At 46.8% G+C, this 144,179-nt stretch overlaps 4 protein-coding genes across 8 annotated transcripts in view; all 4 read right to left on the bottom strand.

Moving 5' to 3' along the window:
• Window positions 1-6,900: 6,900 nt before the first annotated feature.
• LOC119450079 (tetratricopeptide repeat protein 17-like) lies at window positions 6,901-26,307 on the bottom strand. 2 transcript variants are annotated; one of them, XM_049665628.1, is made up of 10 exons: window positions 26,135-26,307; window positions 24,847-25,106; window positions 22,353-22,461; window positions 20,798-20,914; window positions 17,765-17,874; window positions 15,106-15,253; window positions 14,712-14,851; window positions 13,866-14,032; window positions 10,297-10,555; window positions 6,901-7,295 (listed from the first exon to the last, which is right to left on the bottom strand). In XM_049665628.1, the coding sequence occupies exons 1-9, from the start codon at window positions 26,261-26,263 to the stop codon at window positions 10,302-10,304; spliced, it is 1,434 nt and encodes a 477-aa protein (XP_049521585.1). In that variant the 5' UTR covers window positions 26,264-26,307; the 3' UTR covers window positions 6,901-7,295; window positions 10,297-10,301. The 2 variants fall into 2 exon arrangements, with proteins under 2 accessions (XP_049521585.1, XP_037569368.1); XM_037713440.2 differs by having other exon boundaries at window positions 6,901-7,300; window positions 10,301-10,555; window positions 26,135-26,306.
• A 3,774-nt stretch (window positions 26,308-30,081) lies between these two features.
• LOC119450078 (DNA damage-regulated autophagy modulator protein 2-like) lies at window positions 30,082-44,229 on the bottom strand. The gene is made up of 8 exons (XM_037713439.2): window positions 43,822-44,229; window positions 42,989-43,066; window positions 41,418-41,539; window positions 39,527-39,681; window positions 38,963-39,140; window positions 36,716-36,789; window positions 35,552-35,668; window positions 30,082-31,173 (listed from the first exon to the last, which is right to left on the bottom strand). The coding sequence occupies exons 2-8, from the start codon at window positions 43,057-43,059 to the stop codon at window positions 31,021-31,023; spliced, it is 870 nt and encodes a 289-aa protein (XP_037569367.1). The 5' UTR covers window positions 43,060-43,066; window positions 43,822-44,229; the 3' UTR covers window positions 30,082-31,020.
• Window positions 44,230-49,939: 5,710 nt separating this feature from the next.
• Window positions 49,940-119,448, bottom strand: LOC119450077 (zinc transporter 1). Of its 3 annotated transcripts, none has more exons than XM_049665629.1 (8): window positions 118,843-119,448; window positions 80,449-80,709; window positions 78,091-78,325; window positions 75,503-75,721; window positions 74,022-74,189; window positions 72,678-72,760; window positions 70,748-70,930; window positions 49,940-55,297 (listed from the first exon to the last, which is right to left on the bottom strand). In XM_049665629.1, exons 1-8 carry the CDS (start codon window positions 118,864-118,866, stop codon window positions 55,034-55,036), a joined length of 1,437 nt encoding a protein of 478 aa, XP_049521586.1. In that variant the 5' UTR covers window positions 118,867-119,448; the 3' UTR covers window positions 49,940-55,033. The 3 variants fall into 3 exon arrangements, with proteins under 3 accessions (XP_049521586.1, XP_037569366.1, XP_037569365.2); XM_037713438.2 differs by lacking the exon at window positions 118,843-119,448 and adding an exon at window positions 94,203-94,577; XM_037713437.2 differs by lacking the exon at window positions 118,843-119,448 and adding an exon at window positions 88,947-89,082.
• Window positions 119,449-141,467: 22,019 nt separating this feature from the next.
• Window positions 141,468-144,179, bottom strand: part of LOC119450076 (sodium/potassium-transporting ATPase subunit beta) — a 19,771-nt gene continuing 17,059 nt past the window's right edge. For both annotated transcript variants that reach the window (XR_007466374.1, XM_037713436.2), the window contains one exon: window positions 141,468-144,179. This exon is cut by the window's right edge. The gene's annotated coding sequence lies outside the window, so the exon portion shown is untranslated.

Genomic DNA, 144,179 nt, shown 5'->3' with positions numbered 1-144,179 from the left:
AAAAAAAAAGGTGTTTGTTGTATAAATCTGTAGCTAAGAAAAAAACAGTTCTTAAAATCAACCACACATGAGTTGGCATGAGGTGGCAAAAAAAAAAAAAAAAACCTAGGACAACATAAGCACAATATACACTTCAATGGGACTGACATATTTAAACAGAGACAACATTTTTCAATGATGCAAGTGTTAGGGCGATTACAATTACATTCAAGTTCACTGCATTGCTCATTGCAAAAAATATATGTTGGAAACACAGAGCAGACAACACTTACACTTGTTGCATTAGCCACATGTATCATTTCATACAATTTGTGAAACATGCCTTTCATCGCAAGGCAACAAGCCATGCAGAACCCTACCACTCAACCTTTTGCAGAAACCTTGGAGGATTGCAGCAAGTGCAGCAACTTTTACACAATGACTTATTATGTCCATGCAAATGTGCACTAGAAATTCACTAAATCTGCAATAGATAAAGCCTCTTTGTTGGTACACAAACCGTCAATATAGTTTGTCATAAACTTGGGTTTCTAAATGGGCTACAATTTTTAATATAGCACATAATCGTTCAAAATTTGCGCGAAACGCACTCGCCACTAGAGCTTCGATCCAATCATGTTACCTCGTACAAAGTTTACATCCCAGTGAGTCGACTGCATTCTTAAGAGGCAAACCGATGAATGTCGTAGCAAAGTCATAGATATATACGAGAGTTCACATTTTTGGCTATATCACGATTCTCAAGTTCCGCGTCCGTAAGAAATTTCGGCACCGTTTCTCCACGCCGCACAAGCTGTCACAAAAACCGCTAAACTGCGCAATAGGAAACTTCATGAAGTCGCAGGTGTGTGCCGTTGACTGGCCGTCGACGATCAGCCTGAAATACAAAGCAGTCCATCAGCACTACGTCAATCCAACCAAAGGCAGTGCAAAAGCAACACTGCTCGAGTTAAAACCATGGTGCGAACAGCATGAGGCACATTAAATTGTAACGCAGATTGCACACAGATGCCACTTCGTAGCAAAACCGTTGGGACAAGTAGCTGGCCACGAGGGAAAAAATAGCGAAGAATCGCTTGCTCTCTTTTTTGTTCCTGTCTACCCAGCTAACTGCGAACAAAAAGTTCGCTCCACTAAGGCAATTTTTCTTCCCTTCCTTTCACTAGACGTGCGAGCGCGCGTCGCTTTCTTGACGGACAAGCATACTCGCGAAACAGATACCGGCGAATAGTAAGGAAAACGCGGGCAAAACGTTCCCCTCTGACCAGGTTTAAAACAAATGCCACAAGTGCCCCTCGTGCGAGCCGAGCCATAGAAACAGCCGTGGGCCGAGCTACCCTGCCATCTTCGAATTTAAACAATTATCCCGATAACAATGCCGCTTCTTCGCATGTCTTCAGCGGCATGTCTGCAGCGATTTTTTTACCATAAACTTCAATAAATTTTCACTCTCAAAACAACGTGACTGCTTTGCTTCCCGTGAAGGGGGAAAATAACCGCAAGCAAATTTCGAGCATTCGTAGTTTAAAGGCGTCACACGAGGCGCGCGCTTTCGAAACAGCAGTTCGGCAGTGATTTGTGTGCACTTAATAAATGATAATAAAAAAGTGGGAGGGGGATATGGGGGTATACTGTGAAGCTAGAGAGGGCGGATAGTTCACTTTCGTACACTTTTTGCTGCTGGTAACCCGGTACATCACACTGTTCCTAGAACGTCCTACGCCCAAAGAGGCCAACACCCAGCATTTTCAATAAAGGAAGATATCCAAGAAACTAAACACTAGGCAAAAAATTCACTCAGTAGAGTGCTAAATATCCAAATTCAAAAAGTATCCGAGCAGAGTACAAAATGTTTCTGTTTGCCCTCAGAAAGAGCTGCTTTTCAAAATTTGCATTGGACAGCCTGCACTTCTTTTCAAAGATATCACCGGTGACATTTAAAAGCTACCCGAGGATGTGCTCGATGGTATAGCGATGTTGCGCTAGTGAGAAAGCTCTGAAAGGTAGGGGTACTCCGATATCGATGTCACATTTTGGTCCCCACTGTCGTACTCAAAGTATGCGCATAGTTCTTGCACAGCTGCACTTCCATTGTTGTTTGCCACCCAAGTTGTGCAAGGGAAAGTCATCAGCTTGTGCTGGGCCTTCTTGCTCGTTTTGCAGAGAAAGCCAGCCGCAGAGCAATGCTGCCACCTTGCCGCTTCTGCCAACATGGCGCACACACAGCCTTCAGAAGATTAATGGCAGTGTGCCTGCTTTTTGTGCATAAATATTCTGACAGATGTCACAAAATCAGTGCACAATGATGTCAGAATGATGGTTCGATCCCGAAAAGCCATAGAGTTTCTCACTATATAGTGAGAAACTCTATGCGAAAAGCCAGTACACGTCATAAGTACTTAATGTGGCAATGCATTTCTCCCCCTGCAACCAGCTAACTCTGGTTGAATGTTGTAAAAAATACCAACAAAAAGCATTTAAGCTACACTAGTAAATGCTGTCTCGCAACAGTATTTGTGAGGTGCCAATACTAACAAAAGTACTTAAAATGCAGTATTTTGATTTGCCTTTCAGATATGTACAAGTACAAATTACGCCATTAGTCACCGGATTGTGCCGAGAATGCTTGTCCAGCGTGTGTCTACACTAGGATAGCCTTGACAGTGCACTAGCATAAACATACAGCACTAGGAGCTGAGAAGCCTGCTGCCTCTGTCTGCAGTGTGAGTGAGTGAGTGAAATAACTTTATTGAGGTCCAGAAAACAGATTCGGAGAACACGCTCTTGCGCGCACTGGGTTGGAATTCCGCCGATGGTCATAATAGGTCCACGCAGACACACTTCAAGTGGGGCTGCTGTACGCGGTGTTGTGGCGCTGGCTCCCGAGTCCCCTGCTGGCTAGAGACGCCACCGAGGTTTAGAGTGGCCTAGCATTGTTGACCACGTGTTGCATGTACCTAGAGGGTAAACTGGCGCAGTGTCTGTCTCTGTCTGCAGTGTGTGTGTGTGTGTGTTTTTTTTTTTCAGACAGCAATCAAAAGGAGAGGCTTCACATGCTTCTGCATAGAAGATACTATGGTCAATCCATAACTTTGTGATATAATTATCACTACAATAACAGCAGCCAGGGTCACCGGAACTAAAAGGAGGGGAAGGGAAGGGATGGGGCATGCACCTCCTCAGGTTCCCATAGCATTGCATGGGAGGCAACGCCCCTTAGACTTTAGGGTCGAACCCTCTGCCCCCTTTCCTGCTCCAAAATCACCTCCTTTTTCTTGATGCAGTGGGCCTGTGTCAAGCCAGGTTTTGGATTAGGTAATGCTTGAAGTGAAGAGAGATCACAACATGCAGAGCGCAGTCTTTTGCTCCTTCTTTTGCTGTTTTTAGTCCATTTTTATATTTATTATTTTCCGAAACAGGGGGGTACAGAAGCTTAATGTTATGCAAATGATTTTGCATAACAGTCAAACCCAGTTATAATGAGCAGGCTTGTGAGCAAAAAATAGTTTTATATACGAGGTAATTCGATATATGTGTTCACTATAGACGGATTTGCTATCTCCAGTGGAGAAAAGAAGCAAAGCAGGAATTCATTCATTGAAAACAAAGCAATGCTTAGTAGGCAGTAATTCTGCCTGTACCTTAAAAATGTTCATCACTGAGCATGGTGTTCCCAATGCACAATATTGTGTAGGCCTGCTCCAGTCCACTTCCCTCGATGTCAGCATAGTACAGGTGCAGCACATCCACCGCAAAAGTTCATCATGATTCATGAAGCATCAGGCATGGCGGCTCCTCACCTGGCGGCGGCCACCCCAAGTTCGATGTATCCAATGTACAGTTCATCATGACGGAGTTATTTCACACGAGTATTGGTCAGCATGTTCTGCGTGTTCAATATAGAGAAAAATTATCTTTATTTCGGTTTGTTATATATTCATTTCAACTGTACACCGTTCGTTGTGTGGTTCTTAGCTTGCTTTCAAGTTTTTTTGTTGTTGTTAACCTTCAGAGTTTTGCCCTATAGGTGGAGTTAAGTTTGTTCTTTCTCCTTGAACTCGATAAAAGTCTCTTCAAGGTGATTATCGGCGTCGATGAAGCAGGAGGCAGGTTGGAGGTAACAAAACTTGGAAGATATATTGTAACAAAAATATTTACACAGTCAAACGCAGAGTTTGCAAAAGAACACTGATGCAAAACACATAAGTAAACAGCGCCTTACTATTCTACTTTTTCTTAATTTAAGGCCTAGGACAACTGTCACTACATACGACCAACCGAGTCTCACTGTTCTACCACTAAGTGGTTACGGCCCAGACTAGCGTTGCATCGTACAGAGTCTTACTGATCTATCCGGTTCAGTGATTACAGCCTAGACTGAGGAACAGCACCTCGTCTGGATTGTTATATAGGTGAAAAATACAAAGAAAAAGAGTGGTAGGGCTGTTGGCCCATCCCACAGAAGGAGTTGCCAGTGAGGGTTGAAAGTTTGTTAAGCCACAACCCAAAGGGATGGGCTTATTCTTAAAAGTAAATGTATTGGAAAACAACCCTGTTTTCCTTCTTCCTACAACTTCGTTTTCCTCTCCTATTTCCACGTGGCCAGTGACGACCTCAGCAAACACGCCAGGCACACACTATTGCTCGGCCATCTCAAACCTCAGTGGCGTCTCTAGCCAGCAAAGGGCTTGTGAGCTGGTGTCACAAAACCGCGTGCTGCAGTCCCCCGCAAGGTTTGTCCGCGTGGAAAAATTATGACAATTGGCGGCATCCTGGACTCGGTGTTCTCAAGACGATGTTCTCGGAACGCGATCTTCACATGCGCACCGCACCTCTACGGCGTGCACTGCATGTTGTCACTTGACACCACGCGGGCTTTCCTCAGCACTCAAACAGGATCCATGTGGTTGCCGCCCAGATGTGTAAGGGAGTGGACCCCTGCTCCGTACACGCAACACGTGGTCAACAATCCTAGGCCACTCTAAACCTCGGCGGCGTCTATAGCCAGCAGGGGACTCGGGAGCCAGCGCCACAACGCTGCGTACAGCAGTCCCACTCGAAGTTTGTCTGCGTGGACCTATTATGATCATCGGCGGAATGCCAACCCAGTGCACGCAAGAGCGTGTTCTCCGAATCTGTTCTCCACATCTGCACCCCCTGGCGCGTGCCGCGGCTCGTCACCTGACACCACGCGGGCCTTCCGACCCCCGAAAACACAAACGGTTGTCGCCCGGACGCGTAGGGGTGTGGACCCCTCCTAATGCACACAACATGTGGGCAACTCGCGACACTGCGAAAGCACACAAAACAATCATGCAGCCCTACGCCACCCATTCTGCATGTTTGCGAGATGAGCGGCCTAACAGGTGGGTACTAGCAGTACACAACAATAACGAAGCATTCTTTTCAAGGATATTAAGTTGCCATTCATGACTTGCTAGTGTATGCAAAATATGCTACAATCTATTTTTATTCTTCTGCACAGTTGCTTCTCATGATCTGCATCATGATTTCCCCAAAACTTCTGTAAACAATATTTGTCTTGCATTATAGCTTAATATTTAGGAATTTAGGATAGACACAACGCATGTAACTACATTTGCATCAAGTGCACACATTGAAGAAATTGCTGATCGCAACCACTTAGAAGAGAAAATGTGCTACAGCAGCCAGCCTTTATGCAACATGTTCAAAAAATGGACAGTCACTTTAGCATACGCCAAAGAGGGCGAAGGCAAAAGCTTGCGCGCTCAAGAGATATTCATTAAATTACTTGACATTCTCATTCAAATATGTTGTTACTTCTTATGTTTTTTCCGACCAAAGCTTGCGAGTTCGAGTGCCTTAATTGATGCTACCTTAATTACCCCGCCCTAATTAACACCAAAGGTCGTGGGTTTGAGTGGCTTAATTACCTCTACAGTATTAAAGGGGCCCTGAACCACTTTTTATGGAAGTGGAGAAATACATTTGAAGTGAAAATAGGCTATTCCAAAATCACTTTGCCGCAAAAAGTACTTCAATGTGTTCAGCAGAAGCGGAGTTATTGGCAATCAAACACGGCCTCCGCTGTGCTCCCCTTCCTCCTTCAATGCCTTGCACTGTGAAGGCTACGGCGGAGTGGGGCGGGCCCACTACGCTCCGCCTCGGAAGCGTCACCATGGCGGGCAGTCCAAATTTTAATTTTGGACTTCCGATTTTGGTGCCTACGAAGCGCTAAACGTAAGCCAAACGCGCTTGTCCTCAGTAAGCCGCAGTGCGCTTAGCCACTGGACTCGTGGCAGGCCGCAGTGTAGCTGACCGCAGCGACCAATAGCAACCGTGTATTGGAGTGTGCTTTATTACGAAATAAAGCACACAGAAAAGAGCGAGGATCATGGGGTCTTTTGAAACGAGAGCGTTGGAGAGAAAGGCGACTGCGCGTTCCACTTGTGAGCTCCACTGACCGCGTACGACAGCTGAACTTGACCGAGATGTTCACAACAGCCTACGCTACCCGCGGACTACGTTATTTCACCAAGCCGAGGGGTGGTTCATGGCCCCTTTAATTAATTGTGCCTTAATTAATTTTGCCATAACACCAAAGGTGGTGAGTTCGACTCCCACATAAGCTCGAGGGTTTGACTACCACTGAAGGTCGTGGGTACGAGTGCCTGAAATAACTTTATCTTAATTAACACAATGACGATGGTGACCCGTGCACCATAAAAATTGTTACGTGAGCGTTTGCATATAGGTAAGACGCAATGCCGGGTCAATGTAGTAAGTGAATTACTACAACGAGTCGTCATCGTGTACGATTTCGCTTCGATGACACGGTTTTCACTCAAGGACGTTGAAAGTCGACTGAACGATGAGACATATAAGGCTTTCGCCTTAATAAATAAATAGACATACACAGGCTTAAAATTGTGCATTCTTTTTATTAGGGGGAACAGTATATGTACATCAGTCATATGTGGACTCCAAACAATGGCAACAGCAATTAGTAGCTAATTGCAGACACTTCTGCAATAGTATGCATGAACAGTAATGGCACTCAAACAGCAATGCTGCAGAAAGTTGCTCCTGCTGGCCATTCTTTTCTAGGCCTTGCACAACTTGTGCGAAAAAAGCTGCAAGCATTGCTTGGTAACTGTATATCAAGGAACACTGTGCGCAACGCATTGTGCATTAATTAACTTGCAGACGTTGAGACTAGACTTCTATCTTCTGCAGTAGTGTGCGTGAAGTGAACACATAGGAGGCATTTCTTTTTTTAAATATTTGTTCAGCGACTTCGGTTCTCTTCTGGCCTCACCTGCAATGAGACATACAGAAAAACAATTAAAACTGCCACTAATAAGCACCATTCGAACACTGGATTCCTTTTCAGGGGTGGAACTGATACAGTGTGTCTACGTATCCTGGGAGCAGCTAAATTGAAGTTTTGGAGCAAGCTGGGAGCAACAAAAATATTGTTTCAGAAGAGATAGAAGGGGCATATCAGACTTCATGTTGAATTAGAGGAGCGTGTATCATACCTTATAACGTTGAACCTGATAACACTGTTACAAAAAGAGGCTCGATCGCCTTGGACAATTTTATTACACAAGGAACACTGGTGTGCTAGGCACTGGGCCGATTTTAATGAAATGTGTTGCATTTGTGAAAGGAAGTTAAATTCTAGTGACTGTTGGAAGCGGAATTTTGATTCTAAGCATTAATTTTTAGAAGGAATTTTGAAGAATTGGCAAGTTGGAAAAAGATAGAAGCACGATGTTTACAAATTTCTAGCTCTGCAATAAGAACAGATATCGCAGTTCTGTAAACTGCATCCGTAAGAGCATCCAAAGTGGACAAATATTATATTTCAATTTATATCTTGAGTTAATTTTTTACATTATTTACAAGGGTTTCGCAAAAGTCACACTCGCATAATAACGGTATATTGTGGAACAGTGTATTTATTATACATCAATTTTATCCGCTTTGGATGTACTACAGGATGCAATTTACTGAAATGTGATATCGTATTTTATTTCTGAGTTGGCTACAACTATGAAGTTGTAAACTTCATAGTTTTGTTTTCTGAAAGGTTGCTATGTTCGACAATTTTTATAAAAATATGTATGGTCAAAATTGAAAATCCACTTCCAACAGTCACTAGATTTTAACATTATCCTTTAGATGCAACAAATCTCACCAAATTTGGTGCAGTGGTTGCTGACAAAAATGATTTCTCCTTTCCCATGTATTTAGATACAAGTCCCCGAGCTAAAGTTTCCTCTTAAAACCCTAGAATGCCGTACCTCTTACGTGCACACTCTACAAGCAGAGCCGCTACACCTGTTTATCCTACTTCGCGGTCCTGACAAAGGCAAGTAACAAAAATGTGCGAGCGCGGAAAGAAGGCTAAAGGCCTACCGCTCGCTTCTGAGCGCTTCCGACGCCGCATAGCGGGCTACACGCTACACAGTTGCGGTTATACAGAATACAAGGAGAATAGTGTTTACTGTTGGCGATTTTTCAGTCCTTGACCTTCCTGGCGCATATGATAGTCGCCACCAACTTCATCAATCACCGCGTATGGGGAAAAAAAAAAAAATGGCCACAGCCCAATTCGTGGCCAGACCAAGTTGAGCTAGTCAGACAGAAGACGAGCTTACCTAGTAATTGAAACCGAAACTAGCCCAAGTGCCCTTATTTGTAGTAATATTTCCTGGATGGTGCAGTGTGGCGCAAAGGCTTATTTTTGGCGCAATTTGCTGGCGATGGAGCAGGATGGCGCAGGGAGGCTCAAATGTAGCAGGAATTCCACCCCTGCTTGTGTGTTTCACATAGGCTGAGCAAATCCTTGCAACTTTACCGGTATAAATGTTTTAGACAAGTACATTTCATCTCTTACGACTACACCTGCTTTGTATTTTTTCAGGTGTGTAGGGCTTAGCCGTTCTGTTTGGTGCCTTTATCATAAACGGCATAACCATACGCTGTCTGTTAAATAATTTAACAGGACAGCGTAACTTCATGCCGAGACACATGAACATGGTGTTGCAAGTGGGTGTGTGCAGGTTTAGTACTGATAAAGGTGCGAATTTTTAAGTGGAGAACATTATATTGCAGCAAGCCGCGCAGTAACAGGTCTTTGAGATGGCAAAGCATAGCAGTTGACTATGACAGGGAAAATTGCCATCTACACGACCATCGCACATAGCTATAGAGGGAACCCAATATGGATTTCTCAGATAGAAAGTGTTGCCGTTGAAGAAAAATTTGTCCTGGTCTGGGATGGTGTAGAAAAGAATAGAAATTTTCTCAAATATATGCGTGGAGGACATATGTAGTAGCAAAAATTTTTTTCGCTTAGTCAACTTCATTTTTTCCCCCCACCGTGGTTGCTTAGTGGCTATGGCATTGCGCTGGTAAGCACGAGGTATGGGGTTTAATTGCTGGCCGCGGCCGACATGTTTTGATGGGCGCGAAATGCAAAAACCCTCGTGCACCCTGTATTGGGCGCACATTAAAGAGCCCCAGGTGGTCAAAATTAATCTGGAGTCCCCATGGGTATGGCATGCCTCATAATCAGATCATGGTTTTAGCACATAAAATCCAAAATTGATTGAATGATTGACTTATTTTTGCCATCTTTTAGATGGTTAACTGCCAACTGCAAAGAAAACCCCATTTAAGATAGCGTAGATATAGAAGAGCCTCTTTGCAAAATTTGATGTTTGAAATTTGAGCTGAAGCATCATGAAAAACCCACAAAAATAACTGTTTTTGAAAACGAAACAGAATAAAGTGCCATCATTACTGCTCACTGGAATTGACACATGACCTAGAATGCAGAGCTACTTTTCATGACCTCTGAGATAAGGTGGCACCTGCAGCTGCCCACAATGTGCTGAGAAATCCTAGAGTCGGCATGCTGGGACTTGTGTCCTAGCGATAATCACCAGGTGCATGCGTAGTTTGCTTGGGTGGTCTTTAAAGGTTGCTACCAAGAAAACTATATACAATTAGCAGCCCTGTGGCATTGTCAAGATTGATTCAGTGCTATATACTACTCATTTTAGTCATGTAAAATAAATTAGGCAAAGTGAAATTGCATCGGGTTGGCCTTTCAAATTTCAGTTGAGAGTCTGTGCTTCATCTGTGTGCTCTCCCTCTTGTCTTCCATCTATTCATGCTGTTCCCTTACTAATACTAGCCAACTCACCCATTCATCTGTTTTGCTGAATGTCAATCATGTGCTCACTTTTCATTTATGACTTGTCATTCCACCAGGCAGTTTTTCAAGCGTGCCTGAGAAACAAACCTCAGACGTTCTGGCATTCCTCCTCAGACTGTGGGGGAGGAGGCGGTTGGCTGGGAGAGGAGGTGGACGAGGAGCGACTGCCGCCACCACGAGCACCAGTCTTCTGGCTCAGCTGGCTGACACGCGACTCCACGGCCTGCACGAACTGCACGTTAAGGCTCAAGTCCAGCAGGCTGTTCAGCTGGTACGGGTCCCGACGCATGTTGCAGCTCAGCACCATGTGGCCGTTTTGTTCAAACTGGAAGCAGTCATGCCCTGCGCACAGAACAAGCATATGCATGAGTACAATATTTTCCTATGGAGTGGTACACGGAATTTTTCCAAAGAAGCTACTGGAGCAGTGAAACCGGTATTTCTGCAGACCAGAGGTATAGTCAGGGGGGGAGAGGGGGCACACTGTGCCTGTGGGTGATAGGGAGGTTCAATGGCGTTGCAGCTAGCTGATATGTAGCTACTATACCGGGTATTCGGAGTAAATTTGAAAGTTTGTATAATTAATATAAATATGCATTGTCACTACATATTGTTTTAATGTTGCTTTAATTTAAATATATTTGTTATCTCTTGTATCAGACAAACTCATGACGTCAAACATAACTGCAATGGATGCATGGAAGCCACCAAAATATTGGAAAAGTGACCTGCCTCACAATGATTTGGGGCAGGCAAACAAATTTCACTATCAAGACAGCTGCTCAATGCACCAGACTATGAAGCCGTGGCTAGCAGGAAAGAACAAGGACAGGCGCACACCAGAATTCATCCTTCCATTCCAGGAAATGGTGAAAGAAGGTCCACAGTATCGAATATGAACTATAGCAAGCGAAATGGGAGTTTCACCGTCCACCATGAAGCTGGCTGTAATGAGGACCTGTGCAATCAGTCCTACAAGGGGCAGAAAGGCCAACTGCTCACAGAAAAGGCTCAAGGCAATTGCCCTGATTAATGCAAAAAAAAAAAAAAATCTCAACAAAGTGAGACATCCTGTAGAACCAGGGACAATTAGGCTCTTCTCTGATTAAAAGAACTTTTCCCAGGACCAACTACACAACCCTCAGAACAACATGTGCCCGCCTCCAACTCACTGGATGTTCCGCGTGTCAGGACAACAAAATTTCCCCAAAGCTGTGATGGTGTTTTGATGTGTCTCTAGTGAGGGTGATGTGATGGCTCCACACGTCTGTGCACAGGAACTCAGGCTCAATTCGAATGGGTATGCAGAGCTGTTAAACATTGTAGTGAAGCCTTGGGTAAATAGAGCGGCTGCTCAATGACCCTACGTGTAGCAGCAAGACTCCGCTCCCTGCCATACTGCTGGAAAAACTCAGAAGTCGCCATCCCAGAATTTTTACGGTTTCACTAGTCCCAACATCTGGCCCCCACAACTCCCCTGATTGCAATCTTATGGATTATTACGTGTAGGGCGTGGTTGAGCATGTAAACAACCGCACTGCCAGTAACGCCAAGACACAGCTGATCGACAAGATTCAGACGGTTTTTGCTGCTCTTCTTCAGGACACCGTGAAGGCCACTTGTGCCAGATTCTGGAGCCACCACAAGATAGTTGTAGATGCTGAGGGTGGCTTCTCCGAGTTATTTTGCTTGCTCATCTTTTCACCTTTATGTCCCTTTTCCACATGTCCAAAAAATGTTCTTTTGCTGAATTTATGGCCTCTTTTCATTTTTCACCGACAAGTGTCAAATTTACCCCAAACACCCTGTATATACGTAGCTACGATGAGGTGTCCAAGGAGTTGCCATGGGGAGGGGTGATGGCAGGGGGGTGCTTAGGAGATACTTATTCCACTCCCCCCCCTCCCTCCCCCCCTTCTCCAATAGGCACCGCTGTGCATGTCTAAGGTCACGGAATCAACAGACACATCTGTGGCTAACAGAAAGCTCCAAGTTCCTCTTTGTGCCAAAAAAATGACACATCATTTTCTTAAATGTTGCAGGTGTTCTAATGGGCAAGTCAGGCATGAAACAGTAAAGTGGGCAAACCCCCGAAAATCATTCTATGTCACAACTGTTCTTTGGTGCAGGCAATTTGGCAACAGCCGACATTTGGTCAGGTTCTCTGTGAATACCATTGTGGCATACTGCGTGACCAAAAAGAAGCTTCAGTACATACCAAAAGAAACCTACTACAGTGTAGACCGTTTATAACGTAAGTCGCTGGAGTCGAGAATATCCGCACTATAAACGGTACCGCACTATAAACGGTACCGCACTATAACCAAAACAACTATTTTATAGCAATAATGCACACTCCAGGCGCATTTCTGCCTCCGCTGTCACCATGCTCTAGGTTCCGTATTCGCTTACTAAATAAATTAACAAGCACGGTGTCACGCACACACAAGCAACATGAACACATCTCGCTCGTTGACCACGGAAACGAAATGTCAAAACGCTTGAGTGACGAAGCGCGGCGAGCAAACTGACCTTCGTGCTATCATGCCTCTCGCTTCAACGCGACCTATAAGCGGCGAAAACATGGCGCATGCGATCTTTCCCCGTCGCAGATTGCTTTCAAGATAGGGCCAAGGCGATCATATGGTTGAAGTGGATCGTCGCAGATTACGTCCTGCTTCGGTCCATTGAAACTGTTCCGCATTACTTTGCTGGAAAAAATCCTCTCCTGTTTGCGCCAGTCCCGAACGCAAGTTTCGGATTCTCCGAACGCCCGTGATGCAGCCCGATTTCCGTCCATCTCTGCACACATGATCACTTTCCTTTTAAATGCGGCATCATGATGAACTCAGTACTTCATGCTGATAGAGCAGACGCAGAGAACGTAAAGACAGTCGGTAGACTATTGCCTAAGAATGTGTACTGCAGCACATGGAGGAAGCTACGGTAGCTAGGTTCGAGAGTAGCTAGGCTTGACGCGCGTGCGAGGTGGCCATTTTGAAATGCCGACTGGCTATATGGTAACGCAGATTTAGGGTCGTACTCGATTTTAACGCGCACGCAATTTTTGGACCTGTTTTATCGGAAAAAAAAGTGCGCGTTAGAATCGAGTAAATACGGTATTTGTGGCTTGAGGGGAGCGTTTGCCGTCTAGATTGACTGCCGAACTTCCGGGCAGCCGCACTGTAACCGGTATTTCATGTCCCGCAACTGCACTATAAGCGATACGTGTATACATAGAGTGCTATGGGAAAATTAACAGGAGTCTGCACTATAAGCGGTTACGTTATAAGTGGTCTATACTGTAGCTGGCTTATTTAAAGAAAAATTTTCTTTTTAATTCGGTGTTATCTCTGCTTATTTAAGCACAGTAGTTTATGTCACCAACTTGAACATTAAATTTGTAAAAGCTAGTCCCGTACTAAAACAAAAGAAAAAGAGAGAAAAGCTTGAAAATGCACATAAACAGCGAGGAATTCATTGAAATTTTCAATTCCAGAGTGCACTGAAGATAACCAAGTACTTGGGAGATTGATCAGCAGAGCACAACAGCAAAAACTTCAGCAGTTAAAGGGGCCCTTAAGAGAGGTAAGTATGGAATCATTTGGTGCAACACCCACTCTTCGTTCACAAGCAAGCGGCACTCAGTTACCTTTTCCATCGAGGCTCTGCCGGATCTTGTGCTCCTCATACTCGAGGTGCTGCTCCAAGCGCATCTCAGGCGGTGCCTGCTCGCTCAGTAGTTTGGCATTCTGGTAGAGCCAACGCTCCCGCTGTTCCTGATACTCCCGCAGCTGACCAAGAGTACGCTGCAGAGACCTGGAAAGAGGAAGGCAAGGATGGGGAGGTTGAATACTGGCATACTAACAGTGCATGCAACTAGCAGAAGCCCGCACTACCAGCTTTTTTTCTTTTAAGAAGCAGCTTTAGCTAGGGGCAAATTCCAATTTCCATATTCACGTACAGTAAGCCCCCATTAAATTGAAGCTGTGAAAATCGGGGGAAATTTCGAGATAAGCAGAGTTTCGAAATAAGCGAAATCACGAAAAAAAAGAAGCCCTCTAGCTCTGAGCACACTGATGCGTCACCGGCAGCCTCCTAAATGAGAGGGGAAAAAAAAAGAACTCAGTGGCAATTTAGCAGTAAACGCGAGAGAAATGCGTTAGCATTATGTCGCACATCTTTGAGGTTCTTGATCCATGATGCAAACCGCGTTCACCACAATGCAAAACTTGTTCAAGAGCTGAATCGACACATGTCTGCCTCTTTGAGGAGCGAAGTGCAACTAACGGTGGTCCGGAGCAGACCATGGCCAGTCGCTACATATATATATATATAGCTATGATATACACAGCAGCCACGGCAAGAACTAATATATCCAGGACTCTGAATTTGGGGGGACGTGCAGAGGGTTATTTTTATGGTGCTAGCAGGAAAGGCCTTCAGGCACTGAAGATGGAACATGTGGAATGCCGAGGGAGTACTATGGACTTCTTACGTGTGCTGAGCTTCCAAAGCGCCCTCCAGCTTGCTGTGGCAGTGAACAGCATGGAGACGCTGACGAGCATTCTGGAAGTCAGGCTGCACTTTAAGGGTGTTTTCAAAGCAGACGATGCTCTTGTTGTAGTCTGCCAAGACCTGCAACCAAACGAGGGACACGCTCACAGATATAAGAATAATACAGGCACACACAGCACTTTGTAAGTTCCCAGAGGCAAAGAAATTAAGCCTACAAGCAGGAGAACTTTACCCACACATGCAGCGGCAGTTAAATGCAATGCACTCACGAGCTGCAATACATTAAAGATGTTCTACATTAAAGTTTCCCATTTACATTTTATGTGCAAATAATTGCACAATGCCCAAGTGTGACGTAAACATGGCTCACTCACAGCATAGATATTGCCAAGTGTGAAGTGACAAATGGCATTGTCGGGAGCCGTGTCCACGGCAGCGTGAACCACAATAGCAGCTTCCTCAGACAGGTGGGCCCGGTGCAGGACATTTCCCAAGCTGATCAAGGCCACATCCTTGTGCTCCCTGCATTGTATATGTTTGAAACACCTTTGCATCACAGACATCCTTGGCAAACAACAGCTGTGAAGCAACAAACCTGTGCTACACCTCGCCAATACCAAGACACACAGTGATAGTTATGCAGTGGATCAGTTGGCCACGAGTACAAAGCAGATGAAAGGCTTGCCCACTGTACAGCACTAATCCTCTTGTATGTGACACCGGTTGAGTGAAAGGATCATGGAAAGATTAGCAGAACACAAGAGCAAGCCTTCTCTTTTCTCTAAAGCAAACAGATGGCTCTTTATCCTGACTGTCTGATACGCCCCCATAGTTTTTTTCCACTGCATGGAATGTGCAAGACAGTGTAAGACAGTGTATCTATTCTCTCTGTCACACAGATTAGCATGAAGAACAGCAAACAGAAAGAACCACAAAAAGTGAATTGCATAAATAACTGGCTAGCACAGTCAGGTAATCAGTATCATCAACACACACTGCATTGTCTCCTGCCTAGCCCACACTCACATGCAACCTAATTAAAGCTAAAAAATAAAAATGATCAACCAACCAAGCGACAAATATCAATCTGTTTCTCTATGTCCGACCTTGACTTTCTCAATGGCAATTCCTGCCTCGCACAATTTTGACTCCCTCATTGCTAAAGGCAACTGCAACAAAACTTTGAACCATTCAAAAAGCCTAGTTCCGGACAGTGCAGATATAAAGCAGCCTTCATGCAAAATTTTACGTCTGAGATATGAAGAAATACAATGAGCTCGCATAAACAAATTTTTTCAATACCGAAAAGCAAAAAACACCGTCATCGGCACAAAGGCAAGTGCAACAAATGGACTCGCATTTTTTTCTTTTTTAAGGCAATGCGACAAACGCATGCCACACTAGTTTCCTTGAAAAGCAAGCTTTGTATAGTTTAAAAAGAAAGAAAGATAGTTAGAGAAATTTATACTGGTTTGAGCAGCTGACATGATACCATAAAGATAAAAAGAAATAGTTAACTACGATTTCAGTGTCAACCATTTAGTGTACACCAGGTTGTCAGTCCGCGCTGTGTACGTCGTCTCTGCTTTCGTCCTGTCCTTCACGCCGTTTTAGAGCGCAGCTCTTAATGGCCCGTTCCTGCGGCAAGCGGCGGCGTAACTGAGCGAACGAGCACAACAGCAAAAGGTGAAAGAACGAGATGCGAGACACGAGCCGCGAACGGCAGAGACCAATGAGAGCGACCCCTTCAGTGACATGCGCGCGGGAAACTGGTTTCATGAGGACCCGCCCGACCACTCATTGCGTACTTTGTGGGGATCGAGGTGCCTTCCCGCACCTCGTCCCCCCAGCTCGCGCGTGGTGCTTAGCTCGATCTCCGGGAACCGCCGCCATACCGGAAACATGGTGGACCAGGCTAGCGCACCGGAGCTACTTTCCCGCGCAAATCGTGCTTCTGCCCCCCAGGAATGGACTTGCCCTGTGAGAACATGTCACCAGGAGGCGCCCTGATTGGCCTCCCGAGTGGCGGTCCCCGGGCATCTTCTCCACCCGAGCTCTTGTCCGCCGAGCGCTTCCTCGCGGCAGCAGATGCTCACAGGCCCGCGACGAGGTGGTTACATGAGACCTTTGTTCTCGCAACTCCTTGTTCTCGCGCTTGGCGGACCGCTACCCGGTTAGCCCTAGCGCAGTGGGCGCGCGCACTCGATCGGTATTGCAGCGAGCCTTGGCCCTTAAGTGCTGTGACTGTCGCACTGTGCTGTATCTTGGGTGAATAAACCCATGTTTGTTGGTGAAGTGACTCCGGAGCCTTCTCTGCACCGTGTCGGAGAGTCGACGAACCCTGCCGTAGTGCCTTTGTGTGTTGCAGAGTGGAGGAGCGTCGTGCCCTTTTCTGACCGTCACTCGTAGGGTAAGCCTTGTGCAAACCCCATCTCCACAACTTGTATCTGGTCTCAGCCGGACCTCTCGTTTCATACTATAGTCTGCTCGCATCAGCTTTCGCTTGCTTGGTTTGCTTGGTTTGGTCTTGTTCGCACTTGTTTTGATTGTCATGGTATGCGACTGCGATTGTTTTGTCATCTGATTGTATGCATGATACGAATTGTGTAGTATTTTCTGGAAGCCAAGTGGCACCAGCGATTACAATGGAACCTTCGATGAGTCATGTATAAAAGCCGATGCGCTTGACCCGCAGATCAACTTTTCAACAATTGCCGACTCTGCTACATGTCTCTCTCAAATTCTTTGCCTCAAAATATCGCAAAATAAAAACACGTATATAGCTGCGCTCAAATTTCGCATTAGGGAGTATCGTCATCATCGGTGAATTTTCTGCCCCCTTAGTCATAAACCAACCTGCCAAACTCAGCACACTCCAACCATGAATTAACCTTCTCGAAGGGACCAGCTGACTCCCTTTGCAGCATTCCACTACAGGTGGATGTATGACAATTTGACAGGTGGATGTATGGCACTGTCATACATGAATAGACTCTCAGCTTACAGATGAAAGTCCGGATGCAAGTGACCCACCTGGGAGAAAAGTGGAGTGCCCTGCGTACACACTCAATGGCACTGGCAGCGTCACCCTGTTCCCTCCAATAGTAAGCCGCCAAGTTGAAGATCACCCAGGACGTGTTGTTCTAGCCAAAAAACACAAGAGTTCATGGTCACACCACATACATGTTCAACACTTCGAATGAAAATATAGATAACAAACACTCCAGACTGATAGATCATTCCCTCAAAATTGCACTTACACCTCCTAAGCAAAATAAAGGTTCGTTATTAGAAGAAAAAATGAAGAGCAATCTTTCTGCGCCACCAATGAAGTGAGCCTGATATGGAGAATTCCCTCATATTTTTTGCCTATATGGACTGTTCTTGTGCAGGGGGAAAAGTCCTAAGATGTAGGAAGATTAAGTCCTTGAAACAACGGAACAATATTAATTTGCCAAATTTTGGAGAAATTTTATGTGGTGTTCAGTGGAACAATGATTGGGAAATTAAAGATGTTTGTTATATTACAGATTTCTCTATATCAAGTTTTCTTGTAGTCTAAATTTGACTGTATAAGCTACTGCATCTAGAATTATGACCCACCCATACTACAACATTCAGGGAGATTATGCTGCTATTAGTGGGCATTTTCAATGTGTTTAATGCTCAAATATAATACACTGCATGAAAAATGTGAATCACCTGAGAGATCTCTGGAAACATGCGCATTACTGTGTAGACCAATTATAATGTAAGTATATTGGCATTGTAACCATGTGCACTATAGCAAGAACATTCATTTCTGAAGCCTATAAGTAGTTGGTGTTGTAATCATCCACATTATAGTAATAATATCAATTCTTGAAGCCTTTAGGCCTCCGTATGGTACCACCATATGGTAGTGGTACCACTCCACGACAGCTCCTGCTGGCTGAGTTGGGTACATTCTGTATTGGTCCTGAAAGCCACACAGTACACAAACAGCAGCAAAATGTCAGAAACCAGTCTTTCCAACACCTTCAGAAAATACCCTCCATACTAAATAACCCAACCATGTCTGCGTGAATATGCTTCATGTTGATAGAGTTTTAGCCTGTTCGTAAATGTATGCGGAATGCTGGGTTACCAAAGAGATGAATGGAAGCAACAATGCAAGTAGTAGAGACACCTTGTGACGCAGATTTTAACCAGAGAGCACACAAAACTATTATACTGCAGTGACCTATTATATTCTGCTTAACTGCTGGTGCAAAGCATTGGTGGCGACATAATCGTTCAAGTAAGTCCTCATGTGATTTTCCTTCAATGAGAACACAACCAAAGTCATTGCAAGCATAGATAATAGTACAATATAGTGATAGAAGTTTTATACTATACGAAAGTTATGATCAAGATCAGATGGGCAAAAGTCTAGATAGTGATAAATGCAGTAAAGCCTGAATAACTCAAGCAGGCTAGGTAACTATATGTCTGCGTCCTCATTCAAAAGAGATGGCAATAAACAACATCATCACTGCTGTCCTTGGCTTTGGTAATCCGTTTATGGACAAGCTAAAATTTTCTAATATGTGGGTGCAGTTTTCCACTATCAAAGGCACAAGCATCTATAATTGCCCCAGCCACACTAGCAAAAAAAATGCACACGGCGCACTGGTGGCGGCAAAACACACGCCGCAGAAGCTGCCCCGAGGCCACTTTCTTGTGCCGCGGGAGGGATCGGTCCTGGACCGATTTCTCGTGGCTTGCTGCGGCGGCACAGGAGCTACAAGCGGAGGAGACCAGTGAGAGCGGCCCCTTCAGTAACATGCGCATGTGAAACTGGTACCATGCAGAAACGCCCGACCGCCTCTATTTGTACTTGCGTCCCGTGTCAGCCAGACCGCTTGTTTCACACCGCCGTTTGCTCGCGTCAGCGCTCACTTGCGCTTGTTTTGACTGCCATGGTTTACGATTGTTTTTATTACAATGATGAGAGAGAGAGAGAAGTTTAATGATACGAAATGCAGAGAGGTCAGCCTGAGGTAAGTTCCTCTAGCCAGCTTGGCGTTGGGCGAAGGGAAAGAGGGAAGAGGCGCATGATGGGTGACGATGATGAGAGAAGGAGGGTGTAAAACAGATGGCAAGCAATTTGGCATGCTCAAAGCCAGGCCCGTACTTTTTAAAAAGTTCAGTAATGCCTGGATGGCCTTGAAACTCGGTTGAGCGTTTGGCCAAGGGCCTAAAATAACGTCCTCCGACAACGGTGGGCTGTCGAGACGCGTAAGGTCATTCTTCAACCTTTGACGCTCTCCACGTACTTAGGGCAGTCACAAAGCACATGATCTATAGTCTCATTTACGCACAACTCACAGTCTGGAGACTCGGTGCGTCTGGAGACCCCCAGCCTTAGTCTGTGCAGAAGACTGGCACAGCTGCGTTGAATTTTCGGTGGTAGCCTAAATTTCATGGTAGGATCCAATCTCTGTAGTCGTCTGTGTCGATTGAGTGTAAACTGAGACGTCCTGATGTAAAGGTTTTTGGAAACAGTGCACCATATCCGATTCTGTATGACAAGATGGACCCTGAATACAAGGACGCGAAGGCGACACCTAGTACCTCATTCTCCTTGCCTTTGAATGCGATGACGCCACAACAGAAGGGAGCACACCAACATGATTATAATCAGTGGCAATGACTTTGTCATCTTCATAAGACATGACTTGCGTTATGAACGAAGGACCAAGAATGTAAACACAACGCCGATCTGACAGCAGGCGAAGGAAAAAGCATGTGACATCTCACACCTACACGCACACTAAAATAGAGGAGGCAAGATTTTCATGCTGTCACGTGACAGCCGCAGCAGCTCGCCGCCAGTTGGTGCAGCTGCCCTGCCGCAGCTGCATTTCAACACCAGCGGCGCACTGCACGGAATTTTCCACTAGTGTATGGCGCTTAACAGGGAAATATTTGTGTTTTCTCCTCACAATAAACAGCTGTAAGTGAGTGCCTCATCATCAGGGTCTTTTTCTAGATTCTCTGTAGGTATACACAAAGGGCTGGAGACTGGAGCTGTAGCGGTCTCACCTTAGCCATGGCCTTGTACACCTCGTAGCCGAACTGCTCTGTCCCTTCAATTGCTGAGACAGCCCGATGCAGCCCAGCCTCTGGTGTCATGGTCAAGTTTTTTCTCTCTCGAACCCCCTAGTGAAGGGTAAGGCAGGCAAAATAGGCACCAAAATATTGTGCTCAGTCAAATAAACAATCAGCACTCTCAACAGGTCTAGCCCTTAGCCAAATGTGGTGAAAAGCAACTCTTCAAAGATGCCGTTGCGACAGTTCTGCACAGAAAGCATGACTTCCATGTTCAGCATACCCACAGAAACATGACGGTATAAACTATCAAAGCACGGATAGTCAAGATAATATACTTGACTGTCCATACGGTGAACAAATTACATTGCACCGGCTTAACCATGAAACATGGCAGGTGTTGACTTACAGTGATCTCAGAGATTGGAACAGGTCAATATTAGAAATTAATGTGACGTCACATGAGTGTTTCTCACTGCTGCTTGAATGCATGAATCACACTCTGCCTATCATGCTGTCTGTGCAAGGCCAGCATGCACATTGCACAAAGAGGTTTGTACAAGTACAGTCTGTATTAGCAAAAAAAACTGACTTGTTTTTATTACAACCCATCACATGAATGAAATATGATGATAGAGGCAGGATCTCTATGTCTCCACTACTTATGGTGAATTACTATATTGATGTCTACATATGACACCTTTGTGTATACACCATGCTCCTGAATTAAACCTGTACTCCTCATTACAACCCTGAAAAAAAGAAATCATCAACGACATGAGATAACAATAGCACGCAAGTGCGCTCCAATTATCACTTAGGCTTCATAGAAAAAATCTTGTAATATTACTGCTCTCCCCACTGCTGTCTGTTAAATAAAAAAGGTGCAGCCTTCACCACAATGAAAAGTAGTGCATTGCTGTGAAGTTGTGCTGCAAAGCAAAATTTGTGTACGGTCCAACCACTTTGTACTCAAGCTTATCGAGTTCTTGATGGTGATAATACATGAGAAAACACAGCACAAGTTGGCCATAGATTAAATGCTGTTACCTAAGAGTGGAGCAATTCGTAGAATGAGCACCACCGTGTGACTTCAATGAGACATCATCATATCAGACATATATCAACATATGAGACATCAACAAGCCTGAAACATGCCAGTCACACTAACAATGTTGCAGAAACTTCACAGACAATGCAAATGACTCACTGATTTATTGCAACAGCTGGTAACAGTGTAACATTGGCAATAAATTAGGGACTTAATTTCCATGCAGTGACAGTTCATGCATGCTTGCACAAGATGCTAGTGTGGAAAAATTAACACTTACAAATTAACAGAATCGAACTGGTCAGCCATCAGTGCTAATGCACTAAAGAAGGAGTAACTTATGTACAGGCCAGAATTTTGTGTTCATACATATTTGTAATAGCATCAAACCAAAAATTTACAGCCATGTGCACGTAAAAATTTAAGCAAGCAAACTTCATAACTACAAGATTACTCACAACAGTTCTGTTTTATAGTAATTCATGGAAAGCTACTTACGGTAAGATGCTCAAAGGCATGCATGCTGAAGTCCAAGTCCAGTGCACGAGAACAGTTAGGCTTTGGAAGGTCGCCACGGGCAGCCCGCTGGTCTATTTTTTCCCAGTGACTGTGGCAGATAAGAAAAGATGAGCGACTTGATGTTAGCTTGTCCTCAGGTAATGTGTTATTGTATTGAGGTCATTTTCTGTTGCCTGATGTTGCATTTTTGTAATTAAAAGAACACCAAAAGCAAACATTCTCAAGCTGTAGTGATATGTTCTATATAATTTCCAAACCATTACTTTTACTGAGAACACAACTTTCGTCAGGAAGAAAATTGACTTAACCAATATAAGACACATAACCTTAAAACAATTGGTCCCACCTCTGGGTAAATACCAAATGAGCTCTCACGGATTCCTTATGTTTCTTTTGCAGCTGGTACATGCATGTGCAAAAGTGACACGCACCTTATCATTTTCAAAATCACGACTAGGCATAATATGGATGGAACAGCAGAAATGACAATACCTTTGCTAGCTGATGCAGAAATGAAGGCCAGAACCATTGGGGGCATCTGTTACTTTTGTGCACGATGCTATAATACTGTCAACTACTCATTATAAAGAATATAACTGCATTTTTATGTGAAAGAAAATACAGGCCTGCAAATTCCACTGTATATTCCTAGTGTAGAGCTCAGCGACACTATCCTTTCACATTGCTTTGTCGGAGCTGTCTGTGGAAGTGTGGTGCTTTGACTGTGCGGTGCCCTGACTTATTGGATCCAGGGCATGTCCAGCTGAGCAATACCTCTAGATGTGGCTGATGTAGCATATAATTTTCACACTTTGCATAAAAACATGAAAGAGGTATCTCCACACAGTTTTTTCTTGAGCAAACTGCTACTTTCAACAGCAACTTTTAGGACTGCGTAATCTACCACTATAGCTAGACCTGATATTTACCTTTGCAATTCCTTTAACAAATGTTCAAAACAGTGAAATAAACTAATGCAAAACGATGCAGTGCTTTCAAGCTTGTACTGCAAACTCTTAGTGCTGATTCATACCAGTTTAATTTTACAACAAGCTTTTACATGGTGCTACATTGTTTAACAATTAATACAAAGAATACTATAAAGTAAGAAAAACTTCACTGCACGATTATCTCGACAAGACGCAGTCCTGCAGAAATTAATCTAATTGTGACATGTTTACCCTGGAACCCAAATATTTTAGTTTTGTTCCACCAAAATTGTCAGCCTGAAAAGCTGTTTCACAGGTGTTTTTTTTTTTTTTTTTTTCATACACAATATTAACATCCACATAAAGTCAACTAAATGATGCATCTGCTACATGGCATTAATACTTTTCTGAAAAGCACTGCGAAGTGCCTGGGGATTACAAATGAAGTAAAGAGGATTTAAAACATATCAAACAACAATGGGATCAGATGAAATTATATATATGACTCCCACATGAGACAATGTCATTATAGCAGTTAGTATAAGGTAACAACTTCTGTGAGTGTATCAAACATTTTATGCAGTGTTGCAAGCTGTCAGACGACATCAAGTAAACAGCTGCACACACAGGACAAGAAAATTAGTTGGCCATTTGCAGAGGTTATTTTTCATATCTGTGAAGAAAATTCACGAATACAGGCTCGCATGCACTAAGCAAAAACGTTGTACTAGATGAAACATCACAAAAACAGGTCCGGGTGGTTTGTTCTTGCTTTGCACGATACACGATAATGTGAAGCAATGCATGACAAATCAACATACATTGAATACATTATTGGCTACAGCATGTCTTTTGTTCCGTAACAGCTGCAATTGTTATTTCTGAACATGTAAATGCTGTGGAAATGCTCTTTTTGAACTTGATTAAAGTTGTAGCAGCCCACCCAAACCTGTTCTGCATGCTTTCCACTACCCATGCCATTGTGGATTGACAGCCACATCCTCACCCCTTTTCCGCCAATGGGCATAACCAGTGCACCACTGGCACAAAGCATGCGACTTGGTCTCAAAGGCCACCATTAATGACGCAAATTAAGAAAATCCATCTGTTCTAAGGCCCCTTAAAAATAGGGACACTCGACTTCATAGAGTGCTTATTTGGGTTGCTTGGTACATAGTCAAAAATGAGGAACAGCGCAGGGATTCTTGTTTGTTTCCCCTCACATTTTTCCTTTCACCTTCGGGAGTCCTTTACATATTGTGTTGCGTTCATGAAATCATAAGTGACAGCACTTAATTTCCCCTCTTTCTTTTTCGTGTCCCTGTGCTGTTCCTCACGTTAGTCAACTTTATGTTTAACTGAAAGTTAAGTTTATTGAGCTGGAGTGACTCACTATAGCCCTAGGGGCCCTTAGTTGTGCAGTTCACTGCACAACTTCTGCATTCATAATGAGAAGAAAAATAACAATAGAAAGAAGAAACAAGATTGGAAATAAAAACTGGAAATAGACAAAACAGTAAACGGCCTTCATCTTTGGAACACACCTCTGTATCTTATGATCGAAGGGTACCACTGTGCTGACATATAGGTCGAAGTCAGTGAGGGGTTGCCCAGCCAACAGACAGTCCTTGTCAGTAGAGTACAGCCGCTGCTCAACGTCAGATGCCTGGTCCTCACACCAATCGATCTCCTGCTTTCGCTGCAGCAGTTGCTGCTTGAACTCTTCTACCTGCACGGCACGCTCTTCTTGTGCCAGCAGGCCCAGAAGGTCGTAAGGCCGCCGCAGGGAGAACACACTGTCGATCTGCGCTTGACCAAGGGGCATTGGTCAGTGGCAGTTTAAGGTAGACAGAGGTGTATGGTGTGTTACGTGGCCATGTAATGCAATAAACAATGCAAGGTAGAAAAGAAGATATCCTAGCACATGAAGTGTCATCCTGTAAGTGTACCTATGTATGGTTGCTGTGGCAGGTCGACAGCATATCATATAAGAATGAAAGACTGTTGTGCCATAGGAAATTTTCTCTGCCAGAAGTGTGGACAGTTTAACAAATGATTACAATTTAGTTTATTTCTTAGTAAAAAAAAACAAAAAAAAAAAAACAGAGAGAGACAGAGAGAAAAGAAACAAGAACTGGGCCGATATACAATAAAGTATTTTCTTTCGTATTTTTTAAACCAATCTAGTAATCTTGTTCTTGCCTTTTTTCGTAGTACCCGGCTGTCTTTAAACGAAAGCAAATAATGCTCACTATGCACGCATATGACTGAGCCATATCCAATGTCATTGGCCTTGTATCTCTTACTAAAGAAGAATATTGCGACAGATGCTCTCATGACCGCCATTGTTGTCAAATGCAGCGACTACATGATAGCGCAAACTGGGACATTTGCGTTATCCGCCAGTAGCTAAACGCGGGATTTAATCTCTAGCTGCACGTGCACAGATGTGGTGATATCAACAAGCGGTAACATCGCGAATAAAACTAATCAGCAAGACGTAACACTGCCTTCGGTGGCAAGGATGCACTTAAAATTACGAATACCAGAGCACAACAAGCGTTTAGACGCAAAACGCGGACACGAGCGTAGGCGGCAGCTCACGCTCGCAGCCGATAGTACTGAAGCGCAACATAGATCAGTGGCCGTGTTGTCACAGATGTGGATAAGCCTACGGTGAAGTAAACTGTGCCAGTTTTGAAAGCAATGCGACCGATGTTAGGCAACACATGTTTCAATAAACGACCGGAACATCTGTGTGACTGAGTAATGTGTACCTAGGCGGCACAGATGGTGCTGCGGTAAAACGCACGGAAGAGAATTTCTCCCCACCTGAGGCTGTATCTTGCCATCTTCAGTGACCACCCAGTGCGTGGAACATTCCGAATAGTACGCAAGAAATGAAAGAACAACGTGTATGCAGATTCCGAAAGTAAAACTGCGTTGACCCATGGCGTCCATGCTTTTCTTCCGCAGCGATGACGATGACCATGTCGACGGCGCCTCCTGTTTCAGTTTAGTTCGCATCCTTGAACCATAGAGTTACCAAGGTGAGAGTTACTCTATGCCTTGAACCACTGCTTGAATTTTTCTGCGCCGACATATTTTGTGCACACTGATTTTTTTTCTTATTTTTTTGCGACTGAAAAGGTCCAAAAAAAAAAAAAAACACTGCATGTTCTGGTCCCCCAAACCCTATGCCCAAACCCACCTAACCTTTTTGTTAGGCTACACCAGTGGGCTACACCATAGAGTAAACTCTATGGGCTACACGGCTACACAATGTAGAGAGCGCGAGATGTGAATAGGATCGCCAGTCAGCCTCTACAGTCTGACAGCGCACCCTGATCATAAGAAGGAAATTTACAGAATAAAAATGGGTTGGAGTGCAAATGACAGGTGTTACCAAATCCTGACTGGGAGCTTACCGCTATCGTTGAAAAGTGTACAATCATTGCAACTAGTCTACCGGGGCTAACATATGGGACATAAACGTGGAGGTTATATCAAAGAAGCTCGAGAACAAGTTTAGGTCCGCGCAAAGAGCGATGGAACGAAAAATCACTAGCCCTTCCCCTGTTGAGAAAATGGGGATAAGCGAAGCTTGTGGCAAGACGACGCTGTCGCAGGCGTTCCGCTTCGTTTGCCCTAAACTAGGGGTCGGCGGCTCTTCTGTGACGTTTCGCCTGGGCTTCGGAAGCCCTCACGCTAGAATCGGCACGTCGACGACGAGCCCTTTCCCGACAGAGTTCGAGGCGCCGTCGCTCAAACGCAGCCTGCTCCTCGGCGAAACGTACCACGCGGCGCCTTCCCATCTGGACGCCGAAACTGATCTGAGGCGAGGGAAGACCGGTTGGCCCGGCGGAGCGCGTGCCATCCCCTTTCCTTCCCGTTCCCTCCCCGCGACACGTCAAACGACCCCGATTGGTAGCGCGCGTCACGTGATCTGGCACCGGCGCAGCTTTCCCCGCACCTGCTCTACTATGGGAGCAGCCGGGTTTTAGCGTTTGACACCACCGCCGCCGATACTTGGGAGGCAATACAAACTTCGCTTGTCAAAGTATCAGTTTCGCCATAAGGGCCGCGCAGCAATTGAATGCGATAGCAACATTAAGTGTATGACTCGTAGCTGTGGTGGCAGTACACATGAATTAACAACGAGCTGTTGTGCTAGGGGTCTTCCGTTCATAACCCTGCCATCGTAAAATTTTATTGATGTTTATCAATTAAAGCCAACGTCTTTCTTAGCGACTTTACCACTACATTTCCGTATTGCGCATGTTTCAAACCTCTTTCGTGGGCCGATCCCGGAGGTAGTGCACAGCTGTGGCAATAAAATCATTTCAAAGGTTTGAGCTGCAATTATTGTTTTACTTTTAATGTTTAAGTCTGAGGAGATTTATGATGAAAGGCATGCGTTGTCAGTGTTTTGTTTCATCACATTTGTTTGTGGGCAGCCATTCTCAAAATACTGAGGTCAAAATTCTTGACAAAATTCAAATTTTGTCAAGAATGTAAGACCTGGTATGAGCAACCTTAATGATAGAATGGTGGGGCAATATAACTCGCATATGCTGCATGTAACAAGTGACACGTATACTTGTTTATCTTTCACCGGTGACTGCTTTTCACCGGCTAACTAACGTTAAACATTATCGCTCAGCGCAGGACGTGCCTGCATGTATCAGAAGCTTCTCAAATGTTTTTGATGCTTCTATCCGTTGTCACCCGACGCTTTTGTAATCCTTATGTATGAGGGAAGCAAATTGTATAGTACTTTCTGGAAGACACGTTAGTTTCGTCATTCACAGTTTTACTACAGTGTTCTTGGCTGTCACTACCACGTGAGAATAGCATGGCGTGGCATATAGCACCATCATCATCATAAGCCTATATTTATGTCCATTGCAGGACGAAGGCCTCTCCCTGCAATCTCCAATGACCCGTTTTGCACTGGCTGATTCCAACTTGTGCTTGCAAACTTCCTATATCATGTAGCATACCTGTACCTAAATATATATGGAACCTCATGGTGATGGCGACGGCAAACATTTGCTTGGTGTCCATACAATTGCTATCGCAATAAAGTTTTAGGCGCAACGTTAAGAGACAGGAAGAGAGCGGTGTGGATTAGAGCAAACGGGGATAGCCAATATTTCAGTTGACATTAAGAGAAAGAAATGGAGCTGGGCAGGCCATGTAATGCATAGGTGCAGTGCGCTAGAACGTGGAGTAGATAACCGGTGAACCATTAAGAGTTACAGAACCGGTGCGAAGAGAAGGGAAGCGCAGTCGATAACGGCAAAAACTAAGTGGGGTGATGAAATTAATAAATTTGCAGGCGCAAGTTGGAATGAGCTAGCGCAAGGCAGGGGTAATTGGAGATCACAGGGAGAGGCCTTCATCCTGCAGTGTAGATAAAAATAGGCCGATATATATTTGCGCTTTCTTGCTTACAGAAAGTGTAATTAATGGCATTAATGCATGCAAAAGCTTTACCATGAGCTTCATTTCTTCCTTTGTGTAGTCTTTACCTTTTACTGCAACAATATCAAATGTCGCAGGCTTTCTAAAAGCAAGTTAGCTATAGCACCAAGAGGTTTGATGTGGGAACGCAGTAAAACCAATTCGATTGCACATGTTCGTTGATCATTACCTTCAATTTCTATTTGTTGAAAGAGTATCAACGCTTCTTTTTAGAACAACCGCTAAAGCTTTTCCTACATGGTGCACTGCAGTCTTACGTGCACAAAATATTGCAAGTACATAACCAAAGCACAAAGCACAGTTGTCAAGATGGCTATGAACTCTCTTACCATGCTCAGGGCCGGTATTTTGTAGCGATGACTTTAATGTAATAATGCCTTTTCGCGCTTATCGCGCTTTGTCAGTGGTCAGAGCGACGGTCCGCTCGCGTTATCAACGTTGATATCGTGAGCGGACCGTCGCTCTGACCACTGACAAAGCGCGATAAGCGCGAAAAGGCATTATTACTTTAAAAGCATCGCTACAAAATACCGGCCCAGCTTACGTCCCAGTTGTCGTACCACGACTGTGCTCCAGAGCTTACATTTACACATTTACTGGCTTAACGAAACTGTTTGTCATCCATAGTTTAACCTCGGAGAAAAGAAGCTGAACTTTTCCTGAAAGTTGGAGACATTGTTCAACTCATGTTTAATTGCATTAGGTTCCCGAAATTTTTAGCTTTCATCCTACGGCCTGCAGCCTTGCCTACTCATCTTCCATCACTTTCAGCATTCACCTTACCTCACAGACATTCTCTGTCGTCAATATGTTTAGAAACGCACAATAAGTAGCATGACATGAAAAAGGAATACTAAAATGTACAGTCAAACCTAGTACGATATCTAGATGAAGGTCACGTCTTTGACGGCAACTGTTTGTTAAAATAAAGGATATTATTGTCAGGGTTTGTTAACAAAAAGGATGTTATCATCCAAGTAGTGCAAACAGTACGATGCACTAAGCTATGCAAACAGTGTTTCTGGCAGTGTAAAAGATCAAAGCATGTGGAGGAAGCATTTTAGGGTTTTTAATGCTTCAAGTTCTCCCGTAAACCAGAGTGGTGCCTTCTGTTGTTGTTGTACTAAATCGTAGTTCTATGCAGTATTTCAGAACAACATTTGAGGGCAAGCGCTCAACGGCATGCATACCTGCATGTGGACGTCAGGTCAGTGAGCAAGCATCTTGCAGAATCTTACATGAATGTTACACAGTGCTTATAATTAATGCAGCGCATTCACCATAAGGGACACTTTTCGTTTAAAAATTTGTTTTAATTTATAGTAAAAATACAAACTGCATCAGCAGGGCTCAAAAATACTATACACAATTATAGGCTCTTTAAACCACAAAGAAAGAACAAAAAAGGCTACATGAACTTCATGCCCTTGCATTAGTAAATAAACTTGTACATTTATTTATGAATGCCCACATTACTGAAGTAATGTTACTCTCAAAGGCATCACGTAAAGTTAAATTAACCGGCTCTACAACAAGGGAACCGATGCTCCCTAAAATGCGCGAGATGTTCAACTAAAAAACAACCAAGAAAGCTACAATCTAACCGAAGGACTAAAAGTAAACGAGGGAATGCATAGCCAAGGAGGAGGGCTACGTACAAAAGGCCTCTTCGAAGACACGAAAAAATAAATACTCTACAGTGGACTCGCAAAATCTGGGAACTGTTCAGGTGATGGTTGACCATGTGCACAAAGTGTTTTACATCACCGGTGCGCTATTTATTGTGGCGTCATAACCTAGATCACCCGCTCAGCATGCGCCCCCGATACACAGTAGGAAGCGCAAACTGTGAGCAAAGTTCAGACCAACGATGCGTGTGTGCGTGCACAATCTGCGGGAATCATGATCATTCACAAGCTAATCACAGCGTGTCATACACGTTCTTCTCTCTTTCAGAAGTGTAAGTGAACAAAAGGAACACAATGGCAAGCATCAATGATGAACTTCTCTGCAGGCTCGGCCTTGCGGCATAGTAATGCAATTGCCTGCCGCTGCAGCATGATGAGGGCGACTGCCGGACAACAACCGCATGTTTGCGGTTGCCGACGTGCCACTTACGTGTATACATATAATATATATCACTTGCATATCAGCATCGTCAAAGAATTCGCAAGTTAAAATGTGCACGTGCTGGGGTGCACGGCAAGAGTCTTAGCACGGGACACACCACACTAGTGCACGATTGCTCGCGTGGTGAGAACGGCTACATCCGATGCCCCGTTGCCCAAGGATGGCATGGGGGCGTGCGCAATTTCCAAGTGGTCTTGCGTATGGTACACGTCACTTGAGCTTGACAGATGAGTGCCTTCTGCCAGAAACTGCACCTGCGATATGAAAAAAAGGAAAATATTGGCGCCCCGAACATAAAGATCACTAGCTAAACAAGGAAAAACAGACATTCATTAAGATGGCGATGATAAATATGAATATATTACCAAAAGATGACAGAAGAGAACAGCTATCTTGGTTGATTGAGAGTATTGGCACAAATGTTCACAGAGAACTTATGCAAACAAATATAAGAGCAGATTAGTGAAAATAGAAGTCATTAAAGGGACACACAATACAGCTTCAAAAAGCCCCAGAGTAACATTCCCCCATCATGAGAACTGTTCATTTACTCAGAGAGTTTGGTTACCGATAGTGGCAAGCATGCATGTAAATGTGATGGCATTATCATATTGTGAAGCTCGAGAAAGTGGACAGAGAGAACATCAAGTGAGCACTTGCCCTCTTTACTCATCTGTTTTCATCCACTCTTGGTGCTTCATCATACCGACTTGCTCAGCTATCTGTTGCGCTTCAGAATAGGGGCCAGCCTGGTGCTTGTAAAATGCCTACTGTGCCCACCTAAATTGCATGTGATTATGCTGCGCTTTTAATCTACTGCCTCATTGAAATGCTTGTGAAAGTGCTCTGTGATCCTGTATCCTGCTCAGTACAAAAGACACTGAACGGCAGCTTTCAACTTGTGTAACACAACAGAAGGCGCCCTGACGAACTTAACACAACGAAAGATTGCAAAGGACAATACATAGAGAAGGGAGGGCAGAAGTGTTTCGGGGTTCTACTGAGATTTTCAGACAAGCCTGCAGAGCTTCGTGGGGCCGTACTTTCAAACACAGTCATTTTAAGCACTTAACACAAAGTGGGAATATTACAAGTGGAATTTCACTGTCTAGTATTTAGGTTCTTGTACAAAATATATCAAGATGCTGACAATCGGAAACCAGTATCACAAAACCTCTCCGACGCAAAAGTGTTCTCCAATCAGCTAGCATTTGGATACTTGACACTCGCAATAGTGACCAGCGTGATAACAAGACAGTCACCAAAGCAATGGCTAATCGTGGAAGGCACTTGCATGAGAGAAGCGTTGTGAACCTGGTGTCCTGACAAAGCTAAGGCAATAAAGGACTGTGAAGAACTGATGCACACACATGCATGCACACAAACAAAAGGAAGTGTTTTGTAGTCCTTTCAACGATTCCCTCCAAATTTACAGGAGTGGGTCGAAGGGAGCGGCACTCAACATGGTGTTTCAAGCAGAAAGAAAGCCAGCAACAAAGCAGGGGGCCAGATGAGCAAGAATAATGTGGAGCCTAGCACCAAAATTGTTTTGTCAACAAGCTAAGCTTGCAATGTTTTGCTCAACCTTTATTCAACACCTCTGGTCCTTTGGCTCTGCATCGGCAAAATAACTGAATGTTTTGAATGGCATGACATGCCTACTTTATTGATAAGCGCTTTATTTAGATAACAGCTCATCATTACTAGTACTTTTAAAAAATGTGCACAGACTTCTGTCCTCTGGCCAAGGGAAATTTTCCAACCTCCAGTATCTTACCTGTGCAGTGAATTTGCGATGGAGTACAAATGACATTTTCATACAAATGAAAATGTATGAAATGTATGACATTTTCATGAAATGAAAATGTCACGTGCATACAGCACGTGAGCTCAGCACCATGTGACCAGCCAAAAGGGAATGGCAGGAGCTAGGATGCCCCCCACCCGCAGCTTGTTTCTGATAAAAGAACGCAGCTGATAAACCTACAGAATGAGCAGCAAGACAACAGCCCAGTCCTTTCACATGCTGCAGTTGATTTGGGGCTGATAAGCTATCAACAAATATAGCATGTGTGGCCAAGTGTTCCTAATCAAGTGCACTCCTATCACCTTAATGCTTCCCAGCTCTATAGCTCTTGGTGAAGGGAAACTGCTTCACGTGAAGGCAGCATCGATACACTTTTGTCAAGTGCTTCAGCGAAGAGTAGAAGCCTGTTAAGTGGCCTACTATTCATAAAAAAGAAAAGCTGCCATCCTCCTGACACCCAAGAAGGAGTTAAACTGGCTCGCACAGTACGCTGCTTTGCAAAGGCATGAAAGCTGACTTCTCACTGCCCTCAGAGTAACATACCTCCCACAATCAACAAGCAACATGAAATTAGTGACCCACGTCATGCTGCGAATGGTACAGATAAGCTGCTGCAGTCAGACGTTTCAATGCATGTGAGAAACAATATTGACGATTATCGTAACCCACATTACTTCTTTTCCCTATTTACAAAAGGACATAGCAGACTGATTTGCAACACAGAAGACAGGACCACACTGAGGTAACAAGAGATTGCAAAATGAGATTTTCATTTTATTTCTCGACTTACAGCACTGCTCATCTGATATGTTCTCCCATCACAGGCTAAACTTAACAGGTACTGCACCACTCTGATGGTTAATGAGAAGCAGTGCTTATGTAACTTTTGGAAGCGAGTGCCACTTGTGTGCACGTGAATTGGACACAGGATTTTCAGACATGTGCATGCCAGGTCTTGATTGCGACTGCCTGCCAACTTCCCTGACAATAATGTTGGGATACATAATTCCGAGTTAGTGTTCATAAAGTGCTGTGCTATATCGTAACACGCGAAGCTACAGCTTCATTACACACACATCAGCCATAAGCACCATTAACATTGACACGGGAAGGAGTTGGGCACCTGTTATAAAGAAAAGCATGTACTTTCTGTTTATCAGTTATGCCCTTTTCAAATGCTACTGGCGGAGATTGAAATGCGCAGATAATGATGATAGGTATAACTCATCTGCAATTAAATTTTAAATGCAACATGGTAAAATATACAAACTCCTGAATTTCTTTAAAAGCATAAATATATTAAAGATACATAGTACATGCTGACAAAACAAAGAAAAGAAAGGATCAGCCACATATGTTCACGCTAAAAATATCTCCTCATTAACATTGACTGGAAAATACATAAAAGCATATTTTATTTCCTTAGAAGAGCTGTATCAAAAAATTACATCTCCTGATTTCTAAACAACGAATAAACTAGGCCGATCTTTCAACAAATAAGTCAGACTTCATTAAATTAAGTGAATTTAATTACTGATAAGCAAGCAAGAGCGGCAAGACTGGGCAAAATGGGGATTACACTACACACCTTCATTAGGTGAACATATCATATGTGACTAGAAAAAAAGGCACATTTAAGTGCTTGGGCTGCCAAAAAAAAAAAAAAATCACAAAGCACTCAGAATGCCTGTTCAATACATAGCATACATCATTTTGAGCCCCTGAACCACATCCTGGCTGTACTTCGACATGATGATAGTGGACTGGACACCAATAGACCCTTTTCATAACTGTAAACCTAGCTTTTCTGTGAGGCCGTTCAGCCAACAAATGGTGGTGTAGTCCTTCTTGCAAACAATGTGTACAAGCACAGTTTACTTGTATATATTATGACATGAAAAGTGTGGACATGGCTTTTGCGATGAAACCATGCCCAAGAGACAAGCCCCAGCATGAAGCCAGCAATTTGTATTCATTTGAAAGATGACCGGTGTTGTAATTAGTAACGAAAATGTGCCATGCAGAAAAGTGCACTTGCAAATTAGAAAAACTGCCAATTCAATTTTCAATTCGAGTGGTGGGCAATAACTCACAAGAGCTATGGTGCCAAAAAAAAACAAAAAAAACAGTCCGGTGAGAAAACAATAATCCACCACCTGTTGCCAATGGTCGCTGTAAGGTTTGGTACCAGCGCCCATCGCCTATTTACTTTTTGTCCAGCCTTATATCGATCAAAGGCGCAAATCTCATGGGACTTGTCTCACTTACAGTACAGCACCACAGGAATGCAGTAGTGATGCAATGATAGACCTAGCCAATGGCGAAGCTGATGCCTGATGTCAGATAGAGAGAGCGATGTCAGAAGAGACCAATGAAGAACTGAAGAAATTATGTCACTCTCACAGGTTGCCAGAGCATACTGAGTATTTGTATACTTAAATGGCCATCGCACTAAGCGAGGGGTTCCTTCCTGCCGTAGACGAGGCAAGGAAGCCTCGTGTGCTGTAACCGTAGACTAGATCCGTAGGAGTTGCTCGAGATTGCCTGCCACCGGGCAGATCTTGTATCACCCTTTGTTGTATGCTATTTGCTCATATAAAGTTTGTTCACTTTATATAGTGGACTTGCCTTGGTCTTTTCTAAGAAAAGACAAGTGGAGCTTCGGGAAGCAGGAACCCGAATTTACTGTCCCCAGTTTCCCAAAACTAAATTTAGTACAGTGTACTTCTGGTGACCGAGTGTTGCTTGGACAGCCTGCGCTCAGCACAAATGGCCCAGGGAAACAAGGTATGCGCTCTGCGCCGCTGCTGCCACGAACTATGCACCTTAGGGGAGCTGAGGCAGATTTGGCGCAGTTCCTTGACAAACGTGAGCAGGTACAGGTCCACTGCAAACACCAGGACCCACTCGGATGCCGTGCTTGCCACATGAAGGTGGTAACCCTGCATTCGGAACAGGGAAAGAGCTCTGGTTAGTTTCTATACATCCAGAAACAATGTACAGCCCTGGCCTTATTACTATTCCTTGGTGGATCTATTTCATAGATATAGTTGCACCTTGTTACAACCAAGTACTGTCTGACACGAAAGTATCTTCGCTATATCTGATATTCATTATAAGCATAAAATCATTACATGCCAATATTGGCAAAAGAAATATTAGATTTACTTCATCGTATCGAGGTTCCACTGTACTGTAATCGGCTTTCCCCCCCTTTACAAGCTTCATTTTTTTTTTTTCAATATTGTCCAGTGTTAAAATTTTGTAACTGTTTGCAGATAATAAAAATTGTGAAATGGCTATGCCCCTATAGGAGTATGTTATTTGAAAAGTTGGCTCTGGCAATTGCAATCAGGACAAATTGTCAGCAAATTTTTTACTCTTCACAAGAATGAAGTTGTTTGCAGATACAGCACTGGACTTTTCATTAAGCTAAAGTGAAGAAACTACAAACAACTTAATTTTAACTTAGCTGCCAAGGAAAATAATGCCACGGCACATCTGCCAGACAGTCTGTCAGCACAGTTTATGGCTAGTTTGTGATGTGAAAGCAACAAAGGTAGAAAGTATGACCAGTCATTCATGTTTTGCTTTTGTTTCATCATATAGTTCCGCTACTGAAGTCAGCCAATGGACACCAATATTACAGTGAAACCAAAAGCAATAGATTGAAAATATAGCCTACGAAAGTACAATAGTTCTTTCAATTTTATGGTGTTCTTACTTTTATTTCTTTCGGCATTTGCTTGTTTGTTTTTTTTCCCCTTCAAAAACCATGTATTTTGGTATGGCAGTAGCAACAACGATGAACGTTACTGTGGTGCACAGACACCGCTTGTACAATGAGAAATGTCTGGGGAAAATTTCTTTGTCCCATGCTGTAATGCCTGCTGCAATCCAGCAAAGATACTAAGCATGCAATTATTTTAAAAACTTGTTACCAAACATAAAATAACATCAGTTAAAAAATAATCGAGATTAGAACAAACCCCATCTTCAGGCTTCCATTTTGTTTTGTCCTTTCCGTGAAATCTGGAAAGTGACATAGGCGCTGTGATGGCGGCTGAAATAGTCGAGTTAAGGAGATCTACAACACAAAGAAAAATGAAAGCAGGAAGAAAAATAGAAAACGGGGGAGGGGGAGAGGCAGCCAGCAGTTTTCTGGTCAAAAGTAGGCAAAAGCACAATATGGCTTTGTAGAACTGCTTAACCCTTTAAGACGCTGTGTACACAATTGTGTGCGCCAATAAAGAGTGTCAATAGCAATAGCACTGGGGCGCTATAACGTAAAGCCATTCCAAACTTTTCTATTCCAATTCTGCAATCAGCCCAGCACGAATGGTCAAAACATTTTCGGACCACTCCCAACTTCGCCGTGTCTGTCATGCGACGTCACGAAAACCATGATAGCTCCCCATCCGATATAATGTGTACACACTTATTATGCATGATTAAACCGCACAAAAGAAAAAGAATTATTCCTGATTTGATGCCTTTTTACCATTAGCCCTCTGCTATTGGTTCAATGTTTTCGGGCTGCGCCCACTTCGCCTGTCTGTCACAGGACCTCACAAAACCACGTAAACTCACCGCGTCAAAGTGACGTGTACGCGAAAAAAATGCATTAATATGCCAAACGAAACTGAAAATTTTTCCGAATAGCCACAGACTGCCCCGTTCCGAAAGGAATAGAAGATGGCTGCCTGCCGATCGCTCAGGCCCTCGCTATTCGCACCTGCCGGTGAGCATGTATTTATTTGCGCATGATAACCCTTTTTGTGTGGCAGTAAAACATTATCGAGCCCTTTTGGCACGTATACGACGTCGCTCTGCCAACTCTTCCTTGCTGAGGATCCATTTTAGCGGCATTCTTATCCTTTCGTTGCACGCCACCGCGATTTTCGACCAGCCACCGCAAGTTAAGTAAGGCGAAGCGGACGAATCGGTCAAACTAGCACCACCCTCTTCATGCGGTTATTTTCACTGTGCTGGCTCGGCCCCATCGAAACCCTCTCCACTAGAGCGTGCTCCTCGCCTCTTGTCAGCCAATTAGATAACAAACACCTCTCAGTGCAGGCTATGTTATTAGTTTTGAAAGCGAACAAAGGTGACCTCCTATAAACGAGGAGAGTGATTGGGTTGTTCAGACAACGCTGCAGGGTCACCGCCTGATGCTTGCGTCGGTGGTTACGTAAATTTGACGTCAGGAGTTTGGAATAAAAATAGTTTGGAATAGCTTTACGTTATAGCGCCCCTGGTTAAAGTAATGGTACTTAAAATGTGTCACATACATCTCGAAACTGTTCTGATTGGCATCGTGTTGGAAGTTTAAATAACAGGTTTAAAATGTTTTAGTAAAACGAGTGGGAAGGTAGACATTTGTGTGTACTTGCTCGGTTCGAATATGTCGTATATAGTAGGTCTACTCCTTTCATTATTTCTCACAGTGTGTTGCATAAGGCATGTTCTCTCTTCGTCCGTCGTCGTTTTCGCGCCTTCACTTCAGATCATGCTTAACCATCAGCCATAATTTTCAAGTGCCCGGATGGGTGCTTTTCAAGCCTACTAGACATGAAATAGTTGATGTTCTCATACGTTTTCGCATGGAGTCCCGTGTTCTGTAAACTTGACAAAACTCACTAAAGAATTTAAAATTCTTAAACTATTCTGCAGCTGTAGGCTTTTTATGATTCTGAATATGCAAGACATGCGGTGAAAGTTAGTTTTCAGTCAACAGAATTCATTGACGTCTGAAAGGGCTAACAGCATTCTAGAATGAGGTGACAGACTCTGCTAGCAGCACTATCCAAACAGCTTCTAGGCAGTCAAGATGCGTAGCTATTGTTTTGCATTGTATATCAATGCAAAACAATGCATTGTACAACCTCAGTACAAAGCATCCGCCACGGCTGTGGGAGACAGACTGGAGCTGTCACCGAGTGCCTACTGGTAAAATAGGTATACAAGCGTGCTCCCGGCCTGGGTGTTTGGCCATTACGGGACCTGAATGCTTGGAAAGTGGCGTTTCTCCCCAACATGAGAAGTCCGCACCTAACAGGTGATATGGGACACTACATGGGAAATTGCGGCCATGGGACCAGCCATGGTATGTGTCTATGTGTGTGTGTGTACTTGTGTAATCATCTCCACTTGGCTGCTTTTCTTCACGTTTTGTAGATGCACAACATTATCTTCCTTCTGCATTCTTTCTTTGGGGCAAGACAGACAAAGGATACTGCTGATGAAGGCTATTGTTGCCACCACAGAGAGGAAGAGGCGAAGCCATGCCATGAAGCGCGTGTTCACCAGCGGGTGCATGCGGAAACTCATCAGCGTGTTGATCCACGTGTATGCCGTGCCTCCACCCACGGCCAGCAGGGCTCCACAGAGGTGAACATACAGCACCTCCGTCTCCTGCACACAAGCGTGCATTTGAGAAATTGACTTTTCCTACACAAATTTCAACTACAGCAAACAGACTCCCATATCTCCCGCATTTAAAACCAATAATGGCCTTCGGGCTAGAAGTCTATGACAAGAGCAACACGAAACACAGAAATGCTGGAAGAAAAGTAGGAGTGTCATTAATGGAAAGCACAGACACAGGTGCCAACTTGACCACACTACTATCTTTTTTCCCATGCTTTGGTGCTTTGTGCTGCTTTTACAGTCATGAACTTCAACCAACTCATTCAAATTACTGCCCTGATTCAGAGAAGTTTAAGCTGCATAGTCATACAAGGAACTACTTTGTATCTGCTTTCCTACAGGTCGGGAAGCAATGAAGCCACCATAATCACCTGAAAGTTTGCGACGATGGATACCCCCAGTGATGACATCCAGCCCAGCCAGAGACCGCTGGTGTTCATCCGAAGAACCTGAGGCGACTCCTGGGACAGATGGTCCCTGTAGTACTGCTCCACTTCCTTGTAACGCACATACACTGTTGCAGCCACTGCAGGCACAAAATCAAAATGCTGGGTGCAAAGACGCCATGAACTCGCAGCTTCTCTGAACACAACAAATGCTAAAAGCCACAGGTACCACTTCTTGCTGAAGCAGTCAGGCAGTTGTAAGTGTAGCTATCCCTCTCTAGTGTGAGTTAATTGAACTGTACAGGGCTGGGCTTGACACTTTATATGCAATGTTCTCAACAAATACTTCGCTAGATAAAATTATAGGCTTTCACGTCCCAGGTCTGCACTGTACCATATGAGAAATGCCGTTGTGCAGAACTCAACATTATTTTCAACCACTTGTGGTTCTTGAACATGTGTGCAAACTAAAATATGCATGTTATAGGGCCCTTTTTTTTCTTAATTAGTTTGGAAGCATGCCTTTAGATATTACTTAAAACATTTTGTGTCAGTCACATTTAAACAGAACTGGCATTGCTGCCACATGAACATCAACTATGACTGGAAGGACAAAGCTTTCGCTAGAAAAGAAATAAATGAATTGCATATAATTCATAATCATGAGCACAGACAGCAAATAATTAATGATAAAGATAAAGCTTACAGGTGCTATGAAGTTGTTACTAGTGGTGAAAGGAACAAACCGTGGGCTTGACTCACAAAAAAAAAAAAAAAAAAAAAAGAAACCTGACTTAAGGGTCCAAAAAAAGAAAAAAAACTAGTCGCCTCAAAAAAGCAATAACCCCTTACATGCTGATGAAAAGTGAACTTGTCATGACAATGGGTGCATTACTTCGTAATTCTGACACATAAATAATACAATTTTGCTATTTTATTTTTCAACAAAAACAGTTAAAGAGCTATAGGCATTCTTGGTATAATATTTTTAGGGAGAAAAAGGCAACATAAATGCAGGTTTTAAAAAGAAAAGTAAGGATTTTTCTTTAATTTTTTTTTGAAATTTCTCCTGGCAGTTAAGGGCTTCATCTACTATTGTTGTAAACACGTGTGGGCTTTAATTTAATTTAGTAGCTAACAGAATGACAACATCAATCACTGTCTACTTTTGTGCTACACCACAACAACCACAAGGACGACAAAAAACTCACATGGATTACAATAAATATTAAAAAAAAAAACATGTACTGCAGAGTTTGATTTATGATTTTGAGACAAGTCACCTTGAATAATGTGGCAAAGCTGAACCAGCAATTATGAAAGTGCCACCACGTGCATAAGGTTGTATAGCAAGATGTTTCCATGTAAAATTTGATTAATGTCTCACACAGTACATAGTGTACTAAGGAGAATTGTATTCAGGTGACTATAACCTGTGCACTTAATCATTCATTTGATGTGCACTGAAGGCACATGGGTACATCAAAAGAAAACATTTAGTGAGATGAAATCTCATCTAACAAGTACAATGATTACATGCTATATTTAGCAAACTCTGCCATAGTTCTTTCTCAAGAAGCCTGTTTTCAAGACAAGTACAAAATAATCCAGAGACCTCTATAGACAAGGTGAAAATGCGTAGCTTCACTTGAAATTTTTTTGCAAACAGTGAAGCAAAAGTTTAAAATGGAGAACCTTAAGCAGGTGCTACCTTAGATATGACACAGCCAGATTAATCAACACAAGTACAATATAGCAACCAAGCTATGAAAAACTGTTGAGGCTCAACAACAGGTGTAGCTTTTCAGCTCTAAGGTGTAACATGCGCACTAGTCTTAGCGACAAAAGGAGGAAATGAACAATGAGCTTGACTCACTCAAGACAGAGCAGATGTTGAGGAGCTGGCTGAATATGCAGCTCTCCGGGGCGTACGTGCCCGTGTCGCTGATGTATGGGAACTCGACTTCCACATGGCCGAGGAGAATTGAGATCAAGTATCTGCAGCATTATCACAAGTGTATCAGGCTGACATTCTCCAGCAATATTGCAGCATTATCACAAGTGTATCAGGCTGACATTCTCCAGCAATATGAAAACACATAACATCAAATTTATTACGTATATTAGAAATATGCAAGAAGAAAAAACTGAATCTAACATGCTATAAATGTGAAACACTGCTTTGGCTTCAGTAATGTGCAAGTCAACAGAAATCAAAGCGTGCTTGATGTTAATGTTGCTTTGTGGTAGTATTAAGTGTGAACACCAATTCTTTTTTCTTGAAGAGGTGTGTGTGATCGTAGTAGGAAAATTGAAGTGTCACACATTGCGTCCCACCAAACTAACCATAATATAAACTCTGCAAAAGCATTCGGCTTGTGTGCGTTTATGTAACATGCAAAAAGAATGTATGAATGTAGTTCAAGAAAATACACTGAAACAAAATTCACAAATAAAATTTTATTTAGCTGCAACCTTTATCTTGCAGAATGTAAAAATATTGCAGGCCTTTACAAGGCAGCAGTTATTTTGGTGTGAGCTGCACAAAGGGCAGTGACCAGGTACACACCACTCGAAAAAAGATGAAACAGTTGTGCTCTCTATTCGATTTCAAGACTGCTGATTTATTAATATGGTTCAGAATATGCTACAAGCCGCTCTGGCTATAATGCGTACCTAAGCTATTCACAATATGCTAATGCATAACTAACTCATAGTGGCATTGAGTAGTTTGTGACTTCAAGCACGTCATCATGATTGCATCTCATTTTGTCCTGACAAAAAATTAATTTGTAGAATGTTCTTGAAATCAAACAACGCATTACTGTCTTATTCATGACACAATAAAGAACTGAAACACGAAGGGTAACAAACTGAACAGCACACTCTATAAATATGAGTTGAAGGCCAATTTTAAATGTGTATTAAAGTATGGATGACACAGTATGAAACAAAGTTGAGGTGAATTCAGTGTAAGGTCCTGTATTGAGCACTGTGTGATTGTCATGTGTGGTTGTCACAGAATTTAGCCTAACCTCAAGATCTGTGACTGCAAACAAGATGTGTTTACAGGAAGAAATTTAGAAAGGCAAAAGGCACATGTGACCGTGAATGTGCTGCCACAGACATGGTTACCAGGGTTAAGTGCTAAACAGCTTTGTAATAAAGAGACCAACTCCGTTATCTTTATTGCAGTAGTGTGGGCTAAGGGCATGACATCCATCGACAGCAATAAAGGAACCACAAAACAGAAAGCTTTCCCCACTGAATGCAAAAAAAAAAAAAAAAAAAAAAAAAAACATGCAACTCTGCAAGGATCAATGTGACAATGTATGTAAACACACAGTTTTGCACTAATGTATGGTGCTTGAATGTTATTTCTTTCTTTCTTTCCTTCCTTTTTTTTTTTTCAAACACAGGCGAAAGAAAGAAATAAAGTACACTCACGTAACTATGAAGGTGCCAGGCAATAGAACGAAGACCGACAGAGGGAGCAGTTCCACTCGAGTCAGGGGCATTTTAGTGCTGTGGGCATCAAAAAATGAGTCAGAGGGCACCCACTTCAAATTTACTGAGACAACCCCCCCCCCCCCCCCTCCCCTCCCTTCCTGACGTCTGATCAAAATCACAGTAACCTTTAACTAGCCCTCCACGGAAGGAGTACAACGCCAAGTCTTATCCTACACACATGTTGAGCAACATTTGAGCCGCAAGAAGGCCCGTATGTATGCTCGGCGGCGGGACACAATTGTATCTGACGGCTGACGAAAGCAGTGCTGCGTTTGCGATGCAATACAACGGCTTTTGTCTCTTGTCGCGTGCTGGACAAAAACCGACGAACGTTTCACAGGCGCATGTAACAATACAGAGGTGTTCAAGGAAAACGCGACTCCTGTCAACGGCATGACAAAAAAGAGTGACGCGCACGAGCAGATATACATGCTTGCGCTCAACCACTGCCAGTTAGTTTCCTCTCGTACGAGATTGAATCATTCGCGTCCAGCAATCAAATTCATGGCGCATGCACTATTCTATAACGCTCAGTCGATGCGAGTTGGATTCCCTTGACGTGTCGAGCTACGAATGCGAATTGTGTATTCCCACAATTTTTGAGGCGCATCTGCAAGGCATATCAGACCCATTTTAGCACCTGCTTAGTTCTGAGTGACATTGTAAGGTTAATGCTCCGTAATATGCGTAGTAAACAAAAGTGACGCACGCCCGTACGACAACAACGTTCCTTGTTTCTGCTCGGGTGATGCGAAATCGCTTGAACTTACCCACGCCGCTGAGGGATGAACTGAGGTGAAGAGCATCGATGGTAACGTAGTACACGTCGTATCTAACGTTTATGCGGCAGTTCGCGACAGGAAACCGCTCGCACTAGCGAATTAAAAGGCAAAACTGCAGAGCACTGAATCACTGTAGGATGCAAGTATCCGTCGGCGCTTCGTCGTTGCCTGGCACCGACTACATGCAGTTGGAAACGGTTGGAATGATCAGCGCACAACTAGAACAATGCGTCTTCTTATCAAGGCACTTCGTGTCAGTTGAGCATTGCGTAAGTACTCGCGATTATCGCAACTCAAAGCGGAGAAATCGCAATTATAGGATCAGGGAATCGGGGCTGATTGCAGTTTGCGAGGAGGAGGCAACAATCGCGTGCGGGTCGTGCGGGTGCGATAGACGAGCAACCAAAAGAGGGCGGTTGTAGCGAGTCACACTCAAAATTTGAAAAATAGTTAGGTTACAAACATGAACACGTAGTTGCGTTAACTAATAATAAATACAGAAGCTTTAAATATTACATTTAAATAATTTTTTTTGCAAGCAGCAACCATGTTACTTTGGTGGTGGGGCATTTCTGGTTTCGTTTTCGTCTAAGCAGTTGTTTTGGATTGTTGACAGTTGAATATTAATATTCGCGACGTCAGCTGTGTTTAATCAATATTACGGTGTGTGTCCGGTTAATCCTATGTGACACTGCTGCGCGTTCATAGACCAACGTTTCAAGAAAGTACGTGCCAACGTCTGACGAATCTCTCCTTCTCTGGTTCCGATGATCCGTGTACGATGATCCTATCTATGGTCTAATGTCCCGAAGCAACACGCGTGAGCTCTGAGAGACGCCGTAAATGGATTAACATGCACCTTAATTTATGTACACGAAAGCTTACTTTCTTTCCAGGCTTGCTAGCCTGGCTGCGGAAGGCTTGTAAGCTCGCGCAAGGTGGGCAGAACTTCAATCGAAATTTTGTTGATTCCACTGCAGCGGCATATGGTCTGCGCCAGACTTGAATTGAATTCTGGGTGTTTACGTGCCAAAACCGCGATTTAATTGTGAGGCACGCCGTAGTGGGGGAGTGCGGAATAATTTTGACCACCAAGAGATCTTTAACGTACCCCCTATGCACGGGACGCAGGCGTTTTTGCATTTCGCCTTCATCGAAATGCGGCCGCCGCGGCCGGGATTTGAGCCCGCGACCTCGTGCTCAGCAGCACAACACCATAGCCGCTAAGCCACCGCGGAAGGTCCAGACTTACAATGGCAATCAATATTTAACGGCATGCTACACTTCCAGGAAGAGATAAGAATACAAGCGACAATGAGCTGCTGCTGCTGCTGCTGGTATGATAACTGATATAAACAGAAATCTGAGATATTGCTCCGTGCGTTAATCCGTGCCCTACCTTCACGCACTTCGTTCTACAGCAGGCTACTTCCGCAGGCCTCTAAGTGATGCCAACGTGCGACGAAACCTTACGTCAAGACTTTTTCCTTTTGAGTTTCGACAACTGCGCCTGTGAGCACGTGTTAGACGCCGTGCCGCTGTCGACAGCTGGCTCCCGGGATGTTTTCTTGTGAGGGACCATATGTGGCATCGCAATTTAATTCTTGGCGCGGAAAAGCTGGAAGAGGGGGGTGGGGTGGGTATTTTGTAAGTCTACCTAGTGACTGTCCAGGTCGGCTGCTGCTGAAGTGTTGATTTGTTGGGCTGGGGTACCAGCGAGATTGAAGGACCTCCAGCCAGTCTCCTCCTCGCTCGTGCAGCTCCAGCCAATCAGCGGCCTCCGAAATGGACAGTCCACTAGGTGGACACTTGCAGTACAGCCCCCCTTTAGTGACCATATAGATAACCAATGGTAATAGAACAAGGACTGCTGGTAATACGATTGTTATTAAATCCAATTTTTTTTGGCCGTATATGTAACGAAGAAGAGGAGAATCAAAAAGGAAACGATGCGGTGCTTTGAGCACGGTTATGAGAAAATCCATACATTTGGTAGACATGCCACATGCGTAGAACCTTTACTGTCCCTTCGGACGGAATTCACGCTTCACATGGCCCAGACATGCCGGAAAGTTCTGCGAGAGATTAGAGTAACAGTATGGATACCACAAGAGGGAAGACAAATTAATTCAAGGGCGGCAGATGGAGGAATGTGTTCAGGGGTTCTCGGACGTGACGCAGGACAGAGTAGTCAGGGCGTATTATTACACTTAAAGACAGCGCAAAATAGACGAGACAATAAGAATACAAGTACAACGGACTGGCGCTAACTTCCAACAAAAATTTTATTTGAAGAAATATGTTTTTTTTTTGTATACATGAAAAACGAACTGCACCAACGTGATGTCATGAACTCTCTATCGCATCATAAAAGCAATCTGTCTGTCGGGAAGTGCCACTGACGGGCAGCTATAATGCACGTGCCCTCGACCCTCGTAATGTAAAAGGCTTCCAATGTCCCCCCTTTCTATAGTCTGTTTCCGGAACCTGCCAGGAATATTTCTACTTGTCCTCTTTTTGCCTCGTCTATTTTTCGCTGTTTTTCTTTTAAAGTATGGTAAACAAACTCTCTCACATCACGCTCCTGCTGCTTCGTATTATTGTAGATCGAGATCTCTGGGAGAGGCATATCTGAAACATTCACAGAGGCCACCATGACGGCATTTGTCCTGTAATGCGTGCATGATGAGTCTGAGAGATCAAGTGCTTTCTTTTCCGTATAGGTTGCGGACGTCACAACTGCATATGTACATGTGTTCTTGACGACTGCAGTTTGGGCGTGTTGCTACACGACAAAAGTAATAGCGCGAAAACCAGCGCTTCCGTGTGTGTCGCCTCCACTGTCCTTGTCTCGCATTTGCGTTATCGAAATCCGTAAATCCATCGAGCTTGGTAAGTGCCGCCGCGTGAATTCGCGATTGAAGGAATACAGGGCATGATTATCGTGATTTAATTCTTTTTTTGCTTTCTGTTGCAAGCAAAAATGATTTGAAAAAATAATGACAGCAATAACACGTGAGCAATAACACGCGCCACGGGAATAGACAATTGTTGTTGCATGGGGCGGGAGGGTTAACGGAGTGGTCACCGCGGTGTCTTCAGGAGCGCCATTTGTCGGAGAAGGCCTGACGGTAGGTCTGTCACGGCACAACCGCTGTAGTGTCTGATCTCGACCTTCTTGCAAAACTTTGCTAATCCTTAAACACTTTGTAAATCCTTAAAAAGAGAAATTATTTACTTTTCCACTGAAAACTCGGACTTGACTAAGGCCCCTATCAAGCAGGAACGATTAATTAAAGCCCGCCGCGCTGATCCTAGTTGACACTCAAGCAGTCATTATACCCGTGAACCGTCAATGGTTGGAACAGCTTACTTCTAATCGTTCGGTTCTCCGTAGACTTAATCGAATCCTGTGCACGAAGCTAACGATTCCTGCCCTGCGCAACATATCTACTACTTCGCTTGTTGGTGTCTATGTTGGTGTTTGCATGAGGGTATTTTCTGTTCAATGTACTGTGATATACCCGCCGCGGTGGCTCAGTCAGCTAAGGCGATGCGTACTGAGCACGAGGTCGCGAGATCGAATCCCGGCCGTGGCGGCCGCCTTTCGATGGAGGCGAAATGTAAAAACGCCCGAGTGCTTGCGTTGTAGTGCACGTTAAAGAACCCCAGGTGGTCAAAATTATTCCGGAGCCCTCCACTATACGGCGAGCCTCATAATCAGAACTGGTTTTGGCACGTAAATCCTCAGAATGAAGAAGTACTGTGATATATGAGTCTTTTTTTTTTTTTTTTTCATTTGTTGTTTAAAGATTCGTTGAATGCATTTCTGCCTCCAGGTCGCGAAAGAAAATCGCCTCTAAAAGAATAAAAATAAATTCTGGGGTTTAAAGTGCCAAAAGCGCGACCTGATCGTGAGGCACGCCGTATATATAGCGGGTGACTCGGGAATAATTTTAACGCGACAGCGTTGAGGGCCCCGTGTCGCAGAAAATTCAGCGTCGGCGTCGGAGGCGTTGTCCGTAATAGAAAAATCCTCCCGAACCACGCAGGTCCTCCGCGATGGCGGGGGGAGGGGGTAAGGGGTGGAAGAGGGCAGGAGGGGGTTGAATTCGGGCTTCTGACGTATAGCCGGCCCTTCCTATACGAACGTAGCGTGGTCAGGGCTAAGAGGGTCCCAAACACGGTGTACGGCTGGGTACGGAATAACGGGGCAGTCCGCGTGCCGTTATAAATCCACAAAGGTGTGGCCTCAGAGCCGTGGTGCGGCAGCATGCTTTCTGCATATCCTCCTGAGATCCAAATACAGCTATGGAACATAATCGCTATTCTTCAAACTGTTTATTTTTTTAAGTACCACGGTTAGGTGCCAAAAACTGCATCTCCAAGTACGTAGAAGAAGTAATCATCTCCTCATGTTTGCCAAGGTAAAAACTGCATTTCATTGTCTAGATGGACCTTCGTGCAGTACATTTCCATGTTGCTGCTGAAATCGATAATTTTCACAAACTGTAAAAAAAAAAAAAAAAAAAAAAATATCGAAACACATTTCAAGGTTGCTGTCCGCCGCGTGTGACAACACAGACGTCATCTATTTAGTGTCAAATTTCTCGAAAGCGGATGACAAGAATATGTGTCATCCACTTCTGTACAGCACTCACACCGGACTTCATATCCAGAAGGAATATTTTGAGTGATCGCTTCCGAGTGAATTCTGAAAGAAGAAAAACTGCAATGTGCACTATATATAGTACAAGGAGGATATCACTCTCGCAGCCTTCGTTGGCGCAAGTTTCCGCACTACACAAGTTAAAGCATCGACAAACTATTTCTTCGGGAAATGCGATACACGCGAGACAGTTGCCGCAACGATAAAGCATTATGTATTTTCGAAATATGCACCCTTCATCCTGTACTTTTGACAGGGGAACTACGACATAAGATTTTCGTACTCACTTAGCAGTTTTGAGAAAGTTAATCGCCCACAAAATCTGCTAGGAAATACGTTAATGTTCCCGTATAGTTCTGTCCCGCAGTGCGCAAGCAAGGCTTTCTTTCGAAATAGCGAGTATAGGACGTCACTTCACTGTCACCTCAGGCTGTGTTGCTTCGGGGCGCTAATTAAAGGCCAACGGCAACGAAATTTCACTTTGCCTAAATTTGATATAAGTAGTATATACCACTGAATCAAGCTTGGTAAAGCCACAGAGCTGGTAGTTAGTTGTACAGTGTTCTTGTTATAGCAGCCTTTAAATAGCACCCAAGCAGACGACGCGGGCACCTGGTGGTTGTCGCTATGATCTCTGCGCGCCATCCTCCGCGACTTTTCAGCGTTCCGCGCGCATCCGCGGGCGTCCCCATATCTCGGAGGCAACGTTACTTTGCTCTCGGAGGTCATGTCAAGGTGCCGCGCGTTATCTCCGGCGGGCGGTAATGGCGATATTTTTAAAGGTTCGGTATAAAAAACGGCCATTTTTGAGAGTGACGCTTCCGCTCGTATTTCAAACGTCAAATTTTGCCCAGATGCTCTCCTCTATACTACGCTATCCTGAAATGGGATTTTTACGAAACCCAACATTTCGTTGCAGTGGACCTCATCAACCAACTAATCGACTGCCAATGTGTCACACTTCGATGGGGGCGGCAGTTGGCTTGGTTTGTTAACGATGTTGGTTTGTTTTATGTATACTGTACTCGAAAGCCTGATTGGCATAATTCAGCTGCTCCTCTCAGTCTTCACGAGTGCCGGGGATACCTCTCACACATCTAAATCGCGGCTCCCGTTTTATTTAATGTGATTTCACGGTATTTCATGTTCTAACAGAGGCGATTGGGATTGGGACGGTATGCGAGTGAAAATTAATCCGGAGGCCTTCTCCTTTAGGAGGTTAAAATAAATAAATAAATAAATAAATAAATAAATAAATAAATAAATAAATAAATAAATAAATAAATAAATAAATAAATAAATAAATAAATAAATAAATAAATAAATAAATAAATAAATTAGCATTAACATTCTCGAAGAAAAATCAACTGCAGACACAGCGACTACAAATAAATCGCGTACACATTTTTTTTTTAAACAAGAGAACTACGAAGGAAGAATAAAACTCGATATTTCCTTTATTCAGCGATACGTACAGGGCACTCTCCTCCGCCCTCAAACTGATCACAGCGCAAAGTTGAGCAGAACGCTTATTAAAACCGTATGTGTTGGCTCGTCGACATCAATTAATAGCAAAAAAAAAAAAAAAAAAAAAAAACGCGTTTCATTGAAAGCAACAGGCACCTTGAACGCCGCCTCTTTGGGACGATTTCGAGACGCACTGCACATACAAAAGCGTCCTGCTATCAAGCTTTTACAGTCAAAAAGTGTCGCCGAAAACACGCATAACTTCGTAAGACACACTCGGCAAGTATGTTATGAGCACAGGCGCGCGCACGGTTGAGAGAGGGATGGGCAAGTGGCCACGTGTCCATGGGGAAAGGGTTACAGCCCTCACCTCCTTTTCGAGCCACATTTGCCATGCAGCGACAGTTAATTACCCTCCCTACACAGCAAGTAGGGCGAAAGACAATTCAGTCTTTCAGTGCCGCTTGGTATACACTGCAAAATAACTTACACCCTTAAATGTGAATAAGGGTGTAAATTTATAACTTACACCGTTACTCCCTCTGCGCATGTAAGGGCATGAGTTATCCCCCCCATCAGCGTCCAATTCTCATGTTTTCCATACTGGGTCGGCCTTGGCTCGGCAGTTTTACGCCTCCATGAATCGTCGGAGTGGGGAGTTGCCATGAGATCTGGCCCCTCTCTGCCCCCTACACCCACTCTGTCCTGCTCACGCCTATGGTTATGACCCTGAGTGAAATCAAAGCGCTGACAACGATCTACAGAAGTGGCAAGATAGCGCGTCAGAGCGCCGAATTTCGTACGAAAGCTCGTCCGAGAAAAGCCGCCCACAATTTCTTGCTTTGTAAACCTTCTATCAACGAAGTAAGTAAAGAAACAACATTGGTGGGCTTCAGTGCAGCAGCTTTTCCCAGGTAACACAGCAGTTCATGTACTCGTACTTCGTAAAATAAATTGTTGTAGTAGTCAAGCGCACAACTTCCGCTATAGAAGAATGTCCTGATGATCCTATATGCGTACAAGCATGAACGCATATCTTTGCTAAAACCGCAGAACACCACAGGTTCAGGGCTCGCAAGTTTGGAGCAAGCGATCACCTTGTGTCCAGTGAGTTACAGCTGGGTTGACATGTGAGCGAAACAAGCAGCACATATACCTTTGGGGACAGTTGTACCGATACACAGAGCCCAAAATCGCTTTCAAAAATTTGTATTTCTAAAGAGATAGCGAGGGAGAAAGTTGTGCAGAATCCATCGACGATGATTGTCAAGGTAAGTCGAACGCTTTTAGAAAGCCATTTGCTTTTTTTAAAATGACGCGCTTGAAGGCGTGTATTTGTTGCAGTGGGAATTTTAGGTAGCGTTTGTTGTTTCACTCGGGCGCGAGCGACGGCCCTCACAATGAGGTTACATATATGCCACTTAATCGAAGTGATACACTGCACTCATTCGCAGGTACGCAAGTCGACGTCATTACTAGTATTTGGCAACTAGAGCTCCGAGAGATATCAGGTAACCGTAGCAGAAAGTAGAACTCTTCAGCGTTGCAACCTAGATCATTGCAGTAGGCCTGTGTTCCCATGGCCGCGTATATAGCATGAAAACATCGGCAAATGACCAATATGGCGTACGACTATTTGGTTTCATAAATTATAGCACACGGACGCAGATTTTGCGCTGATTCTCAGGGTACCGTGGCGTAAGTAGAGTTTTTCTATGCCGAGAGTACGAAGGTTCGAGTCTGCGGACACAATGAGACCAGTTCTTTATATATATGTACAAACGCTTCAGTGAAAAATCGCCCAGCGGACACTTATTCTTTAACTGAGCTTTTGCTGCATTTGGAGAATGACCAGGGCCCACAGGAACAAGGTTTCCGTCACGAACAATGCCTATACACGAAGTTTGAAAGGGCTCTTCCGATGTCTGACAAACAAACATTGTGTAGACATAGAGATAGCGTTTGTATATACTCTTGAGTTGTATCTCATCACGCGCTGTACACTTCCGGCTCGCTTCCTGCTTTCGGGACGTTTCCATTCTACTGATCTATAGAGGGCGTAAACAGTGTTACCGGCACGCTTTTAGCAAATGCGCCCCCCACTCCTTCGGTCCAATAAATTCTTCAGCCCTCACTTATATGCATCAGCTAGCTGCATGCTTGCAAAAAATGGAGCGTCGTGACAGATAGTAGATGCAAAGAGAGCAGACACTTCCTCTTCGCTTTTTGCCGCATTGGACATCAACATTCGCCGAGTAACCTTAAAAGGACTTTCCTCATGTAAATCACGTCTTCCGAGAAAGTTCGCGCCAGTGGCTTGTATAGAATATATTCTGTCTGCACTAAAATTAGCGCCACCTCTGACGCATCTTCGTGACGACATCATGCAGCACTCTCCCCGTCTTGCTTGGAAGCGCTTTCCGGGAGTTATCTAAGGCCGTATAAAAACACAGTTAGCGCATAAGAGGACAAGGCGTGACGCTGAGTGGACCTTTACAAGACATGTTCATAGAACAGATATTATATTAGCTTCTGCCACGTGTTCGCACGTCAGTAGTACCTCGTTCTTTTCTTTCCTTCTTTTTGATCTTATAAGACTACGTTTTTTCTTGATTTGGCACTTCAGTGTGATAAAACCGTGGGCACAGCCACAAGGAACACAACTGTGCCATGGAATGAATGCAAAGCAACCGCTTTGTGTGCTTGTCTTGTCCCTTGGAGCCGAGAAACGTACCCGTATATTAGTAGCCCCAGTGATCATGTGTAATGTAAATGAAGGAGGAAAATGTTATTGGCTGCAGGTGGTTATCATCATCATCATCATCATCATCATCATCATCATCATCATCATCATCATCATCAGGTGGATCTAGCTTCACGATATGTCGTTCAACGCAGCCCGCAACTTGCGAGCCATCCGCAGCGTACGATGCCCCGCCGGCCCTCCCGACGCAACGCTCTGAAATGTGATGTAAATGAAATGTATATGAATCTGTTCAGCGGTGGGCGGTTTCAGTTACACAATTACATGTCCCCGAAAATTCCTACTTGAAATATTATACATTGAATTTTGCGCAATTGAGGAGCTTATCTTTGATTACCGTACTTACTAACGTTCGCCACAACAAACAATGTGTTGCTTAATTCTATATAGTCACTATACGGGGTGATCTTTTCTTAATTTTTCTGAATTTACTTGGAAATTAATTCCAAGTGAATACGTCTTGCAAGCTCACCGGCTACAATTTGTTAATTGTAGTATGTGCAGTAAAGTATTTATTGAAGAGGTTATAATTAGTTAATTTTTGTTAATTAGTTGAATACGTGTTTCATTTTCTCGTGCTAGTGACGTCCACCCCTAGAATATTTCAGCTGAAGGACTAGAATTATGCCACCGGCCACAGGGGATTTTTAAAAATTCTGGAAAACTTTACAAATGATCACCCTGTACATATACTCTACCATGCAGTTCTCCATATATACCTTACGGCTTTCCTTGCTTTTTTTTTTTTTTCGGGGTGGGGGGAGGGGGGGGGGGGGGCTTTGCTTTCAAGCTGACCGTCAGAACAGTGGACCTATAGGAATGCGCTCTTAACAACACACGCACAACCACACACACGCAGAAAAAAAAAATACTTTCTTGCTCCGCTCCACAACGCATTAGCGGCGATCATTCGGCGTTGCCATCAAGGCAGCATTCGTGCAGCCTCGAAGGCCGTATACCGTACGATCACGACAAATACATACTCGAAGGCGTAACTGCGCTTCGGACAAAAAAGAACACCAGAAGCCTCGGTCTTGCACCGTTCCATCGCGGCGAGCAAATAGTTCACGCATGTTCTCTGGAGATCCATTTCCACGCGGCCGCTCCTCCTCCTGAATCGCGTTTGGTGTCGGCAATTCCGTGCAGAACTGCTGAAACTGGGAGCGCTAATATCACTTCCGGCTGTTCTATAGAGCGATACAAAGTAGTTGCACATCCGAAGGCGGCGTGTTCCGAACTTTACCGATGTAATGCAGGCGGAACAATTTGGGAGCTCATGCATGTTGGAAGGCGCCTGCGAGACTAGAAATTGTCAGTGACAACTGGAGAAACAGGTACATGCATAGCATACACGGCGGTTAAATCGTGCAGAGTATCAACGCGTCTCCTCGTCAGGCTGGAACGGCATCAGCCGCATCTACAGCTTTGACAACGCTGCACAGATATATAACGACTCGGCGCTGCCTTGCGCTGTCGGTGAAGCGTACGGCGCGCCTGCACGCATGCTCGACCCCATTCTGTCCGCGTGAGCGCGGATGTAACGCGTTGTGGCCCTAGTTGGCGGTAACCATTGAACGAAAATGTAGGTTTTGGCACAAAACTATATAGACTATATACTACCACGCTCGCCAACCAAAAACGCGCAATCTTCACTACGTCACGGTTTAACTGACCAGTTGCGGAGGAACCAGTTGAACATGCAACACTTGTGTTCGGAATGCAGCGCAATAATCGTGACATAATAACACTGCCCATTCGGTTGACCATGGACGCTGTCGCAGATTGACCTTCGTCGCTGCAGCTGTGCAACACTAAACGGGCACCGGTCCACCTCTGCGGATTAGCATCCACACTGAAAGCGCGATTACTGTGAGCATCATCCATACGCAGTTCCTTGATCGCCGGGGGAACTTCGATGGTAAGCGCTGCTTCAGACCAGTCCAATACCCGCACTTAAACCGCGCGGCGCTGTCCTTTACTTCTGACACACTCCTGCTTTCAATGCGTGGTCTGATGATGCCGTCCACACCGATGACTCTATATACAGGCCAGCCCTGCGGGCACCGACGTCTTCCAGCACGGCGCTCCGCGGAATTCACCGCATGGCCGCACATCCGCCGATCCTCTTGATCCTTGCATTCAATCTGCAAAGAACGAACAGTACCAGCACAGTGTCCTCTCCTGCTGCCCAGCTGAGCGTTGCCACCGATTCGGCGGGCGGGTGGGCATTTTGTCGCCTCTGCAGCGCATGGCGCCAAAGGCTTCACGAAGAGAAGCAAACAGGCACGGCACAATGCTGCCTACAGGTCGGTCTCCTTGAGTCCGCCCAGTTCGCACAGCACTTGGCTGTCCAGGCTCATGACCGAGGACGCCCTGGAGGGGCTTATCGCAGTGCCGGCTGGCACCGCCAGCAGGCCGTCGCCGTTCGTCGTGGGATGAACGGCGGCCGCGTTTCGTCGCCGCAGCTCGGCCTCCTTGGCGGCGTGGCCGCCGCAGCAGGTGAGCGAGCCGCAGTGCTTGGCCTGCGAGCACTGCAAGATGCACTGGGAGCCCGTGTGCGTCTCCTGCGAGCACGATTAACAACAACCGAGATTTAGAAATGGCCAGCGTGTGCGGACTGACTAATTAAGCTATAAACAGACTTCAGCTCAACTTTAGGCGTATACCATGCACAGCGTTAGACGTGCGCGAAACCAGAACACGGCATAGTCTCTTTTGTACGCGCGTCCGTAAGCCGTGGGTAGATGTTAGATGTTGATTGAGCTCTCCTTCGTGCCATCCTCATCTTTTTTATAATTATCTTCATTATCACTATATATATTTTTGTAAGTTGTTTGTACTCTGCTGTAGAACACAGAGGAATGAAGTAATTTATCGTATCCTTTCGACATCAATCGCTCCGCACCAAATGATGGTACTGAAATCGAACAGAGCAGCAACACCTAACCTTGAATTTTCTACAATGAAAAATAGTCACCGTTATATTTAACCCAAACGATCCTTAAACATCTGTTTGCTTTGTCCTGCGGATAGTGCCGGATATTTCCGGTGGGGGTGCCTTGAATGGTGCTAGATTAATGCCGCCTTCCTGGCAAAACATTCGATGTTTGCTCCCTATATGTATACAGCCCAGTTTGTTATAGTGATCCTGGCTGAACAGCTGACGAAGAGGACAATGATGAAAACAAGAGGAGAACGAGGAAGAGATGGAAGAACGTAATGGCCGCTTATTCGTAGCATTAAAGTCTCGAAGGATTTTACCGTGAGTTGGAACAGTTAAGCCGCCATAAATGTGCCTTCGTTGTTCGAGTTAAGTCTGACGGTGGCTGTAACTACAGTAGCTACAGTTGATCCCAAAGCAGCACCCTGTAGGTTGCGAGACACGCCGTGGTGAAGGGATGCAAATCATTTTTGGTTACCTCTCGTTACTTACAGCACACGTAAATCTAAGTACATAGTACCCGCCGCGGTGGCTTAGTCAGCTAAGGCGTTGCGCTGCTGAGCACGAGATCGCGGGATCGAATCCCGGCCGCGGCGGCCGCATTTCGATGGAGGCGAAATGCAAAAACGTCCGTGTTCTTGCGTTGTAGTGCACGTTAAAGAACCCCAGGTGGTCAAAGTTAACCCGGAGCCCTCCACCACGGCGTGCCTCATAATCAGAACTGGTTTTGGCATGTAAAACCCCAGAAAGAAAAAAAGATCTAAGTACACAGCGACACACAAGCGCTTGAGTGTGGCCTCTCGTTCTGTCTGTGTGCGTTTGTCTGTCTAGAAACATTTGATCTAGCGCAATTCAAAGCCAGTGCCATGAGATACATTTCTATTCCCATTGCCATTCGATTGATAATATGAGAATTTTCATTTTCTGAGTTCTCGTCCATGCTCTTACCTGTATAGCACGTTCGTCTGACGGAATCTTGCACAACTTCAAGAGGTTGCGGGATGGATTCCCTGCCTCGGCGTTGTTGTGCCATAGCACCGGCTATCATCGCCACCCGTCCCTCTGGGTCCTGCCGACTAGTCGCCAACGGGAGGCGGCGACACAATACGGCGCGGGGGGACCTCGGCAACTGCCCCGTCTGTGTCCTGCCGACGTGCAAGCAGCCCCGGCCATCATCGCCACCCGTCCCTCGGGGTCCTGTCGACGAGTCGCCAGGGGGACGCGACGACACAATGCGACGCGAGTGACGTCAGCAACCGTCCCCTCTTCCTCCTGTCGACGAGGAGCCGCCGCCAAGGGGATTTAAGGAGGAACCGGCCCATTGTTAAGCCAGAGAGTCGCCACCGGCCGCCCCGTCGGTCTGGTGCGCTCTTACTGCTTTGACCAGCTATCACCAGCTAAGGGCAGCTATTACCAGCTATTACCTGCTATTCCTGCTATATCTGTACATATTTTGGACGCTCCCGTCTCCCATTTCCGCCATGGCCAGGACCCGGTGAACGTGCGGCGTGCCTGACCCGTGACCTGCTGCTTGTTGCTGCTTCTCTCCCTGGTTGGATACGGCGTGGGTCCTCGAGGATTCAAGCCAGGTGTCCAGCGGTTTGGTGAGAGACCATCGTGGCTTTTTACCTTCTTTTTTTTTCTGTTTAGCTGAGGATTGTAGCATTGCAGTTAGCCTGTTTTAGCTCAACTTCGGCTAGACGCGGCCGCCACGTGGTTTTGACCGCGATGGTGGCCCCTTCACGGCTTCGGCCGTTCACGTTTTTTGGTCGCGTGCCGAAAGGGGCGACCAATGTTGACGTTTGCAAGGCGCTTGTTCAGCGCGTTTCTTTGTCGGAGCTGAAGTCTGTGCAGGACTTCGGCGCAGGCCGATTCGAGGTGACGTTTAAGACTAAGGCCGCGGTCGATCGCTTCTCAGCCGATCCCGCTTTGAAGGTTCGTGATGTTACGATTGAGTTTGAGTATCGAGGTGTGCGGACGAAGGTGGTCAGGGTTTTTGGCTACCCCTCGGACTTGCCAGACCAAGCCCTCTCAGAAGGGCTACAGGTTTTTGGAAAGGTCCTAGGGATCTCCGAAGACTGCGTGCCGGGTTTTCCTAGCGTCGGTACAGGAAACCGGCGCATTCGGATGGAGATGGCGCGGCCCGTCCCTAACCTTCTCCGGGTTGGTGATAGGGTAATTCAGTGCGAGTATGAGGGTGTTGCACGGTTGTGTCGTAGGTGCAACTTAGAGGGGCACCACGCGGTCGCGTGTGAGACGCCGAAGTGCGTACGCTGCGAGCAGTTCGGTCACGAGAGCTGCGACGCGGCGTGCGTACGATGTGGCGGAGACCACGCGGTCTCGTCGTGCCCTGTCCGCACCTACTCGTCAGTGGCCTCGGGCTCTGAGCCGCAGCCATCTGCTTCAGAGCCGGCGACCACTTCGGTGTTAGGTAGCACCACAGTTGCGACGGAAAACGGAGACAGCCAGGGTTCCTTGAGCGAGGGAGACAGTGCCGGAGTCGATGCAGATTCCGCGGCCGCCGATGCGCTTCCTTCCCTTTCCGCCGCGGCGACGAGCGGAGGGGGAAGCGGCGAGGAGGTGGTCGCGGCTCCCGTAGTTGCCCCCGCGGCAGCAGCGGTGCCCGCCGAGGCGGCCGAACTCTCTGGTGAGCCGGAACCGCTTGCTAGCACGAGCACGGAGGCCCCTTTCATTGAGGTGTCCCGTAAGAAACGGAAGAAAAACCGTAGCAAGCGCTCTGGATCGGCGGCCAGGGAGGCGGCCTCACGGCGGTCGTCTTCGGACTCGGAAGGTAGTGGCTCCCATAGCTCGGAGCCTGGTCTTCCTACACCCAAACGCACGGCTGTGGTGCCCTCAGGGTCAGAGTCAGAAATGGAGGACTCTTCAGGAAACGAGGAGGACACTCCTTGTGAACACTGCAAGGGCTTCGATTGCGACTGTTCGATTGTATCAGATAAGTCGTATGAATCAACAGCCGCGGGGTCTCCGCTCGAGGAGACTCTCGCTTAGGCAATTGTACCATCGATTTATTTGCGGCTAGTATTACCCAGTACTAGCCTTTTCCTTTTACATTAGCTTTCTTGTTTTTCTCTAGCTCTCCTTTAGTCTTTTGCTAAATTTTTCTTCCACTCAATATGGCTTTTTCTCTCACTCTAGCTACCTTTAACTGTAGAGGCTTGACTCGAAATTCAAAACGGTTCGCGATAGTCGACTTAGCTAGATCCGCAAATGTAGATATTCTTGTACTTCAGGAAACATATGTCCACAGGTTAGGTCAGATCAGCCACTTTGACAGGACTTTTGGCACGAGGTCTTTCTGGAGTTATGGCGGGTCAGGCTGCCGAGGCACGGCCATCATTTTGATGCCGCGCTTCACGGGCCTGGTTCTACGCCATGCCAGGGATTCCGAGGGCCGCATTCTGTCAGTGGATCTTGATTCTGGCATTCGAATTGTTAATGTTTATGCTCCAAATAGAGATAAAGGTCAAAAAGAGTTTTTCGCTACATTGGATCCCTACTTAGTGGGCCCTTCCAGGCTTATTCTTGTAGGTGACTTCAATTGTGTGTTAGAGCAGGTAGATCGTGTAACTAAACGAGGTATTGCGAAATTCAGGGATAGGGCTGGAGATATTGTACTACGGGGGCTCGTTGATGAGCTGGGACTGGTTGATGCTTGGCGCACGCTTCGCCCTGCGAAGTCAGGAATGACTTGGACGGGGAGAGGGGTGAAGAGCCGCATCGATCGGTTTTATGTCTCGTCATCACTGGCTCCCAGTATGCATTCCTCCAAGGTAATTCATTCTGCTCTTAGCGACCACCGCTTCCTGACACTGCGGTTTGCCGACTCGAGTTTAGTGCCGCAGGGGAAGAGACCGTGGCGTCTAAACCCACGGCTCCTTAAAGACAGGCAGGCAACCGCAGAGGTATCGTCCATTCTGTTTCGCTCGCTGCACAACAGAGCGGATCTAGAAGGTAGAGAATGGGACGAAGTGAAGGCCAGTGTCCGCGAGTGCTTCAGGTCCTGGGGCAAGCGTCGGGCGCGGGAGGAGCGCGAGGAGATAAAAATCGTCTCCGACGCGATCCTTCTGCTCTCGAAGCCACTGTCTAGTGGGCCTGGGGTTGGTCCGGCGCTGGCCTCACTCCGAAAGGAACTTCGGATTCTCCTACAGCGACGCTGGGATAGCTTGAGAGCTATAACCCGAGCGGAGCGGTGGGAAATGGAAGCGTGGTGCAGCAGAAACATTCTCCGCAGGCATCTTTCAAGGAAGAGCACAACTCTCTCTTCCGTAGTAGATCCAAGTGATGGTAGCTTAGTCGACTCACCAGAAGGAGTACTTGCAGTGGCAAGGCAGTTCTACATGAACCTTTATGCTGAGCCAGCTGCCACTCCGGCTGTTTTTCCTTTCGTTCCACCAACCGAACCGCCGGTGGTTGGTGACACAGCCATAGTTGAAGACGAGCTCTTGGAAGCATTGAAGTCTATGAAGCACAATCGCAGTCCAGGATCCGATGGTTTGACAGTTGAATTTTATGTGAAGTTTTGGAGACTGTTAGGGAAGCCTTTCACATCATTGGTGAACAGGCTGCTCAGTGAAGGGACTTTGTCAGCGTCTCAAAGAGAGGGGCTAATCACTCTCCTGTGCAAGGATGAGTCGAGAAGCACCGATCTAAGAGCCTGGCGGCCCATCACACTTCTGAACTGCGATTACAAGCTCATAGCAAAGTGTCTGTGTATGCGACTCACTCCAGTTCTCGACACTGTTTTGGGTCCATACCAGGCATGCTGCGTTCAGGGACGTTCCACTCAGCTTCACGGTTTAGCAGTTAGAGACCTTCTCCTGTGGGCAAATGCCAGGAAACTTCCCGGTATTTTCTGCTCCTTTGATCAGGAGAAGGCTTTCGATATCATTAGCCACAGGTACCTTTTTCGGGTTTTGAAGGAGGCCGGCTTTAGCGTGGGTTTTCAGCGTATGGTCCAAGCTTTGTACTCTCGACCGACTTCTGCTGTTCTCATACAGGATCGCGTCTCGGAGGCTTTCGTTGTGGGTCGTGGTGTACGGCAGGGAGATCCGCTCTCACCTGCTCTCTACGTACTCGCAATCGAACCCCTTCTGCAGAGGCTATCCTGTGACAGTAGAATTGGCAAGTTCCTACTTCCACCAGGTTCCCCTCCAGTTGCACTTTTCGCCTATGCAGACGACTTGTCTATTGTCGTCCCGGACGAGGCATCAGCATGCACCGTGCTGGACGTCATGGACAGTTACTGCAGGGCGAGCGGTGCGAGGTTGAATAGGTCGAAAAGTGCAGCCATGTACTTGAACTCCACTCCGTCCAGCCCGCAGCCCGTTCATGGTCTACCCGTGAAAACGCGGTTGCGAATTCTCGGTTTCCATTTCGATCCAGATGGCCTGTCTTCTGAAAACTGGCAGCAAGCTAAAGAGAGGCTTGAAACCAGGATTCAGGAGTTCAGCGCGTTGTCGTGTCCATTGACAGCTAGAGCGAACATTCTTAGGTCTCTTCTTTTTTCTTTCCTCACGTATGTAGCATGTGTGTCCCCTGTTCCAACCCGAACCAAGCTTATCTTGGAGAGGGTTCTCTTTCGGTTTCTCTGGAAAGGGACAACTGGCTGTGTAGCTAGGCAGGTACTTAAGCTGCCCAAGGATAAGGGAGGACTCGGAATTCCCGACTTGGGCATCGTAGCTGCTGCACTGCACGTCAGGTGGACCCAGGTTGCCCTTAGCTCAGATATGCTCCTGACTCGAAGCTTTACTTCCTTCTTCCTTAGCACTAGACTCCGTTTGTTTTCCCAGAGCACATTTTCTCACTGTGTGCCTCGCTCAGGAACCCCGTCCCCATTCTATGCGATGGCTGCCAATTCGTTGGCACGCCTTCGCAAGGTCCACTCCGACATCGATGTAATTTCTACTCCGCTCCAAGAATTAGTTGACATCCTTACCCCCGGTCTTCCCCCGCATTGTCAAAGGTATGACCTGTCTTTTCACAGACCAAGTTGGAAGCTCATTACGGCAAGCTTCCTTGACGCCAGGCGAGCTACATTCATGTACCGCCTGGCGCGAGGCTGTTTGCCGATTAGCTTCCGACCCTTCACAGCCATCCCGGCTCGTGGAGTGTGCCCCTTTTGTCGCGGTCGAGAAGATACAGTTCACATCTTTTCGCAGTGTTTACTTTCTGCTGCTCTCCTCCAACGGATAGCTAGTTTGTTTAGTCTCCCAGGCGTTCCATTTCAGACAGTCCGTTTCTTGCACCCTTTGCCCAGCCATGCGATCAACCAGTTCGTGCTTCTTCTTGTCGAGTGCTCATACCAAGTTTGGTTAGCACGCTGTGATGCGGTTTTCGGGGGAGCGGCGCCGGGTCTTCACGAAGTGCTTGGAAAAGCACGGAAGGAAGTCTGGTTTCATCTCACCCGGGAGCGGCATCACCTAGGCGAGAAGAAGTTTCTCGAAGTGTGGGCTCGCCCAGCTGTGATTTTTGAAGAGTCAGGTGGAAAGCTTTCCATTAAGTTATGATGCATGCTTCTAAGGTCACTCGACTGGACAGCATGCGCCAGTCGATCCACGTATTTCCGTTCGCCCCAGTGGAACACAGAGTTGGAACCGGTGCTGGCGCAACAGAGTGCGCTGCGCCGCGGACGGCTTCTGTTGTCTCCATGGTTGTTTGCCTTGACACCTTTTCCGTCGAGGCAATCCAGGGATCTGATGGGCTTGTGTCCCTGACGACCGACATGGCTGTTTGTGTGAAGCGTGAAATAGCACGGTGTGCGCCGCTCCACAGCGGCCCCCTTGTCCGGGAAGGACCGTTGGCCCGAATCAAAGCCCCCCACCCAGTGAGCCCGGGTAGGGGGGGGTGCCGGGGTCAATGTACCGAATGATGCTGGGTTGTTGAGTACATGAACGCTCTGGGGCGCGGTACCTACGGGTGCCAAGTCCTCTTCCCATCTGACAACGGCACCAGCTAAGGGCAGCTATTACCAGCTATTACCTGCTATTCCTGCTATATCTGTACATATTTGTACATATTGTATAAAGCTTTCGTCTCCTCTTCGCCTGCTTCAAGACTCAGTCTCTCGTCCCGGACCCCGAGTCGCAATAGTGGATGGCAGCTATGGGATTGGCGAACCAGTATCTGAACAGCGGATGGCAAGCTGCGAGATACGAGGACCGAAGACGCCTGCTACACCGCTCGATGGCAGCTACCAGATCGACCGGCGTCAACCACATTGGCTGGGTGAGTGCCCGATGTTTGCTTTTCATGTCGCCAGACCTCTCTAGCACAGGCAGATGTTAGGAGAGTGTTTTGTTTGTTGGTAGGCTATGATTTGAGTGTTTTTTGTTTGGTAGACTGGATTTATGCATTTACCTTCTTTGGACAGTCGATTCTAGTTTGAAGTAAGGGTAAATTTTGTGGGCAAGCAACACGAGGAACGAGATCGCGATGGAGGAATTCCAAGTTCAGGACCTCATTCAAATTTGCGAGGAGTTGGGCATTTCCGCCGGCTCCGAAAAAGCAAGGAAAGCGATTCTCGACGTGATGCGAGCAGAGGACGTGACGACCGAGGAAGCCGAAGAGGCTTGGGAAATGATTGTGGAGCGAAAGCTCGAGGCAAAGGAACGTGTTAGACGTGAGAGGCGCGAGCTAGAAGCGAAAGAGCACGTAAGTCCCGAGGAAAAGGCAAGGCGAGAGAGCCGTCGACAGAATCAAACATGGATATGGCGCACAGCACGATATCATCTCCACACCTTCAGGGCGGGCGAGAATATGGTTAAATTTCTTGCTGATTTTGAAAAAGTGTGCGAAGGAGAAGGTGTCAACCGGGACCTCTGGTCCGAGCGGTTGATCCTGCTGCTCCCTTGTAGTCTCGCGTGCGTTTTGGAAAGCCTGCTTGATGAGGAGAAGCGGGACTACGATGAAGCTAAGAAGGCTTTATTGAGTCATTTTGATGCTGTAAGTCAGGCCAACTGCCAGGACCAATTTGATAGCCACAATGCCGAGCCTGTCGAGGAGAGACCGCGTATTGAGAAGGCTACTAGCTCAGTACGCCAGGGAAATGCTATGGTGCCATTGTTGCACACGCTTATCGACCAGCGGGAACACATTGTTGTGTCGCCGTCTAAAGAAGCCGCTTTGGAAATTGTGGCCGACGACGAAGGCCCGAAAGAAATTCTGCGCCCTTTTGATGACAGCGATACACTCAGGCTAGTCAAGGAGAGACCGCAGGGCAAGCCGGCTAGCTCAGATGGCGTCGGATGCAGTTGTGTTCTGTTAAAAGTAGAGACATCTAGCGACGACCACGAGCCTAGCTTGGTTTTGCCGTCCGGAGCCACGTCGTTGCGACAAGAAGGCAGCGTACCTACGAGTACGCGTGCCGAGACCGCGAGCCCTGCGAGCCGCGCCGAGGGCAAACGACGAAGGCGCAAGCCGAGAAAGTCGGACTCGGGCGGCGATACGAGCCGGGTCAAGCGCGCCAACCGCCAACACGTTGGGAAAAAGCGCAGTAGGGTGAGCCCGAGGCTTAGGAGACTGCTGAGGTCTATAACAGGCGTGACGCGCGTCTGTAAAGAAAGGATATCGCGGGAATTTAGACGCCGCAAATTCCGCCGGTTCTCAGCGATATCAATGAATTGTAAGCAGAGTAACGTAGCGAAGCATCAAGTATGCTCGATAGTCTGCTGCAATGGTCGCCCCCTTCGTGGGAGAAAGAAAGGCGACTGTCTAGCGGACAAAGGGACAGCGCGCCCGCGGGCCCGTGGATGCGCCGCTCCCCGAGTGTTTAGAGGCAGTAGTGTGAATGTCGCGGCTACTATAGGTACTTCGTGCAAATCCGCTTTGTTCTGGTGTCGCGAGTGGACAACTCGTAGACCCGAGAATGGTCGACCGGCTCGAGCGCGTCTCAAAGGGTGTGGTTGTGAGCACCAAGTGATTGTGAACGTGCCATGGTAGTTTGAAAGCCCATTCTGTTAATCCGCCTTTTTCATTTTCCTGTGCTGCCCTCTGCCGCACGCCACCGGAAACGTTTTGGTAGGGTGCCGGGGCTTTCGCCGGTTGATTTGTGAACCTGCGCCCTTGTTGAGTGCGCATCGGTTGTGCATTTCGTGGAGCGCGAATAATTATTAATGGCTTCTGCGGGGCAGCATGTCGTTCCTGGAAGCCATGTAGCACTCACCAACTATATATATAGGTTGAGCAGGCGTGATAGCGCTGTTTTGTTTATAGTTTGGCCTATAAAGGTACGCTGAGTACCCTCTGCCGTCGCGGCTGCTTTGGAGTTTGTTGTCGCTGATGCCTACGCTTGCACCACGCTTTGCTTTAAATTCTTTTTTCACATTCTTTAGACATCTTGCATAAATAAGAAGTTTTCGAGCCCGCAGCCTTCCGCGTCGGATTTAGCAGAGCGGTGCGCTTGTTTACATCGACATCTACAGCCACAGATCGTCGTTAGCGTGAAAAATTGGCAAAAGGTGCATCGCTGATATGAAAAACAAATGTCAAAACGTAGAATAAAACACACATACCTGCTCATATGAGCCACGTTATTCCACCGTGAGACGAGTCAGTATGAGCGCCTGAGCTACTCAACGGTGACTGTAATCCAGTTACAAATATCGGGCTGTTAATTTATTACTGATTCTCGCTTTTCTTTAACTTCATCATACTTAGTTTGCGCGTGTCATAAAGCATTATTAGAGAAAAATGTGCTCACATAAGCGCTCATTTAAAGGCCGTGTTGTTCTCCCGCAAAAACTCGGATGTCATCGCTGACACCGTTGGCATATAACTGAGCGAGGCGGCTGTTTATGCTGCTGTACCGAATGTACCGTCTCTTGTTTCGCGTTTGACGCAGAGATAAACAGTACATCTCAGCAATTAAGAAATGCGTGAGCATACCAACACGTACAAACCGACCCATCTACGTTGCGAATACGAGCGGCAACCTACGGGAACGGTGACCTACAGATGTAGGCACCGCGCTGTGTCGCCGCTTGCAGATTATTGTGTACGCGCCGTGCGAAGCGAAGAGTAGTTTATTTCAAATCCTTAAGGCCAGAACTGAACTATAAAAGCAGTTTCCTTCGTCCTAACTTGCTTACTTTTCAGTACAGGTCCGCCGGTAGCGGGTGCACGAACTCGACGGAGCAAGGCCTAAGCTTCGCTGAAATCAACATTGGCTCAAACGTCATGTGCACGGATTGAGAGGCCCGGTCGAAGCCTTGCGCATTTCAACCTTTCAACTTCGTAGGCATGTTTTGACTAAATTTGAGCGCGATTATTTATATATACCAACGAAGGTGTTGCGGCTATCGCGTTATCGGTTCGACGGCCTATCGCGCGGGTTTCGGTCGAACGATGGTATAGGCACGGTGATTTTATCCGTGCCGTCGACAAGAAAGCCCGTCGCACTACCAAAGCCAGTCTTACGCTATACGCACACTTTCAGTACTGCACTGACGTCGAGCTACCAGTGGAGTTTCAACGCGGTACACGGCACGAGTTGTCAGTAGCACGCGTATACGAGCGCTTTTTTTTTTTTCGGGGGATGTTTCCCTGAGATGGGGCCGCACGGCCGCGCGCGCGACCCTTCCAAAACGTTTCGCGACTAATCCGCCAGGGCAGGGCGCATGCGCCGTCGGGCCGTGAAAAAGGCGGATTGTACTTTTAGTGATCATTTTGTTCTGTGTTTTCTTGCGATAAAGTTGAGTCGCGTGTTGAGCGTGGGAAAGGGTGGATAGGCCAAGAGCGCATTTTTTAAGTCTTTGGTCCTTTCTTTTCGCGAGACACCGACATTTTTTTAATTTGTTGATCATTAGTTTACTGAGACATGATTGCTGAAAGCTCAAGTAGAGAAAGCGTCAGTGTTTTCACGTTTTGTTGTTTTTACGTTTACCTAGGCTAGACAAAGCCTAAATGCTTGATTTAGATTATGACTTGTTTTTGTATTGCACGCGTTAGTTCTAAGTGTAAGTGTAGAATTTTGATTCACTTTTGCTTTCATGTCGTTAGTGTGAGTTTTAGTATTTGTTTGTTTTTTGTTAGGATCGCTTCTGTGCTTTATAAATGTGGTGCTCGTTTTGCCGAGCGCATTTTGACAGCAATAAGTGGAGGGCTATTTCTTTATGCGGTGACAGTTGTCGGATTTCATTAAGCACTTTTGCGAAGTGGCGCCCAAGCGCATAGATTAGCTACGCTTAGCCTTTGCGCCACGGCTTTCGGGGGCAAAATTAAGTCATCTTCGGCAACCTTGATCTTTGGCAACCCGCCCGCATTACAGTTGAGAATCGCTTGCGACGCAATTCTGATTTGATTAAGACCCGCGCATTGACAATTAAAAAAAAAAAAAAAAAGAAAAGGAGGTCCGTATATCGAATTTCTCTCTCAGATACTTGTCTCGTGTTGTTCGGGATTTTTTGTTGTTGTTTTATTTTGTTTTGTTTTGTTTAGCGTAGCCAGATCTCGAAAAATGCTTTGTTCGATGATTTTGGTCTGGCGGTTTGGAGAGCATTCGGAGGGTGCTTGCTTTGGCCGGAGTGGTTTGGCGTTGTTGATTCTTGGTCGTTCCAGTGGACATTATCAGGACCGAGCAGCAGAAAAGACCACCGGCGGGAAAAGCGGCAGAGCCGATACCTCCAGACCATCCTAGACGTCGCCCAACCGGCGCATCCATTCTTCCGAGCTGCGTCGGACAGCTCGACCTCTGGATGCATTGTCTGGCGGCGGGGGTGCTGTTGTGCCATAGCACCGGCTATCATCGCCACCCGTCCCTCTGGGTCCTGCCGACTAGTCGCCAACGGGAGGCGGCGACACAATACGGCGCGGGGGGACCTCGGCAACTGCCCCGTCTGTGTCCTGCCGACGTGCAAGCAGCCCCGGCCATCATCGCCACCCGTCCCTCGGGGTCCTGTCGACGAGTCGCCAGGGGGACGCGACGACACAATGCGACGCGAGTGACGTCAGCAACCGTCCCCTCTTCCTCCTGTCGACGAGGAGCCGCCGCCAAGGGGATTTAAGGAGGAACCGGCCCATTGTTAAGCCAGAGAGTCGCCACCGGCCTCCCCGTCGGTCTGGTGCGCTCTTACTGCTTTGACCAGCTATCACCAGCTAAGGGCAGCTATTACCAGCTATTACCTGCTATTCCTGCTATATCTGTACATATTTGTACATATTGTATAAAGCTTTCGTCTCCTCTTCGCCTGCTTCAAGACTCAGTCTCTCGTCCCGGACCCCGAGTCGCAATAGCGTACATAACTAACATGGGGAGCGGTACGTTAAAGCTCTCGTTTACTCGAGCTTAAACGTATACATAGGTGCACGCTACAAACTGGTCCAAATTAAATATCAGGGACCCACTACATAGGGTCCCTCATACACCCGCAAAGCAGCGAACACGATCGTGAATGCCTTCTAATGCAGCCTGTCTCGGATGTCTCGCGTTACGCTTTTAGACAATGACGCTCTGAACGACGCGCCTATAGATTTTACGTTGGGGCGTAAATGGCCGGGAAATCTCGCAATACATGTTAGCACCCAACAGCTCCTCTTACTCATATACAGGGTGTCCCAATTATCACGCAGCAGGATTTTAAAAAAGAGGAACGGCGCTAGGCGAAGCAAACCTATTGCGTATTGTTTCCAGTACAGTGGAGTAGCCGCCAGTAATTTTTTTCGTTACTGATATTTAATTAGGTAATTCTAATTAATTATCTAACTCGAGAAGTACTGCCCTAATTATCAAAGTGTCAATGAGAACATTGTAGAGCAACATGGAAAACTCCCGATACAGCTTTTTGTTGCTCAATACGTGCTACATAAGAGTGTTCCCGAGCGTGGAAGAAGTCCGAGAATACACGCAAAGTGCCTCGAGCGGCCAGTCGCGCGGAAATTTTGCGTGTATTCCCGGGCGCCTTTGACACTCGGAAAAACACATTGGCGGCAATTCTTTGGCACTCGGAAAAACACATTGGCGGCAATTCTTTGGCGAGTCTGAAGGTTACATTGGCCGAATAAAGTACCACATCTACAAATCTCAAATAAGCACGATGGTGTGAAAATCTGTATCTTTAGTAAAGGTTACCATGCAGGATAAAGGCGTCTAATGGGTGCGCGACCATGCTTTTGTACATTTGTGCGCGTGCGTGCGTACGTACATGTTACGCGCGAGTACACGACTACGTCATTCAGTGTGTGCGTGCCTGCGATAGAGCTTTATGCACGAGTCAGTGAAACAATTTTATGGATTCTCCCCTCCGCCCCTCTCCCCACACAAAGAAAAAGAAAGGAATAGGAACTATGAAAACAAAGATAAATGTAGAAGATAAAGCAAATGGAATAAAAAGCAAGTGAACTCCCGCCTTAGCTATACACGCTATTACGAGCTTAAATGCAATTAACAAATACATAAAGAAAATGAGGAGTTGAAGCAACTCAACCATGGAACAACGAGCCTCATGCATGTGGAACGGCGTTCTAAGCCGGGAAGGGACGACGACCACCGCATACATCTTCTATACGGTTCAAGACCCCCTTGGGGGCAAAACGTTTTTTTTTTTTTTTTCTTGCTTAATTTTCTAGCCGCTCGCTGCGAAGGAAGCACTCCGCTTTTATCGGACACTCTCAGGCCCGCGTGGGCATTTTTTTCCCCGCTCCAGGGCAGATGCTACTCCTCCAGCACCAGCGTCGCTATCTTATTATCATCACTTTTTTTTTTTTTTTCTCTCTCAAAAGTCCCTTTCGGTCGCTCCTTCGTTCAGGTCATTGGGACCTGCGGTGGAAAGGGCTAGCGCTACGAAAGGGTTGGTCTTTTTTGTTTCTTAACCTGTTGGGGCGCGCAGAATGTTTCCTGCAGGCGCGGCAGATGGTTTATTATACGCAACAGGGTTGATGATGTATGCGCGCGTCGTCCTTATCTGCGCTGCAGGCGACGGCAGCTCCGTTCACAAACACGATCCAGTACGCTGCGGCATCTGTGCAGCGTAAATGTGAGCCGGTATAATGTAAGGATTCCTTTCGCTCGATTCTATACACCTTTCTTATTATGCACCCTTCACGAACGTTTGATCATGGTGATAACGCAGGCGGAGTGCCACTGGCATCACTGACGAAGCGGTAAAGGAATTGTATTGGTATAAAACCGTTACATTACCCCGACTGCGTTTCCTTTATATATATATATATATATATATATTGACGCGTGTGCTCATGTGCTGAATACAAACCTCCACTATACAGTACTCCCAAGTTTGCCCTTCGTCTTACAATTCACGCTCAACCCACCATTTCGTAAGTGCGTTGTATTGCAAGACAGCGTAGACGGCAGATCTCCTTTATAATACGGCTGGCTCCTTCGGGCTCATTAACGCTCAAAACAGGCACCTTAATTGTCAACTCTTTCTCGACCTGCCATGCTGAGGCTGTACTTGTAGTCAATAAAATTCCAGGAATCGTAGCCGCGGCCTTGGCAGCAGAGCATCACAGAGCCATGCTTGAAGTATATACACGGAGGTTGCATGTCCCAATTGGTGTTTCCTAGAGGATATATTTCACTGCTAGGTGGACGAATACCGGGCAAGGAACATAAAGGAGGACACGAGTGGTTAATTTCCAGCTACAGCATGTCGCCTCTTGGCGTATATAGTAGTCATATTCCTGCCATTGTGTCTTCCAAATTGGTTGTAAGTTACCGTTCATATCGTCCTTTATGTTCCTGACTTACGGCAAATAAAATAAATGCTCTGTCTTGAGGTAAATATGTCATTTTTATGTAGAGAGCTCGCCTTATAAGTTTCTCTCTCGAACTGCAGATGATCAGGAGTGACGTCTAATTCTTCTCATCATATATATATTTTTAGTATTACTTTTATGCGAAAAGTAGTCGTCATCATTATCAGGTGACTAAATACATTTGAATTTATTTTCATTTCAATAAAAAGTATTGTAGCGATAGCCTCGCCTCAGGGGCTACCGATATCTTTCACCGTGGTGGCGTCGGATGTTTTAACATAACGCTATGTACGAAAGTACCTATCTACGTGCGAGCATGCACGACTGCATAGTATATACACACCTGACAGAATTCGGGCTGCACCGTGGTGGAGGTGATCCCCTGCTCGTGCAGGTAACGGTTCAGACGGTCAGCTACAGACGCGTACACTGCGGGCGAGCCGAACACGATGTGCACCGTGGCGATCAGGTGCGTGTTGGTGAGCTGCCACAGGTGGAACTCGTGCACGTTCAGAATGGCCGGGAACTGAAAGAGGGTCATCGGTCACGTATACTGCAGTACGGGGGATGGGCGAATCGGACGTACAAATTTGGAACAATGACACACACGGCAGTCTTTCTCTAGAAGACACACACACACACACACACACACACACACACACACACACACACACACACACACACACACACACACGCACACGCACGCGCACGCACGCACGCACGCGCGCACGCGCGCACGCACGCACGCACGCACGCACGCACGCACGCACGCACGCACACACACACACACACACACACACACACACACACACACACACACACACACACGCGCGCGGCGCGCACGCAGGTACACGCACGCACACACACACATACACACACACACGCACGCACACAAAGAGATATTTAAACCATTTCCTTCTCAAGTTCACAACCGAACATTTCAACTATTGCATTCCACAATCCAAGTCAGTGAACACAGTGACTTATACGCTCGTTATAACCGCTTTCGAAGTACCTCGCAGAAATTCTAAGTGTACAATGTTAAAACATGGACGATGTATAAACTGTATGCGCCAGAGTTAACGCATGTTAAGTTACATCTTTTGAAAAGGAAATTGATGCGAGACCTAGCAAGAAGAGAAAGAACAAAGCTTCCCAAAAATAAGTAATAGCTGAATATTTACGACACGGGCTTTTCATTATTATAGGTATAAACGAACACATCACTGTGCGACGTTGTAGACTTCCTTTACTGCAGGTTATTAGATGCCTTAAGTACTGGCACTGTAAAGGATCCAGGATAACCATTCAATCGCGATTCGAGATATGTGCTGTACAGCCACGCGTTCGAGTGGAGACAAAAAACGTCGGAAAATCGCGGCCTGTATAGTTGTGGCCTCGCAAACGCGGCGTGCTCTAGCTTTCTATATTTCCTATCGCACATCAAACAATTTCCGTCGTTCACACTACAAAAACGACACTGCAACTAATGTGAACAAAAAGTTCAGGAGGCGACTGTTTTGCATGCCTCACCGTTGCATGCCTATTCGTTCACAACAGTCCTGCGTGCATTCGTGCCCATTGCAAAAGAATACAGCGAAACATTCGCTGCAGAAAAAAAAGCCTATCACAGTGGCCTCGCACATCGACATTTATAGCCGGCGCTTTCAAGAGGAGATAGAAGAGTGACGGGCGGTGCCGCACCGCAGCGCATTGCCGTGAACACGGTGCTGTTTTCACAGCAATACACCGCTGTACTGCTGCTAAGCGCTACGTGAGTTCCAGACATGAACGTGAGCTACGTTTACGTTAGATAAAGTCGAATCAAGTCGGCTTGTTGGGCCGAAAGTAGGTCATCGGGTTCACGTAAGCGTTGGTTGGACGGGTCGTACGATCGAACCTGCCTGCAAGGGATGGGTTGGCTCGCCAAACCCGCTAGACAAGATGTATACATGTACGCGCTGTCGGGTCGAGCTGCTGGGTCAACTCGACTTCTGATTCGACCGAGTCGCGTCTAGTTCACGTAAACAAAAATTGAACGGTAACTGCGAAGAGTGACGAGAAGCTACAAGCGGCTCCGAGTAGAGCACATTGATTCCCTAAGCAGCTGTGGTGAAATGAGAGATGTGCGACATCTACTACACAGTCAACTAAAGACAAAACCTGGACGAAATAAGTCCACTCATTTTGCCACATGAATATTCAAGTCTGTATAAATAAGTCAGTGAAGCAACCCATAAAAGTAACCTTGAGCGTCATAACACATTGCTCACCTCTTGCATGATCCTCTTCTGCATCGTGGCGATGTCGACGTTATGCGGAATGTTTTGAAGGAGGATGAGACCCGACTCTCTTACTGCGAGAAGGCAGAAAAGAAATTAAGGAAGCCGGGCATTAGAGAGGCAGTGCACTGTTACATGACTCAGGCCAGACGTGTGATACTGGATGAAAAACGCGGAGCATCGCCAAATTCTCTGTCCCGGCAAACATCTGTATTACATTTTATTTTCTAATTCTTGCATTATTGCGTATATACAACGCACCTGGATCTGTCAGGTAAAAGTTCCAAATGCTGAGTACTGCGCACCTAAACCGTCAAATTCTCAACTCTTAAACAAGAGAGGACTGTCTTTTGGCAGCGGGATACTAAACCTAAAGAAATAAAATGCGAGTTAGGTGCAGTGATATCTTATACAGCAATCGTCAACAAGCCCTCAAATTGAGTCAACGGCGGCTTCTGTCGATCGCACTACAAAGTTTTGCTGATTATATATGCGCTACGCTAAACGGAAGCACACAATGTGAGAGCAGCACGCAGGCGGTGCTGCGCCGACGTACAAGTACGTTCTGCTGGTCAGCACCCAATCTCTGATGAAATAATCATTCTCATTTCTGATCTGAACTGATTGGGCCCGTTGGTCTTGAAGAATCTCGTGTGGAATCGCGAACGTTTAACATCGACGCTCGTGTCCTTATGTTCCTGCCTCGCTGTTACATGTCTGCGCTTTCACGCGAGACGTTAATTCTAATTGGGATCGCTTCTGACTCGACCGCGAGGGAATGCGATGTTATACGTGACTGCAACGGTATAACATAATTCTACGCCACTGTTCGTGCTTCAACATCGGACAAGTGTCAGTCTCTCCGCAGTTTGTATCGTTTCAGTGATCGGGTTTTCGCGGAAGTGCAGATGCCCGCAGTATCCCTATGGGATCTCGCACTTCGTGGCTCCTGAGAGTCCGCCACGAGAACTAAAACAATATTTCTAACTGAAAAATTATTCACGTTGTGGATACTCCCGTTCGCTCCAGTTCCTATACACTTTCCTCACCAGTATGTATTGTTTGCTCCCCGATTCACTCCCATACGAAGACATTGTAGCGTTCCATTGTAGTATATAGTGCAGGCCGAAAGGCGGGACGCCTCATCTCATATATCGTGTGAGGCACAGCAGACATTCACTGACGAAGCAAATCAGCTCTCGCTTTAAGTCGAGACACTGCTCGGCACTTTGTAAACTGCGCCAATGCATCGCGGAAAGCTGTGCTGCGATTCGCCCGATTAGAACGGTACATGCTCGTAGCATATACCCTCATTATACGCATATGTATACTCACTGCGCGGGTAGGAGGTGCATATGAGTATGGCCACGGCCACCACGGCCAGCACTGGGTCCACGTAGCGCGGTAGCGCCCCCTCTCCGAAGTGCACGGCGCATGCGCAGCCAACCACGAGGAGACAACCCCCGCAAGTGCGCATCGCTTCCAGCAGGCACGAGCGCCAACCTGCGTGCAGCAGCGGCAAAGGACGTTCTGTGCGTAAGTAACGTATATACCGACTCGGCATAACTCGAAACAACGAACAGTAAATCCAACACGAGTTACCAACATTAAATATATTCAGGAAAGCAGAGACGTGATGGCGTATACATACGTGTATCGGAACAGCGGAGGACGTATCTGACAACAGAAGCGCTGGTGACGACACCTTGCGACGCTGTGTGTGAACCATAACGCAGCACGAACATTCTTGTACTATTTCCCGTACGACTCTTCTATACGAAAACATATACAAAATACCTTCTCGATTATTATGCCTCTGCCGATTAATTTGTACCGGTCTATAATTGAGCGGGACACAGTCGATCATAGCAATGAATGCATTCAGCGTTTTGCTTATAGTCTAAACATGTCACGCGGTCTCACGAGATGACGTCCTCGGCGCAGCTGCTCGCGTCGACGTCTTCCGTTTCTCTTCGCTACTTTAAAACTGTCCATTACTATAAAGTCATATTCGGACGCAATGCCCGTGGGCACAATGCAGACTCCGCTATATATATTGCACTTTCTGCGATGCCGGCCACCCCTAACTTTTCGAAGTGCGCTATTCAACTGCCAAGCCTTACGCTGCTGTATGTGCATGGCTATTATGATTATTACCTATACGCAAGTGTGCGGGAACACAACTCGCGCTCACAAATCGTAAGGGCTCGAGAGCAGTACACCTGGTTAGCTTTCCCGCAGACATTGTGCCATTATCTCTGAGACCGCTAGGACGAGGTACGAGATTTGCAATTGGGGCACGGATTAAGGACCACATTTCGTGCACGCTCAGATGCCTCGAGGCTTGAGAAGTACCGGTGTATGTATGCATTAAATGTGATGGCACTCCTTCAAGGTAACGATTATGATATTCCATTTATTTAAAGCTGCGTCTTTCACGCGCCTCCCTGAACGTTCTTCGACTGCAAAAAGAAAACGCACGCAGGCACACGCACACGCACGCGCACACACGCACACACACACGCCGGCAAATTCGCAGTAGACGCAAAGGCAGGTCTACAAGGGGGGTGAGGGAAAGGGGGTTTGTTGACCCTCCAAAATTCCACCTCCTGCCCCCCCCCCCCCCCCCCCCGAACTGAAATTTAAAATCATGCAGCATGCTCAACAGCATGCACTTACTAAAACGTGAAGGTGCTGCTTGTCCTTTCATGCGTGAGGATTACGCTAGCTTAGTTCCTTTGGTTAGGTGCATATATTTCGCGCACGCACTACGTTAAGTGCAGAGAGAGAAAAAGAAAGGAAGGGGGCTCACTCACTCCTGCCGGCGTCGGAGAGCGCGTGGTGAGCGTGCGCGTGGGTGGGCAGCAGGGACTGCAGCTGCTTGGCGCTCGGCTCGTCGGGCAGCTGCATCTGGCAGGGCAGCGGAGCCTGTTCGTCCTCCTCCTCGGTGCCGGACTCGGTGCCCACCACGAAATTCACCTGCACCTCGGTGCCCTGCACGATGCGCAGGTTGCAGCCGCGACGGACACGGGTGCCTGCGAGTATACGACACAGATTACTACACAGACACGGAAGACCATATTTGACTGACCCGCCGTGGTTGCGCACGTGCTAGGGTCTCATGCTGCTGAGCACGAGGTGCCGAGTTCGATTCCCGGCTGTGGCGGCCGCATTTCGGTGGGGGGCGAAGTGCAAGAAACGCCCGCGTACTTAGATTTAGGTGCAGGTTAAATTTTGAACCTCAGTTGGTCTAAATTAATGCGGATCCCTCCCTCATAGTCCCAGAGTTGCTTTGGGACGTTAAGATCAATCAATCAATCAATCAATCCATCCATCAACTTTCCGCATGCAGCTGAAGGCACCAATTAAGTGTACGCTGCGATCGAAAAGCGCGTGCCTGCATGAGCGCGAAGAAACGCGCTGAGATAGCTGTTTTATACGTGGCATAGGAAAAAGTTAGGCGCGAGAACTGCCACATGCACATCACTCTCGAGTGTTTTATTTCTTTATTTGGCTGAAATTGAAAACGTGGCAACAACTGTAGAGCCGTGGCTTCTCCGCAAACAATAAATTGCTAAATAATTATACGAAGACGAAATGAATTTGATACATAAATGCTTTCATAATAAAATCGCTTCACTTTATTCAAGCTTTTTAGAGCATATCGCTCTGTAATGACGCGTTACTCCGTGGCGGACATAAATGGCGCCTAGCGTTTAAGGAACGGCGAATTAGGGCCAACACTTCCTATAGTGCAGCGCTCCTTGGTCTCTCTATCGCAATTGGCGCTTTGCGATGACCCTTTCATTGAGGTACTATCGACCAAAAAAGTTTACGGACCACGGGATCTCAGAAAACGCTAAATATCCGAGCAGCCTTTAAAAGTAGCCAGTAAAACCGTACATCACAATGTTGTTCGCATATACCAGTAGAGGCTAGAAATGGGAATGCCAGGCTGCGTTTTGAGGCTGCGGAGATATTCAGCTTTTTGTCAGATCCCTTGGTCCGTGAACTTTTTTGGTCGATAGTACGGTCACATCACGTTCATTCTGAATGTCACGTTTCCTTCACGTCTCATATGAGATATGCAGCTTTTATTGCTGCAATATGACACGTGCACGAGACACTGGAAAACGGCATAGTTTGCCCCCGCCAACTCAACTTAATTAGTGCAAGTCGCATCGGCGATGAAGCTTCCCAGTAATCTCGAATTCTCTGTTTTTACTTATCTGAGACAGTGGTCACGGAAACGGCACGAGGGCACGCCGTGGTGGCACAGTGGATACCGCGTTGAGCTGCTAAGAACGAGAGCGCGGGATCGAATCGCGGTCGCAGCAGCCCACGGTATAACCACAAATGAGGCAGTGCAGGGTGACAGGGGCTAATTGGGCCCCTTTTGAAGTCAGAGAAGCGCAGAGCAAAATTAGCTTCGTATAAAGGTTCGGGAACACGGATCAAGATAAATGGGCGACTAAAGCGCACAAGTATTCGTACCTGAAAAGCGTGGGCACAGAATGGAGTGAGAGGTCGAGAAAGTTGGCAACCAAGTACAGGGTAATTCAAAGTGTAAATAGACAACCAGGAGTCATCAAAAAGAAAGTGAGAGAAACAGAGACAGTGAATTGGATGCAAAGAATGGAAACAAAAAGGACGATGGAGATTTACAATAATGAGAAGAAATAAATTAGATGGAAAAATCTGTACGATAAATACAAAGGGCAGTGCCTTGCTATCTGATGCTCGAGCTGGTTGCCCATACAGATAAAAAACATACCGGAGCAAATATTCGCAACAAGATGAGGCATGTGTCTGCTGTACCGAAAATCCGGGGACCATTCAGCACATTCTGATGGAAACCAGTGAGACCCGTAGGTAACGTACACCTTCCAGAAGCGCTTAGATTTAAAGTGGGCGGAAGCATCAACCGGTCAGCAGTCTAGATAAGCAAGATAAGTTTGGAGTATTGGTGGAAAAAAAAAAAAGCCGGGAAGAGACTGATGCGACCGGGTCCGTTACATGCACAGGTAGCGGTAAAAGGTAGGTAGAGAAGTTTTGAGGACGATTAAAAAAACAAAACATTAATGAGATGTATATAAAAATGATAGAATGATAAGCACGTATAGCATACCTGATTAACTCAAGCAGGCTAGGTGACTATTTGTCACCGCCCCGTTTCAAAGGAGATGCCAATAAATCCTTATCATCATCAGCCGCGTTTCGATGGGCGCGAAATTCGTAAACGTCCGTGCACCGTGCATTGGGTGCACGCTTAAGAATTAAGCCTGGGTGGTCAAAATCAATCCATAGTCACCCGGCCTCTACGGCGTGCTTCATAATCATATCGTGGTTTTGGCACGCAAAAACACGTAATTTACTTTTTAAACACCGTGACCAAAGCACGTACCTCCGATGACGATGTAGCAGACGATGTCGACGGCCAGGCCGAGGATGCCGAAGAAGAGCAGCAGCATCGGGTAGTGTGGCTCGGTGTTCTCGTGCGACGCGTGCACGATGGTCTGCACGGCCGCCACCGAGATGGCGAAGCAGAGCGCCATCAGGAACAGCATGTTCACCAGCGTGCCCAGAACCTCGACGCGCGCCCAGCCGAACGTGTTCTTCAGCGTTCGCTCCTGGCAGATCTGCAGAAGCGTGAGACCGCCGTCCAAACTATAGGGACGCCGCGAGCTTATTCCCCGTGCTGGTGGTTTTGTTCGCAACTGACACCGCTTCGCCGCAAATTTGATACGCCTGGCGCAAGGCACAGATGCACGTCCTTGTTGGGTGCACGCGTGTTTCAAGCGTGTTGCGCAGGTCTCAAGAGCGCAGAGTGGACTGCCGAGCAATGAAAGAGTCAGTCGCGCAGCTGTGTCTTTACTGAATACGACACGCCAGTATAGTTCTGGAGAAGCCCGCGAGGAGGAGAAAGATTCGTGAAAGAGAAAATTGTCATCCATCCGACTGTATAGCAGAAAGCTACAAAGAAAACCCGCACTGGGTTCTCAGAAAGGAAGCTGCACAGTTGAAGAAAAATTCGTGCTGGTCCAGGGATCGAACCCGGAGACCAACGCCTTTCTATAGGGCAGTCGCTCTGCCATCTGATATAACCGGGGAAACTAGCAGATCGCAGAGCGAGGCCGAATTAATCGACAACTCGAGGCGATCTGCTAGCCTACCGGTTATCTCAGATGGCAGAGCGACCGCCTTAGAAAGGCGTTTGGTCACAGGTTCAATCCCTGGACCAGTACGAACTTTCCTTAAACCTTTCTGTCTCAGAAACCCGTACAGATGTCCTGTGTAGCTTCGTGTTATACATTCGGGATGAATGGCAACTTTACTTTCAAACAATTCTTTTTTTTTTTTTTTAACCAGCGAGCCCTGTTGCCCGCGTTTTACGGCCCGAGGGAAGCCTTGTGGCGCGCCTGTTTTAAGGATAACACATTTAACTCAAGTACATGATACACCGCGCAACAATGCCTCAATAGCCGAGATGCGAACGTGAACTGACACATATACAATGGGCCATTTTAATATCAAGAACACGGCATGCCCTTAAAAAAGCCTGTGTGTAGTGACATCTCAAATTTCGAGTCCGAATGGCAAACTTTGCTTCTTTAGAAGAAAACCCGATTGTGTTCAAAGAAATTAAGAAACGCCTAGATTATTAGCTGTTCATCTATACACACATCTAGATTAACAGCTCTCGCATCAGGAGTTGCCTGTCTAACGACACGTCACCATAGTCATCATAGCGTAACTTTGTCACTGCCGTTGATTCGTTATGTGCACGGTTACCTTATATATCGTAAACTTCTATTCTTAGATCTTTTCACAATTTTTTATTGACGTGAATAAATAACGAGAAATTGGCGCCCAGCGAGGGTGCCGGCCGGCTACTTCATTTACCTAAGATCGTTAGTCTCAAAACATGACAAAAGTAAATAAATAAATAAATAAATAAATAAATAAATAAATAAATAAATAAATAAATAAATAAATAAATAAATAAATAAACAGAGAGCAAGTGACACAATTATCACTGTTTCAGAGCGAAAGTGCCTACGTCACACATACATTTTTTTATTGCTATGTCTACGTCTGTTGCGTTGCATGTTCATATTACTATAAATACACAAAACGGAAGAAGTTAGAGGAAGAATAGAGGCTACTTAAACGTACAGAAAATCACTAAATAAATCTAGTCTAGCAGACAATTATTTATTTCAAAACTCTCCGAGTCGCTTTTTCGAACTTCGCATCCAGACCGCCGCTGCGCCGGTGACGTCAACGTTACACCACGAAGTTCACTGCATTTCCTCCTATCGTCAACCTTTCCGCTTTTTCTATATTCCCTGCTCCCTCTTTCCCTGTGTCCGCGTATTTCGGCCGCTTTTGTCCTTGAATAGTCCCCAGTAGTTATGGAAACTGATTCCCAAATACCTTTCGAAAACGACGTGATAAAATTTTATTGGCAATGCAGTTAACTATAGGCTCGAACAGCTCCAACTTGTGCAGGAATGTCAAGGCCACGTCGTCGTCCGTACTTCGCTTTTTGCCGTCTTTTCCTCTAGCATATCAAACCTTCTCTCAGGGTAATGAGAATTTTTTTTTCCTTGGCATTGTAGAGTGATAATTTACTGACGCAGCTCAACTTTGTTTTGTTTTGTTCCTTCTTTAGTCTCCCTCCAATACCATACTTCTCTTTGACGTTCCTTTAAGCCAACAGATCGAGAGTGGAAAGAGCGGCGTGGTGTGAGCCACGTACGTGGTGGCTGATGACGAGCAGCACCAGCGCCAGCACGTTGTACAGCATCTGGTAGGCGTAGATGAGCAGCACCAGCGAGTGGGTCACGTGCGACGCCACGATCTCGGCCAGGAAGAACAAGCCCGACAGCACCAGCGCCGCGTACACGCGACCGCAGCCGCCGCTGCCGCCGGTCGTCGGCGTCGCTTTGGACATGTCCACCGTGGTGACGACGGGACCGCTGGTTGCGGAGGAGACGCCGGGCGATCCCGCTGGCTCGCCCTGCGTGTAAACCATGCGGCGGGTTCAATGAGGCTGCCTAAATTTACCGTTATATATCGCGCATCGGCAGCAGGTTTGGTTTGGTTTGGTGCCTATAGATATAGCACAACCCACTACGGGGGATTGGCCATGAATCGGGCGGCAGTGGGTAGAAAAAGGATGAAAGTGTCAGTCTCGTTGGTTGGTTGGTTGGTTTTCTTGTATAAGTGGTTCATATATACAATGGATGATTGGCCACTTGGGTGAGTTACGAAAACAATTAGTCGAGTCTAAACAGAAACACTAATGAAAAATTTTGAATAGATAAACAATACAGATAATGACAGATAAATTCGTCTTGGTGCCGGGTTCGAATCCCGGACCAGGACGAATTTTTCTTCAACTGCGAGGCTTTTCTTTCAAGGAATCCGTATGGGTTTCCTTTGTAGTAAAAGCTACGATTGGGTTGATGTCTCATTTTCCATTTAATGGATAAAAAAGAACGAAGTTAGATAACGATTCAAGAGTTTAGCAAGGAAATCATCCCGAATAAATTGTATACCTCACAACAGCTGCGCCAACATTCCTATTATAATCTCCAAGAGAGGAGGCTCCCAAAGATACAATATCGAGAATGGTAAGATTCTGCGGGATTCCCCCTTGCCACCTTTCCCCAAACAGGACTCGAGCCACCATTTAAGTGTATTACTCTATCTCGCTTTTCCGAATACCTGCAGTCGGCGCGAAAATTGGCAGCGACAAATTCAAGCATTCCATTAAATTCGCTAGTCTGTAAGGAAAAAAAAGTGCACTCTCGCCCATACTGCGAAGCCGTGACGCGATAGCTGGCACGCAGAACGATCTGCTGCCGCGAATAAGATTTCATTCATTGTGAAGGTGAGGCTCCCTGGTGGGGAAGTCGATAGACACAACCTATTTCTTGCTCCTCTTTCCTAGGCCACCTTTACTACCCCATCCTATTCTGCCTGAGAAAAAAAAAACAATAACCGAAAACGCTGGACCCTAAATATGTGGCAACACCTTCTTCCAAAAAAGAACAAAAAGTTGAAATGTAAAGAAAGAAAAAAAAAAGGGGGGGGGTGTAAATTAAATGTGAGCAGTGAGTGTCAGTCTCGCCAATATAATGACCTTCTATCTGAAGTAGATCTATAAGTTCACATAAGGGCATCGTGCAGGCAAACACATCGTAGTGCATGGGTCACTTGAGCGGCACGCCATGCGGTCAACTGTGAAGTATGGATCGAAATGGAAGCAGGAATTGGTTTACAGTGGCAGCTTTTATGGGTTTGTCCACGGTTCAAGATGACTTACGGCGTTCATAAAAGCCGATGCCATTTATATATGCCGTCGGGAAAGGAGTGAATAAGTCGAGGTACAATTTGTCATGTGGTTCGGGATGTTCGAAATTGTTGACATTTATTGTGGCTGCGACACAACTCTCAAAGTCGCAGTTGGGTACGTGATTTAATGGCTTCAAAAGCAGACCCCCTAAAACCGAGAACGATCTTGGTCCGCGGTCAGCAGGCACTTTGCAAATGCGAGCTCTAGTGGTCCTTCAGAGATTGCAGGCAACGAGCAATATTTTTTGGTAAACATTGATAACATTAATTATATTATGTACTATTCGCTGTTAGCTAAATTTCTTTACTTCTTTTTATAGTATGTTACCTCCTGTGCCTGACTTATTAAACGTTAGATGCAAATGATTTAATTACCCGCTTCACATACATTTCAAGCTATGCGTTTCGAGCTGCGTCATTTTTTATTACTTACTTACTGCGTGTTACCTCCTATGTCTCACTTACTGCGCCTTTCTGTGACCTGACTTCACACACGAAGTCAGGTCACAAAATCGTGACATATATCTTCGCTGTATTTATGTGACCTGACTTTTTCGTTTGTACGTCAGTGTGTGACCTTTCTCTATATTTCTGTTGCCTCTCTTATATTCAGTGCCTCCTTGTAGCCGCTTTTTTAACCATTTTTTATTTACATGAAGAAAGAAGCAGGCAGCTCTTCTCAAAGGCGTTAATATATCCTAAAAATCACGAATTTACGATAAGCATCGAGCGAAATAACGGTATGAATAAGCACCGTGGCTTCTGAGGCGTTGTCGTCGTGGCGTATACAGTCTTCGAAGGCCACATCAATGCTAGAGTCTCCGCTGACGATTTGATCCGATCGAGATGACTTGAGCCGTGGTCGTGCCGTTCTCACTGTAGCCGTCAAGTAAACGCAATTAAGTAAAAGCGAGGGCGACGAACTTTCGAGCCACTAGGGCTTCACCAATCGCCGTGAAGGTACTTGAAGATTGCGTCCCACGACTGGCGACTTCTGCGCTCGGGGCGATTAAGCGTGTATTTAGTGCCGAGCGGAGTAAGTTCACTGTGCGACCTTTCACACGCCCGTAGACAGAAGCGAAGATAGATCCTTTGTTAAGAGCCTACTAGGGAGCGAACGGCTTAAATGCTTGAGCATGCATTATCTCGGTAGCAGATAGGCGGGCGAGTCTACCGTGCGAGGCTGAGCAAACAGAAGACAGCGATAAGATGAAGCCGGTGCTTCATAGTCGGTTCGTCGCAGAATGCGGCGTTCCGAGTTTTACGAAGGCCCGGGAGCATACAGGCCTTGCAAGGCGTTGTTGGAATTCGTGAAGTGTGGATTCACTAAAATACACTTACCTAGCTGAATTTTCTTTTTCTCTCGAAGTTTGTTAAAGAATGTGAGTTGTTTAAAATTAAACGGTGGCGTTTGACGGCCAGAAACTGCACGCTGGTTCATGAGAGACGCCGTAGCAAAGGCAGTCCTTTTGAAATTGGACGGCGACAAATAGTAATCTATAGCCTGCTCTAGCTAATAACTACATCTACGGCAGTTCAACGTTTTGCATAACTTTACTTTGTATTGTGAAGTTACTTATGCTTCTGTAAAGGCCCAGCTAGGTTAAATCTTTTTCCTGTGTTTCTGTTCCTCTTTTTTTTACACCACAGCTCTAAACATCTCCTTGCTTATCTCAACCGCTAATGAGTTAACCGTATTGGTATGAATTTACTCAATGAAGTAAAATCTTTCTATTACGTACATCTGAACGACATAAGACAAGGAAAAATAAAGAAAAAACTGTCAGCCCTTTCACTGGGGTGGTGATGGAAGACCAGCGAAGCTGTACTATGGGGCAAATTATGTATTTCTAATTATGACTATTAAGATGTGATGGTGTAATTAATTATTTGAACTATTAAAGAATGAGAAATATATATGATCCGGTGGTTTTCATTTATTTAGTGACCACAGGGACCATGGCCTTATGGTCGCTACGGTACACCGCCATAGGGTGTACGGCAAAGGTTGGCATGTTCTTCATAAACACGTCACCAACGCCGCGCACGTTCGGTGCGAACGCGGACAAAACGCCGCCGCCGTCGACAACAGTTCTGCGCGTTGTTTGTGTGACCGCATGCACAACCGCTGTCAAAACGCTGGTGTGAGCAAGCGCGCCGGCAGCAGCGAGCGAAGGTTCATGCGGTCTATCGCTTCAACGGAAACTGAGCGGCGAAAGCACAGCGCATACAAAGGTAGGAGCCGTGTTGCAGATCGCTTTCAAGATACGGTGCGCGCAACTGCCCGGCGCCGCGCAAAGTACAATTTGCTCGCAGAGCAGAAGCCGCAACCCCTCCCTCCCGCGCTGCCTTCCCTCTGTCCTCCTTTCGCGTGGGAGATTGAGTCGCCAGTTCCCCTTGCGCCCGGCCGCAAGATACGCATTTGGTGCCGCAGCTAAACGGCGCCTTCCCTTCCTCCCTCCCGTCCCCCCACGGCCTTTCGCGATACCATAGTCCCTTAATATGGCGCGACGGAAGAAGTGGCGTTCGCTCTCCGCCGTGCGTTCGCTCCTCGTGAAAACGCGCGTCCCTCGCGCGCTTTTACTCGCACATACAGCATACGGCCAATGAAAGATTTTTTCTACATCCGGATGCGACCATCGAAGACTGGGCCCTTAACAGCTGCGCTGTAAAGAAATATCCCTACACAAGGTTTTGGCAACGAATTGATGGTTTTTCTCATGAACTGTCAACAACTCACTGTGTTGTAAGCAACATGTGGTTCTTCACACTGCTTAGTTCCCAATCATAATGGTGTGAAACATGGCCACAGAGAATTTGAAGGCTATGTACAGAACAAAGGTCTAACCTCGGCCGGATGCGACGCATGGACATTTGTGAAATACTACGGAGAGTGAGTGAGTGAGTGAAATAACTTTATTGAGGTCCAGAGAAGACGCAGGGGACACCCCGCGCCACCCGGCTAGTCCCACGTAGGGACCGGCAAGCCGAGCTTGACGGCCCGATCGCGGGCACTCTGGACGGCCAATACTACGGAGAGTCATATTTATATTCCGCACGATGTTGACAAATTATGCAGTTATCATGGTTGACACTCACATTTATGACAACAGTTTTGTTGTTTGCGCTTCTCAATATCGGTCACTTTCTGCAAAACATGATTGGACCAGATAGCTCCCATCAGCTTCGAAAGCTGAGTTCATGCTCCGGAATAATTTGGCTGCCTGGAGTTCTTAGATGTGCACATAAATTTAAGCACACGAGCCTTTTTTGCCCTCCGCCCCCATAGGAATGCAGTTGCCGCGAGCCAGAATCGAAACCGCGACCTTGAGCACAGAAGCAGGACGCACTCGTACTCAACACAGCGGCTTGGGCTAGCTGGTTGCCATGTGAGCACAATTACACTGTCATATTCCAAAATAACTTCTTGGCCAAGTTGCTGCTTAGATTTCCTAGGTATACTTGATTGTGGCACGAAATAAATTTCATGAAAGGGGCACAGAAGAAAGAAGACAGTGTAACGCCAAAGTGTGTGATTTCTGTCTTGGCGCCAGACTGTCTTCTCTCTTCTGTCCCTTTTCACGAAATGTATTTCGCGCCACAATCAAGTATACGAAGGAAACACTGTCATATGACCACAACGAAGCACGAGACGACGGAGAAACACGAACGACAGCGCTGCTTAGGACATATAAGGGCATGCCTGTTCGCGGGAGCAACCTTGGCGAGTATGAGAGCAAACGCGGCCCCAGAAGGGATTATTGGCTTCTCCCAAATGTTCGCGCTGTCAGAGAGGAAACGCTAGCATGTTCCACGGCCGGTCTGGAGTACATGTGCGCATACTGGAGTATGCGCGCATACTTCAGACTGGCCGCGCATGAACGAAGCCGGGCGGTGTTTACCTTGGTTGTGTCCCGCGGCCTCCGTCCTCCGCCCCCGTTGGGCTCCCGCCGGAGTTCCCCCATTCTCGAGTGGCACCGATCCCGCGGTCGCGCCTCTGTACGCGTAGTCGCGGTTCCCGTTGGTCAACTACCTCTGCGGGGGTTTCGTGGCTGTTCTGGAAGGCCCCATATCGGTCCCCTATCCCCCCCCCCCCCCCCTTCCGCGCCCCGCCTATTCTATCGAAGACCTATAGGGTGTTGGGCGAGAAGCTATACGGACGAGGGTAATATAACAGCGCGCTTCGCTGCTCGGGAGAGTGCGATGGAATTCAGTACTTTCCCTCGCAAAATCCCTTCTACCGACCCAGTTGAGTGGCAACGTGTTATCAAGATGACCCTCGTTAACCCCGACCCCCCCGCTTTGGTGCTTTTTTGGTTGTTGTTCTTGGCTAGCTGGTAATTTGTCCATCAGCATCTTTGTATCTTCGGCCGCGCTTTCCCCCTTTCCACGGCGCCTCTCGCGCTGGAAACGACGGTCCGGGACACCACGTCGGAACGAAAGGCGGCGGAACACTTGCGCGGTCTCCCGCTGTTTTGGGAAGGGTCCGAGGGCTTGACGGGAGCGAGACGCCGCTTTTCTCTGGGCGGGCTCGGGGTTACACCCGATATGGCGGCGAGGTCCTCTGCTTCGCTCTGGATGATTCTCAGACGGTTTCTTTCTTTCTTTCTTTCTTTCTTTCTTTCTTTCTTTCTTTCTTTCTTTCTTTCTTTCTTTCTTTCTTTCTTTCTTTATCTCTTCTTTCTTTCTTTCTTTCCTTTCTTTACTTTCTTTCTAAAGCACATTCTCTGGCTTGTTTTAAACAAGTTGCATGTGACGAAATTCTGTCGTTGCTTCGATAATCAGTGGTTTCACTGCTGAGAAGCTCCGACGGGAAACGTGCGGGTGACTGAATATTTCTTGTGGCCGCGGAGGCTATATACTACCCCTCAATTCCATGCTCTTGGCGTCTCGAGTTCCACAGAAACTTGCCATTGGAAGTGATGTTTTGTTTCCCCGGCGTGGCAGGGTTTCTCTGCTTCCTCGCGATCTCGCGTTCGTGACAGCGAGCCAAGCCTCCGGAGTGATTTCCTTTGTACGCGAGATTAAATTCCTCTGCGTCGGCTTTCTGATTCGATGAAGAACAAGTAACGTGGGCGGAATAAAAACCTATTCTAAGTAGCAAATATGTACTCTGGCTGAACAAAGTACTAGCATGGTCCCTCAATACTTTTAGGGACTATTAGTACTAGCATTAGTACTATAGTACTAACAAAGTACTAGCATGGTCCCTCAATTTTAATTGTAAAATTGTGTGTATTTTTAAATTGTGTGTAATTTTAAATTTGTGTGTATGTGTTATTAAGGGGCTGAGGCAATTAAGCACATGCACAGGCTTCACAACTGCTGATTGGGTACCAGGTGTGCAATGTCGAAGGAAACGAACTTACAAACAACATGCGAACAACTTAATAAAAAGTTCTTGCTTCTATATTCATAAATTGAAACCCACGGACTTATACACCTGCTGCTGGTTGTGGTATAAATACTATATGTTTGTACGGAAAACTGCGTTGCAGGTGTATCAACCGTATAAAACCTGATGGACGAACCAAAAGACTCCAAAACGGCATCATGGATAGTGTGAACGATCAGATCATACAGATTATATGCTCATGCAAATCTGAAAATACATTTTCTACTGTCGAAAACATGATATGCAGTAACCAGTGAGTCACGTTTGAGAAAGTGGAATTGGCATTGGACATAATGAACAATTCAATTCGTGGCATCAATCATTAAGAACTGAAAAATAAAGAAAGATGAGATGTGTGCAAATATAGGGTGTCCATGCATGTCATCTGAAATGACAATACACGGATCGATGTTTGTCGGAACAGGCTCCGCTTCCGTGTTACACGTGTTCGGGTAACGGCGGAAGATTATGCGAGACTGCCTCGACAAATTTCCTTTCTCTTCATTCACTGAAACATGCCGTAATGTTAACAAATATTGAAGGACAGCAATAAAATTTTGCTCAACCTTTATTTTTTAGAGGCGATAACCGCGTGCTTGTCAAGCATCACGTTAACTAACGCCGATCAAGAGCGAACTACACTGTTGTTAATGCAATTATGCAGTAACTGGACAAAGGTTTCTGAGAATGTACGTATACCTTGAATTAACGTCAGATACAACGTGCACGTGACCGCGTGCTCTCTTTCAACAAAGTATATCACGTGTTCGTCGTGCAAAGCGTGTTGCCAGTGAAAGCGAGACAAGAAGGAGCAAGTGATTCGGTTAAAAAGCAGACAGTTGTAATATACCGCGACCTCCTGCAGTTATTGCGGGACACGGACGATGTTCATGTGGCAAGATAAAAAGGAGATTTCCTATAGACAAAAAAAAAAGAAAAAGATTCAGAGAGCCAACAAAGTAAAGTAATTAGCGTACAGGAACAACACACTTAAAAAGAAATAAATGGAGTGCTTGCAACTCCTTGTGCGAGAATAACTGCCGGTGCCACTTAACTCAAATTTTGGAGAGCTTTTCGCACGCTTCCCATGGAGTACGTGTGGAAACGCGCCAGTGTGAACACACTCCGTTAGGAGTGCGTACGAAAAAAACTCTTTATAAATGAAATGGTCCGCACCACCAATTGCATAACAAAGAAGCAGAAGACGAGCAACGTGTAAAGACTCTCCAGAAAACCGAGTGGCCAAGGAACTTTTTTATTTTTGCAAGCGTGATCTAATCGAGCCCCAACTCACGGACTCCGTTTCTCAAGAATCAATGCTTTCATCTCGTTATCGGTTCATGGGTCACTAACGGAGTGTGTACGAAAAAACTATTTATAGTGGAGTAAAATGCGGAACAACTGCAACTTACTTCCCCTGCAGATGTTGCGAGCACTCCAGCTGTTCTTAGAGTTCAGCTCCGAAAGAAAAAAAAAGAAAGAAAGAAACAAGAGATACGCACGGTAGTAGAGATCGCCGGTGGCACGGCTGCCGCGGGGCCATCGTCCATCGCACCGGCTGTCATCGACATACGCGTGCATACACACACGCGCGGAGCGGCGATAAACAGAAATAGCGATGCCGTGCAAACGGGGTCGGGTGCCCGCGGTTGGGGATCTACAATCCAACACGCGACGCGATCGCAGCTGGGGAGCGCCCGAGCAAAGATCGGCGTTTCGCTCAGCCTAGCACCGGCGCGATAGAAGCGGGAAGTTGCAGGTTCGCTAAATGGAGGGAGGCCCCGGGAGCCAAAAACTGGGGAGGCCCGAAATAGCAGCGGGGCTCGCAAAGTTCGCCTAGGAGGAGAAAACAAGGAGTCGGAGAACCCTGCGGCGTCCGCGAGGCGTGTGTGTGTGTGACGAAGGCGCGCGGGCTGTGGTCCCACGTGTGGATGTCCGCATGCCAGTTTGGCTTCAGCGGTGTGTCGAGAACGGGCGGCGGAGTCGTTGGACGTTCTGCTACACGGAGGCGATTGCGAGTCTGGAAGAGTCGTTAAGGCTTGCGACATCGCGGTGGTCGGTTGCGTTCAAGGATGGACTTTCAGTGACGGCTGTGGGCGCATGCAGTGCATGGTGGCGAAAAAAAGTGTGCTGGACCAAACGTGCCCTCCGGGAGCCGAGTGCGTCAAGCTTGCCTCGTGCTATTGCGGAACGAGGCGACTTCCTGTTTGGTTCCAGCGCAGAGATGGACGCGTATACACGCCAATTGCGCGCTTTAAATGAGTTCAACCGCATTGGTTGTGTTTCGCTGCTTCGTATATCGCGTTTCGCCGAAGTGTACTGAACTACATGTGTAGGGTATAAGGTTGAGAATCAAACAGGTTCGTTTTCTCTTTTTGGGGGGAATGAAGCGTTTTAACTAGACTTCTCGCATGCACCCCCCGCTGTCCCTTGCGTAAAGGGGCTGCTATAGCAGCTCCGAGCCAGAAAGTGCCGTCAGCTTGCAACACCGCTGCGGTGACGTTGGAAAGTGAAAGGGCGCGGTGACTGCACTGGACGGCTGAGCGAAGTATGCCAGCTTTGAGAACCGCCAGATGGGATCGGGTATCCTCTTCACACGGATATTTGCTGCTGGCTTAAAAACTTTGAGACGGCTCCTCGAGGACGAATTGGTCTGGGTTTGGCGTATAGAAATGCAAATGGAATATGTTGCTAAATATTTAGTTCATCCGCATATTCTTGGACCTTGGAGCAGAGCTGCTACTTCTTTGCACGCGAAGACGGCGCTATTTCCCTTCATCCTGAGCACTGGCCTGACCAAGGCGCTCTAGATGCTTCTCACCGAGCATGCGTGTCCTCGCTACTTGATCGTGTAGTGTGCGTCTCTAGTGTCTATGAGTGGGCCATTTCATGGCATCACCAATGTCATCTGGAGTAGCATTCTAGACGTATGGCCGGGCAGACGTTGCCAGCACCGAATAAAGAATCCGTCAGCTTTTGTGGCCCGGCCATGCATCGCAGGGGTCATCTTCGTGTTTGCCGTCATCGTATTTCCTCGGCCCGGAGTTGGCAGTATAGTCCATTAAGGCCGTTCGTGATTTGATACCTCAGGTACCGTGGAGCCATTTTGGCGCTGAGCCGTGCTCCCTCAAGGGCTGCAGAAGATAGCGTCAACCTTTCCCTTTCATCAAGAACCACTTACTACTACTGAGCCATCATGCCGTCATCGGCGTTGTTTTTCGTAATCGATTCATAGTTTTTTCATAGTTTTCTCTGACCTCATCGTTGTCGTCACTTGTCGTCGGGCCAGGGACCGCCATTTTGGGTGTCACTTAAGGCCTTCCTGACGGTTGACATCTACATGCTTCTTTTTTTTTTTCTTTTTTTTTTTACAGCGAAGTTGTTAAGGGCTCACCTTTCGATCGTTGCGTGCGGCAATCCAAAAAAAAAAAAAAAAATGTCGCAGTTTCACCCGAAAGGCGAAGCATCAATTGCGATTGCAAATTAGTAGAGAGCTATACCGAGTAAGGATAGTAGTTTTATCAGCTGTATAAACTTCGGCATGCAGCAGCACCAGCAACGCGCAGAATTGTTGACGCCGTCGGCGTTTTTCCCGCGTTCGCACCGAACGCGCGCGGCGTTGGTGACTGTTGCCAGTGCCTCTGGGGGCGGCTCGGAGGTTTTCGACGGGATCAGAACGGGACACTCGTCGAGAAGCGTCGGAGGTCTTTACCACCTTCTCGCCTCGCAACATTTTCTATAAATAGGCATTTGGCGCCGCAGCTATACGTCGCCTCCCCTCTCTCCCTCCCGTCCCCCCACGGCCATTCGCGCGACGGAAGAAGTCGCGTTTGCTCTCTCTCTCTCTCTCTCTCTCTCTCTCTATATATATATATATATATATATATATATATATATATATATATATATATATATCGGGCGATTGTAAAGAAAGAAAAAGACGCTTAATTCTGCAGCCCTTCATGGAGTATGGCGTAGAGCGCGCGTTTTGATCTCCGCCGTGGGTTCGCTCCCCGTGAAAGCGCGCGGGCCTCGCGCCCTTTCACTCGCACATGCAGCATACGGCGCGCGGCGACGATTTCATCGCCGTTGACGTCATACTGAACCTCACGGCAACGGCGACGGCAGAAATCCGCTTTGGTGTGCCCATATAATTGTTGTCGCAATAAAAACTCTCATTGGCCGTATGCTGTATGTGCGAGTGAAAGCGCGCGAGGGCGAGGGACGCGCGCTTTCACGGGGAGCGAACGCACGGCGGAGAGCAAAAGCGACTTCCCAGTGGAAGGGGAGCGGTTGGCAAGGCGGGCATCGAGGCACCCTAGACTGTGAGTGTGCGTGCCCGCTCTACCACTGCTACCACTGCGGCGCATGCCGCAGTGCTAGAGCGGGCACGCACACTCACTGTTGTCGACGGCGGCGGCGTTATGCCCGCGTTCGCACCGAACGCGCGCGGCGTTGGTGACGTGTTTATGAAGAACATGCCAACCTTTGCCATACACCCTATGGCGGTGTACCGTAGCGACCATAAGGCCATGGTCCCTGTGGTCACTAAATAAATGAAAACCACCGAATCATATATATTTCTCATTATCTAATACTTCAAATAACCAATTACACCATCACATCTTAATAGTCATAATTGGAAATACATAATTCCCACCATAGTACAGCTTCGCTGGTCTTCCATCTCCACCCCAGTGGAAGGGCTGACAGTTTTTTTTTTTCTGTCTGCTTTACTGCCTCATCGTGAAATTATATCGGGATCTGAAGGCGAGAGCTAGCATGGAGTCAGGTGCCGACTGTGATTTGCATATTCAAAACAACTTGGCACTATTCTTGCCTCTATCTACTTCGTGTTTTTTTTGTTTTGTTTTTTTTCTAAACGAAGCACATCAGCAGCTGACGAGTGCCAACTGCAAATACCGCGACAACAAGCGAGCGGGAGAGCTTTGACTGTACGGCGGCGGCGGGCGGCACACTAGCTTGCGAAGTATTTTAGCAATCCTCGATAGCCGAGCCAGCAGTCGACGTGTTGTAATTTTGACTCAAATAGCAACGTGAGAGGAACGGGGTAGGGGGCGGGGGGGGGGGGGGGGGGTGGAGGCTGTGCGACGTGCCAGACCACGTAGAAATGCTTGGCACGTGTGATGTCGTCATTGCAATTAACGCACGGCCACCCTGCGCGATCCGAGGCTCCTCGAGTCGCCGTGAGCGTGCACGCTCGCATACACAACCCACTATAAAGGGTACGTGACCCAGCTAATGTTAGCCAAGCTCTTCAACATCCAAAAAAAAAAAAAAATATATATATATATATATATATATATATATATATATATATAACACGGAACAAAATAAATTTGCAGACCTACAGTGTTCGGTATTCAGACCTATGACGATCGAACACCGTAGGTCTTACGATTTCATCTTGCACCGTGTTTTTTTTTTTTTTTTTTTTTTTTTTTCTCATTATACAGTGTGTCCGAACCATCATGCACCAAGATTTAAAAATACGCAAATACCACGTAGCTGGACAGAACTACGATAATGTTGCTTGCCGTCGCTTGGAGATCTTACTCAGATTATTTTTTTAATTCTACCTAATTACATAATTAGTTTTAATTATTTAATCGACTTATCAAATATTATAATTAGATGAAAAGTGTCAATGAGAAAATTGTAGAGCAGTACGATAAACTCCCGATACAGCTTTCTGTTGCTCAATACGTGCTTCATAAAGGTGTTTTTCGGAGCCAGTGAAAGAAGCCCGCGAATTCACGCTACAAGTGCCTCGAGCGGCCAGGCGCGGGGCAATCGTGCGTGCATCTTTCTTTATTTTTTCTCCACATTATAGCTGTAAGCACTACTGTCGTAATTGGAACTGCGTACCCAAACAATTTTAAACGATGTGCCACAATTTCATGTTGTACAAGTCATTCGCGTTAGTTTGCTTTGTCGACTTACTTTGCGAAGCTATTGCGACAAAGAACAACCAGATTGCGTAAAGGAAATAAATACTACCTCTCACGACATACCCCCTCCTTCCAGTGTGTCTTTGAACCACATAGCTCCAACATACACCAGTACAGTGGGCAGGAAACGGTATTCGTTATCAAAATTATCAGGCACCCCTGTTGCGACACTGATAACCGAGTGTCGCTAACACTTTACGGTACGATTTCGAGGTATGGACCCTACAAATGTTTAACATATGTGAAATGAAGCCTAAGTTGTGAACGTTCTGCTGCGATTGTACGATCATTGTGAAAAAAAAAAAAGTTTGTATTCGATAATGTGACATGTGTCCAGTGTCTATTGCCATAACATTTGGAAGTATGTTATGCGGTACGGAATGCATGCCCTTGAAGGTCTGAGCTGACGTCCAATGCCCTATAAGGGACGGATCTCCGCCCGCACGACATCTGTTTTCTGCGAGGCATATACTGCAAACATCTGTCTCGAACAATTAACAGCAGCACCTGTTTTTGAAACGGCATCACGCTGTTGTCTCAAAGCTTATATTATACGTCACGCGCGCCACCTCTGTACACGAGAAGCCGACGGTCGAGAACGCACTACAAATGTTCGTACTCACCAAAATGTTCTTACGCTAAGACTGCTTTAAGAACAGAAGCCAGCCAATCGTGATGTTGGGTATATTATAAGCAAAGGCGACCAGCCAATGGAAAGCAGCACTCTGAACGAAAAGCTTTACGAATTCGGGCCCAGTAGAAGGGTGAAGCAGCGAGCACACTTACCTAGTATTCAGAGCCTCCCAGCCATGCCCGGAGCTGAGCAAGAATTGAGCCGCAGTACGCAGTCACAGGGTTCGTTCTCGTTGGAGCCGGTTCACGCGGTTCACGCAAGCGTTAATTTCCAAACGTACACAACGTGGCGGTACGCGACCAGCCTGCCGACAAGACCGTCTGCACACGCTCCCTCAGCGCGCGTGACAATTGAGTGAGATGTGCTGTTAAGGCGCATCCGCCAGCGCTGAAGAGGACGCGACAACATCGACGACGCCTCTTCGGTTATCACCGAAGTGCCGAACAGACAAGATGGGGACGTCGATAAGGAAGCGTAGCACGCCAGCCTGCTCATCTCATGGTGGAGCCGAGCTGATAGAATGAGTTCAGATTCTCGGGGGGCTGTGCGTGTGCACAATGGCGTCGCTGGACTTGTGTTTAGTTTGCAGCGTCTTTCGTCTTGAAGTCAAACGAAGTAAATGACAAAGTGAATAAGTAAACAGGTTCATAAGTGAGTATATAACGACGTAAACGAAGTGGATTGGTTTAAGAACGATTAATGAACCCGCCGCGCCATAGATTAGTGGTAATGGCGTTGTGCGGCTGAGCTCGAGGTCCCGGGTTCGACGTCACCCGCGGTGCCCACGTTTTGATGAAGGCTATATGCAAAAAATTATCGTGTATTAAGATTTAAGGGCACAATAAAGAACCTCAGCAGGTCAAGAATAATCCGGAGTCTCCCACTACAGAATGCTTCGTGCTCAGATTGTGGTTCTGGCATGTGAAAACCAAAATGATTTTTTAGAACAGTAAGTAACTACTAACTGAAGAAAAGGAAACTTAAGCTTGGCCGCCGAACAACCAGTAAGTAGCATTGCTGAGAGTTTCGCACTTCGTGGTTCGGCAAGAAAAGAAAAAAAAAGGACTGTAGAAAATTTCCACATGACAAACGTTGGTCTGTTAATAGCCATCATAATAAAGCGCGGGGCTGAGCATACGTACATATCGAGTGAGTGCGTCGCGTCTGTCGGAAGAAAGCTTGGTACTCTCAGAGAACAGCGGACCGTTGACACACGGTGCGCAATGGTTAAGTGTATATGGACACCGAAGGACGCTTCTGAATGTATCAAGTCCTCTTCAGCACCTATAATAAAGTTATGCAGTCTGGGGATGCGCGACTCTCACGCGACCCCTCATGTTGTTTTCTCCGCATGGCTCCCGTAACCTGGCTTCGCCGCGTGGCTTTACGGCGGCGGCGGTCGGTGTTGTTGCGGCATATTACGCGAGATGGCGTGAGTGTCACGCTGCTTACGCAACCTAGTGGCGGGGTTACTTGGGAGCGAAATGGAGGTGGCTGAGCGGCTGAGCTTCCAAGGTCAATTCACATGGTCGCGAAGGCGAGGCTGAAATACGGTTCCAAGCCATCGAGCAGCGCTCCATGGAGCAGTGACATCGATTACGGCCGTGCGATTGAAGCGCGACTAAATCTTGCGGTGCGAAACACTAGTTGACGAAAATTATGCATCAAATACGTCACCAATGAAAACATTTGAAAAAGTACAGGCAGTGTCATTAGAATAGGAAAATCTGAAATCACAGGCTGTTTGCCTTCGTCCATGAATAATTATGAACGAAACTGTGCTGGCTTTCTGAAGTGTGCTCGTGGCGATGCATGCTGAGATATGCAGAGATTATATTACCGTGTTTAACACTGTAATGTCATAAAAACTCATACGCGTAGCCATAAAACGTAATGGCAATATATATATATATATATATATATATATATATATATATATTGACACGTATACATGTTTATCTTTCACCGGTGGCCGCCTTCCACCGGCTAACAAATGTTAAACGTTATCGCTCGGCGCAGGACGCGCCTGTATCGGAAGTTTCTAGAACGTTATCGATGCTTCTTTCCATTGCCTGTTTTCACCGACGCTTCTGTTATCTGATTGCATGACTGACGCGAATTGTCTAGAACTTTCTGGAAGACACGCGGGCATCAGGGATTAATCTAGAACCTTCGATGACTCAGGTATAAAAGCCGACGCGTTTCGCCGCTGATCAGATTTTCGACGATCGCCGACTGTGTTCGCCGCTATCGTTGTGCTTTGAGTGTACCTTGATTTTGTGGGCACAGGTTCGCCCAATAAACAACCAGTTTCGTCGTACACAGTTTTAAGACTGTTTTCTTCAGCGTCACTACTACGTGACATCTGGTGGAGGTGCTAGTGCGTTCATGCAGCGAACGCCCCCGCAAAGCCGCGATACAAGCCCGAAACCGGAGGACAACGCCAACGTCACCAAGGACCAGCGAGCTAGCCGTAGGCAGCAAGGACTTCTACCGGAGTACGGACTTCTTCCCGAGAAGACCACAGCGATCAAGGCCAAGTCAACGACCTCAATGGCAGCCCCAGCGTCCCCCATCCTGCTGCAACAACCTCGGGAGCCCCCGACCTTCCGTGGATCATCGGCTGAAGACCCTGAAACCTGGCTGGAGACATACGAGCGGACCGCGACGTTCAACAAATGGAGCGACGACGACAAGCTACGCCATGTCTATTTTTCGTTGGATGACGCTGCTCGGACCTGGTTTGAGAACAGAGAGACCACCCTGGCTACGTGGGACCTCTTTCGTGAAAACTTCGTGAGGACCTTCACGAGTGTCGTACGAAAGGAGAGGGCAGAGGTTCTCTTAGAAACCAGAGTGCAATTGCCGAACGAGAACATCGCGATCTTCACGGAGGAGATGACTCGCCTCTTCCGCCACGCCGACCCCGACATGTCTGAAGAAAAGAAAGTTCGGTTCTTGATGCGGGGTGTCAAAGACCAACTATTCGCCGGATTGATGCGCAACCCGCCCAAGACTGTCGCCGAATTTCTTTCCGAGGCTACAACGATCGAGAAGACGCTTGAAATGCGCGTCAGGCAATACAACCGCCGTGCCCTGACCAACTACGCCGACGCTCAAGCGCTAGGCGCCGACGACCTGCGCGAAACCATCAGAGCGGTCATTCGCGAGGAGCTGCATAAGCTCTTTCCCAGGTCGCAGCCTCACGTGGCATCTATCGCCGACGTCGTCAAAGACGAAGTTCAGCGCTCACTTGGAGTTCCCGATGTGCAGCCACAATCGCCGCAACCCCAGCCGGAAGCGCTGACCTACGCCGCCGTCGCCCGTCGTCAAGGCCCCCCTCCGCGCTCGCGCCAGGGCCCCGTAACGCCGCAGTTCCGTCGTCCACTGCCGCCGCCGCCAGCACGCCCGCCCGTCGCCCAGCGCAGCTACCAGAGGAAGACGGACATTTGGCGCGCCCCCGACCACCGCCCGCTCTGCTATCACTGTGGGGAAGCCGGCCATGTCTACCGCCGATGCCCATACCGCGAGATGGGCCTACGAGGGTTCGCCGTCAACGCGCCGCGTCCACAGCTTGGCGAGAGACCAAGTGACATCGCCGACTACCTCGCCGGAGCCCAGTGGCAACCACGACGACCCTCACGCTCGCCGTCACCGGGCCGCTACATCTCGCCGCATCGCCGTCAGTACACCGGTCCCACCCGGGGCCGATCTCCGAGCCCTTACCCGGGAAACTAAAGGCAGCAACCGATGGAGGTGCGGTTGCTGGACGACGCAATGCCGAAGATCCTCCGCCGCCGACGACGACGACGATTCGCGAATCATCACGACGAGATATCAGCATGCCGCCTAGCAACAGCCTTGACAGCACTTCGCCGCAGAAAGAAGACCTGCCGACGCGACGTAGCAGCAGCAGAGCAAGCCGACGCAGCCGTGATCCGACGCCACGAATTAACCGCAACGCCAGACGCCGGTCTACCGATCTAGACGTGCTCATCGATGGCCATAACGTCACCGCTCTCGTCGACACTGGAGCCGACTATTCCGTCTTCAGTGGCCCGTTCGCCGCCAAGTTGAAGAAGGTGAAAACAGCCTGGCAAGGACCCGATATCCGGACAGCTGGAGGCCACCTAATAACGCCGACTGGAATCTGCACAGCGCGAGTCACTTTAAACAACCACACTTACCCGGGGAGCTTCGTAATCCTGCAGCACTGCTCCAGGGATGTCATCCTAGGCATGGACTTTCTAAACCAATACGGTGCAGTCATCGACTTAAGATCCAAGTCGATAACACTTTCAACGAACAACGCGCTACCACCGGATACAAGCATAAGTTACCATGCCTTGAATGTGCTTGAAGAACAAGTCACCGTTCCGCCTCGCTCCAGCGTAATGATTTCCGTCGGTACCGAAGTGCCTGCAGACATGGAGGGCATCATCGAGGGCGATCATCACCTACTGCTCGACCGTGAAATTTGCGTCGCCAGAGGCATAGCTGAGCTACGTGCAGGGAAAGCAAGGGTGATGCTCACGAACTTCAGCCCTGAATACAAGCACATTAACAAAGGCACCACGGTCGCCTACATCGACGAAATAGTACAAGCCAGCAGTGCTTTCGCCTTCACGGATTCCAGTGCACCTGCAACGACGACTATAATACCTGAGCCAACTTTCGACGTCAATCAAAACCTTCCCAGGCATAAGAAAGAACAACTAAAAGCTCTGCTCCTGCAATACAAGGACTGCTTCTCGTCGTCGTCAAAAGTTCGACAAACCCCTGTCGCCAAGCACCGCATCATCACCGACGAAAATGTCCGGCCACTCCGTCAGAGCCCGTACCGAGTTTCGGCGCGCGAACGCGAGGCCATAAGGCAACAAGTCGACGAAATGCTACGCGACGACATTATCCAGCCGTCCAAGAGTCCGTGGGCGTCCCCCGTGGTGTTAGTGAAGAAGAAGGATGGAACCCTACGTTTCTGCGTCGATTATCGTCGCCTCAACAAAATCACGAAGAAGGACGTATACCCCCTCCCACGGATTGACGACGCCTTGGATCGACTCTACAACGCAAAGTATTTTTCGTCGATGGACCTCAAAACCGGCTACTGGCAAATCGAAGTCGACGAGAGGGACCGGGAGAAGACTGCGTTTATAACACCAGACGGATTGTTCGAGTTCAAGGTCATGCCGTTTGGTCTTTGCTCGGCGCCTGCCACTTTCCAACGTGTCATGGATACAGTACTGGCGGGCTTGAAGTGGCAGACTTGCCTCGTCTATTTGGACGACGTCGTTGTGTTTGCCTCAAGCTTCGAGGAACACCTCCGGCGCCTTGAAACAGTTCTTCAAGCAATCAAGACCTCCGGACTCACGTTGAAGCCAGAAAAGTGCCGCTTCGCATATGAGGAGCTCTTGTTTTTGGGCCACGTCATCAACAACTCTGGAGTGCGCCCCGACCCTCAGAAAACTGCGGCCATCTCCAACTTTCCTCCGCCCGCTGACAAGAAGGCAGTGCGTAGATTTCTTGGACTGTGCGCCTATTACAGGCGCTTCGTCAAGAATTTTTCACGAATCGCTGAGCCACTGACGTATCTCACGAAGGCCGACGTCGAGTTCAAGTGGGAGACGCCGCAAGTCGAAGCATTTGAAGAACTGAAGCGACGCCTGCAATCGCCGCCAATACTTGCGCATTTCGACGAAAATGCCGATACCGAAGTCCACACCGACGCAAGCAGCGTAGGACTCGGCGCCGTGCTTGTGCAGAGGACTGACGGACTAGAAAGGGTTGTAAGTTACGCTAGCCGGTCGCTATCGAAGGCGGAAGCAAATTATTCCACAACAGAAAAGGAGTGCCTCGCCATCATCTGGGCTACGTCAAAGTTTCGCCCCTACCTCTATGGCAGGCCCTTTAAAGTTGTAAGCGACCACCACGCCTTGTGTTGGCTAGCTAACTTGAAGGATCCTTCAGGTCGCCTCGCACGATGGAGCCTGAGACTTCAAGCATTCGACATCACCGTCGTTTACAAATCCGGGCGAAAGCACGCTGACGCCGATTGTTTGTCTCGCGCCCCCGTCGAACCGCCGCCACAAGACGACCAGGATGACGACACTTTCTTGGGACCCATCAGTGCCGACGAATTCGCCGAACAACAGCGAGCCGACCCGGAACTAAGGAGCCTTGTAGACTACCTGGAAGGCAAGACCGTCATTGTGCCGAAGGCGTTCAGGCGAGGATTGGCGTCGTTCTTCTTGCAAAACGACATTCTCCTAAAGAAGAACTTCTCGCCTCTCCGAGCCAACTACCTTCTCGTGGTACCCTCAGCATTGCGTCCAGAGGTTCTGCAAGCTCTCCATGACGACCCAACGGCTGGACATCTCGGTTTTTCCCGCACTCTCGCGAGGATACAAGAAAAATACTACTGGCCTCGCCTCTCTGCTGACGTCGCCCATTACGTAAGGACATGCCGAGACTGTCAGCGACGCAAAACACCGCCGACAAGACCAGCCGGGCTTCTACAGCCGATCGAGCCACCTCGCCGACCGTTCCAGCAGATCGGGATGGACTTACTGGGGCCTTTTCCGACGTCGACGTCCGGGAATAAATGGATCATCGTAGCTACGGACTACCTCACCCGCTACGCCGAAACAAAAGCCTTGCCCAAAGGCAGTGCCGACGAGGTAGCCCGATTCTTCGTTGAGAACATCCTCCTGCGTCACGGTGCCCCGGAAGTCCTCATCACCGACAGAGGTACGGCCTTCACGGCTGAACTAACTCAAGCCATCCTGCGATACAGCCAGACAAGCCATCGCCGCACCACCGCCTACCACCCGCAGACGAATGGCCTCACCGAGCGCCTAAATAAGACCATCGCCGACATGCTGGCTATGTACGTCGACGTCGAACACAAGACGTGGGATGCCATCCTTCCGTACGTGACCTTCGCATACAACACGGCCGTGCAAGAAACGACGCACATGGCGCCGTTCAACCTGGTATACGGAAGGAACCCGGCAACGACGCTTGACGCTATGCTACCGGACGTCGCTGACGAAGAAAATCTCGACGTTGCCACCTATTTGCAGCGTGCCGAAGAAGGTCGACAGCTCGCCCGCCTGCGCATCAAGAACCAGCAGAGAACCGACAGCCGACTCTACAATCTTCGACGACGCTACGTCGAGTACCAGCCCGGAGACCGTGTTTGGGTCTGGACTCTGATACGCCGACGAGGACTTAGCGAGAAACTCTTACGTCGCTATTTCGGACCATATAAGATCATCCGACGTATTGGCGCACTGGACTATGAGGTCGTGCCAGACGGCATTTCGCAATCACAGCGGCGCCGCGCACGACCCGAAGTCATCCATGTGGTGCGTCTTAAGCCTTTCTACGCCCGCTGACGAACTTAGGTACTTTGTTACTTTATTTTTTTTTCTTTCTTTATTACGCGTGGTTTTGTTTACGCTTTCACATTTGTTTGTAGCATCGGGACGATGCTTTTTAAGGGGAGGGTATTGACACGTATACATGTTTATCTTTCACCGGTGGCCGCCTTCCACCGGCTAACAAATGTTAAACGTTATCGCTCGGCGCAGGACGCGCCTGTATCGGAAGTTTCTAGAACGTTATCGATGCTTCTTTCCATTGCCTGTTTTCACCGACGCTTCTGTTATCTGATTGCATGACTGACGCGAATTGTCTAGAACTTTCTGGAAGACACGCGGGCATCAGGGATTAATCTAGAACCTTCGATGACTCAGGTATAAAAGCCGACGCGTTTCGCCGCTGATCAGATTTTCGACGATCGCCGACTGTGTTCGCCGCTATCGTTGTGCTTTGAGTGTACCTTGATTTTGTGGGCACAGGTTCGCCCAATAAACAACCAGTTTCGTCGTACACAGTTTTAAGACTGTTTTCTTCAGCGTCACTACTACGTGACAATATATATATATATATATATATATATATATATATATATATATACGTACTACTAATCGTATATTTGATCAGTAGCTTTATTTTATAACGGCCTTTTCACTAAAGCATATGTTTTAGCTATGTCTTAAGTACCAGAGAAAAACTACAGGTGGCACGCGTGCTGTGTTAGTGTTAGTGAAGGTTAAAGTGTGGTGTTTGTAAATTATTTCGACGTAATGTTGATTTTATCTTAACACTGAAACAACAGATGTGTGTTGGTGCGAAGAACACATGCATGTGGCACTTAGTTCAATATCTATGTGAACTCATTGCTCCGAACTTATGGAAAACTCTCAAGGCTCACCGGTGTAATGCCTATAAATGCAGATGGGTGTACCCGTAAATCGATTGTTGAAGAAAAATTAAATTATGGGGTTTCACGTGCCAAAACCACGATCTGATTATGAGGCACGCCGTAGTGCGGGACTCCGGAAATTTGGACCACCTGGGGTTCTTTAACGTGCCCCTAAATCTAAGTAGACGGGTGTTTTCACATTTCGCCCCCATCGAAACGCGGCCGCCGTGGCCGGGATTCGATCCCGCGACCTCGTGCTCAGCAGCCTAAACACCACGTAAATCGATTGTGACGCGATGTGGCGAATGTTCCCACGCTTCATTTGTACTGTTTGCTCTTTGTATGTGATGTGATGTAAGCTGGCACAGTAGACGACTTGGCGCAACAAGCCTCGAACGGCAAACGATGATCTTTTCCCCCCCTAGAAGTTGGCCCCGTGAAGTGTAGATGGCGTTGCCGTGCCTCCGCAAGTAAAATCCCTATATAGTAAAAGTACCGCCATCTACTCTCTCTTCCGCCGTCTCCTCTCCTGACACGCTTGTTTGATTTTTTTTTTTCTTTAATTTTTGCTTGCGAAAACAAGTCAACGGTGGCGCCCCTCGAAAGCCCCCGTTGAAGCTCTTCAGGCCGGGCGCCGCGGTGCGCGCCGACATGGCGACTTTCCACATGGCTCTGAGGCGAAAAACAAAAAATAAAACAAAATATAAACAAGTGAAAGTGCGCGCTATCATCGTCCAATCGTAAATACAGGAGAGAGAGAAGCGGTGTTGTTCGAAGGATGGCAGTACTTTTTCGAAGGTATATATAGGGACTTTAGCCACAATCTGCCATAGCACGACGTATGGGCTTCTATGAGAGCTTCGCTACCATGCGTACCTTGGCTGTTCCTCTTTGGCTGGTGGTCGGCGAGCGGCGCGGACGTATCGCGCGTGCGCCGACACGCTCTCTGCGAGACCGTCTCCCAAGGCTTAGGAGCAGGGCACCGGAATGGACGAACACGATCGTTCGAACGCGCCACCGTTCGCGTGACCGTACGCGCCGAACAATTATATAGGCGCTGCATGGTGTCCAACATGGGACGAACACATTCGCTCACTATGTGGTCGCGGTGAGTCGGACTTCCTCGATTTGTCGCGTGCCCATCGGAACGTTCTATGGGTAGTAATTCGGCTAGCAGGCATTAGTGTATGAAAGGTGCAATAAAAGCCCTCTTGACTGTTTGCACTATTGTGTTGTCGTTCCTTCGTCCCAAGAGCACGTGTGAGACCCCACAGCAGATGATGACACTCTTTCTGCTCTCTGTATAAATCTTGTACCCGCAAAATTTCTACAAGATCTCTGTACGGAAGTATGTACAAGATCGTTCACAGCTTCACACTGCGAGATAGCTGCGAGAAGTCGTGCAAGGTTGCTGCGCAATTTCAACTGAAGTCTCGTACTTGCATCATATACAGTTCAACTGTATCAATGACGAAGGCACGGAGAAGGCCCCGAGAACAAAGAATTTGCAGCGAGGATGGATAGGGTGTCTGCGGTGCCCTTTAAAGAATACTGGAAACAGTGGACTGTAAACGAAGCGCTCAGTGTTTCCTGCCATACGTATCGGGTATCGCGTGAAGTCAGAAAAATGCGGTCTAGTAACGCGAGCCGCTCGTCAGAGGATGCGCACGAAGGCAGGCAACAAATCCAGACAGACATTAGAAATTCGATTCGTATTCGATACGAGAATTTGCTTCAGTTTCAAATATTCGTCAAGGCCGAATAACGCGCGATATCTGTACGCAACTAGTTTAAGCTTGAAGGAGAATGATTTATGCGACTGACTAGTGGTATAGTGGCCGCTTCCAATATGATGCTGCTAGATTAACCCTAAATACTCGGCAATTTCTGCAACGTACTTTTTTATTTATTTTGATGCAGGAGCAGGAAGCACCGTTGCCGCATAGCGCGATCCATCACTGAGAAACCGTGCACCGCAGGAAGGTTTAAGAAAAAACTTTCTATCGTGTATTACTGGGTACATTGTTCCTAGGCTATTCGATAATGTGTTATATCGATTTGTGAGGTAATGTTTTCTTTCCCTAATACGTAAATAAATTCATTTATTCGCTGATATCAAGCGTTCCATTCCAATCTTTTACGGAGCTCCTGTTCTGAATGATATGGATAGTTATTGTAAGCATTTATGTATATAATAAACCTCCACCTGCATCCACTGGCATTAAGGCTTTTTTTGCGCTTTTTTGCGTAATTCTTACCGTTAACTTGCGCTAGCAACCAATGTGGTCACATTCGGTTAGATACAAGCTTGTGCAGCTGCTTTGACTTTTTAAGAACAGGATTACATGCACTCTGAGCTTAAATCTGAGCTGAACAGCTTGGTTAACGTTGGCTGGGACACACGATATAGTTTACCGAGCGCCATCTAACTGGTTACTGATATCAAGATTACTGGTACTGGTTACTGATAACCGCCACAGAGGGCGCAGCGGTCACAAAACCTGCTGCTGACTCAGCATGATGACGTGTGTTGGGTGCTTCTTTCGTGCCTTCTTATTTATTTATTTATTTATTTATTTATTTATTTATTTATTTATTTATTTATTTATTTATTATAATACTACAAATCGGCCGAAGGCATTGATGTAGGGGGGGGGGGGTGTTACAGAGGAGGGGACACGCGAATAATGGTTGCAAGCTGAACACACCAAGAAACATATCAAGAGCAAGGTATCGTCAGGTGTACTTTCTCTTCATCTACTGCTTGTCTTGAGGCAGCTGGCCCACCGCGCATGCGCAAGCTGCGCTAGTTTGTGTAACTTGCGACGTGTCTGTCTTTGATCTCCGGCCGCGCGATGGATGGGAGAGGCATGCATACAAAAATGCCCTTGTGTAACGAATATCTTGCTGCGTGTTATAGAACCCCACGTGATCAGAATAGACGCCTCGCACGTGCGACGTTGTACAACTCTGTTTATCAGGGATGCCGTAGTTTTGAACTATATACACGGCGCCCAAGTACAAGTACAAGTGTAAGTCCAAGCTCAATTATAAGTGCAGTTTTGGAACTTTAAACGCTGCCCGGTCGTCATTATAAAGATTCTTTTCCTGCTCAAAAAAAAAAAGGCACAGAGAAATCACGTTGCTATAACCATGAAGGGCATCGTGGAATTTCCGAACACTTCTGGTATACTGACACCTCACAAAGTAAACAAGGACTGTAAAAAGAAGATACTGTGGACCCAAGCACCACAATAGGACATAAGTGCCTAATTTTCCCGTCGTCGTTTACTTTTCGTCTTACCATCAGACCAAAAATCAATCAACCCGCCGGGGTAGCTCAGTCAGCTAAGGCGTTGCGCTGCTGAGCTCGAGATCGCGGGATCGAATCCCGGCCGCGGCGGCCGCATTTCGATGGAGGCGAAATGCAAAAACGCCCGTGTGCTTGCGTTGTAGTGCACGTTAAAGAACCCCAGGTGGTCAAAATTAATCCGGAGCCCTCCACTACGGCGTGCCTCATAATCAGAACTGGTTTTGGCACGTAAAACCCCAGAAAGAAGAAAGAAGAAAAATCAATCAATACCAATTAGCTCAACTTTCAATATACTTCCAGAATACGCGTTTAATTTTCACTATTTCGAACTTTTTCTTCCACGGCTTAGCATATAGTTTAAATTTAGGTACCTAATGTGACATTACAAGAAGGCGATGTCGCCTCTGGTGACCCGCCGTGGTTGCTTAGTGGCTATGGTGTTGGCCTGATAAGCACGAGGTCGCGTGATCAAATACCGGCCACGGCGGCCGCATTTCGATGGGGGCGAAATGCGAAAAGACCCGTGTACTTATATTTATAGGTGCACGTTAAAGAAGCCCAGGTGGTTCAAGTTATTCGGGAGTCCCCCACTACGGCGTACCTCATAATCAGATCGGGGTTTTGACGCGTGAAACCCCATATTTTTTTTTTTCGCCTCTGGTTTTTTAAAGAGCACTGTATTTATCCTGCACTGTAAAAGCGTGTATATACCTATGCGCATGCCTGAAAAGTGATGGGTGAAGGTCATGGCTTTTGTCGAGTGGGCTGAGTCGAGTGAACCGAGTATGCAAATAAAGTTGTGCCTCCAGTTCAGGATGCATCTTGGCTACGTCTCAGCCACAATTCTCCTTTTTGAAAATGTCCGCTACCAGAGAACGCAATAGATTACCTGCTTCGAGAAAGTGGGTTCGATTCTCAACGCCGCCGGGCACCCACTGGTTCAAAAGGGTACAAGCGTACCCCGGCCTGGCGTTCGGCTTCCTTCAGGGGTGATACGCTTGGGAAAGGAGCCTGCGCCCTGAATTCCCGTCGAAACCAACGTGAGCACGGAAATCAAGTGATGTCTGGGCCGCTCCCATGGCGGTTATTTCCCATGTGGCGCCCCAAGCACCTATTGAGGTGGGGGCGCCTTCGGGTTGAGGTCCAACACCCCTTTCCAAGCGTTGAGGTCCCATAATGGCCGAGCACCAGGCCGGGAGCGCGCTTGTACCTATTTTACCGGTAGGTATCCGGCGGCAGCACTTGCCTCCCACAGCCGCGGCGGATGCTCATCTACACAAGGCCGTCTGTGGTTGGACAAGAGGCGCCCAGAGACAACAGCTTAAATCTCTATTGGGCCCTCTTTCGAGATGTGGACCCCCACGACAGCCGAGCACCAGGCCAGGGGACATCTCTACCCATTAGAAAAACCGGTGGGTTCCCGGCGGCACCGGGATTTGAGCTCGGTACCTCCCGCATACGAGGCGGATGCTCTACCGCTAGGCCATCGGTGCGGTATCGCCTTGCCCACCACAGTTTTGGGCAAGGCGACAGCACCTCCTTTGTTTCATTTCATCTGATCTCTCGCTAATAATGAGCATCCAGTCGTCAATTAATGGGCTGATTCTTCGTGTTAGTACCTTTTTGCCTGTGTTCTTACGCTTGCAGAAGAAAGCCTGTCGGCGCAGCCCGCGCCTGAACTGCGGGTTTGATGACGTAGTAAGCTGACGACAAAGTCGCCGCAATGGAACAAGGGGGGCAAGCATGCTCTCGGCCGTTCGTTCTGTCACCCCCCCCCCCCCGCACTCCCGAGCAAAAGATCGAGTTGCCACTTACAAGCGCTTCAAATTCCGGTCTGTATAAGCTGCGCGTTCCCACCAATGATCTGGACGCAGGGAGCGTTGCGGGCTGTTCTTTCATTGTCCGTTGATACAGACCACGCCGCCGCAGTGCGAGAACCGCTGTGGAAATGCCCTTAACAGCTTCGCAGTAAAACACCCACTCGGAGAGGTTTACGTATGTAAAGGACTCACGGCGGATGGTGAACCTGTCGCCTCGTGCCGGCACAAACGTGTGGTTCGCTGACATATCTTGCTCCGCGCGCAAACACAGAAGGTCGCTGGCCCGTTGTTGTTACATACATGCGTGCGAGCCGAACACCTGTGCTCGTGTCCCGCAGGTCTCGCTTCCGCTTTCCGCTCGCTCCGCGGTGCCCCGACACTACACGAGAACGCGTCAGCGCGCACGCGAAAACGAGATGATAGACGGTGACTTCGTCTCTTTTGATCAGCGGCACGGTCTAGTCACTAATCACGACTCGCTATGCAGAAACTGACAACGATAAGTAATGATAAAAAACAGGTACTCTAGCCATGCTTTTGGTATCTGATACTGGCAGATATACGCTACATCGACAACATCACGATGTGTGGAGAGAGTGCCAAAACGTGTAGAGGATTCACACTTACCGTGTAAATCTTCTGTGTGAAAAAAAGGAAAATGCCACTTACGACCAAAGTGTAAAGCATAGGCAGTTGCAGCTGGCGCACTAATAGGCGAAATATAGACCTTCAGGATTTACAACGCTCATATAGTAGTAGAAGTGTCAGAATAGTTCGGTTTAGCATTATACGTAAAGCCAACCCGTAGGATGTGCTTTCATCCAGGATGGTTCGGAGCACTACTAATTGGGAAGAGGAGGGCATAAGGTGAAGCTCAATATGGAATACTTTTTTTTAATGCCACAAGGTCGTTTCACAAAAGTATGATGGCTAAACAAAATGAGATTGTCTGATCAGAAAAAAAGTGGTATTAAACTAAGTGCGGGAGGAAGCGAGGTGAACCGATAACTATCATTAATGACCGACTTTGACAGCACTGAGGAATGCGCAGTGAAATGTTTGCATTCTTATTTTTTAAATACAGGCTAATGATTCCTAACGTACCAAAGCAACACAGTGACTTGATAGACGTAGTGAAACACTCGATATTAATTTCGATCACCCGGAGTTATTTAGAGTGCACCCATTGCTCGGTTCACGGGCGTCTTGCATTCCGCCGCCACAGAAATTCGGGCGCAGCCGCAGGGAACCCAACCCGCAACCATTTGCTCTCTAGCAGAACTCTATAGCTACTGAGACACCACGGCGAGTGTTCTTTAAGTGTACGCACTCAAATTCACACGTGATACAAGAGACTCGCGACGTCACTCTGCCGGTATGCCTTCGAAAGTCCGAAGTTGTAATCACTCTTAAGAAAGAAAGCTTCGAAACATAAAATACCGATACTGTTCGGGAATTAAACATCGTGATCCCCGATTATCAGCACACGATGATGATGATGATGATTATCTTTTCTGGCTCGGAGCCACTAGATATGCCAAGAATCAGGAGGCAGGGAGCAGCTTAAGAGGATTCTTATTTGAAGAGGAGAAACGGCAAATGAAAAGGAAGAACAAAAGGATATACTGGAATAACTAGACTAGTATTCCGACTGTAGCCTCTTCCTTCTCTTTTTCTTCCTTCATCTATATCCTCTTCCTAGCGGCGTATTTCTAAAATTCCAAGTAATTATGTAAGATACTCTATGGTCACATGTACTTAATTGAAACTGCTCGTTCCACCAGGTGCAACATGTGCAAACTACCCTTTCAAGGAATGTAAGCAGATCCTCGCCAATAAATATGTACTATCGACCCAAGAAGTTTACGGACCAAGGAATCTGACAAGAAGCTGAATATGTCGGCAGCCTCAAACCGCAGCCCGGTATTCCCATTTCCAGCCTCTACTGGTATATGCGAACAACATTGTGATGTGCGGTTTTACTGGCTACTTTTAAAGGCTGCTCGGATATTTAGCGTTTTCTGAGATCCCGTGGTCCGTAAACTTTTTTGGTCGATAGTACATTCATTCTTGGGCAGCGCGTACACAAACAAAATACGAGAAAGAAGACAGGACAAGCGCTGGTCCTGTCTTCTATACGGAAATATTAAATTGGATTAATCCACCCATTTCTTGACCAATCCCTATTAGTGGGTAGCAGCCACAGACGAGATAGGCGGCAACAACAACAACAACAACAACAACAACAACAACAACAACAACAACAACAACAACAACAACAACAACAACAACAACAACAACAACAACAACAACAACAACAACAACAACAACAACAACAACAACAACAACAACAACAACAGCGTTTGTCCTGTCTTTTTTCTCGCATTTTGCTTGTGTGTGCGCTGCCCAAGAATGAATAGGTTCCAACTCGCCCGCTTTTCAATCCTTCTGCAATATGTACATGAAATCGGTATACAAGCAGATACTCGGCCAATAAATATGTACTTGTCCAGCCTTATACTATAGCGGAACACTCCCGACTCCTTCTGCAAGCCGGCCTTCGCTGCTATGCCACATCTAGCTTTGGGCACGCGTCAAGAAATATACCACCAAAACACTTATTCAATTCTTAAACAACACATGCCTAACAGCATAGATACACGCAAAAGACTATGTGCCTTACGGCAAGCCTTCACCGAAATTTAAAAAAAAAATACTGTGACCAACCGGCCTAACAACTTGATTTTGCTTACCTACGATTTTGGTTTACCACTGATTCGATCGCGCACAGATATCGTACAAAGGTTTTGTTATCATAGCCTGCCATGTCAAGCAAAGCAGTATTTGATAGGCCTGCCAAGCAATAATTAGAAGCCGCTGCAGTCCGTGCACACAAAAATTAGGGATAAGTGTTCGTACAGATAGACAGCCTTATACCTATATACTACCTCCTGGCCAACACCGAAGCCGGTAACTTCGTTTGGTGAGAACACGATGTCTTTTTTTTTTCGGGTAAATCTGTAAGTACGAAATTTTCGCTAGCGAATTTCAATACTAACCTCGAGCGCTGAATAAATTTGCTAAATTCTTCCCGAAATTGTGAAAAAATTTCTACGATCTTATAGAAATGAGCTCCTCCAATCTGGCAGAAATTTCGACCGAACATGTCCTCAAGGAGGGGAAATTTCTTGCACGTGACGTCACTAATACATCCTGACGGCGCAGTCAGTAGCAGCGCAGCTCTTCGAACCTAAAGGCTGCAGGTTATTTTCCGGCTTTTGTTCCTTTATACCTTGTCTACAACGATGCCGTTGGCATGGCAACGTTCCACTCGTGCTCCTTCCTGTGTCCTGTTCTGTGTTTTGTCTTACAAAACAGCGCGGTAAAAGAGCTGAGAATGTACAATCAACTAGCCCAAGTCGCAGCACTTCTAGTTATAGTCACACGTATACGCATCAACCATACTATTCTCTCCTGGCCGTCGGTTATATGATAACCGTAAAGCGAACAGAGTTGCAGAAGCAGGCTTCTGCTTACGCATCGTGTTGTTGCAGAGAAGCCAGCTTTGACAAACACAGAGTGGCAGGCTAAATGACATTTACCTCAGACCGAATTGTCTTCTTTTGCTCAATTAAACTGTCTTTAATTTTCCCCTTCTCTCTCTATCTCTGACACGATGCTGACGCGATGTTAAATACGTCGCATCACGACTCTTCCGCTTCGTCACCAAGTCGCCATATCGCCCAATTTTTAGCATTGCCGCATATCCCCGCGGGCTTCGCCGGCGTTAGGTAGCTGACGCGGTTAGCCTTCTTGCAATGACATAATGCCACCGGAATAGCGCCGGTGTGTGTTTCCTACCGCCACGACGTAACAGAACGCAACTAAACGGGAGCAGTGTTAGTTAAAATGGTACCGACAAGATATTTCTTGTCATTTTTTGCCTTTAAACGAACGTTTAAGCCTGCTCAATCCTGCCAAAACAGTGGCAAGCGTCAGAACGCTGTAAATAATTTTACATAATAGTTGTTTCTACGAACCAGTTTCGGTTTTGGTGCCCAGAATGTGGATGCGTCATGACGTCATTACACACTGGCTCAACCCCTTCAAGTGATCACTGCGACTGCTACATGGGAACGCGAAAGGCTTTTTTGGGCTTGCTTTTTTAAGCAAAAGCTTACTTTTCTTTTTTTTTTCTTTTGTTTCCATTATTATTATTTTTTTCTTTTTTGCGAGCAACGTCACCATGTAGTTATTAATTTATTGCTACAGGACGTCGGCAAATTTCCCTCAAATTCACGAGGTCACGATAATATCTATGAATTCAGGTCTTCTATTTCGAGATCAAATTAAATATCATATTAAAATATCTTACAAGTGTTTCCCAACCTTCATACTCAGCAATTCGACCATCATGAACGCCTTTCTTACTGTTTTAGTTTTTATTAGTTATTACAGTTAGCACGAGTTAAATCGTAGGCTCGGTTTGAGCGGTGAATTAGATTTTATGCGTGAGTGTCAAATGAACCATTGAGCGAAATGCAGCTCCACTAACATGAAACCTGGGGAGGAGCGAAGCATGCAGTGAGGCACTGCTAATGGGCTCATATTGCCTTAAGCAATGGCTCATATAACACCGTAAACGCGGCCTCGCATTACGACGACAGAAGAGAAGTGAAATTCTACGCTGGAATGATGAGCGGCAACGCAGCCAGCTGTGGAAGACCACGACGACGAACGCGGGAGCGCTCGGCACGCGCTCGTGCCGAGTGCGTGCTGAGCGCGAGCACGAGCCGCTTGCTTTATACCGTGACGACGACGACGACGACGACAGGAGACGCCGGCCGTCCGAGCGCATAAGGTGATTCGCACTTAATATATGTCCAACTCCGCGTGTATACTGCTGCAGCAGTAAAGAAACGCGTACAATCAATCAGGCAACCATCTGCCAAGGCCCTTTGACACTACGGTGCCATATTAGGTCCCTGGCACTCTCCTTCAATGCGACGTGAAGCACTCGACTTCTTGTTTGATTTACTTCTACCAATTGGCTTCCTCTCAAAGCTCTATCTATTATTCGGACTATTACATCGCACAAAAAGCCGGCGGTGAAGTCAAGACGACTCATTCATTTGGACAATTGGAACTCAACAACGAAATCAAGATATCAAATGATGTTATGTTATTTTATTTATTTACTTATTTCACTTTTTTCTGCCCTCCTCCCTTCTCTAGGCCTTTTTCTCCCGTCTCCCCTTACCTGGCAGAGTAGCATGCAGGCGAACATTTCTACGCCGGCAAACCTCTCTGCCTTTTTTTTTTAAATAAAAAGCTTTATCTCTCTCTCTTAATCAATCAACCCTGAATCACATAGCACCTAGCGTACTTATCAGTTTATCTTTTATTATTTTCCTTCGCGCTACCGCGTCCCAAAAACCTGGGTCGCGCGTGCCAAGTGCGACTCGCGACGACTGCGGAGTGTGACGCATTCGCTCAACATGTGCGTATAGAGTTGAGCGCACGGAAAGGTCTCCGTTGCCTCAGAGCTAGGCGTCGCAAATCTTTCCCTGCCTTTCTACAACGGCGCGTGGTGGCTTGCGCAAGTACGCCGTCCCGCCTACGACCCCACTAGGCAAAACAGGAGGTTCCCAAAGGCATATATATATATATATATATATATATATATATATATATATATATATATATATATATATATATATATACAAGGGTGCATTTACTTAAACGATAACCACAGTGCCGCTGTTTGAGGCTGGTGTTCTTGGTACACCATTATTACGTTACATTTTTACCACTTATACGTAAAAGCACCGGCCTGCTACCAAAAAAAAAAAAAAGAACAATACAAAAATGCCACTCGGGATGGGCGGTTGATTGATGACTCCACATTGCAGTCGCAAATCAGACGAGCTGACTCTCATGGAATCTTTCCTTCCTAAACAAAAAACGCAAGTTTTATAGTAAGCCGAATGAGCTATAACATCTGGGACATCACACAATGACGTCATCGGCACTTTCTGGATCTGGAATCGAAAAAAGAGGGAAAGTTTGAACCACACAGTATATAAGAAATTAAGTCATCCTTTCCGGCCAGGAAACACGCCCGGAGAGCCTATAGAATAGGACCTGACCTGCGGTTCTCTCCGGCTCAATGTTTCCTTTTTGTGTCGCATTCGCGGGTGCTCTTGCTGATGTTATTCAGTGGTGGAACTATACGGATTCCAAGCAGCTCGGACGAGCCAGCCGGCTACCGGTGAGGAAATGCGTCGCCAAGCGTGTCGGGTGACTCTTTGCCCTAGAACCTAAAGCATGTATTTACCCGCTTCACTCCGCCACGACTGTCTTGGGCCATAGTTTATGCGGGGCTTATCTGCCACCCAGTACAACAAACAAAAAAGAAGTTGACAGTCACTTTAGCATATGCTAAAGAGGATGAAGGCGAAAGCCTGCGCGCTCGGAGCTCCGGAACTGCGGCTTCTAAATCCTATGAGAAGACGTCTCTCCCAATAATAATAACAATAAAAATAAGACAGAAAGCAACGTATGTGGCTCAACTTCAACATGTCGACTTCATCCGCGCTAAGAACAGCGTGATTTGCGCACGTCACCGTGTGCTCTAAAACCGTGGATTGCAACATCAAGTTGACGAAGCGCTTGAGTGCAACTGCTTTCAGGCCGATGCTGTGTATCATCTTCGCGCTCTGCTGTAAGCAAGCGTTCAGTTGTATGTGTGAAGTAAAACGACAGGGACACGCCTGTTGCTGCTCAAAATAAAAATAGATTCCCAGCTGTCCAGAGGGCCCACGATGCAGCGGTCGGGCATGGCCTGACTGTCCCAAAGTGGAAGCGGCCCGCTGCGCGCTGAGTCACGCACCTCAGGACTTTCATTAAAGTTTTGCATCCATCCATCCAGTACTACTTAACATTCAACGAGAGCAGAAGAAATCTAAGGTTACCAAGAAGCGCCAGCGTTTCCTTGTGCGGCACTGAATTCACCCTAACGGCACCGCAGAGCATTGACATTGTCGAAAGACAGAGAGAGACAACCTTCGAAGTGTAAGGCACTTGCAAAGCATTTATGCACAGCCGCGAGTTGATGATGATGATGATGATGATGATGATGATGCCTCAACACTTGGCACAACCCACTGAGGGGGATAGGCCACGAACCGGGTGGTATTATGATAGAAATTTGAAATAAATTAATTTATAAATACATAAGTATAAGAATAAAAATAAATGACTAATTGAAAATGAGAAATAAAGCAATAATAAAAGAATTAAGTAGTGTTTACTAAGTTAGTCAGCCTTGCCTGAATAGGAATATAATATGAATTTAATAATAAATTAAATACAGCAAAGGAAATACGTAGATTTTGAATAATAATAATAATAATAATAATAATAATAATAATAATAATAATAATAATAATAATAATAATAATAATAATAATAATAATAATAATTGTGGTTTTATTACTTTACTTTTTGAATTTGCTAAAGCTATAATTTATTGAAGGATAAATAAAGCAATCACGTAACAATGGGAAAATATTAATATGGCAATCTTTTTGTGTCACATAAAAAGTTATAAATGGCTCGGCAAACCTTCCCGTGGCCATATCCTAACACCGTGGCTCCAAGTGAGAGTAAAACTGAACTGCTTAACGGCAGTCCTAGATTACGAAGTGGGATTTCTAAACATCGTTGTCGATGATTAGAAAACCGCCGACAGGATAGTAAAAAGTGATCGATAGATTCTGGTTCATTGCAGAGGTAGCATAATGGTGATGCCGCCAGACCACATCTGTGCAAGTAAAAATTTAGTTGTGGAATACGGCAACGCAGTCTTGTAAATGTTACTTCGAATTGCCGGTTGGGACACCACTGTCGATTCCAAGAATAATTTAGATACATAAAGTCTGTTGATTTTGCTAGTGCGAGGCTTTTCCTGTCTTCAGTCAAAGCAAACTGCCTATATCTGGCTGCAGTGATATACGCAGTTGCCGGCAGCACAGATATCGCCGGACCCTTTAAAGAAGCTCGTGCTAAAGAATCAGCTATTTCATTAAGTTGGATGTCTCGGTGGCCTGGTACCCATACTAAATGAACTAACTTTAAGTGGGGAGGAGCTAATGTATAAAACGTGTTTAAAGCTGTCAAATTTGTAGATGCGTTAAGCGCGCTGCATACAGAAAGTGAATCGAGAAAGCCGCGAGGTGCCTGCGTGGATTTTCCACGGCGTGTCGCACAGAGCGGTATTCGCAGAGTATAACGTTAAGCGAAATGTCGCTAAAATAAAGAAAGGAAAAAAAAAAGGACGTTGAGGTTATATGGATGTGCGAATTTCAAAATTTCGAATACGAATCGCGTACCGTTCCTTTCGAGCATTGCGTACGTTATTCTAAAACCTGACGATTGGTTTATTCTAATACCTATCACCAGACGAGTATACAGAGCTGGTACAATTACGGCAGCCTGCCGGCGGGCTACGGAAAAAATTCCGCACCCAGTGGTGAACAAATTTATTTCTGTTAAATTAGAAATATTGGCAACTTCTGTATCGTCGTCTTCTCCACAAACAATAAATTGTTCAGTGATCAAAGGATGATAACATGAGGCGACATCAAAACGTTCCAGCAATAAAGCACATCGCAGGCCGTGGTTAAACAGTCAATAACAAAAAAAAGCGCTACGGCACGTTCTCCAGTCCAGTTTTGGTGGTTAGTTAGACAATATAGTCGAACAATGAAGTCAATCCAATAAAACGAAAACACACACACACACACACACACACACACACACACACACACACACACACACACACACACACACACACACACACACACACACACACACACACACACACACACACACACACACACACACACTTTTTGCTAACTTTCAAGCAGTTCAGCGTAGAACACACGTCTAAATAACGGTGTATGTAATGAATCAAATAGAACTCACAGGGGATACTGTAAGTTCTATTTGGCTTTGACCTTGTCTTTCTTTTTTTTCTAGAGCAGGAAAGAAGAAAAGAATTCAGTTAACCTGAATTGCTTTTCACTGCTTGAACACTCTCATTTTGGACAGATTAAGCGCATGCACATAAAACGTGTCAAGTGGAGCCTCGTAACATTCATTTCCATCGCTAAACCTACCGATCACCAACCGCCGCTTCCAGAGCGGGCTGCCAGGTAAGCCGAAAGCATACACCATATACCACATACGCGCACTGTACGCCAGCGATAAGGCTTGGTCGAGGTGTTGTAAGCGCGTACAGAACGAAACCAAAAACGTTCGCTAATAAGCATATGCATTGCGCAAGGAAGGATGTGTTGCCTGCCGACAAGGTTTTGACAAGTCGCACTTATGTGCGCTAGACACGAGAAGTGTGAAAGAACAGTGACACGAAGGTTTACGACCGCGTTCCAAAAACAAATGAGGCCGCACACCCTGCGCCTCATTCAGTGCAGTATAGAAGGCCATCTTCCGCCAAAAGTACACAGATCGCGAAAGAATATACACAAGCGAAAAGCGAGCAAAAAAAAAAAAAAAAAACCATACCTTCCCCGAACAGTTCCGTGTATACTTTTGATGACAGTTTCCACTTAATCCTGCTTCAAAGAGTGAAACACCGGGAAGCCATTTAAGCGACGGTCTCGTGCTATTGGCAGCATTCGTCCTCTCACACGACTGTGACGGAAGCCTTCCGATGTCTGAAGCCTTCCGAATTACGTCATGCGTCACTTCAAAACAATTGGTTCAGTAGAGGAGGTCACGACACTTGCAGTTGGTGACACACGGCAGCAGGATGTCCTGACATCGCGTTTAACCGACTCGCGGTTTGAGCAACCGACACCCTTTACAACTGTCACTATGGCAATTCTGGTGCGTTTTTATTATTTTCTTTTTTTTCTTCTCTCTGTCTCTCTCTCTCTCTCTCTCTCTACGTTTTTCTTTCGGTTGAGATGAAATTGAATTTCACGAATGATTTTTGCAAGGGACCTCATGATATATTGACGTATCAGTACGAATTTCATGACGTACTGATACGGAAAGTCTTACTGCCAGCTCTGTCCGCGGGAAATCATTTGTTGTTGTGATGAAAGGCGGGAAAAGTTTCCACGGCCAATGCGTCCATGATGTCTGTGCACAGATCAGTATGCGTATGTTTGCGTACGTGCACTCACGTTGGTCTAATGCATGTATACGCTCTACCTATGTATGTACTTTATATACATACTATATATGATCACTACATGATGTATCCACCTCAGTAGCGCACCCAGGATCTCTGCCAGGGGGGGGGAGCAAGCACTTGTATAATATGAAATTTCCTTGCTTTAGCCAGAGGAATCCAACAGCAAATAAAATGCCTAGTAATTATAAGAATGACACCGAGAATGATGACGGTGTTTATTTCTTCAGCGTTTTACTCAAAGTAATTTAAGAGTAAATGAAGAAATACAAGACAGTGATATAGTGTTTTTGTTTGTTTTTTTGTTATTAGGAAAATTCGATCTCAGGCCACCTCCTGAATTGTAATGACAATGTAAACAGAGCACCGAAGGTACACGTTGGACTGGTGGGGCTGGACGCGTGGGGGGGGGGGGACACCCGAACCCATCCCCCGTTAGGTGCGCCAATGATCCACCTGTTCTCACACAATCATGTCCGTACACCCGCTTTGCATCCCTTGCATTACAGGCCGTTTATTTATTTATTTATTTTTACTGCCTGCCTCAAGTTTTATCACTAACTCTTTTGCAGTTTTGAATGAAGTAGCCAGCGTCTCGCTACTGAAATGTCCGCCTCTGAATATCTTTTTTTCTAAATAAGGAAAAAATATTTGTTCCCCTACCCTTACGTACACCTGTCCGTCATGCGCTGTACCCTTAAGTTGCTCTTCAAGTGACAGTGAAACAAGAATTACGTCCGCGAATCGAGAACCGTCACAGAAGTCGCAATGCGCAAACCCCTGGATTGACAACATAACGCTTAACCATCTTGCGCCGCATACGAGTGCGTGACAGCGACGCGTTGTACCGAACAGTTCGTTCGCACAGCGTGCCCGCTGTTCCTCCACTCGGGGATGCATCAAAGGAGCGCATGGCTTCGCCGCGCAGCTCGTCTTGTAATCGCACTCGATAATCCTCGTCTCGGAGCTCGCACGTTCACGCTTCTCGACACAGGCTGAAGCCAGCTGGCAAAGATATGCAGCGCGTTCCGTATACGCCAGCCAGCTGCATACCAATCGACGTCACTGCTTCACGCATTCAGGGACAAGGACACCGCCGACGCAAAGCACGTGACCGGTGCATGCGGGAGACACGTGAGAAATGCAACAGAAATGAAAACGAACTCACACGTGAGTAAACCGGGAACGCCATGCCGCTGCTCCAGTGCGCCAAGCCGAGTCAACCGCTCAGTTGCAAGGCCAACAACGTTGGCCAGGCCTCGAAGCAACAGAACAGAATCCGCAGCAGACGACGCGCATCTTTCAGTCGCGCGACGCTAAAAACACGTGGGGATGCGAGAGTGCAGCTTGCTTCATCGCAGCTGCTTGCGGCTGCGTCAAGCGACGCGATGCGGTCGTCGCAGCAGAGCCAGCTGGAGGCGACGCTACGGCTGTACGCGATAAGCGTAGCCCAGAGGGGTTTCCACAGTTATCGCGTTCCGTGCGCGGGCTTCTAGCTCGCGGCAAGCAGCAGCGCCGGTCCGCGACGAGGTCATGCTGCCGTGCGCGCGTACGCACACTCCGACGACATTGCTGACGCGGCCGCGCCTATAGGACCTTACGCCTATAGCTATTGCCGCGCCGCGCCGCGGTTGCCGTAGGCAAGGCAGGCAAGGCCGCTATGTTGCTTCACTTTTAGTCGAAGGTGCGGCAACCTGCCCCGAGCGAGCTCAGCTGTTCGACTGCATCGGCAGTTCCCTTCTTGCTTGTTTTGGAGAAGCGCGATCACGCGCTCGAGAGCGCTGTCGTTCGGGCAGGCCAGCGCATTAGGCTGCATGCCTGGGTCCCATCCACGTGTGCGCGTTCATGCGTTCATGTAGATACACACGAGGCCTTGCGCGCACAATGCTGCTGGTAAGACAGCCTACTATCCATTCTTGCCCTAATTTATTTCGCTGCCCGGCTTGTCAGAGGGAAACGGCAGGAGAAAGATTATGTAATTAGCCAGCAGTTTCGTTTCTTTCGTGTGGGATGAGAAGGGATGTTCGTTGCACCGTTCATGTTATGAATGTCCGTGCGGTACATACGGGTCGTTGAAGATGCAAGGTTTGTTGCGCAGGGAGCAATATGCAGACGCATCGGAGGAGGCAGCGAGGGTACGGAAAGAAAATAACTAGCATTCGGCGGCGAAATTGCAGCCGTAAAGGAACAGGCTTCGGGCACTTAATTATTAAGCTATTACCAGAACGAACCGGTGGCATACACGCAGTGAACGTCTAAAACCTTCTAGTTCCAACGCTACATCACTAAGGCGTTAGAACAGTGCATGCGTTATTCCCAATGCATGGGCTCTTCCAACCTCCTAATCAAAAGGACACCTGCGAGCTCCACTAAAATTTCTGCGCCCCTCACGCCAGACGAGGAGTTTTGGTGACACGGAGTCTGATCGAGCGGGAAGAACAAATTAGTGAAACTGGCTTAGACATATTTGCGTCCTCTTTAGCTATGCAGAGCCAACGCTTCGCGTTAGCATGTTTGACTTGGTTCGACTTGGTTCGCTCTAGCAGCTAGTGCTGCACAAACGTGATCCTCCATGTACCAGCGCATAATGAAACCGTCGAGTGCTCCAGTGAACTATAGCGCTTTAAAGAACATCACCCGAAGAAAGCGCTGAGATCACAGTTCTAGCACACTAAAGTCAACTCCCCTTCGACGAACTTCAATACAGGGCAAACCTCGACTGTGTGAACGTTTTCTTCAACACTGCCCTCTAATGTCCAGATCGTTACTGTATCGTTGCAGCCAGAAATGTAACATCGTAACCGTAGACATCGATGAACGTGTTATGCGCTCCTGCTTCCCACTTCAATTTCTGCCGTGCCTTTTTTCTCTTCTTTCTCTCTCTTTCTCTCTCTCTCTCTTTTTTTGTGCAAGACGTCGTTGTCATTTCATCTGTAACCTGCAGTACATCCGCTGCTTTTGTGCACGTATGTATGTGCAGGCGCAGTTCAGCTGCTCTGGACATGGTGTTACAGGATTCATTGCATGTATTATTTTTTAGTGCTACCGAGCTGTAGTTATAAGTAGAGTTCGGCAGTCCCTAACCGCAATTTTCATCTATCCTGCTTGCCTTTCCATAAACGTTGCGCGCCCGATACTTTCAGGTCACGAATGGCATGCGCGTATCATCGTGCCGTAGTGTTCGTCACTGGAAAGTATAACGGGCGCAGAGTGGGGGTCAAAGAAAGAAAATTCACACAAGATGGACGACGAGTATCGTTTGGGGCCAAGATAAGTAAGCACCAAAGGATGTAAACATTTTTTAAAGATATGGGTGTTCGAGAACTTTCTAAAATGCGGGACGAGACGTTATTCCCGAATAAGAGTTGACGGCACACCTTTTGTTCTGTTCAGTGGGATGTCCACGAGAACTTTTACAGTTCAGGCACCGTCTTTATTACCCCTCCGGAACAAGTTTATCAGATAACGCAGCGTGGTTATGAGGTTACTGATCAATCCTTCATTCATGGGCATTGCAGTTATAATAGGAAGCCGATTAAACCCCAGACATGCTGTTCCAGCTTTGATAATGCAGACTTGTCTTTACAGAATGTGTTCGACAAGAGTTCATCCTGGTAAGAAATCTGTCGCGGCAAGACAAAACCACGTGCAGACGACAAATTAAAAGATATGCCACTGATTGGGATACTAAAATGCCAGCATAGGTAACAAAAAAGAAAGGCAGAAGACTTCAGCGATTCCTTCGGCTCTGGACGTATTTACTGCCAGCCCCCATTCTTCCACAGTGAAAACCACCACCTTATGTTCGCTTGCCATGGTTCTTCCTCAAATAATTGCGCTCACCCACTACGGCTTAACATGATGGGCAAGAAGGCTGCGGTTGCACGGTTCGGTTGATGTGGGGGTGGGTAGGATAATGTAAGTAGCAGAGTGTATTAACTTTAATAAAAATCTGAAAAAATGTTTAAATACCATTTAAATGATCATTATAGACTCTGTGATACTAGAGAAAGTGTTCTTTAGATGAGTAAATTGTGCATTAATCTCCTTTTTTGATGTACGAAAATGATTATTTTCGTTTCTTTTATGTGTTATCATGGTGAGGTTAGCTTGTGGTCAGTGAAACAAGTTTTAATAAGTTGTGTAACGCGGTCGTATTTTCTGTTTCCGTCATTCAGCAGGACAACGTCCAAGCACCTACCTGCCCGACTTGTCGGCATCGTGGCGTTTAAGACCTTTAAATATGAAGGTTCCTTATACCATTTTTAAAGTTCAATGTTTGTGTAAATAAATGTTTAAGCCCTAGGTGATGAGACAGTTGTATTAAAGGCTTCCTCGTTCTCAGGCTCCGTGTGTCACTTTAAAGACGCGGGATGGGGATGATTCAACGCCGTGGCCAAAACATCTCATACAACTGATATCACCAGCCAAATTACGCAGTGCTACCTACAAGATTTGAAAGAAAGTCTTTTTTCTTTAATTTTTTTTTCTGTAGATTTTCAGTGCTACTATACTGTGCACTTGGCGCCTACGGATCTTGTCAGCTACTGTGCAACAAACTATGAGGTGTCATCGTTGCGACGTCGTTGGTAATTAGTATATATATATATATATATATATATATATATATATATATATATATATATATATATAGTTACGCCGTTGACGCTTTCCTGGTGTTTTTTTTTCTTCATCCACCTGATTCTGGTCGCATCCTCTATTACAAGTAAGCGCGATGTTTAAGGGTGATCATCATCAATGTCATACTATGCGCCTCCTTTGTGCCTATGAGGTTGTTTTCACGAGCATGACAACGCATAATTGCACCCCTGTACATACTGCCGTCTTGTAAAGAACAATTTCTACGCGATGCACCATTGTCGTCTTCGTATACAGTATCGCTTGTATCGGTAGAGTATTGCTTGCAATGTTGTAAGCTACGAAATACAAGCCACACATGCATGCCACCACTCTCAAGAACTGTGTGAAACACAAGACCTTGCCGTGCTTTCCCAGCACTGTAGTTGCGTGACAGCTCAGTGGTTCTCCCAAATGTAAGCACATTGTTGCCGTGACGTGGGCTCGAATCCCAATGGTGGCGGTTGGGGACGATGTTTTCTTTTTCTTCGCCCTGTAGCGATGGTGAAGCAGAGGCGGCCTGACGACGACAAAAACACAATAACGACAACGGTCGTCATTGTGTTTAGGGGATGGACAAGCACACAAGGCAAACCCAGTTTTGAGCACTTAACTGCTGCCGCAACTATATATATATATATATATATATATATATATATATATATATATATATATATATATATATATATATATATAAGTAGTTTTATTGTTATAAGCGTGTACTGGCGGCGAAAATTGGTTGCCCATCTTTATTATACCTCCAATTAAAGCTTGCCAGGTGTTTTCGAACACTGCAGAGCTCCATATATACCTGGGACATCACATTTATAGACCACCTGCTTCGCCAATAACACGCGAAGTGCACCGCGGATTTCTGTATTCGTAATTCCCGCGGTGTGACAGTATCAGTGACGTAGGGCCACCGCGTGCGGCAAATTGATTGGTGAAGAAGCAAATGTGGGGAGAATAAATAACTCGACGGCACGGGAATTGAAACAATAAACTCAATTTTACTTTATCGTAAAATTCGATCCGCGATTGTCGCAATCGCTCGACCGCCGCTTGTATACAGGTGAAGTTCATGACACGGACGCCGCTTTAAGAATGAGAATGAAGCCGTGATTGAATAGAAACGCTGCGTGAGGGACCTGCGCCTTATTAACGCCCAATTGCTCTGACAATTACCGGCTCGCTGCCTGTGTGATTAGTAACTCGCGAAAAGCGCCGTTTTCTCATCGAGACCGCGCTTGTAAACGTTTTGTGGTCGCGGCCATGGAGGCAGTGGTTAGTCATGTCCGGAATTCTTATACGTGCATTCTGAAGAAACAACCGTTTGTTACGTTCACGCAGTCAAAACCACTTTTAGGGGAATAAGCTAATACAAGTGTGCTGGAAGATGATATGTAAAGGATTTGTTAACTTTGATAGCGTGTCCGCAAGGTACATTCGCAAAAAAAAAAAAAAAAAAGACAATGTCACCGTCGCGGTGGCGTTAGTGACCTCACTGGGTAGTGAGTGAAGCATGTGGCGCCGCTGCCGCAAGCATAATGCGAGTTCATTAGAAGACTATAGGTGCTGCGAAGATAGGCTTTGGGCTGATTAACCCTACGTAGGTAAAATGGGTTTGCTTTCGCAATCTCTTCCGTCTCTTTAGAAGACGGGCTTTGTCTCAGTACAGCCCCGATGCAGTAAAGTGACTATATGGAACCTCCCTTTGTATTTCATATTTGCCAAAACTGCAACCGTTTTACGAAGCAATAAATACACGGAAATTAAAGCGGCGCCCTTCTTTTTGTGTGTGTTGCTGTTCAAGTAAACAGTAATCAGATTTGCCGAAATATACGGATACTTGGTACATGCACCACATTGAATCACTTAATTAACGTAAACTTGTGTTTTAATATCGTCAGGCCGCTGTAGTGACGGTCAAGAACACAGTAGAGAAATTGCGAATGGTGAAACTTAACTCTTTATTGGGGGAACTTGTTCCCCTAAAAGCAAGTGACATTTAAATAAAGCACCACGATAACGCTGAACACATTCGGTGATCGTCAAAAATCAGATCGGCGGGTTTTATACATGACTCGTCGAAGGTTCCAGCGTAATAATCGATCACTGGTGCCTGCGTGCCTTCCAGAAAGTACTGCACAATTCGTGTCACGCAAACAATCTGATTACACAAGGTTCGGCGAGAACATACACAACAGATAGAATCAACGATAACATTCGAGTAAGTTCCAAATAATGCCGCCGCGCCTTGCGCTGAGCGATAACAATAGTAGTTCGCGGATGAAATGCAGTCCGCGGAATAAGGATAAATAAGTACACGTGTCAATATCAAAGAGAAGCCTTTCTTTCACCGAATAACGTAAAAATATTTTTCCCATACTACAACCACGGTATTGTGCATTTTCTTAAATTTTTTTTTTTTAACAGACGCTCCGCATTTTACCTAATATTTGGCGCGCAAACGAGCTGTATTATCGGTTTGCCTGATATTGTATCACTGTGAAAAACACCATTTTCCTCTTTCCTGTTTTGATATTTCACCTTTCCTTTATCAATTTGTTGTCGAAGAAACTTTAACCGAATGAATTGCAGAAGTACAAATGTGTATATATATGTATATTATCAAATTTGTTTGGGGTCCGGAGCAGAGAGATGCTTTTTGCGAGCTTTAGTGGCGCCGCCTCCAGACACCGCGCTTACTTGGACACTTTGTTGACAACGCCGATACTGAAATGCCCACCCACCTTGCAGTGGCAAGATGGCGTTGAACGTGCTATTGCTTACGCTAGCCGCACTTTAACTTCTGCCGAAACTAACTAGTCTACCACTGAAAAGGAATGCTTAGCTGTCGTCTGGGTGATAGCTAAGTTCCGGCCATATTTATGCGGTCGTCCGTTCAGAGGGGTTAACGGCCATCATGCCCTTTGTTGGCTAGCCAATCTCAAAGACCATTCAGAGCGCTTTGCCAGCTGGAGCCTTCGTTTTCAAGAATTTGATGTAACAATCGTCTATAAGTCTGGCCGGAGGCACACTAACGCCGACTGTCTTTCACGCGCTCCACTTGCATCGGTGTCAAGCATGATGGAGGAAAGAAACAAAACAGGAGAGGCCCTGACGTCACGTTTTTGAAGCCGGAAGTGCAGCCATGTTGGTGTGCCATCCCCCTTTGCGCCTCCAATCAGGGTTACTGCAGCTCGCCGGAGCAGATAGGCGCGAACTTTGAACTTGCATTGTTACGAGCCGCCGGAAGTGTGTGCTGTTGGCGCGCGTCAAAACAATGCCTACGAAACTTCTGTAGCAGTTTTAGTGAAGCAGACGCGCTCTTGTGTTTTTCCGTGGCATGTTGAAGACGACGACGAAGACCCGCGCCGTGATTGCTTGAGTGTATCTGTTGGTGGCGGACACTCACACTCACAGACCTCAAACACAACTTTCAAGCTTAAACACCACACTCCTAAGTCAGCTTTTCTCGCAAACAAAAGGTGCTGTGAGAAAGACACCGGCGGAAAAATCTTATCTCACTTTTCAGAGGCCGATAGCAGCAGCGAAAGCTTCAGGAGCGCGGTTGCTATGGCAACGTTGAAATTTGGGGTACCCGTCCCAGTGCTCCTTTGCGAATAACAGCACGTGACTTCCGCCACACCTTCTCCAATACGTCCGTGCTGGCCGGGGCCTCTCCTGGGTTTTCTTCCTCCATGGTGTCAAGTGATGCTGACGATGACGGTCGTACGTTTCCTTTGCGCTGTCAATATATCTGACTTGGCTCAGCAACAACGGGACGATTTAGAACTCGGGCTGCTTATCGACTATCTTGAAGGCCGAAGTGCGCATCCTCCACAAAAATTCACGCGTTCACCATCTTTTTTCTGTCTCTGAAGCAATGTCTTGTATAAAAAGAATGTCTGCCCATCAGCGACTGGACACCTACTTGTCACTCCATCCTCGCTGGGTGAAAATATTCTGTCCGCCTGCCATGATGAACCCTCTTCAGGTCATTTGGGATTCTTGTGTAACTTGGCCCGAATTCGACAACGCTACTACTAGTCTAGGCTTGCCGAAGAAGTACAGCATTACGTGAAAACTTTCCGCAACTGTCAGCGCCGAAAGGCTCCACCTCAGCGCCCCCCCCCCCCCCCCGGCTTCCTGAAACCTGTTATACCACCAACACAACCATTTCAACAAATCGAAATGGACTTCCTCGGGCCCTTCCCTAAGTCTTTTGCTGGCAACCGATGGATCGTGGTTGCGACTGATTACCTGACGCAACACTGCGAAACTGGAGCCTTTCAGCGAGCGACTGCCAGTGATGTGGCGCACTTTTTCATCCACAACATCGTCCCCCGGCATGGTGCACCAGCAGTAGTCATAACAGATCGTGTATGGTACGCTTAGTGGTACAGCTCATCGCCGAGCCACTGCATACCATCCTCAGACCAGCGGTCTTGCGGAGAGGTTAAATAAGACAATCGCTGACGTGCTTTCCATGTATGTCGACAGCGACCACAAGAACTGGGACGATGTGTTGCCTTAAGTTACATTCGCATACAACACTGCTGTTCAAGAAACTACTGGGTTCACTCCTTTCCGTTTGCTCCACTGCATTGAGGCAACCACCATGCTGGACGCCATGCTCCTCCCCGAACAATTCGACATTACCATTGACGTGGAGAACTTACCCGGCTTGCAGACGCAGCTCGCAAGCTTGCACGCGAGTGAATCCTGAAACAGCAATGCATAGACTGCCATAGGTATAACGCTCGCCATCGCGAGGTTGTCTACCAACCCGGTGATCAGGTTTGGGTATGGACCCCGATTCACCAGCGCGGCCGGTTGGCGAAGTCACTGCGCCGCTACTTCGGCCCCTACAGAGTCCTCCATCGCCTTAGCGAGGTGAACTACGAAGTTCTCCCTGAAGACACGAGTCGGCGATCCCGTCGTGTGTAGACGACGGACATTGTCCATGTTTCCAGGATGAAACCGTACGTACCACACACGTTGGCGAGGACATCCTCAAACTTCATCACCCGTCTCTGACCCAGGGGACCTGGTCAGCGAGCCATTGACAACATACCACGGTATTGCCCAATACTACCGCCTCGCAAGACGGACAAAACCCCCACCTCATCCCAAGCCCACCAAAGGACAAGAAGTCATCTGGCGCCGACTCCAAACGCACTCCTTTCCCAAGCCACAAATATACGCACATTTTTACCCTGACTTGACAGACCCACACTGCTCATTATGTGGGTCCATAGCCTCCTTAAATCATATTCTCTGGGACGCCAGAGAAGATCCCCCCCCGCCAGATCTCCTGGCTGCTCCCTCGCCTGAAGCGTGGGAAGCGATACCTATGAACCCGAACCTGGAGGTTGAACTTCGGGCCATCAAAAGAGCCGAGGAGGTGGCTGTAAGGCATCACCTGGTAGCCACCCCTCACTAAGCCAAATTAACAAAATAAAGTTGTTTCCTCCTCCTCCTCCTCCTCAAACTTCATCACAAACTTTATCAGTGTTGCCATGTATGTGCTTTGTTTTTTCCCCCTCTCTTTCGCATTTGAAGCATCGAGACAATTTGTTTCTGAAAGGGGGTAATGCCACGTGGATAACAGCTGGCTGTATTGTGGGTTTACCGCTTCTGAGGAAGCTGAGGATTACGAAGTGAACTGGGTGTCGACGACGACGAAGACGCGCTCTCAGTGAAGGTATCGGACTGAAACTGTGATTCCTTTAGATTAAAGTTGTGGGGGTGCGCGACTCTCACGCGTCCCCTGAAGTGGTTTTCCCCGCATGGCTCCCGTCTCCTGTAATCCGGCTTCGCCGCGTGGCTTTATGGCGGCGGCGTATTGCGAGAGATGGCGCTAGTGTTGCGCGGCTAACGCCACCAAACGGCGGGGTTGCTTGGGCGCAAAAGGGAGAAGGCGCTTCCTTTCGGAGGTGGGGGCGGTCAGCGATGTGGACGTTCCGCGCGTGCGCCGATAAACGCTTCGCGAGACCGTCTCGCGAGGCTAGGAGCAGGATACCGGTATGGGTATCGTTCGAACGCGCCACCATTCGCGTGACCACACATGGGAAGTTGGGAATGATTAGGCGTTGGTGTCTAGCGTGCGGGTGAACATATTCGCTCGCCACCCGGTCGCGGTGAGTCGGACTTCCTTGATTTGTCGCGCGCCCATGTGAATGTTCTATGCATAGTAATTTGGCTAGCGTCCATTAGTGTATGAAAGGTTCAAGAAATGCCCTTTTGATTGTTTGCACTACTGTATTGTCGTTCCTTTGTCCCAGGAGCACGTGTGAGACCCCACAAAGGTAATAGGTATTATTGCCGTACATACTAACGTGACTACACACACACACACACACACACACACACACATATATATATATATATATATATATAGAGAGAGAGAGAGAGAGAGAGAGAGAGAGAGCACAAAGTGGAAGATGGACAAATCCTATACTTAACCTCGAGAAGTTTTGGCGGCACAACCCCTGGCTTTCCAGTTACCTATAAAACAAACATTGCTGCGATCGATATTACCCTTAGTTCAGACTAAAAATATTCAACAGCAATATCAGTGTGGCTCTTACACTTATTTAAAGTAACACGCCGGGTGTTCACCCCCAAATGCGAAAATGTGCACTTTTGGAAAGATGACCGCGAAAAGATCAAAGCATTATTTCAGCGTGCATCGCTCACCAAGCGAGGCTGATCGTCTCGCTTCAAGCTGTGCCCACCATGAATGTGACTGCCCTGACATTTCGTGCATGTTTGAAAACGCTCGTCTCCTGATACGCCGACACCTCCTAAAGCAGCACCCAGACCGGCGTGTTGCAGACGGATCGTTCCCTCCCCGTGTTTGTGGTCGAGGCTTGCCCCGTCGTGCTAGAGCACTGTTATACAAGTTAAGGGTTGGATCTGTGTTGGTGCGCGAACGCCTACACCGACAAGGACGTGTGGACAGCCCGTCGTGTACGTTTTGTGGCTCCTGTGAGACACTTGAACATCTCGTTTTATAGTGTCCCGCATTCGTTGCGCAGCGTGCATTACTAATTAAGGAGTATAGACTTATGGGGCTGCAATGTGCGACCCTTGTCGATTGCCTATTTCCAAGGGGGTGCGCTGCTCGACGTGACCAGGCCCATCGAGCCCTGCTAATTTTTCTGAAGGACACTGACTTGGCCTCCCGTTTATAGACATTATTTGTATTTTTGTTTTGTTCTGTCTGTGCCTCCGTCATTTCTTTATTTCTCATATTTTCATTTCCTCTATTCCCTCCTCCTATAGGAGTAGGCAGGCGTTGTGCCCCTCTCGGTGGCAGTTGTCAGCTTGCTCCCTCCTTAATCCCTTTGTGTCCTTGTGTGTATATGTGTACAAATCAAACAACAACAACAACAACAACAACAACAACAACAACAACAACAACAACAACAACAACAACAACAACAACAACAACAACAACAACAACAATAATAATAATAATAATAATAATAATAATAATAATAATAATAATAATAATAATAATAATAATAATCACCAACATTCAAGCATTCGCGTTTCACAACAGGGATATGTCTTACATCTCAAGTCAAAGGTATACACCGGGGCGCCTGAAAATGGATGGATAGATTTTATGAGCGCCTCCTGTGAAACGGCGCTGTAGCTGGTGCGGCGAATTTGGTCGTTTTTGCCTTCGAACATTAATTAGGAATCCTATACTCTAAAAATTGTTTTTTTTTTCATTCCATGTCTTTTCTGAATTTCTGCCTTCATTATTTCATTATGACCTTCTTTGATGTTTCTTGCAAAATGGAATGGTGCCCAGACTGGTCATACGTAATTACAGTGAAAAAAAAATAATAATCAAACTTGGTCGCCTAACCGCCTCTGGCACAATGTCGCTCGTTTGCATTTACATAACCAGAATCTGAACTCAGTCTGTTAAAAATAAAGAAAGCGGTTACTGACGTAATGCACAGGACATGAGTATCGAGCGAAACCTCGCACAGCGTGAATCGGCTCAGGTATATGCGTGCATGCATGCAAGGTACTTTTTCTGATACGACGGCCTTCACCGCAGTGCATAAAAATTTGTGTGAAGCCTGCTTTCAAGGGGCTATAAGCGATGCGTTGGAATTTGTTGCGGATTCTTTTTTTTTTTTTTTTTTTAATTTACTGCGAGAGTATACCTTTAAGTTGGAAACCATGTTTGCTGTGTCCGTCCGTCCGTACATTCGGTTAGCCCGTCGTCAAGTATCATAGTTGTCATGTGGCCGTCATCCGGCTGACTCGTCATATTTACCCTCACCCTGTGGCGAAGAATATAATGCTTTACCCACCATCGCTTTACCAACCATCGCCACGGTACATGGAACTCAACGCGCTAACCACTACGCTATCGTGCAGCTTCGGTGATAGGCAATTTGCGTGGAGCTTTATTGCATCCCGCCGACTCTGAGAGTGGAAGCGAATTCACTTATAACCTTAATTGATTGATTTAGCAACTTTATTGAGGGTCCTGCGAAATTAATTCGGGGCGGGCCTTAGCCCTGGCCTAGGCTTCGGCCGCGAGCCCTTGGGCTCGGGCGGCTTCCTTGGCTCGCTGGACGTCCCAGAGTTGATTTTCTAATGCGGAGCTTAGCTTAAAGTAAGAAAAAAAAAGTGTGTGTGTGTGTGTGTGTGGGGGGGGGGGGGGGGGGGAGCTGCAGCCAATAGGATAGCGACCCAACCCGATGTTGCGTGCACCGTGACGTTTTTCTTGAGAAAATTGCAGCATCCGATGAGATAGCATATACTGCTGTCGTAGCAAGTCAGTTCCAAGTCAGAGGAATTGCTTATGTCTGCTGATTCTATTTTTTAAACACTTACTCTCCTGTCAGCAAATAAAGAAGCAAGCGCGAACAGTTTCCGATATTAGACGTACCAAAACTGAAAACGAGCAGCACGTAGGCGCCAGGGGTGCCAACGTTCAGTGGAAATTAAGGCACGTGGTTTCGAGAGTGTTTATACCATCATCAACCAACCTCGAATGCACGGGCGCCTCTCGACGTGTCGTCTGCCGGCGTCCGTGCACATCTTTTCCTCTTCACGTATAATCACGGTAGAAGTTCGCTGCACGTGATTAGTGGCAGAAGCGAACACCCCGTTCTGCTGAAACGAACCATGCAAGGGAACGGCGTTGTCAATCACCGAGCAGCGCCAAATGGACGCGCCGACGCATGACGATGTCATGAAAGAGAGAGAGGGAAGAGATTTTTGCAGTACCCGTCTTACGATGAATTCCGACATTGAGGCAATTATCATAGAAGCAAAAGAGAGACACACCGTATTGCCGCAGCAGAGATCAGATAGGTATGAGACGTGTATGTAGCCCGATTCCTCTCTCGCGCCCTCCCCACTGAACACTCCGCGCTGCAGCTATAGCGTGCCACATACCCAGTGACACATTACCCAGTGACCCAAGTTGGTCCGACGGGTACCATGTACCCAAGTGACCAGTGACCCAAGTTGGCGGGAAAAGCGGTTAGATAGAAATTTAGTCCCGTCAGAAAGCGCGTAAAGTTTCCAAAGAATGTGAATCGCATTAAAAGGACAGGTCTGAAATGCACTCGATGCCGTTGGCGGTCTTGGATTTTGTAATCTGTTACAAGCCTGAAAAAGAGATAGAGAGCTCGCAGTCGTATTCGCACAATGAAACTATAAATGTCGATAAGAGCTAAGTGACATCATGTCTACAGTAAGGCGACTACTGCATCACACGCGCGACGATCGCTCGAGATGGCAGCGGCAAGCGACGTCGCACGACGCGGCTATAACGCGTGTCGTAATGTCGTCGCTATAGCGCTATCGCCAAGCAGGAAGCCGTCCATCAGCGCCAGGATGCGGCTCCCCCGGCGTCCTCTCCCTTCGCTCGTTCTGGCGCTCAGTGCCTGATCTTCAGAGCGCACGGTGCAAGCACTCTCGCGCTACGCATACACACTTTCACGTTGTTTCCACTGTATCCGGTCGTAGACGAAAAAGGAAACAAAAATGTAATAAATATAAAATAGCTGAAAGTCCAGGGGATCGCGGTATGTGGAGCGAGAAAGGTCAACTAGATTAGATAGAGAGGTTGGAAAGAATCTGCGACATGGTGCACAATTTTGCCTGTGAAAGGATACAGAAGACAAAAACGTTTCGGCGAGCTAATGCAAGCTGGGCAGGAGGAATGTCAAGCGCGAAGGGCTAAAAATAAAGGGAAGGAAGTTAAGAATGATTTCGCTTTGCAAAAGCTTGTCATGCAGCGAGTAAAGTATATGTCTCACACTTCCTACGGGTGTCTACGTGTCTCCGACACTGATTAATGGCAGAGACGTGATATACGATTCGAGTCTGTGTCGACCACTTGTCACCACCATTGTAAGGTGCCGTGCTCCCATAAGGCTTGCGAAAGATAGCACCAACAGGTTTCATTTCGACCAGAATCACTCAATCACTTACTCGCTCACTCTAACTCACTCACTCACTCACTCACTCACTCACTCACTCACTCACTCACTCACTCACTCACTCACTCACTCACTCACTCACTCACTCACTCACTCACTCACTCACTCACTCACTCACTCACTCACTCACTCAGTTACTCCATCAATCTATGAGATCAATAAATCACGAGTGCCGCGCGCCACTTCTGCAAAGAGCGCCGACGACGTCGACAACGAGCTCTGGAGGGCGATGACCCCACAATCTGTTATATTTTGACAAAGAAAAAGAAAAGCCTTCATCTTATGTCTCATCTTTACTCTTCTATTTATTTGCCATCCTGCCCCCTCCTCACCCTGGGCGGTGACTCAGTGGCTATGACCTCCTGCTGCCGAGCACGAGCTCCCGGTTTCGACTCCCGACAGCGGTGGTCGCATTCCGATTGGAGCAGAATGCAAAAGACGCCCGCTTCGGGTGTACGTTGAAGAACCTAGGGTGGTAAAAATTAACCCTGAACTCTCCACCACAGAACAGCTATAACACTTCCTCCACTACGACTTCCCTCGTATTCTACTGTGCAATCTCGGGACGTTTAACTCCCAAATTATTCTATTTTTTTTTCTGCTCCTCCTTCTCTCGAAAAACATTTTCTCGTCTCGCAGAAGGAAGAAGGTACAATTGAATCAATTATTTTTTCATAATTCCGGAGATTTGCCGCAAGACATAATGAGAAAATAAAATCAAAGAAGAGCGTGCATCTCTGCGCCCGGAAAGAAGTGCAACAAAGTATCTTGGAACTTGTTGTCCATCATTCAACAGACGTAGTTGTGTGGTATACATCCGGCTTAAATTCGACGTTTCTTAGCACATTCAAACTGATTGCGCGCGTTCCACGGCCCAACCGAATATGTTATCGAGCAAATGTCGTTCCCAAAGGAGTTCAGAACTTGAGGCACGTTCTTTGGTCGATTGCTGCCGGCTCGAGGGAGGGATGGCGTCAGGGTCTCTCTATCCCCCCGAAGGAATACTTCGCATGTCCAAGTCTGAATAATTGATGACCTTTAATGCACTTCGCTCTACTCGCAGTTCCAACAACGCGTGCACTCTCCATCTCTTTTGCCGGGACCTCGAGCACCTGGAAATATTCACACTTGCCACTGAGAAGAGAAGGCGACAGCGAAAGCTTTTTTCGAAAGAAACCGCGCAGGTCGTATGGTGGGCACGCATTTCCAGGAACATTGCCGAGATGCTTGGTATATATTCATCGACTGAAAATAACCTCTTTCACACTGCATTCCCTCCAAATGCATGGAGTCATCACACTGTTGATTCGACAGTCATGTGCACACGTCGTTCGACACCCGAACGCGTGGGTGCAGAGCGTTCACATGCTCACATATTCCCGCGTGTAACCGTCTAAATTATGCGCACACTTCCCGCTTTACTTTCCTCAGATGAATACTGGCGCCACACGCACCGCAGTTGTGGTACATTTTTTTTTCTCTCGATGAATTTTCGAGGTTTGTATACGGATGTCTCGGTTTACTTTCTCGGCGATGTTGCGGTTCGCGTGAAGTATCGTGTTTAAGGATTAATACTGGCGCTATATGGTAAGGCGCATGAGGTCAGCCCGACGACGAACAGTCGGTTTGCCGGCGCCCTATTCTGATATTATCTGGTCGCGTGAGCAAAGCTACCCAGCAGTATAGTTGTTGAACGTTTTGGCTTGAAAATTCACGGCCACTTTCCAGGTGATATACCTTTTTTTACTGCGAAAGTTATGGCTAGGCGAAACGAAAAACCGTTCGTCCCATGTTTCGCTAAACGTCTCCATTGGCTGCGCCGTCAGTTACGTCGTTCTCTACGTCGCACCCAAGCGCGCGCGCCATTGGCAGCGCCATTGGTGACGTCGTTCTCTGCGTCGTATACCTGCTCTGCCCGCAACGCCGGCTCCTCGGCTCGCCGTTGTCGCATGCGTTCGATATCTCGAGTTAGCTCGGCCTCGTGGTTAGCAGTATCCGCCCGCCATTGACGTTTGCGTTCCACTAGAAACACAAACATGTAACCAATAATTGAGAAACGCTTCAATACAACGTCGGGATTAACCCACTGCTAAACACAGGGGCCGCACGTTTCAGCTTCGCCGGTTAACCATCTGTACGGAGTGCTTGGGCGGTGTGTGTGTTTTTTTTAACGTCACTTCCTGCTGTACATAAATCAAAGTCTCATGATCGAACATACGCGATTAGTCTCCTTTCCTGGCTCATAACTGCTGTTCTGAGTAAACAAGAAGGAAAAATGGAACAAGTAAATGCAAAACATGAATCTAGCAGTTTACGTAAGGATCAGGGCGACGCAGGGTGTATTAGGTCATTTATTTCTCTTTCTCTCTCCATCTCTCTCAGTGTGCGCGCGCGCCTGTGTGTGTGTGTGTGCGTGCGTGCGTGTGTCACGGTGTGTGTGCGTGTGTACGTGCGTGCGTGCGTGTGTGTGTGCGTGCGTGCCTGTGCGTGCGTGCGTGTGCGCGCGCGCGCGCGCGCGCGTGTGTGTGTGTGTGTGTGTGTGTGTGTGTGTGTGTGTGTGTGTGTGTGTGTGTGTGTGTGTGTGTGTGTGTGTGTGTGTGTGTGTGTGTGTGTGTGTGTGTGTGTGTGTGTGTGTGTTTGTTTGTGTGGTTTTCCCTTAATGGATTTCGGCTGACGACGCGGCGGTTGATAGCGGGCGCTCGATGGGAAGAAGGGGCAGAGATGGAGAACGGGAGGAGCGTGTGCGAAGCCGGGACGTGGATGCCTCGCGTCGTTTTGTATCAGCCATCCAGACTGCCCGGAAGGAAGGGTGGCAAACGAACGCGATAAAGCATGCGACAGCTACTGAAGACATCAAGACCACCGAGAACAGTATTATAGATCGGGGAGTATACATTGTGGTGCATGTGCGTGAATGTATGCTGACTGCATGTGCTGCTGGACAGTAAGCACTCACGCACGCACGCACGCACGCACGCACGCACGCACGCACGTGCAAACACACACACACACACACACACCACACACACACACACACACGGACGCGTATTGCCCAATGCAACAGCTCTGGCTATAGAACTGCGAGGCACACCGTATCAGGCGCTATGTACGAAACGATAACCTTGCAATCCTAACAGGCTGCTAAACTTGTCTAACAAAGCAACTTATTCCGATGTTTCTGTAATGAAAAGGGTGCCTCGACGCGCTCTCTAATGGGCCCGAGAGAGCAAATCTAAGTATCCCGCACATATAGAAACAAAAATAAAATTTGGTGATCTGCAGCTCAGCATGTTTTATTTATTTATTTATTTATTTATTTATTTATTTATTTATTTATTTATTTATTTATTTATTTATTTATTATTTTTTTTTGCGTAAGTGTCTTTGTGTGTGAGCTAATCTGACTTTACGGGAAACTTTTCTGAGCCGTTGTACATCTCCAAACGGACGCGCTTATTCTCTGCCTCCCATGTCATAACGTTGTTGGCAAAAGGATGGCGCATTCGCAAAATAAGGTTTAGATTTCTCAGTCTGTGTGTTTGCCATTCAAGTCATGTTTGCCTCTGAAAAGGAGGAGGCGGTTCTGAATTCTCTCAAGAAATACAGCTAACGAATACATTTCATCGTGCTGTGCACGCAGTTGAAGAAAGCGTTACCTAATGCCAGCCTGGTTTTACCTGGTGTCCAATGAGCCACTTGGTTAACCGTTAAAACGGTACTCTTCACAAAAACGAAAGAAAGCTATCCTGTGCAACGCACCGTTTAATAAACAGTTTTTATATAAGTTCACCAATTTTCCATTGCCAAAAATTACGCTCAAGCCGACCCAAGCACTGTGACGTGGACGACGACTGGTGCTGACAGATCCCGTGAGACAAACACGCACGAATCGTGCATTGATTGGCAGCAGCACGAAATCGTTCTAAAACACATTAACCTCACTCCCAACGCAATCCTATACACTCGTGCTTCCAACTCGATTTTCGAGCAACGAGAAACAATCGCAGCTGCCGCTTGCTTCTTAGGACTACAGATCGTTAGGGAAAAAGTCAAGACGACCGCTTTCGTTCTTGTATATTCGAAAGCGTTATATAAAGTGACACACAAACGTAGTTTAAAAACGGCAGTTGAGAATGGTGGGGAATAGGGTAGAAAGGAATGAGAAAGGCGTGGAACGCTTACCCTGCACGACATATGCCATTTTCCAGACGTTGCAACAACTACAACAAAAAAAAAAGAAAAGAAAAGAAAGGGGGCTGGAAAGGAGAGGCGCATGCGAACTCGTATGGGGGATTTCTACTCCAAGAGCCACGGAGGCCGCCCCCCCTGAAATGGATTTCTCAGAGCCCGTTTCCAATCGAGACGACAGAGGTAATCAGTGGCCGCTCAGCCCAGTCCGATATAGTCGGCTTCTCCGGCCGCCACTCGCATAACGGACTTCTCGGATCGGGTTACCCTGTTCGCCGCCGCTCGCGACACTTCGGGGTCGGGTGGAAAAAGTGCTCCGTTATCAACACAAAGAAGGGGCAGCGGGTATGGCCAGGAGACAGCAGGCAAGCGCACGCGAACGCACGTGGAATGACGTCAGTCCACGTGCCTGGAAGCCGGAATCGATTCGGTAGCCTCTCGGCGATTTAGGCGCGTTTTGGTTTGTTAGTAGCTTCGCGCTGACTTAGCTTCGAAGGTTTTTCTCGTAGGGAACCAAGCGGGGCTCCCGGATGCTGTTATGTTTGGCAGTTTACAAACGAAAATATAAACTAAAATGATAAATGATATAAACTCAGTAGAGATACGGGTTGTGCATTTGACGAAGACAGCGATGACTAGTGAAGTTGAAGATAATGTCGAAACTGGCAGGGAAGACTGATTGCGCGGTCACTGGTGATATTATACCCTCCTGAACGCTCAAACTTTCCGTTGGAACTCCATATCGTGCGAGTTCGCTTCACTTAAGAGACCGTTGGAGAAACGAATGTAAGAACTACCACTGATGAAAGCAGTATGAAAAATATACGTTGATGCGCGCCGATAACATCAGGCAAAAGATAGAAGATAATATTGTTTTTTAATTATGCAGGTTCCACGCACGATGTTGAAATCTATGTCAACCGAATCTTTAGTTAAGCTGTTAATTTAACGCTATTATACAAGTACATGCGATGGACAATTGCGTTAATTTTCGTGCTATACAACACCTAATATCATGCAATGTTTACGGCTATCCGCAAGGCAAAACCCACAACTTTAATTTCATGCAATGTTTATCTGTCATGGATTATAACCGTTCACAAGCTACGCTGAAATATAAACACCAAATCAGGAGGATGCAGAGTGAGACGTCGACACAACAATTTGATGAGGACGAAGGCAATGTATGATATACAGTCGAACGCCCTTATAAAGAAGTGCTTGGGATTTCGCATCCCTTCGTTTTACAGGTCACTTCGTCGCAAAGATGGCGCACAGCGTGACTCACAATGGAGCATTTTAAGCATGTTGAACAAGGAAAAAAACCTTTATTTAACTTGAATTAAAGAGAAACTTAGTGAAATAAGTGGCTTCATTTTTTTTTGCACATTTTGTTTGACGGAATGTGCGACTGCAACGGACAAGTTTATTGCGTCGTGTTTCAGGGCATATTCTGCTGCGAAACGTCCATAGGAGCTACGCAAGGTAAAGCTGCAGTTCGTCGAATGCCGCTATCGCCGTCCTTGTCATCGAAATTCTTTGTTTGCTTAGAGGAACTTTATCACTGTCGCATTCGTTGATTATCTTGTCCTTCCAGCCCTAGATGGCTTTGAAGACGAAATTGCCACGCGACTGGCCACTCAAGGTACTTTGCGTGTATTCGCGGACATCTTTCACGCTCGGGAAAACACTTTTACGTAGCACGTATTGAGCAACACAAAGCTTTATCGTGAGTTTTTCATGTTGCTCTACAATTTTCTCATTGACACTTTTCATCTAATTATAACGTTTGATAAGTTTATTAATTAATGTAGACTAATTACGTAATTAGGCGGAATGCAAAAAAAACCATCTGAGTATCTCCAAGCGACGACAAACAACATTATTTTTGTCCCTTGGTCCTGTGCAGCTACGTGGCATTTGTAGATTTTTAAATCATCTTGCTGTGATATTTGGGACAACCTGTACGCATATTAGAGCCCCCTCCACAATAACATTCTAGATTGATGCATTGTTTGTCTTCTACGTACCTTTAATAAGCGTGTGGTTTTCCCAGTGTTCTTACGTGCGAGCTATGGCCGGCCCACAGGATAATTGTCTTGCGCCAGACACATACACACACATTCACCAGCTCCTGTAATCTGGCAGCGGTTCTGCTTGCGATCACATCTTTTCTACCAGTGGCGCACCGACGGGGAGGGTGGGGGGGGGGGGGATACGGGGGTTGTACCCCCCCCCCCCCCAGTTGAGGCCAACTTAACCCCCCCCCCCCCCCACTTTTGTTTAACCTCTTTTCTTTCCTTACGCATTTGAGTACTGCAACTAAGATGTAAGACGCGCAATCGTCTGCACACTTGCAAAAAGCGCATTTCTTTGACAATTTTCCGTGAAGAAATCGAAATTAGTGCTGTTTAGATGGTATTGGCAAACTGTCAAACCCCCCCCCTGGCAGAGATCCTGGGTGCGCTACTGTTTTCTACCTTGTACCTCTGTTCGCAATGGGGCTGCTCCGTACCGTCATGACTAGGAAACGTATACAAAGGCTCCGTGTCTTACGCATTCTGTAAGGCTATACCTGGCTACGACGTTTGCGGGAGGCGTTGATCTGTGTTCTCTTTTGTTCAGTTCAAAGGCTCACTGCGTCATTATGGTGAGCATGAACCCAAACTAGTAATATATAGACACTTGAGGGAACAGCTGCTTTCTTCAGTCCTGTTAACTTTTATATATTTGTTTTATTTTTAAGGTTCTCATTTGACGTTACGTTTAACTTTGGTCACTAAAAATTATTTTTAAAAAAGTAATACGACTTCGTTGGATGGTTTAAGAATGAACTTTTTTAAGTGTTGGCAATGATGTCCAGCTTAGAAATAGAGCACTGCACGGGGCCGCTTTATGCAGCCCCGCCCGGGCCCGGGTCCATGGTTCCAAGCCCGAGCCCACTACGGGCCCGGGCGTTCATTACTAAGCTTAGCCCGGGTCCACGTGTCCATGACCAGGCCGGGCTGTAAGTTAAAAAAAAATACAATTTTTACTTACATATTGCACAGTATGTGTCAGCCTCACCTTCTCGAGGTCTAATCAGCTGCAGTGTATAAGCAACAAAAGAACGAAATCTTGTTTATCTCATGGCAACATCAGTGACCTGGCCCATAGCCTGTGCTGTTATTTTTCCGCTGGTGCGCATGCATTTACCTTGATCGTACGATTGGGTCCTGCGAGGTCATTTCGCATGCGATTATATATATATATATATATATATATATATATATATATATATATATATATATATATATATATATATATATATATAGGTGAATTCACGAGCATACAGCATAAAATAAACGCACAAGTAGAAAGAGACCTCCCTTCCCTTGCTTTAATGTCGCACTCGCAAAAGTGGTACAGGGGAATTGTTTGAAGAGCTGTTATTTGTATAATATTTTTCCTGATGCGGAAACAATGTTCGTTTTTGTGGAAAAGACAAATCTGTTATCCTATTTTCTGTGCTAAGGTATACTAAGAGCCAGCTCTTTGCGCGTGTCACTTCAGCTTGGCACAGAATGCCTGGAATCGTGCAATGCATAAAGTTCGTGTGCGCTCGAAGGCCCGACTTAGGCTCTTTAATGAACGGGCCCGAGTCCGGCCCGGGCTCGTGGCTTCAAGCCCGAGTCCGGTCCGAGCCCGCCAAAAAAACGCGTCCGACGGCCCGGGCTTTCGGGTCGGCCCGGGCCAGTGCAGTGCTCTACTTAGAAACGCATGGTCGCAGCTCGATCACTGCTACCGACCTATACTTTTCTTTAAAGAAATAATTATGGCGAGCGTGCACATCCATATTTTCGCTGCAGTCAAGCATATAACACATTCGTGCTATAAAGAACAAATTATCTACTCTAAACTAAAACAGAGGGAAATTTCGGATCAGTGTACAAAGTGGGCCCTGTCACATCCATTCGATATGCGCAAATTAAGCACTGTACGGAGACAAGTTCGTCAGTGAGTGCGGAGAACATCCTGAAACCCACCGTGGTTGCTTAGTGGCTATGGTGTTAGGCTGCTAAGCGCGAGGTCGCGGGATCGAATCCCGGCTACGGCGGCCGCATTTATATGGGGGCGAAATGCCAAAACACCCGTGTACTTACATTTAGGTGCACGTTAAAGAACCCTAGGTGGTCCAAATTTCCCGGCGTCCCTCACTATGGCGTGCCTCATAATCAGATCGCGGTTTTGGCACGTATAAAACCCCATAATTTAATTTTTTAACCACCTGAAAACTACAAAAATTCAGCTTTCTTTTTCAGATTTTATCTAAGAATGCTAAGTAGGTACATCACTAACGTCTTTCCGAGCATTGCCTCACCAACCTACGTGCTTCCGCATATCGCAGGCTTTTTGCCGGGTACTTTACCAAACCAACTACGTGCTGCTCTGTCTCCAGCTTCACATGCACACAACTTTCTAAAGCTCCTATTCACGTCTAACTAGGGAACGGCAGGCCTTCTTTGTGACGTCACTTTAGCGCCAAGAAGCGTGTGATGAAGGGCCTGTGCTGGTGAGTCCTTCCAAAGTCGTGCGCGCTTGATGTTAGTGTTTGACAGAACTAAACTGAAGCAAAAGGGCGTAGCCGATATTCTGGAATTGAGATTAAGAGAAAGAAATCGATTTAGGCAGACCATGTAACGCGTAGGACAGACAACCACTGGCTTATCAGAGCTTCAGAATGAGCGCCAAGGAAAGGGAAACGCAGTAGAGGACGAAAGAGCATTGCACTATAAAACTTTTTACACCTTTAAGGGTTTGTTCCACGGCTAAAACTCTGATACACCCTTAAGGCTGAAAAAAAAAGAGTATTTGACATGACACCTACCTTTAACTACACCTGTGATGACCGAAGCTGTAGTTGAAAACAGTGTTTTTATCTTGATCACCTGATGCGCGCCGAAATATATCTGACCCGAGAGTTTAGCAGCGACAACAATTACAGTTTATTTCATGCGGCTTCGTGTCATCTGTCGCTACTATATCAGCACATTTACTCGTGACAAAAAAATGTCACCAAAAAACGATTAGATATTACCCTTAAGGGTGAAGGTGTTAGCCGTGGAACAAACCAAGCACCATTTAGACGCCGACAAGGGTGCTGAAATGCCTAGTGTGTGGAGGTGCTGTGATGAAATTAGGAATTTTGCAGGCCTACATGATAAAGTAAGCTAACGCAATACATATGTAACTGCTGGAGACCACTGGGAGAGGTCGTTGTCCTGAAGCGGGCTTAAATAACGGTGGCGACGAAACTTACCGAGGGCAAAATATCTCACGTTCTCGCAGCCCGCCCATATGCAGTGAATCAAACTTCGACGTGAAAGGGTTTCAGTGCCTTGCGAATTTCTTGCGCCAGAAAAAGGAACGAGATAAGATAGATTTATTCCTCAGGCTGAGACAGTGGACATTTGGGTAATCCCGAGAGAAGACACGGCTCCTCGATGTGCAGAGGCCCGGTCCTCGCTGAACACATGTATTGTACAGAGAAGGGCGGAGAGTCGGGAAGGTGGGAGAGCAGGGCGAGGACATAGTGAATAACACACTCATCCGCACAAGTGAATGATGTCGTCACGTAACAACGTACGACAAGGAATAAAACTCGCCGCGCATGTAAGCGTACATAGCGTGTCACACGTAGAGGAAACCGTTCAATCTTTGTCGGTTAAGAATAGCTTTCACGTTCCAGCCATCTTCTTGAAGAACAGTGACCGACGTTGACGCGCCATTACGGAAAGATTGCTGGTCTGCACACATACTTATCTAATACGAACCGCAATCAGTGTTGTAACATTGGCCATTTTGGTGGTTCCTCTCCCCGTGACACGCATGTTTATTGGCAACGGATGAAACGCAGTGGTTCGATGAGGTGGTCTTTGGCAACTTCAATAACCGTGCTAAGAAATCTAAGGTGCGAAAGTGCACGTGCATATTTTTTTTATTCTTCCCGAATCCTGCGTGCTTTGTCACAGTGCAGTCCGTATCCGAGAAGTCACGCGTTCGAATTCCTGCGTTTCATTCGCGGCTCGAACTTGGAAATCGAGGCTCGGTGTATTGACATTGCCGTTGCCGACAGCCAAGGTTTACATGTTTGGCAGGTGCAGCCCACAAGACCGCGTCTCGTTACACTGCTCCTTTCAAAATGACGCAGCCGCACTCGACACATGATGCGCGATCCGCAAAAACACCGAGTGCCTAACAGTGCCAGATAACGTACGAGATCCTGTCTCCAGCATTGACTGCACAGCAGAGTCGACCGCAGTGGTCATCCTCCAACACTCCCTTAAAAAAAAATACAGACATTTATTTTGAAAGGTGCCTATTGTCCGAAACTTTGTAGTCGTTTGATGTCATGGCATGCAAGCCTCTTTTGGATGCTTGCGGAGCAGCTGCAAGCAGTTCGGCTGAACAACAATAATGACCGCACTGCCAAAATAAAGCGCATGGAGCGCTTAGCTATATACTTGAACGTCCAGTGGACTCAGGCAGCTAGCTGGCCAAGAGTACGGGGAATCGTGTTGAAATTTGTGGTGCCCCGACAGTGCGCGTATGATGGTCTATGACCGTCATGGCCGTCTCTCCAATGCTGACGAAATAAAAGAACTAAGAAAAATAAAAAGCGGCCATGCATTTCGATACAAACTTACGTTAAAACACGTACCACGTGATCGAAATCGATTCGGTGTCTTCGATTGCATACGGCGTCTCCCATTGCCCAAGTGTAGTTTTTGGAACGTTATGACCAGTAAAACAATGCAGTCGATCACTGAGCTATTCTGAGGATAAGACTTCACGGCGACACCACACCTTCGCATAAGCCACGACGAGGCACCCTCACTACAAATCCTTACTGCCGAGATCTCGCTTCGGTAACCAGCCGGTTCAGCAGTCGAATCAGCCGCGCATACGAACTCTGGGGTCAAAGAAACGTACCCGATGTGTCTCGAAACAAAAACAAGGAGGCGTTTTCGTTCCAGTGCTAACTCAATGCGTTGGCAAACGCACACACGCACACACACACACGCATACGGACGCAACTCAAGAGAGAAAAATGATAAAAGCGAGGAGATGGCCCTTCTTTCGCATCCCCGACTCGCAAAGATAAGGTGATGGATACTGAGCAAGACAGGATTCGTTTGCGATAACA

This window comes from Dermacentor silvarum, chromosome 4, assembly GCF_013339745.2.
Source record: "Dermacentor silvarum isolate Dsil-2018 chromosome 4, BIME_Dsil_1.4, whole genome shotgun sequence".
Taxonomy (NCBI): Eukaryota; Metazoa; Arthropoda; class Arachnida; order Ixodida; family Ixodidae; genus Dermacentor; species Dermacentor silvarum.
Note: the sequence above shows the minus strand (reverse complement) of the source record. Positions and strands in the feature narration are given on the sequence as shown.

Excerpts from the sequence above, each read along its gene's own strand:
- LOC119450079 (XM_049665628.1), bottom strand. The coding sequence starts at position 26,263 with ATGGACGCCATGGGTCAACGCAGTTTTACTTTCGGAATCTGCATACAC. Across the intron at positions 14,852-15,105 it reads CACTTGGCAATATCTATGCT|GTCTTGGCAGACTACAACAA; the intron begins GTGAGTGAGCCA and ends GTTTGGTTGCAG. Across the intron at positions 14,033-14,711 it reads GCTTTGGAAGCTCAGCACAC|GTCTCTGCAGCGTACTCTTG; the intron begins GTAAGAAGTCCA and ends TCCTCTTTCCAG.
- LOC119450077 (XM_037713437.2), bottom strand. The coding sequence starts at position 89,015 with ATGTCGATGACAGCCGGTGCGATGGACGATGGCCCCGCGGCAGCCGTG. Across the intron at positions 78,326-80,448 it reads TGCTCGTCATCAGCCACCAC|ATCTGCCAGGAGCGAACGCT; the intron begins GTACGTGGCTCA and ends ACGCTTCTGCAG. Across the intron at positions 74,190-75,502 it reads GCTCTCCGACGCCGGCAGGA|GTTGGCGCTCGTGCCTGCTG; the intron begins GTGAGTGAGCCC and ends TGCTGCACGCAG.
- LOC119450078 (XM_037713439.2), bottom strand. The coding sequence starts at position 43,059 with ATGCCCCTGACTCGAGTGGAACTGCTCCCTCTGTCGGTCTTCGTTCTA. Across the intron at positions 41,540-42,988 it reads CCTGGCACCTTCATAGTTAC|ATACTTGATCTCAATTCTCC; the intron begins GTGAGTGTACTT and ends ATAATGCTGCAG. Across the intron at positions 36,790-38,962 it reads AACAATAGCCTTCATCAGCA|CCGCCATCACAGCGCCTATG; the intron begins GTATCCTTTGTC and ends CGACTATTTCAG.